Source organism: Zophobas morio, unplaced genomic scaffold (assembly GCF_036711695.1).
Source record: "Zophobas morio isolate AGI-343-1 ecotype UQ-CSIRO unplaced genomic scaffold, CSIRO_AGI_Zmor_V1 ptg000002l, whole genome shotgun sequence".
Classification (NCBI taxonomy): Eukaryota; Metazoa; Arthropoda; class Insecta; order Coleoptera; family Tenebrionidae; genus Zophobas; species Zophobas morio.
Window position 1 is genome coordinate 12,808,345 of NW_026972107.1, and position 144,179 is coordinate 12,952,523.

Below are 144,179 nucleotides of genomic sequence, written 5' to 3' on the forward strand. Positions count from 1 at the left end.
ACCCCTAAAGTACAAACAAATCCAAACTTTAAGAAAAAAATATAGATAATACCATTCACAGTGTAAAAAAAAAAGTGGACCACCACGCGTCCTAACCATTTAAATTAATCAGCAATTGGTCAACGTTCCTCGCATATTACTATTAATCATAAGTACAAAAAGAAGTGTTATTGTGAAACATTTAAATAGCATTTATCAAAAATTTTGAGGTAACGTTATCACATTGTTGGTGCAGACGTTTAGACAAATTTTGGTTTTTGGTTTACTATTAACACGATATTCCTGAAATACCTATAAAATTTAACAGTTATCCATCCGGAAATTATCTGCCACCGATAATAATTACTACAAGTGATAATTTCAATGAAAGTGTTTTTATTTAATTTTCGAAGGGTGCTCGAAAAATGGTCAAAAAATTCATTTATATTGAAAATTTAAAATTTTTGAAAAGCTTCCTGAAAATCGTTACAAAATTCTGAAAAACAGATTTTGTTTTTAAATTGTCTGTTTCGAAAATCGTGTCCCCTGACTATAAACACTATATTTTTCGAATCTGCACGTCAACGTCTATATCCGAGAATTTTTTAGAGGTTTTTAGGCAACTTTTCCTAGAGCTCCATTTATCAAAATTTCCCCCTTATGAAATTTTCGACCAACTTCGAAAATTACCTAAAGAGATTTTTTTGTAGTTTTCAGAAGCCAGAAGCTATTTTCGGCTTTATTTCTGTGAAAATCGCCCTGATTTTTCCAGAATTGCCAATATGATTTTTACCATTTTCAAAAAATTTGAGTTTTAAATTGTCTGTTTCGAAAATCGTGTCCCCTGACAATGAACACCCTATATTTTTTGAATCTGCACGTCGACGTCTATATCCGAGAATTTTTTGTTGATTTTTAGGCAATTTTTCCTAAAGCTCTATTTTTAAAATCGTATGAAATTTTCGACCACTTTCGAAAATTACGCAACATTTTTTTAGAAGTTATTTTCGGCTTCATTTCGTCAAAAATCTGAATCATTTTTCGAAAATTGTCAACATTGAGATATAACAATTTTAGAGTTTTCAATAAATTTGGCTTTCAAATTGACTATTTCGAAAACCATGTTACTGAACAATAAACACAGTATATTTTTTGAATCCGCACGTCCATATTATATCCCAGAATGTCTTGTGGATTTTTAGACAACCTTTTCAAAAGCTCAATTTTTCTCCCCTTATGAAAATTTTGACTTCTTTAACCACCTTCCAAAATTACCTAAAGAGATTTTTTTGTAAACTTCGGCCTCCATTTTTATTTCTTCAAATTCTCTATCATTTTTTCCAAAATCGCCGAAACGAACTATGACAGTTTTTTAATTAAAAAAATAATAATAACTCTAAATGAATATTTCTCGTACTTCGAGAACATGAACATGTACTTTTCAAGTTAATACGTAGAGATCTAGATCCCAGATTTTTTTGTGGATTTCTAAGCAAGTTTTCTGAAAACTCAGTTTTTCAATACCCTCCCTTGTGAAATTTTTAACTTTTTTTTCAACCATTTTTGAAAATTACCTAAAGAGATTTTTTTGCAATCTCAACCTCTAAAAGATTGAGATATTTTCGGCTTCATTTTTTCCAAAATCGCTAATACGAAAACTGACTTTTAGGATTTAAAAAAAATACTTTCAAATTTACTATTTCGAAAATCGTACTCCAGGAATATTTGGACAACTTTTCCATGAACTCAATTTTTCAAAACTTTCACTTGTGAAAATTTCGACCTTTTTTGACACTCTTCGAAAATTGCTTTGAGATTTTTTGTAAATTTTGAACTCCAGAAATTATTTTCAGGTTCACTTCTTCAAAAATTTCTACATTTTTTCAAAAATCGCCTACGAAATATGACAATTTTAGTATTTAAAAAAATATATATTTTCAAACTGAATGCAACGAAAATCTTCCTCTGGCTAATTTGAAAAATATAGCATTGGTCAGCATGCTCTATTCCAGATTTTTTGTACATTTTTAAACAACTTTCCCGAAAGCTCAATTTTTCAGTACTCTCTCTTAAGAAAATTTCGACGCTTTTAGACCAACTTAGAACATTTTTTTGTAGATTTCGACCTCCAGAAACAATGTTCATTTGTTTTCAATTGCCATTTGCTAAAATCAGTCTTATCTTTGCAAGTACCAGCCCTGCCCACCCGCATTTTATTTTCTCAGAGGGCATGTCATTTGCCAAAATCAGTCTTATCTTTGATGATCCTGGACCAAGATTTAAAAAAAATGTCATAAAATTCGGTTAGAAAAGGAAATTTTTCAAATGTATTTTGAATATTGTCAGTCTTCATTTTATCGAATCTGAAGAATTTTTGGAATTTTCGAAGAAATGAACCCTAAAATAACTACATTAATAGGAAATCATGAAAATGTCTTTCGGGAATTTTCAAAGGGTGCTCGAAAAAATTGAAAAATTGTGATTTTTGAAAAGTTGACCAAAAATCGTAAAAAATTTTTTAGAAATACGTTCCGACGAGTTGATTGGAAATATATAACTTGTTGATGGTTCAGGATCAAGATTTTATAAAAATTCTGTAAAATTTGGCTTGAAAATGAAATATTTTGAATAGGTGTCCCAAAAACGTTATGAAAAATTGTGATTTTTGAAAAGTTGTTAAAAATCTTCAAAAAATTCTGAGAAATACATTTCGACGAGCTGATTCGAAAAATACAACTTGTTGATGTTCCAGAGCCAATATTTTCGAAAAATTCGGTAAAATTCCATTGGAAAATTAAATTTTTCAAATATCTGGAAGTCATTTTTCATTTTATTCAATGCCTTCAGGTAATTTTCGAATGGTGCTCGAAAACTGGTCAAATGGAAACGGGGGACCTAATTTTTCATAGCCTAGGAGTCTTGTAACGTCGAAAGAACATGAAAGAAGCCATTCACCCGTTACAAGAAGAAATTAGCTAGGTTTTGAACGGTAAATTAATTATTATCAATTAATATTTATAAATGTAGTAAATACATTTTTCCATTAAAATTGGTTATCTAAAAAATCAACCTAAATTAATTATGTGCCCAACCACAGTACTGAAGACACATTTTCTATTATTTGCCGTGAGTGGACGAGAATTTTTCCAGAACAATAATTTTATTATTTATTTTATAACATTTAACTGGAGACAATTTCATATCAATAATTGCGCTTTGAGTACAATAATAATTGTTGTAAGTATAATAGGGTAAGAGTCTATTCGTTTCGTATGGCGTTTATTATTATTAACATAGTTTTTAACAAGTTGTACGTTTATTATTTTTTAAAACTAATAAATCATGGTTATCTTGTACATTACACTTGCTACATTTATCCATAATTTTTAATTTTTAAGTTTCATTTATCATGTACTATCATTGATTCATTTATTGGTATATTTTATCTTAGGCGGCCTTATTCATTTCTTATCAGTTATTTCATGATTAATGGTATATTTAATAAAATAACCAACGATTTGAGTTTCCAGTTGAACAAACTTGCGTACATAAATACATTTAAAATTTCACAACAATTAGCCCATAACTTTCAAAAATTATGTGTGGAGCAAAATCGCCAACAGACATACACACGACATACAAACGGAAACGGGAAGAGGCTTTCCCTGCACTAGTCTTTCATAATTAAAATACATTTCAAGCCAAATGAAGGTTAAATATGTTTTGATTTGGCAATAGTGTTTGAAAAAATCCAGTTCGGTTGAGAACAACTGGTTTCCTGGAATTAGTTATTCATTTTGCACGAAAAGGTTTTAATTATGCATTCTGATTTATTAACAATACAGTGGTGCTGAAAAGGAACAAAATTTTGCATATCCACCTAACACGTTGAAATTGCGCTGTTCTGCATATGCATAACTACTACCAGTAGTAGTAGTAGTGGGAGCGAACACTTTAATGCACTTAACTCCACCAACACCAGAACGAATTTAATCGTTACAAATTGCAGAAACCTTTTTATTTACACTGCCGGACTCGGAATCGTTGTCACACCGTCTGCGCCAAAAGCTCCTCTTTGTCGAAAACAACAAACTACTTTAGATACATGCATTCGCCGCAACTTACTGAAGTTGCCTTTTACTTAACCGAGCATCCCGCCTTGCACTCCTGCAATTTAACTCCGCAGCTGTATCTCGGGAGATCGGAGAAAGTAATTGACAGTTACTTACCCCGTATGTGGCGTAAAGTTTTTACGAGCTTGAAAGGAACAGAAATAATTGTTAATAATCCAGCGGTTTTCCGGGTGCATCATAAGTTAGCATCCCCGCGAGAGCCGTAGAGGGCAAATGACGTCATGACCGGTCTTGGGATTGGGATTCATCTCTGGGGATTATCTCGCGCCAGATGCGAGACACCCCCTCGTCAGTTCAGTCAGAGTAACTCGATATAACTCCATACGTGACGAAACTTGCAACTTGGGGTCGCCGAGCTGCACTTTGCACTTTGGAGTTGGTTTAATGCTCGCGGAAGTTGTGGAGTTTATCTGTGGCAACTTCGATTTAAGTCTGGATGTGTCTATGGAGGAACGATCGGACGTATTAACATTTCGAGAGATGTAGAGATGAGTGGGAGCTAAAATGGACCGTGGTAATCCAGAGCGTGCACAAGGAATGGCGCTGCAAAGTGGGTTAAGTGTGCAAGTAGTGCGGAAACTTTGAAAATGTTGTCTTGTTGAAACTATAAAAGAGGGCCATTTAATAAACAATAGTCGTCTGCATGTCCGGCGAAACTAGAAATGGGGCGATTTTTGTTTCCTGAGCATAAGTTACGGAACTAATGGAAGTAGGGTGTCACTATACGGGCAAATTTTATATGCGACATCAGTTTTATAAATATTCTCATGCTTTAATTAAGAACGTAGTCTTAATTAAGAATCGTACTGGAAAGGCTCTAAAATGAAGACCATGACAAGGAGTGGATGGGGCCATCTGGAAATCTGGAATTTTTCAGAGGCGCTAGTAGACGTAGAATACCAGAGCGCCAGGTACCCGAGTCCAAATTGTATATAATTTTAAATGAAGTAAAATTTCGGCCTTGCAGGTGCTGGTCTAAATTTTTCCCATGTTAGTTCCGCAGATTCCAACCGTCCCAGCACACTCAGATTCTTTCAAACTACTTCAAAAACAGAACAAGGATTTTCTAAAATTCTTTCGAATTACTTCAAAAATAAAAACAAGTGGTCCACGGAATTGTTTCAAACCACTCCAAAAACTAAATACAAACAGTCCAGAAGACTCTTTTCAAATGACTGCTAAAACAAAAATGTGTTCCCGAGATTCTTTCAAACCACTTCAAGAAATAAACACAAGGTATCCCCGAGATTCTTTCAAACTATGTACTTCAAAATCAAAACAAACGATGTCCCGGAGATTCCTTCAAACCACTTCAAAAACCAGACACAAGGGGTCCCTGAGATTCTTTCAAACTATTTCAAAAACCAGGCACAAAAGGATCCCGGGATTCTTTCAAACTACTTCAATAACTAGACAAAAGCAAAAACCGAGGTTCTTTCAAATTACTGCAAAAAACAACACAAAATGGGCTCCAGAGATTGTTTGAAACTACTTCAAAAACCAGACGAAAGAGTTCCCCGAGATTCTTTCAAGCTATGTACTTCAAAAACAAAATAAAAGTGGTCCCCGAAATTATTTCTAACTACTTCAAAAAGTATAGACAAGGTATCCCCGCGGTTCTTTCAAACTACTTCAAAATCAAAACAAAAGTGGTCCCGGAGGTTCTTCCAAACTATTTCAAAAACCAGACACAAAAGGTCCCCGAGATTCTTTCAAACTACTTCAAAATCAAAACAAAAGGAGCTTGGAGATTTTTTTAAATCACTTCAAAAACCCGACACAAGGGGTCCTCGAGATTCTTTCAAACCACTTCAAAAACCACACACAAGGGGCGTCTGAGATTCTTTGCAAAGTACTTCAAAATCAGACCAAAAAAGGTCCCCAAAATTCTTTCAAACTGCTTCCAAAACCAAACACAAGCAGTCGCCGGGATTTTTTCAAATTATTGCTAAAACAAGACAAAATGGTTTCCAAAGATTGTTTGAAACCACTTCAAAAACCAGACGAAAGAGCACCACGGTATTCTTTCACACTACTTCAAAAACTAAATACAAGCAGTCCCCGAAATTCTCCAAATTACTGCAAAAACATTACGAAATGTGTCCCCGATATTCTTTCAAACCACTTCAAAAACTAGACACAAAGTATCCCCGAGATTCTTTCAAACTACTTCAAAATCAAAACAAAAGAGGTCCCGCAGATTCTTTCAAACCACTTCAAAAGCAGACACAAAGGGTCTTCGAGTTCTTTTTAAAACTACTTCAAAATCAAAGAAAAGAGTCCCCGAGATTTTTTCTAGCTACCTCAAAATCGAAACAAAAGGGGTGCCGGAGATTCTTTCAAAGCACTTCAAAAACCAGACACAAGGGGTTCCCTAGATTCTTTGCAAACTACTTCAAAAACCAGACACAAGAGATCCCCGGGATTCTTTTAAATTACTTCAAAAACTAGGCACAAGGTAAAATGAGTTTCAGAGATTGTTTGAAATCACTTCAAAAACTAGAAGAAAAAGCTCCAGGAGATTCTTTCAAGATACTTAAAAAAAATAAATAAAATTGGTCCCCGACATTCTCTCTAACTACTCCAAAAACTAGACACAAAGTATCCCGGAGATTCTTTCACACTACAACAAAATCAAAACAAAAAAAGTCCCCGAGATTCTTTCAAACTATTTCAAAAACTACATACAAGTATCCCGAGATTCGTTCACACTATTTTAAAATCAAAAGAAAAGAGCTCCCGCAGATTCTTTCAAACTACTTCAAAAACCAGACACAAGTGGTTTCCGATATTCTTCAAAAACTACATAAAAAACAAAACAAAAAAGGTTCCGGAGATTCTTTCAAACCACTACAAAATAAAAATAAATAAATAAATAAAAGTGGTCCACGAAATTCTTTCTACTCCAAAAACTAGACAGTAGGTATCCCGGAGATTCTTGCACACTATTTCAAAATCAAAACAAAAAGAATCCCCGAGATTCTTTCAAACTACTTTAAAAACAAAAAACTACACACAAGTATCCCCGAAATTCTTTCACACTACTTCAAAATCAAAACAAAACGGTACCCGAGATACTTTCAAACTAGTTCAAAATCAAAACAAAAGAGGTCTCAGAGATTCTTTCAAATCACTTCAAAAACCAGACACAAGAGATCCCCGGGATTCTTTTAAATTACTTCAAAAACTAGACACAAGCAGTCGCCGAGATACTTTCAAATTACTGCTAAAACAAGATAAAAGGGGTTCCAGAGATTGTTTGAAATCCCTTAAAAAATTAGAAGAATGAGCTCACCCTATTTCAAAAAAAAAAAGAAAGAAAAAGTGGTGCCCCAAATTCCTTTTAACTACTCTAAAAACTAGACACAAGGTATCCCGGAGATTTTTACTCACTACGTGAAAAACAAAAAAAGATTCTTTCACACTACAACAAAATCAAAACAAAAAAAGTCCCCGAGATTCTTTCAAACTACTTCAAAAACTACACACAAGTATCCCGAGATTCTTTCAAACCACTTCAAAAACCAAACACCAGTGGTCCCCGAGATTCTTTTAAAACTACTTCGAAATAAAAAAAATAAGTCGTCTCCGAAATTCTTTCTAACCATTCCAAAAACTAGACAAAAAGTATCCCGGAGATTCTTTCACACTACTTCAAAATCAAAGCAAAAAGAGTCCCTGAGATTCTTTCAAACTACTTCAAAAACTAGATACAAGTATCCTCGAGATTCTTTCACACTACTTCAAAATCCAAACAAAAAAGGTACCGAGATTCTTTCAAACCACTTCAAAAACAAAACACAAGTTGTCTCCGAGATTCTTTCAAATTACTTCAAAAACAAGACAAGGGATACCCGAGATTCTTCACAAACTACTTCAAAAACCAGACACAAGAGATCCCCGGGATTCTTTTAAATTAGTACAAAAACTAGACACAAGCAGTCGCCGAGATTCTTTCAAATTACTACTAAAATAAGATCAAATGGGTTCAGAGATTGTTTGAAATCACTTCAAAGACTAGAAGAAGAGCTCACCCTATTAAAAAAAAAAAAAGAAAAAGTGGTGCCCCAAATTCCTTTTAACTACTCTAAAAACTAGACACAAGGTATCCCGGAGATTCTTACTCACTACGTGAAAAACAAAAAAAGATTCTTTCACACTACAACAATATCAAAACAAAAAAAATCCCCGAGATTCTTTCGAAGTACTTCAAAAACTACACACAAGTATCCCAAGATTCCTTCAAACCACTTCAAAAACCAAACACAAGTGGTCCCCGAGATTCTTTTAAAACTACTTCGAAATAAAAAAATAAGTCGTCCCCGAAATTCTTTCCAAAAACTAGACAAAAAGTATCCCGGAGATTCTTTCAAACCACTTCAAAAACCAAACACAAGTGGTCCCTGCGATTCTTTTAAAACTGCTTCGAAATAAAAAAATAAGTCGTCCCCGAAATTCTTTCTAACTACTCCAAAAACTAGACAAAAAGTATCCCGGAGATTCTTTCAAACCACTTCAAAAACCAAACACAAGTGGTCCCTGCGATTCTTTTAAAACTACTTCGAAATAAAAAAATAAGTCGTCCCCGAAATTCTTTCGAACTACTCCAAAAACTAGACAAAAATTATCCTGGAGATTCTTTCACACTACTTCAAAATCAAAGCAAAAAGAGTCCCTGAGATCCTTTCAAACTACTTCAAAAACTAGATACAAGTATCCCCGAGATTCTTTCACACTACTTCAAAATCCAAACAAAAAAGGTCCCCAAGATTCTTTCAAACTACTTCTAAAACAAAACACAAGTTGTCTCCGAGATTCTTTCAAATTACTTCAAAAACAAGACAAAGGATACCCAAGATTCTTTCAAATTACTTTAAAAACAAAAAAATGTAGATCTCCGAAATTCTTTGAAACTATATACTTCAAAAACCAGGCATGAGGAATCCCCAAAATTTTTTCAAATTACTTTAAAATCAGGCACTAGTGGTCTCTGTAATTTTTTCAAACTACGTACTTAAAAATCAGTCAAACGAAATTCCTGAAATTCTTTCAAATTACTCCTATTTCAAAAACAAAACACAATTGGTTCTTTTGAATTGCCTCAAATACATCACAGGGAGGAACGGATCCGCAATCTGGAAGTCAGAAATTTTCCAGAAGCGCCAGTAGCCGTGATATACCAGAGCGTCTGCGCTTGAATCCAAATTTTATATATACCTACTTATCCCACTTGACATATAATTAGTAAAGCTTTTATGACTTTTGGCTTAACCCAAACCACCCTTAGAAGTCAACCTGACTATATATTAAGCTGCGACAAACAAATTTTACAATACAATACAGTGGCATAGCCAGTTTGACTTATAAGGGTAGTTTGCGATAAGCGGCTTAAGTCATAAAAGTTTTACTAGTTATATGTCAAGTGAGTTCAGTATACCATTGAATGAAATAAAATTTCGTCCTTCCGGGCGCCGATCTAAATTTTTCCCTTGACCATGACAAGTGGAAATCAAGACATAGTATATCGTAGCTTAATTCGAAAATTCTAACTAGTACTACTATAGAATAGATATGTTAAATTTTTAAATATAGTAGCATGTAGCGCATTTTGAGTTGTTTAAGATTACTTACTTAGTAATGTGTAATGTCAAACTGAAGACATTTTTATTTGCAGTAAGCTCTTAATAAGATAAATAGGCGGTAGCTTTGGACCGCGGTACGCAAATCCCAAAGTGGCCCGTGATTAATAAATAATTCATGATGTCATAATAAAATAAAAATTGATTTACAAATAAATTAAGCTTAAAATGTCGTTGTTAAACGAAGCAATCAGCGTTCTCGATCTAAATGGGGTGAAAAGAACAAACAAGTTTCGTCGGTGGACGCTTAATTTGGCAAGAGTTTTTGATATTTTATATTACGGAATGTTTGTGGATCGAAAAAATGCGATCGAAATGACTGATAGGAGCGAGTTAAAAGCCCGGTACTTTGTGAAATGAAGCCATCATTCCCTGTCACTTGTCAAAGAGGAGAATCTATCCGAGTTCCCAAATAAGCAATCGGTTGTCTCTGCCACCTCCGACTCATTTAGATCCAATCTCTTATTACGTGCATAAAATATCGTCCGCGGAAATGACGTCCAAGCACGGAAGAGCTTTCCATATAGTGCACACAAACGTACGTCCACAGCTCAATCAGCCACCGTCCGCCAAACAGATATTATCTGCCTTGATATCATTATTTTCGTGTAATTTAAATCGTTGCGTAATGGGTGTGTATGGAAATAAGGCCATTAAAGCATAGGAGTCTCTTGATTTATTGCTCCGAGGTAATGGAGCTTCATTTACCTTGATTAAAACGCACTCGCAGCCGTCCGGACTGCATCTCGCCGCGAAAGAGCAGCTCTTCTTGTTCTTGCACAAACTCTTTCTGTTTGCTTTCGTTCCCAAAACGCCAAAGCTCTCCGCGTTCCTGCTGGATTATCGCCGCTTCAATCTGGAGGTGTCAGGTGGTCGACTCGCAGCCATTTGAATCGTTCATTATTTTTATCGAGAGACAAAGCTCCACGCTGGATTTGTGACTCACATGTTACGATTAAATCTCTAATCGAGATTTGATCTCAGTTTGTTAAATTTCAACGAGCGAACGAGACCAGATATCGACGACCGAACGCAGCAATTAAAATTTCGCAATTAACACTTTCGAAAGACCAAAAAACAATATTTTATGCTGACAAGTTACGCGATATCGATAATTGTTTGCATAAATATTAAGTCATAGTGGGCTGCAGGTTCGGCAGAATTACTTAATCATGGTGTCATTACGGGAGCCAAGAACAATCAACCATATTAGCTACTTAATGTATTGGCGCAAGGACGACCTTTCGGCTTGATTCGCTGCGTCTTGGTCGGGCGTTTTCGATTCTACATTAAATCTCTGATCCGGCTCAAAGGACCACTTTTTTTTAATAACAACTACAATTTCTTGAATGCAAGGTGTAATCTGTAGTTTGAATTAAATGATGCTACATATTAAAAAACCACTTCTATTATGTAGTTCAAACGACCCAAAACCGAGACAATAAACAAAACCAAATATAGTGTGCGAGTTGAATGCATCATTTCAGATTCCACATGCTTGTTATTCACTTTGTTGCACTCGTTAGCTAATAATTGTTACAATTTAGTACAGAATTTATGTAACAGTGCTTCTGGTCTTATTAAAGTTTAAACGAGTTTACTGACAAGTACACCGTGACCGAAATGTCTACCAGTTACACGAATTCTGTTAAAATCTTCTCACAAAACGCTAGTTTTGTGTTTGATGATACAGAGCAAGTACTCAACTTGTAGGTCGATTTGGTGTATTGTAGGTATAGAAGTAAAGGTCGTCTGAATAAATCAAAATGTGGATGAATGTCAATTTGAATTTTTGTTAGTTCTGTGTTTGTTATTTTGTTCTTTCAAAATAAATTTAAATCAAAAATAACAAGCAAAAGGTCACATGTAATCTATAATTATGGGCATGGGTCAGTTGTGCGCCATGGTCAGAAATATCTGCATATAATTTTAAGGGTTAATACAATAAAGAATTGTTGCCTGTCGTAGTAGTTTACGTGGGTACTAGTCACATTAAAATAAATAAAAACTTAAAAAGCTGAAAATGTTTTATTGATCTTTAATATTCTACCAAAAGGTTCATTGGAAACAAAATAAAACAGTTAGTTAAGAAATAACTTATTGTTTTAGAAATCTATCGAAACATTTTTCAGAAAAACAGGTCTTCTGATCTTTTCACCCCTCCACTGCTGGAGTTACTATGAAATACTTATAGACAATGACAAACCCATATAATCACATGAGGTATTAAAATAACCGCGGCGCGCAAGTGTCCAACACCCCATAAATATAATGAAATTTTAGAAGCCATAATAAATAATTGTTAAAATCCGAAATACCTTTGTTGTTTTGAGATTTTGAGGTTATGTTTAAAGGAAAACTACTTAGGATTATGGTAGTGATAATTTAAAATCCTAACCCTCTCGCTGATTGCTTGAAAGGAACAAAGGTTCTACTAATCAGACATCCATGAACACATTTTAGTCAATAAAATGCGTCCTGTTTAAGATATATTTAGACCAATCAAAACACAGGAAAAACTAATTTAATTTAGTCTAAAAGGTATTAAAACAAACTAAAAATCGAAATCGTCGTCATTGTCACTGCTATCATTTAGATGATAATGGGATACAATGAATTGAGATGTAAGTTCCAGTTTTTTTTTTCTATTTTTATCACATATGCTCTGTACATTTCTCCCATAAGTTTTTGAATTTTATTTTTTTAGTTTTTCAACACTAGTACAATTTGAAATAATTTTTCCCACGAAAGATCACTTGAAAATGAATAATTTTAAGAGTTACTAGGTATCTAGAATTAGTACCAGGAATTTTTATATAAATTTCTTTCCATATTGTTTACTTTTGTTAATATCTAGAAGACGTCTAATTCGTAAAACCCTTAATCTTGATCAATTTATTGAGGGCTTCCAATAATCACTTCTCGAAATAGTTCACTATTTCCCGGACTCTACGTTACATTGTTTTAAAAAATAAAAATATCTATAACACGTGATGTTAGAAAAAGCTGATACATTTTTTAGTTTTTTTCAAACTTGACATCCCGTCCACCCGCCCTCTCTTGTCTTAGACGGTATCTCATTTGCCAAAATCAGTTTTATGTTAGAAAGTACTAGCCCCGCCCAGCCGCCCTCTCTTTTCTTAGAGGTTACTTCATTTGCCAAAATGACTCTTATCTTAGCAGGTACTAGCCCCGCCCACCCACCCTCTATTTTCTTAGAGGGATCTCATTTACCAAAATCAGTCTTATCTTAGCAGGTATTAGCCCCGCCCACCCACCCTGTCTTTTCTTAGAGGGTATCCCATTAGCCAAATTAGTTTTATCTTACCAGCTACTAGCCCCGCCCACCCACCCTCTTTTTTCTTAGAGGGTATGCCATTTGCCGAAATCAGTTTTATCTTAGCAAGTACTGAACATCTTCTCTAGTTGGTTATACTTTAATGGATTTTTCTTTCGTTGATTTTGTTTTTGTTTATAATTTATAAATACCTTATTCATTTTTTTTTAGGTTTATTTATTAATGACTACTTGTTGTTCTGATTATTCTCATAAAAAAATAAAAGGTGAATTTCAGTCACCATCGATACCAAGAAACCTGAAAGTAAGCTGGATCTATTCATGCATTAGGTGCGTGCAGTGTTGCCAATTTTACTCTTATAAAATTACGGTTTTTTTTTTATTATTTTTTGGGGACAGTCGAAACTCCCGTACATGCCGTACTGAATCCGCCATTTTCCAGACACCCGGTATACGAATGTTATTTTATAAAATTTAAATAACCTTAAGAAATCATGAAACGTCGAGAAAACATGAAGGTAGTCAGTCGCCCTGGACCCTATTACAATACTTCCCGGGTTTACACTCGAGAAGTAACAGAAAAACTTCCGGAATTAACGACTGATAAAATTCGTCACCAGAGAATTCAAAAGAAGTGACAATTAAGTCTGAACGAAAATGATCTTTAAATTACGGCCGCAAAATAACGTCTGCATTCCTCAAGAAAAACCGAAAACTAAATACCCAGAACAATAATTCTGTTCTATTCTCTAACACAACTATAAGCTCTAACGCACTTGCGTCTCGTCACAATTATTCTACCTTCCTTCAATTCAACACTGTTTAATCACATTCATTTTGCACTGGCTACCATTTTCACCTGAATGTACTGTTTGATAAGGGTCAGGATAGTTTAAATTAGTGTCATTAGTGTCCAAGCTGTCGCCTCTCTGGTCGATATAGTTTTGTTCTTGTATATTAATGGCTGCTAGACCTACGCCAGTTTTTCCACGCCACATTTTCCACATTTTTTTGTTTCACACAACTCCGTAAAAGTTTTACGTCCACACTTTTACTACTTCCGGTATTCCTCGATACATTTTGTGCAATACACTTATCTACTCAGTCATTATTTTCAGCACTAAACCGTAAAAGTGTCATTAAAAAAACATTCGGTTTAGCGGTCGTCAAAAACGTTATGTTACTTAGCAACTTATAACAATCGAACGATGACAGGATGAACTTTCGGTAAACACAGAAAAAATTTGAGGCTTAAAACTGAACAGAGAACGAAAAGAAGCAAATTAATTTTTAATAAAAAAAAATGTCTACGGAATTAAAAGCCACTTCAGAGTTTGAAAACTTGTTACTCTGTAAGCAAAGACATCAGATCGAGGTAAGTAAACGCAAAAAAAAATCAATAATCAAGTGTTTTAACTTCAGGATTAGGGTTTGATGTCCCCGAGAATACTGGTAAATATTTTGCGACAATTTATTAGGGCCTTAAAGCAATGCGTACTCAATATTTTGTCATATCGGGCGAGCAATATAATTTGTTATCGAGGCATCTTTGGAATTGAAATACGTCTAAAACAGTTTTAATTGCCGATAAATTTTAAATAGGCAAAAAGTAAAATCCTTATAAAGTGATTTTTAATTTTGATCTAAATTTGACATCAGTTATCATAACATCTGGAATTTGATATTTAGGATATTTATTATATTTGCTTACATGTTTCGATAGTATCAAGTATCATCATCGGAGCAAGCAACCGTATGGTATATTGTTAGTTTCTCCCTCCTCTTCCACCTCTCTCATCTTTTTATGGTGACTAGCGCTTTCATTTTATAAATTTATTGCTTCTAATATTATCCACACACGTTTATTTGTAATTCATGTAAGGTGTTAATTATTTAATGTTAAAAATTAAATTCCCCGTCTACAGCGCAATCTTCATACGGAAGTTGTCAAGCTATAAATAACCAGGCAATCTTGTAGGTCTTTGGTGTTTAGTATTCAAGCGATATCTCTAATGATTCCTATTACTTTGTCATTACAAGCTAGTTAAATACAGTTAACAATTAAGTGAAATTATCTTGGTATTCTAAGTACAGACGTTTCGCTTGGTCGTACCTGAACGCATGATTACCGACCAGGTGACGCTATTTCAATATATTTCCCGCAACTCAATACCAACTAATAAACTCATAATATCCCCTTCAAAACATAATTCCAGCAACATTTCAACGAACAACAGCGGCACGTATTTTAAATCTATCATCGCAAGCCTCATCGAAAACTAAAGTAAACAAACAATTAACGCTCAAAGTTGCAATAAAACTTTGTTTACATCGTGTTTGATTTTACGGCAGCTGTTTCCTCGTGTGAGGCTTTTTACCCAACGGTAGCACGTGTCTTCTTAAATTCGAGCTAATAATTCGATCTCGCACGACTCAACCGACTGTATATTTTCCTCGATTTCCTAGCTAAACCGTACAATTCCATTACACTCAATACCATTTCCCCATTTCCATCGATTCCCTTACCTCGAGTGACGGTAATGATTGCAGATCTACACAATTTCAATTTCTTAACCGAAAGAAAGTTTTTTCTGTTTAGAGGACAAGATTTCCCGAGCGGATAACGTCACGTTCGGGAGGTTTTCGGTTCAAGCTTCTTTCTGACAGCTTATTAAGATTGATATTGTTTGAAGAAATTACGCGGGAAGGGGGCTTTCCAGAACGAAATGCCAGAATCTGGAATTGTGCGATGTAGTTGGATGAAACTGGGGTCCTAATGACTTTAGCGGAGAACTGCGCGAATGAAAATGAACGGGATTAGAGTTGGCTGCGGTGTACGACTTGCGTAAAATTCTTTGACGTAAGTGTCTTAAAAGAATGTTTGGATGTAGACGTGACAATTAATCTTAATCTTTAAAGATGTCGTGACAGCAGTGACAGTACTGCCAACTTAAGTTTTGAATTCACACCTCTTTTAGGTTCCAGTTGGTGTGTTGTCCAGAAGCAGTGTAAAGAATTTGGGGAAAAGTGGGTTTTGAGAATGAAAGACGTCGTTCCACTGATAATAATTATAATAATTATATTTACATTTAGCCATGGAACTGACTAAGACCATGTTTAATAGAAAAATAACTTATATGATATATAATAGATAATTATAATACAATAAAGTATTTACAACGAAATTAATTTAATGATCGGTTAGATGCGGACGTCGATGGGCTCGAGCTTAAAATATTCATGAAATTATAATTTTATAGCTTTGGAATATTAGGTCGATTAAGCGAATCAGGGCCGGGATAGATGTAAAAATCTCGAGCACGACGAGGCCCGGTCGTAAAATACGAGACAAAGAGCACATCTGATGTATGAAGCTAACTAACCAACAATAACTACTCAGCTACTGTCCAAATATTGACAAATACATTATTGAGTTTCCAATAAGATTATCAGCAATTTACAGGTCTTAAGTTCTTCACGGTTTTTGGACGTCCTAAAATTGGGATAAATTTATGTACAAAAGTCTAGGCGTTAAAAGTCTGCAAATAAATTAACTAAAAATCCTTAATAAAAAAATAACACAGTCGTTCTCTCTTTCGAATCTACATAACTTTGAAAATTGCTTCGTCTTGTCTTGCGCAGTAGAACTAAATCAAATTGGTTTCACAAGAACAGTCTCAAGCAAACAAACTTGCACTTTCGACATTATTGGCGAGTAAAATGTTCGAATTTAGACTAGTTTTTATACACATATACACTTATAATCATTTTTTAAGAGTCCCGGTGCTTTCACTCGCGTTAACACTAGTCAAAATTTCACTCTTTCACATAAAACTTAGGAACTTTTTTTAATCATCCTGTTTGGCGCGAGTTGTTTTGATTGCGTCACAACTATGTCGTCACACTTGAACTTCGTGTCGTGCAGTCTTTTCCGATTCACTTAAAAAATTGCTGTTGTGGGCACCCTGGAATGTGACTTCCGGCGTCTCACAGTTGCCGTATTTGGTCTCGTCCGCAGACATCACAGATATTATTGGTTGGAAGCCTGAAACAATGCATTACTGTTAGAAAAATACAGTAAAATACAAACAACGCTAATCAAACATATTTATTATGTGTAAACATTCACACAGTAACGCCACGGTTATTATTTTTTCACGAATACAGTTACCACTCTGTAAATACGCACTATTCAAACGTAAACAATGCGCTTGCTATTTTACGCTAAATTCCCGAAATTCACTAATTTGCGATAACGGGACGCAGTAAACGATGTTCACTTAAAGTCGGGTCGTTTTTCCAACTTTTTAAACCGGCAATTTTGATTTAATAATAATATAAAAAGAGAGAATTAAATAACAATAACTTATGGTAATAACTGTCCGTATTAACGGCTTCAGAATTTGACGATCTACCAATATGGAAAATTATTAATATTCAAATTAGTTCAAAGACTGGTCAATTTAAAAATCATTCACTCTTTATAACCGATAATAATCATAATATTTTAATATCGTCATATAAAAATGATTTATACCTTGTTTTCACGTCAAACTTCAAGGAAAATTTTGGACAAATCGTGCCAAAAGTCTCGTCTGGATATTTATTTCAGTAACAAATAACGGTCATCAAATGTATACGCACATAAACATAATAAATGGACAAAAACAATTCTTGCAATAAATTATAAGTTTTATTTTCCACAAATTTACTCTATGTTGGCGCTACGATGTCCTCAAAATTTTGAAAATATTTAATTCTTAAATGATGATTGTTATAATATATAAACACTTAAATTAAAACATTGATCTAGGTGGTCACCAATTCATTCGTTCATTGAACTCTTTTATACAAAATAGCTCGTTCGAAAACCTCACGACTTTCTTATGGTCCGATAGTTCTAACATGATGCACTTTATTTATTTTAATAAGCTATAATTGGTCCAAATTTGTGCTCGGAATTTAAAAGTTGTCAAAAAGATGTGACCTGTTTTACAAGTATGACTATCCTGTACATCGGACAACAAAGATGCTTTTCATTTGAGTCAACACTTAGGTACCCGATAAAAGCAACTTTGAAATCGCCTGGGTTATGTGTGTACATATTTATAAGCTTCAGCTTCCCCGTACTTGTACAAATAGCAGTAAAATTAAATAACTTTATTCTGTGAGCGCAGCAGTGGAACTATCCATGCATCTCAGCAAAACAAACGATTTTTATTCCCGCAGCATACAAATTTCTATTTAAATGCACAATAACGCAGCGGTGCATAACTTTAAAATTGTATCCAGGAACAGCGCGTTTTCTCTTAGCATCACTTCAATTATTAGTGCTCCTATCGATCTATTACCCGACATGACAAGTAATTTGGGCCAATCGCCCGCGGTCAACAAAGTGAAGTCAAACAGAACATGCGAAGGGCTGCTTGGTCGCTGTTTACCCCTCTTTAAGAAATAAACTCAATAAGGCGATTAATTGAGGCATGTGTCGCTTGTCGCAGTGCGGTGCATTACGTCAACACAAATACTCGCATGTCTCATTGTGGAATCTCGGAGTTATAGTCGCGTGATTTAACGAGTTTTTAGGAATATGAAATCGGTCGGGGAAGCACCGATCACGATAGTTTGTCGAGGGTTACAAAATGAAAAATATTCCAGCCGGTGCGCGATACATGCGGCAACGACGCATGAAAAAGGGCATCAATCTATCAAGTTGCGTGAAGAAAAAGTGATTCCACGCATCCTCGCGTGATCGTCGCCATTACAGAGACAAGAACTAATGTTAATTGGAAGTTTACCTGTAAACACAGCTACGTTCAAATAACGTTTACTATAGGTGGAGCGCTGCTTGAAATTTTCAACTTCGTTTTCTGGTAAGTAGAATCTAACGTCGTTGCAGTCACTTTATTTACTCGTTAATTACACATCTCAAGACAGTGAATAGTGGTGTCCCGCAAGGAGGCTTGTTAGACCCCTTATTTTTCATAAATTGCATTAATGATCAAATGATTAACTAAGGTAAGAATCACGAAAAATGTGTTTACCTGTGTATCCGGTGAAGTCTTCAACGAGCTTGTGGCTCCGGATCGACGTCGAGCCGGTGATCATGTTATCTATGGCGTTGCCGTACCTCCTCCGACACCTCCAGAAGGCCACGCCGAGTACCACGGCGAAGAGGAGAACGGCGAGGCCGGCGCCCCACATGGCGTCGCTGCTGTACCACTTGGGCTTGACGTTCTCGCCCTGGAACGCGCTCACCAGCACCGACAGCAGCGGTGACTTGAAGTCGATGTCCTCCGGGATCTCGGCGGACATCAAGTTGAGGTCCTCTTGGCTCTCCGTGGAGACTTTCTGGGCGCGGCCCGTGTCCAGGTCCATCATTTCGGACTTGAGATTTTCAACTCCGGGGATGCGCGAGACGAGTTCAACTTGTATGTGATAGACTGTATCGGGCCAGAGGGACAAAGTGACACAAGTCGAGTCGGTGAACAAGTTCCCTTTCAGGCCGCCCCCGTCCACTTCCCAAGTCACCAAGTAAACGCCGCGACTGGCTTTCGGTTCCCAGGCGATCTCCCCAATCACCAAAACTTTCTGATGGATGAGGGACACCTCCCGCAACACCCAGGGGGCGTCGGCGTCGGTCGTCGTGCTTTTGCTGGTCGTCGCCTTGATTTCCGTATTGACGGTCTTCTTTTTCTTCTTGTTCTCCCGAAAACTGGCCTCGTCGGGGCTGTAAATCGTCACTAGGCCTTGCGGGTGGACCACGAGCACACGCAGCATGGCTCCGCGCTTATCGGTATTGAGGGGCACCCGAGTGGTGAGATCCAGCGTCTGGATGATCTGCCGCCAGACGCCGCCTTGGCTTTTGATCATCACCACGTACACTAACGGGGTCTTGGACTCGACGGAGGAGGGTCGCGGCCACCGCGCCAAGGCTCCAGACACTTGGATCACGCCCTCCCCTTTGGTGTGGATGACCGGTTGCGTCTGCTGGACCTGCGTGGAGGCTTCCGCGTGGAATCTGCAGGCTTCCTGGCAGCCGGGGAACTGCAACGAAATTTCGCTATTAGTTTCACCGAGATAAATATCGACAGGCTGACAATCAGTAATTATTGGACATCTAATTTACATTCGGACAGCCATCGAGGAGTAATCGCGAGATAATTCCAGAAACTTAAACCGGTATAATTACGAGCGTACACCTGAACTCAATTAGATGCGCGCTGGACGAGTAAGCAAGTTGCCATAAAAGCGCGCCGGGTTTGCGGAACGTCGGGTTTAATAATATCCAGAACGCCCTGAGCTTCAGCTATTAAAAAAGACTATGACACTAACGGGTGGTTTTTGCTGCCACGGCCAGGAGGAAGAGGTCGGAGGGAATGTTATTAAATGTCCCAGTAAGCTGCAACGAAACGGATAAAACAGCGTTTTTGAAAACAGGCTGAGGACTCTTGTAATTCCGACGGCCAGACTTCCCAAAATTGGGACCACTAATTTGCGCAAATTAAATAATTAGAAGCAATTGCGGAGATAAATACAGATTAGGTGTACGTGCACCTGCATTTCCACCGTTGCAGGTTAAATACCTGCCTCCAAAATTGTAGACTTTTTGTTGCGCACGAGTTTCTAGGGGTCTGGTTACGGTCACGATAGGCTTTATTTAGCAAGATTATTAGGGCCATACTTCCAAGGTTCTGCTATTTCATTTCCAATGTAGGTGTAGTACTAAATAGGTTTCTCGAACAGTCTGATCAAAACACTCAGCAAAGGTCAGCACAAGTATTATGATTGGTTATACTTCGTACCCGTATGGTAGAAGTCTTGCCTGAATGCCGGTCATTTCCGGGTCAGTGGTGTATCTTACAATACGTTAATGTGTTATATATAGGGTTTCTACTCTGCTTACACCACTAGAAATCGGAATTTGTGTAAACTGTGCTCTTTCGTGTACGAATTAGCACCACTTCCTGCACTTGCTGCAGCAGGTCGTGATTTATGCGTAAGTGGCCCTAATCAGGAAACGTTTGCACCTACGCGGCGGTGCCGCGCCGCCCCCGGCAGTTATTAAAAATTCGCTTTTGTAGTTAGCGCTAGGCAAATCCTTTGAGCAAAACTTTTTCATGCGTGTCCTGATTTCTGGTTTAATTGCGGCCGGATTTATCTGCGGGCTGCAGCCGCCGCCGCCGCCGTCTCCTGTCGAGTCGTCCTTCATATGCATGAGGGCGGCTTAATTCTTCGCAACAATAGAGGCGTCGATCCCGAAGTTGGCGAAAACTGGGAAACACACTTTATTTGATTAAATGCATGTCTGGATAGAGAAACCGCATTAGTGTGGGAATGCAAAGGCAATAAAGAGTCGGAGAAAAATAATCCACGGACTGGAGGAACACAACAAACGTTTTAAATGTCGCATACTTGCTCGCACTTTTATGTGCTCTTAATTAACTATACGTTTAATGAATACAAAAGCCTCTCCCTGAGCAGGACTTTAGGAGTTTATTCTAGATGATAACGCACTTGTACGTGTATTTTATCGCCTGATTTGCGAGCGATTAATTGCATAAAGTGGTGGAATAATTATTGCCAACAAGCACTTTCTCTCGTCAAGATCCTGCTTGATTTATGGCGAAATCGAAACCGATTGAGCTAGTGACACGAGGGGCAGAAATAATGCGGTTTATGGTCTTACGTGTGCTAATTCGACCAAAGTTTCTGCGGGCAGTGATTTTCAATTAAAAGTGAAAATAAATGAATGTGAGATTTTATCAGTTGTGTAACAGTTAATTAAAAATTATGAAAGTATGCCATCTAAACTTTAATATGGTTAAAAGTCAAGAGTGCGTCATTAGCATGATTGTTCCTGGTGATATTTAGGCTTTTACGTTTGAGATGCGCGGTATTAATGAGCGTTTCAGAAGGTGAAAAATTAATTACATTCACAGACATTAAGCCAAAAGTTACGACATTAATCCGAACTTTTTAGACACAAATCTGCACAAGATATGTGTGTGCAGCAGATGATACAGGCAATTATTCATTCTTACGTAACATCATCTTCTAAAACATACTCCACTACCAAATTAAATAATTCTTGCCAAGATTAAAGAAAATGCGCTCTCATTTTTTTCTGTCGCATAAATTATCGTCAAATTAGAACATAATTTGTTAGAAGAAATATCTTATTCGATCTCCTATTGCAACAATTATCATAAACTATAGGTTACGCCCAGATATCATTATATTGCAACGGCAACTTCCACAGTTTAGCTTCTATTAATATGTGTAACGATTACGAAATTACCATGCAACGAATGGTAAGTCAAAGATTTTTTATCAATTTACACAAAAAGGAACAAGAGAAGCCTACTGATAATCAGAAACTGGTACACTTGTCAGATACATATTTCTTATTCCATTGATACAAGAACATGATACGGTTTAATAACTGATAACAGCGGAGGAAATCATGAGGAGGCGTTTGTAACAGGTTATGGGAACAAGTTGATGCAATATTTGATCAAAAATGACCATATCTCTATCGAATTGATACGATTTTTATGATCAAGAAACCAAACAAGGTGCAAGTGTTAAATTGTTTTATTTTTCAGTCTGTCTAACCCTCTTGTGTGGCTTCAGCTCTCGTATTTTCCGAGTTTCCAAATGAAGTTGGTCTCATTTAAAAAACAAAAAATATCTTTTAAAAAGCGATTTTCTTTGTACTCCTTCATTACAAGGTAGAAGCTGAAGAAAAAAATTGCATGTCACCCTTTGAAGAATTATCAAAGCGGAAATAAAATCACGAAAAAGATAAATTTCAAAACCTTAGACGAGTTAGATGTAGAAATTTACGAAATGTGTGACAAAAATGTGGCACCTATTTTGGCACTGTCGCCTAAGAAACTGGTCGAACAAAGCTTGGTTGTGGAATCAGCTTGAGAGCCTGTCGAATGTCGCGTTCCGGCTTTGTGTTCCGGCGAAACCTGAAGACGCTTTCATTAGCTTTGTTGATTTGTTACGAAATTAAAATTCTTATCTGTGGAAAGGTCTTCATTCTTGTAAAAAATCAGTTTTCATGCATAACAATTCGAATCCCTGTCTGTGTGGCACAAAGTCACGCTACTGTTGAATGGGTAGGTGGTTGGCATGTTTTGCATATTCAATTGTCATTGTTTCGACGCGGCTCGAATGCAGATAATGGCTTTTGCATCTCAAAGAAAAGATTAATAGATTTAATTTAATATTGTCTAGTTGGAATGGAACGAGGGCTTCGTGGCGGGAGCTTGTGCCTCGTGTTTATTAACTTTGCGAGGGTATAGTATCGGAATTTTAAAAGGAGAGGGCGCGAGTGCTTTTCCGGAATGGGATTTAAATTCTGCTCTTGCACGTCGAAATAGCAGGGGTATATCTCACCGGCCCCGGCAACGTTCAAATAAATAACTAATATTTATGTTCCGTGTAATTAAACTTTCATTATATTCCGGTTTGTAGTTTTGTATCTCCCGGTGCAAGTTATCTCCCGGGAAACCTCACGAACATCGGATTTTAAACAGCGTAATCTAGACGGAATTAATCAATAATTCAAACACTCGCATTGCATGACAATTCTTCATTATCGGCCGGTGAATGCTCCATTATGTGAAACGATACAATGCGAGCCATTATATTTGGGCAGTTACACCGTCGAGAGAAACTCCAACTTGTTACGTTCCGTTTTAATTTATTTTTACGCCTTCGGAACCCCGCGTTCAATCCTCGGATGATTAATGTTCTTTTTCTACTAACGTTTAATTCACAATACGTAACTAAATACTCACACATATCTCCTTCTCTTCGCACATGGCACCCCAAACTTGGAAGTTGGACTGCAACAGCTCGCAGTTTTCCCAACACTGTAACAAGAAAAAATTATTTACAGTTGCTGTCAGGACATGTTTCACTTTTTATCGGCGACAACTGCGCTGCTTAATGACGAAAGTGGATATTAAACGACCAAATAAACACAAAACACATGACACGACCGTACCAACATACACACATGTTCCAAAAAATTACGACCTCATCACCGCAACAGGCGCACCATCTCATCAACAATCATTACGCCACGGAACACCCAAATCGAGCGCACAAGGAACCAAAACCGACGACAAAAAGAATGCTGAAATATTAAAGAAGGCCCCGCGCTGCAATTTTATCAATAATTCCATCAACGAAACAAATTGGAATGAAATTATTCCCTCCAAGTGTATCATTAAGAAAGTTAAAACTTTGTGTGTCGCGAAACTCCCTCTTCGCATACGAATTCCTTTTCCTTTCATTCGATCGCTCCCCCTCGTCTTGCCGCAAGAAAAACTCGCAAAAAGCCCAACGATCATGAATTCATAATTACCTATCCTACCCAATAAAAACGGCGGATCAAAACATTTGAATGAGAATGTCAACTTTGCGAAACAGGCACAGGCACTTTTCAACCAACTACTCAATATTTCCTGCGAAATGATGATAAGATATGAAAAATAGCGGTTTTATGAGCTTTGTCCATTTCCTGCTATAACCAACCCCACAACATTATGCAAATTGGCGCACAAATTTTTTTTCACATGCCACGATATCTTACTCGCTCGCAACGCCAACATAAAAACATATTTGTCGTATTTATTCGGTCCTACTTCTGTGGAAGCCCAATGAATATAAAAATCCGCTCAACTATAGTTTCGCCGGATCGTTCACGACGTTCTAAAAAACGAAATCGCCCGGAAAATAGACCTACTCAATGAGGAAGAATATAAAAATGGAGAGATCTACAAATAACAACCTATACTCACTCTCCCTTCTTACTTACTTCTTACAAAACAAAACTCAAGGCAAGTTCGAACATTACGGCTCAACCAATTAAGTGTTACCAACTGTTAGTAATAACGATATATCTACATAGTTAACTATTGTAGCAGTAGTGGTGCGGATATCTATATGTCATCCGTTCTAGAGAAGGGACATTTAACACACATTGAGGGTTAATCGCCTCCCCCACGAGCATAGCAGTGTCTTTCTGCCAAACATCTGTCAATATCCTGGCTACTGCACAGGAACTTTCGTAGACAGAACCAGGAAAGATCTGTCAAGCACTTTCCAACTATAAATGGCGGTCCGTCAGCGCATCTTTCGATGATAACATCGTCACAATTCCACCGAGTTTCAACAAGTTGAATGAAGTATTGGCGCCTTATGTTACGATTCCGTCCGCAATTGCAATGAATTCGACAACAGTAAAGAATTCTTAATAGCATCGATCAAATCTTACCTCCCTTAAAGAGGAAGCAGATAGTCGTTGAAAAAAAAAAACTATTTAGATCCCTGTGTGATAAACAGGACGCGGAATAAAATCTCACTGCTGGAATCGCTCAGTTGAAGTAAGGTATGTTTTACGGCGCTTTGATCTGGTCCACAAGACGTCGCCAGTGGGTCTCACTAGGAGTGTTTACGGCTGCTAATACTACGTCAAATAATAGTACTCGATACCCTTTTTAACTTTTCAACTACAGAACCACAGAATTGTTACGAGTATGTTATATTATGTTGATTCTGAGATGATGTAATCAAAGTGTCGACGCGGCGGCACTGGATCGAGCGCGTGACATTTTATTCCGCGCCTTGGTGATAAAACACGAGATATCCTAAAGATCAATTCCCAGGGCCCTTACTTTTCATTATTTTCATAAACAATTTTTCGTCATCCACTACTGCCAATAACGCTGCGAACAATGCAACAAACAGCAGTACAGATTTAATTAATTGTATTTGAACAAAAGAGCTTAATCTTAGCAGAAAAGTAGTTTTCAGCAAACAGATTGATAATGAATTTAGGGGTTATATTTTTCCCAAAAACACGAAAAATGTCAAAAGTACCCGAAAATTAGAATGTTTTAGGTGTGATTATAGGCAATCGTAACAGATATGGAAAAATCATTTTGACAGCGTTCAAAGAAAAAATGAATGGAATATCCTACAGAAAAGTGATGTGGAAATATAACGGGTGCTCAATTCAAAAAGTTATCAAGTTGGTGTTGTTTGATAGCAAAATAAGTATCGAGAAAGGTATGCGTTTTATATATACTACTGTGTATAAGTGACATATGACACGTTGTTGAAAAGCGTTAATTTTATTATAAAACAAGTCACCCGATGGATTACAACACTTCCTTAGCTTAGGTTCGAGAAATAAAAGTGAGGTTAAGTTGTAAGTCCACGTTATTACCTGTCATCGATTCAGTTTTAGATTTGTTGCAGACATGCTTCACAATCTGGGGCGTGAAAGGCCAAGATTTCACTCTACTTAAAGGTAAATAAAAATTGGATCCGGGCACCGGCGCTCTGGTCTACCATGGGTACCGTCTGGAAAATTCCCGATTTCCAAATGGTCCCATCTGTCCCTACTCGTGATGACTTGTCTTTGAAGTAATATGAGAGAATCTCAGGGACCTTTGATTGTCCTCTTTTTGAAGTAAATTGTAAAAATCTCGGGAACCCCTTTTATTTTTTAATAGTTTGAAAAAATCTCGAGGATGCGTTTTGTTTTGTTTTTCAAGTAGTTTTTAAAGTATCTTGGGGATCCCTTGTCTTGTTTTTGAAGTAACTTAAAAGAATCTCGGGGACCCCTTTGTTTTGTTTTTGAAGTGGTTTGAAACAATCTCGAGAACCCCTTGTGTCTGGTTTTGGAAGTAGTTTGAAAAAATCTCAGGGAGCCCTTGTGTCCGGTTTTTGAAGTGGTTTGAAAAAATCTCAAGTACCACTTTTGTCTGAGGGTTTTTTGAAGTAGTTTGAAAGAATCTCAGCGACTCCTTTTGTCTTGTCTTTGAAGTAATATGAAAGAATCTCAGGGATCTTTGTGTGTCCTCTTTTTGAAGTAAATTGTAAAAATCTCGGGAACCCCTTTTATTTTTTAATAGTTTGAAAAAATTTCTAGGATCTGTTTTGTTTTGGTTTTGAAGTAGTTTTAAAGTATCTTGGGGATCCCTTGTCTTGTTTTTGAAGTAACTTAAAAGAATCTCGGGGACCCCGTTGTTTTGTTTTTGAAGTGGTTTGAAACAATCTCGAGAACCCCTTGTGTCTGGTTTTGGAAGTAATTTGAAAAAATCTCAGGGAGCCCTTGTGTCCGGTTTTTTAAGTGGTTTGAAAAAATCTCAAGTACCACGTTTGTCTGGTTTTTTGAAGTAGTTTGAAAGAATCTCAGCGACTCCTTTTGTATTGTCTTTGAAGTAATATGAAAGAATCTCAGGGATCTTTGTGTGTCCTCTTTTTGAAGTAGTTTTAAAGTATCTTGGAGATCCCTTGTCTTGTTTTTGAAGTAACTTTAAAGAATCTCGGGGACCCCTTTGTTTTGTTTTTGAAGTGGTTTGAAACAATCTCGAGAACCCCTTGTGTCTGGTTTTGGAAGTAGTTTGAAAAAATCTCAGGGAGCCCTTGTGTCCGGTTTTTGAAGTGGTTTGAAAAAATCTCAAGTACCACTTTTGTCTGGTTTTTTGAAGTAGTTTGAAAGAATCTCAGCGACTCCTTTTGTCTTGTCTTTGAAGTAATATGAAAGAATCTCAGGGATCTTTGTGTGTCCTCTTTTTGAAGTAAATTGTAAAAATCTCGGAAACCCCTTTTACTTTTTAATAGTTTGAAAAAATATCGAGGATCTGTTTTATTTTGGTTTTGAAGTAGTTTTAAAGTATTTCGGGAACCCCTTGTCTTGTTTTTGAAGTAACTTAAAAGAATCTCGAGGACCCCTTTGTTTTCTTTTTGAAGTAGTTTGAAACAATCTCTAGAACCCCTTGTGTCCGGTTTTTGAAGTGGTTTGAAAAAATATCAAGTACCACTTTTGTCTGGTTTTTTGAAGTAGTTTGAAAGAATCTCAGCGACTCCTTTTCTCTTGTCTTTGAAGTAATATGAAAGAATCTCAGGGATCTTTGTGTGTCCTCTTTTTGAAGTAAATTGTAAAAATCTCGGAAACCCCTTTTACTTTTTAATAGTTTGAAAAAATATCGAGGATCTGTTTTATTTTGGTTTTGAAGTAGTTTTAAAGTATTTCGGGAATCCCTTGTCTTGTTTTTGAAGTAACTTAAAAAAATCTCGAGGACCCCTTTGTTTTCTTTTTGAAGTAGTTTGAAACAATCTCTAGAACCCCTTGTGTCTGGTTTTGGAAGTAGTTTGAAAAAATCTCAGGAAGCCCCTGTGTCCGGTTTTTGAAGTGGTTTGAAAAAATCTCAAGTACCACTTGTGTCTGGTTTTTTGAAGTAGTTTGAAAGAATCTCAGCGGGTCCTTTTGTTTTGTTTTTGAAGTATTTTGAAAGAATCTTGGGGATCCCTTATCTTGTTTTTTAAGTAATTTGAAAAAATCTTGGAGTCCCGTGATTAAGGGTCGATGGAACCTATTGAACCAATCAGAGGAAAATTTAGACTGAAATTTCACTTCATTTAAAAGTATAGGTATAAAATTTGTATGCGGGCACCGGTGAGAAATGAACATCAGAAACGCTTACGAGCAGAATAGGACCAAGACAGGGATGTGTACTGAGTTCCCTACTGTTCAGTTTTATGTCAGATGAAGTAGTCAAAGCGTGTAAGAAGTTAAGAAAATATTAAATAGGATAATGAAAAATGAACGTAACAGAACAATAACGGAACTGTGCGAGACTGATGATCCAATCATAATAGGAGAAATGGAAAAGCAGTTTTAACGAGCGATATTGACATTTTAATGAGGAACTTAAGGAAAAAAATACGAAGATCAACTTCAATAAAACTACAACCATATTAAAACAAGCTTCCTTGGTATAAAAGAAGTCCCTACAAAGATAAAAAAACATGTATAGCCAAGAAAATCAAAACTAATAGTAGATAACAAATAAAAGGTAAAAAAAAAACACATCGACTAGAACAGAAATTAAGATTTTTACGCAAAATAGAAGCCAAAACAAGCAAAAATTAGAATTGAGGTCTTTAAAATAAATCTTTACATAGTACCAGGTGAAACGACTATAGAGTAGGCAAGTTCGTTGGCCAGGAGAATGGAGGAGGAAAGGCTAAATAATAAAACAAGTGCTCGAAACGAAACAGGGAAAAAAAAAGAGGTGAAAACCCGAAAAAACCGTGAAGTTTGAAATTCGAGAAGCTGCAGAAAGATATGGAAACTGGAATGTGGAACATTGAAAAATCACATTGAAAGTTTGGCTTCAAGTCTGAACTCTGTTATTTGTCAACTTAGAAAGCTTTTGAACATCTTGGTACGCAACTTTTATACTACAAGATAAATTTTGAAAACTTATTAGGTTATGCTGCAGTATTTTTGGAGAACTCTTTCCAAGCAATAAGTTTTCATAATAAAAAAAAAATGACGTCTGACTGCAAAAAAATCGTTTTGACTCCATACAAAGACTCCGTTTACTACCGCTGTTTGGATATTTGTTCTTCACGTCTTAATCTATAAACAAAAGTAATTACGCAAATTATATTTTGTCTTTTCTACATTCTGTACACTTTACTGGCGCTAAAAAAATCTACTTTTCTGTTGTGTTATAGATGTACACATTTCTTTGTTCCCTAGTTGTTACGTTACTTATAACTTTACAAAGTGTTAAGACATGCCACCTACATGGATATTTGTTCTAGTGTTCTGGAGCAATAAATTACTATTACTACGTATTTGAAAGAATAACGATCCAGATTTAAGGCATAAATTTAGGGTTTGTGTATTAAGACGTGTAAGAATATTTCCTACAAAGGAATGTCTATTCGTAGACGCCTTCACGTCTCATAAATAGATCTTTGGTTATAATCATTAATAATAGATGTCTTAATTACGGTCACTTTTGGGAACGCTATTAAACGAAGTGAAATGTGCCCGAGAGTGAGCTTGAAAAATGAGCTTCGGCTTGAAAAAGTACCCACATTATTCACTTTGAGACGATTATCGTAACGTATATTCCATTCATAAATTAAATAAACGTGAAAATATGACTGCAAGTAGTGAGACAGGTACTGTTTAGATTTTTTCCGCGCGTAATGATAGCCTTGTCTGTGTGGCTTGCTGGTGCAGATAAGTTGAGTTATAGCAACGTCGTCTGGAGGAGATCGCAAAAAACACAGCAGAGGAGAGTAAATGTTCCAATTTGAGTAATTCGCGAATCCGCCTCGTCCAATTAGTTCCCGTCTTTTGTACTTGTGTCAATTAAATCCGTTCCGCGTCGAGCTTTTGTGCCAATGTCACTCTTGGGTCCGGTATCAATAATATTTTGTTCTTTCTGTCACAGTTGTCTTCGGTAACGAGATGAAGAACGTCGGTCCATTCGATGCAACGGATCACATTGTTACGGAGAGAAATAGAATCACCGCGTCACGATTTTCACGGCTAACTATTAAATAAGATGATAAAGTATAAATGCTGTACGATCCGATATTCGTTTTCTATACGCAGGTCTGGAGCTTGATGGAACCGAGCGAGACGATGAAAACCGTCGCGTTAAAAAGTTGTTTGGAGGTAAAACTCAATTACTAAGTGTCATCCGCAACAATAGGTTCATCCTTGAAGAATCAAACCACACAAGCAAACGAATGTTGCTTCATTTATTTATTTTCATGGTTAAAAGGTCTCTGCTTCTAGTTATCTAAACAGGCGATCGCTTAAAAATGCAAATATCGACGATAACAATAGCCGCTATATTGTACGAAGCCTTTCAGAAAATTTCTGAGCCTTCAATGTAGACGTTTAGGTAAATACAGGCTTTAATGCGGAATAATGAGCGGTTTGATGCACTTTGTGCATCTAAACGAGCATCTTCATATGAAGGAGAGTGCTTCATTCTGGTGGACATTAATCCCAGACTAAGTCTGATCAAAAAACGTCAACATTACTTTAATGATCCGTTCAGTGAAAAAGAAAGGCACGTTGACCGACGAAGGCGGCATTTACCAGTCCAGAAGCACGGATCTAAATTGTAATCGTAATAACCCAATGACAATCTAAGAGACCAACCACAAGCTCTATAATTTGAATCGGAGAACAGCACAAGATAATGTATTCCATGTATACGATTATGATTATTACATATTGTATTGTCGCCTAGCCAGATCATTCAGCTGATACAGGACTGCTTCAAGACTCTTATGATTTAGCCGAGACTATTAAATACGGTAGCGTGGACGGATTTCGCTGCGGGTAACCGCCGATCCAATCACACACATTGTGTTTAAAATTGTACTATTACCATGGAGGATTGCCGCAGACGCAAAAACGCGGAACTGGACCAAGCCCAACATCCCAATGGAAAATGTGAAGACTTCTCTTCCGGGTTTTAGCGTTCCAGACTACTAAAAAACAAAGTCAGGTGCTCATCTCGCAACAGTAGAAGCAAGTGAAAGTGAGATTTTTTTCGTATTGATGTACCTTGGCATTTGAAGAAGTTTTATTCAGGTTAAATACACTATTCCATGATAGGTGAGAAGATAACTCACTTATTTGTCATTTTTAGCTTTTAAATCTGAGTTGCACAGTCCTGGTAGCATTGTTACAAAAGACAAACTACAAATGCACAGCTCAAAAATAGTAGAAGTAAGTATTTGCTCATTAAAAACGATTTAGAGGTTGTTTGCTATTCCAAATTATCTTTTTTTGCACATTAGGACAGAACAATCAACACTATTAAATACAATAAGTTCTGCTATAACTCAAAAACTAAAAGTCAACATTTTAATGTATCTAACACTAATTTATATTTTCCAAAATAAGTTTCGAAATTCCACATAAATCATAAGACGTAAGAATTTCAGTACTAATTGTCTCAAAGTTTACGATCAAGTAGTTAAAGACATAATTCCAGAGAGCTCAAAAGAATTTGAATAATTCCAAATGAATCACAATAATTACAAGAATCTCTGAAAAGATCCAAATAATTTCACTAATACCGAATTTCACTTAAGTGCCAACATAGCTCCCAAAATTCCAAAGCAATTCAGTACATACATAGTAAATATTCCGTACGCCAATTAATAATTCTCTCATAATACAAAATACTTTCCTCGCCCTGAAGTACAGATGAAAAACTATAAAATTTAATTTTGTTCATTTTTTCATGATAGGTAACTTCTATAAGTAAAAATAAAGATATGTATCGACTGTTAAATTACAGGTAAGGAAGCATGCTGCGAGTACGTTTCAAGTGACTATATCCATAAGAAAATTTTGTATCTACACTTCACCAAGGACACACATCAATTTAAATAGGTGTAATACCAATAATAACAGTACTACATACAACGAATAAAATTTTATTGACGTTTAACAACACTCACGATGACCTTATAACACTTGCAAGATTCTAGACCATTCGGTTTCACAGTTTCAAAGTTAAATTGCATTATGTTATTATACAATTTTGATTTTCTTTTTTCAAAAATCTGAATCTCTAGAGTAAAAACTCAACACGGATTCATAAAGCACAAGTGCAACAATTGGTCTGGTAGTTTCGAAGATTATCTGTCTAATAAAAATTGATACCGACGACATACAAACAGACGGAAACGGAAGACCACTTTTTTCGTACTCCAGAGTCATGAAACGTCAACAAAACATAAAAGTAGCCAGTTACAATATTTCCTTAGCCTACTATCTCCGATAATTCGAGGTCGGTGCTTCCGATGAGAATTTAAAACTAAACAATTTTTAGCTACACTGTTTTCCACACAAACACATGCTAAAACAAGAGAGAAGACATGTTATATCGATCTGAACTTCCAAAATAACTTCTACTAATTGCAATAACTCCAGTGAATTTCAAAAAATTATTTCTCTCCTACAATGAACATAATGAACAAAAAAAATTAAGACCACTTTCGATGGATTCCAAAGAAATAAAGCTGAATAATTTATAATTTGTACAAAATCTAGTGAGTCCAAAGCAATTCCAGAACTTAATGTATCTCCTAAAGTAGTTCTCTTGAAGTATTCAAAGGAAATACATATTGTTACGTTGATCGGTGAATAAAATCGGCGTGGGTAAAACTCAACAATTTATTTCTCAGTAAGTCAAATTCACCCGTCGAATTACGATTATGTACAAAATAATTCCAGCTCTTGTTCGGACTATTCTAGCTCTCCCGACGGTGGTTCCCACTTAAACAACACGCGGTCCTTCTCGAAACGCCTACGTCACCGCTTCTAGACTTCTCTCAAGCTTTTTTCGGGCCGCCATCGCCGACAATGAGTCATCGGCGACGTACATATGAGAACCCATAGGCGTCGTATCGGGGCGGCGTATGGGTTTATTTCATAACAATATTGAGATATACGTATTTCACGCTTTACAGAAGATTTTACTTCCCGAGAATAAACTTAGGAAGCAATAGGGTCCATCCTGTGAATGGCTACTTTCATGTTTTCTCGACATCTCATGAAGCCAATAGTATGGAAAATAGGTCCCACGTTTCCGTCTATGATTGTTGTTAAATTTTATATGCCTACGTATATTAGGATAGTAAAAGGCTAAACAAAATGCGTCTAATCACCACCACCAACAATTTGATAATATCAACTCAATCTTTTTGTATTTAAATTTGATAAAATAAAAATTAACAGTCTTTTGTATTTGTAGTTTATGAATACACTTTGAGTTTTTATCCCTGGCGTTCGCAAAAAAATCGCAATTGTATACTAACGTATTATACGAATAAGGCCAGGCTCTCAACTTTGTTGATTAGAGGGCTACTAACACTATTCCCATGGAGCACTGTCTTTTTACTTTCCTACTTTTACGTTTTCTCGACCTTTCATAACCCCTACAACACTAAGAAATAGGTCTCCCGTTTCCGTCCGTCCGTCCGTCCGTCTGTCTGTCTGTCTGTCTGTTTCTCTGTCCGTCTGTTTCTCTGTCCATCTGTCTGTCTGCCGTCAAGATATTTTTTATACTGCGATTGGTATCATCGATATTGTTCTTTCTAAACAACTGGAGCAACTTTTTTCGTAAAAAAATTGTTTATAATGGAAAATACAATAGATGCGATCACCCAAAATTCATTCAATTATAAATATGACGATTTTTACTGAGCGCACGTTATATGTGGCAGGAATTTTTCATGAAAAATGCGTCAGTTTCATGCGAGTTCAATTCTGTAAATTTTAAGCTATTTGAGAACTACAATATCGTTGTTGTAAACATTTCAGATTGAATTTGATTTCCATTTATTATGGGCTACAATGATTTTTGAAGCACTACTATCCAGGAATCGGCAAAATAAAGCTCGGTTTCGCTATTATTTAATGCAAATTAATCTCACTGATCAATACAGAGGAAACATTTGGGCGTATAGGCAAAAATGGAAAATATGTACATTTTTTATTCAATATCGAATGAAATCAAGTTATTAATTCTCTACCCACATATTTTACTTCTGACCTTTTTACTAAAAAACATTTTATGAACCGAAAAACTGTATTACAATTTCCAATATTGTATGTATTTCATAAAAAATGTTTCCTTATAATGAAAATTTTGTCCTGAATTTGTCTGCTAAAAAAAATTTAATAATTTTTATTTGGAGCAATCGATAATCGAGTCTCCGTTTCGTGTCATCGGTGGAGAAGTGCGAACTGACACAACGCAGACAAAATATAAAGTGTGTTTTCGTAACATAATGTTTTCGAATCAAAGGTAGTGGCGGAGTATGGATAATTAAAGTATGACATTCAGAAAAACAAGACTACAAGTTTTTTCTTACACTGCCATTGGTTTATCTATAATGCTTTTTAAACAACTGGATTTATTTAATTGTACTTGGAACGAAGCAAGTTGTGTCTAAAAACATGGGACCAATTATTACTTTTCAACTTAAACTAGTGTCTTTTGTTAAGATAATTTGTGTAAACGAGTCCATCCTACTTTCATGACCCCTACAGTACGAAAAAAGCAGTATCCCATTTACGTGTGTCTGTCTGTTTGTCTGTCTGTCTATCTGGTGTCTGTATCCATTTTTATTTATTTCCGAAACTGCTGGACCGATTGTTGTCAAATTTTTTTAATTAACTTTAGGATTCTTACTACCGAATTTTATCATTTTTCTAAGAAACTGAGCTTGTTAAATGAAATCACACAACTAACTTGCTTATTTGGCGTCAAAATCAATAATATATCTGTATCTTTTACCAAAGATATTGTGTTCTACGTGTTCGTTTTAGTCGAGTTTAGTCCTTGAGAATGAGCGTATCACGACGCTCCAGCATCAAAAAACGGATGCGTTATTAGAAGCGTGAGCGTTCGTTTGATTTAGTGGTTCTGCAGCCTATATTATAAGGAGCGGGCCAGATGTAAACACGTAATGATCCAGTTGAAGATGATGGCTTTCGGGTTTGCCGTCGGATGACGGGTCAGCGAGTGTAGAGATAAATATTTCGAATTCGAGCCTGGGCACTTAATTGAATTACGCTCATCTAATAATACCCACATTGTTTCAGAGATTTAAGCCGTCTAAAAAGTGTAATTGAAATGAATTATGCCCACATGCGAAGAGAGACTGTGCGTCTCCGCCCGCAGTGCTCCATCTTGGTTCGATCGGTTTTCTTCGAGTGTGTAGAGAAGGAGCGATCGATTACGTGAGTTATTGTTTCTTTAATACCGATCCAACAATCAATCTTTCACACATGAAGAGGTCGTGAGTCCAACAGAGAAATTAATCATTCAACTTTAGTTTATATTCAGTATGTAAAAGCTACCTACTGATCGCTTGACGGCTTTACGTATGACCCGAGGGGTTCTCTCCATAATGACAGACCCATCTATGATGTAATTCGTTTTTTTACATCTACTGGAAATTTAATTAAATTCCAGACGCAATACGAATTTGTCACTGTAATTCTGGTCGTGCAGCTGTTTCAAAAAGTAATTCCTGTAGGCGTCCGGTAAAAAAATATTTGGACAGACCGTGTAATCGGGCGTTCTTTAACCGAGAAGCACAAAATCAGATTTAATTTGAAAAAGTGCAATTACGCCCAGCCTTCGGATTAATGGAACTTCCCTCCGCATTGACATACAATGCGATGGCATTTGCGATTCGCCACCATTCACTTCCCATAATATAAACAAAAATTTATAATCCGGTTTCGCAACTCCAATTGCACGCTCACGTTCCACGTGGATTAAGAACTATGTAATTTCGACGAGCTCTTCGGCATTAATTAAGCCGCCGGAATTGGGTTAGACGCGTCTGCCTCGGCAACATGATTTTTTTTAAAACCCGATTCAATCCTGCGACATCGTCGCCCCATTTCATCCTCTAATCTGACAAAGACCTAAACAAGATTCGATTTCGCACTCGAAAGATCGAGCCGATCTCTTCACCTCGGATTCTTGCAACTTTGACACCTTTCCATTGAGATTCTTTTTTCTTTGGGACTTTAGCGGCTATTGTCCGGGCGACACCTGGATTCCTATTCAAACTCTGTTTGGCACAAATAGCTAAACTGAAACGTTTTTCGAAAACACTCTGTCGAGCAGAAAATTGCGACAGCCAGGTGTTCGGAATAATTGTGGGCATTTCTGGACAAATTGTACCAAAATATGGGACCCTTTGCCGTCAACTGTACCGCACAAATTGGGCAATTTATCGGAAAGCGGTGTCACAAGACGGCAAAAATTTGCATTTTGTTTGTCGCTTCTCGACGACCGACGAATACTAAACTCGGATTATCAGGTAAATAAGTGCATAGTGAGAGTGTTTACTAGTCTTGCTACCGCTTTGTTTGTCTTAATCCCTTGACCCTTTCCAGGTAGGGCCCTCAAATTACAGGCAAACACGAGACGCGTTAGTTTGCACTACTGACATCGGCTTACACTCTGATCAGGATAAGATTCAATTTTTAACGATTAAGTTCATTAACACTAGGAAGTCGCTAACGATGCGATCAAAATAAAATCTAACAGTGCTTTCAAAATGTAGAAACTATGTGGAGCAAATTTAACGCTGACTTAAGACAGCAATCGCATCAGATTTAGGTCGGCGTTATTATTGACTATTACTTATCTGATCGTTGATTTATTGTTATTCACCGTTAACATTGAAACGTTGGTTCTAGTTAACTTAATTTCGTGCCATTGTGGAGGTGTTAATTTACGTGTTAATTAACTCATGCTGACGTTATCAAATAGACTCCGGCACGGTTTTTATCGCGTTTAAAACTAGTGCAGAACAAATCTTGTCTAGGTGACTTCCGCAATAACAATTTATGGAGTTCTGAAAAGGAAAAATGGCACGATTTTCATCAAGGCCAACTATATACGTGCGAAATCAGAAAAATAATACATGACAAAATAATTTCAACGTTCAATTGTTTTTTTTAATGAATCTAGATAACTTGATATTTGCTACTTTAATGCAGTGTAGCGCAAAATTTGTAACCTTCAACTGTATACTTCGTCGAAGTATATAGTGCGGTTATAGCTTAATTGCTACCCAACTTGCGGTAACTTTAAAGAGTTAATCAAAATGAGCACATTCGGACGTTTGTTGATTCAAGAAATTGATTAAAAAACCTAAGAAATGTTACTTTTTCTTGTGTTTTCTAGCTTTTCTGGCACTCAACGAACCAAAAATACCAAGGAAAGCATCAAATTGTAGCTAAAAATCTTATTTTGCTCGAATTACATGGTTTCTGAAGCATATTTCGACTTATTTTGACGTTTGTGATCGACATGATGTACTTACGAGATCCAGAATATGCTTATTTTGCGAAAAGGAGACGATTGTGTTAAGTTTCCACATTCTGGCGTTTGTAGATTGAAGAAATTCGTTAAAAAACTTGAGAAATGTTACTTTTGAAGCTTTTTCTTGTATTTTCTAGCGTTTTCGGCAACCAGTGGGCCCAAAAATACCACGGAAACCATCAAGTTTTCGCTATAAATGTTATTTTTGTGGAATTTTATGAGGTCCGAAGTATATTTCGGCTTATTTTGACGTTTGTGATCGACCTGATGTACTTACGAGATCCAGAACATACGTACTTTGCGAAAAGAAGACGATTGGATTAATGTTCCACATTTTGACCTTTCTAGATTCAACAAATTCGTTAAAAAACTTCAGAAATGTTCTTTTCAAGCTTTTTCTGACGTTTCCGGCACCCAACGGACCCGAAAATGCCAAGGAAACCATCGCATTTTAGCTATAAATCTTATTTTTGCCAAGTTCTGAAGCATATTTTGACTTATTTTTACGATTTTGATTAACATGACGTACTTGCGATATGTAGAATCGACTTATTTAGTGAAAAGGAGACGACTGGGATGTATTTATCGATTTTTATGAGGGATCCACTGTAAAAGGCTGATGAAGTCACAGTCGCAAAGTTCATTCATTTATTAATGTGCTGCTTTATTTGACTTTCTGTTAAATTAATCGATCTGTCAATTATTTGTCAAAAAATAAACTCACAATGTTTTCAAGTTTTGATAATTTTTTTGTAAAAGTTAGTCATCAGTACTTGCTAAGATAAAACTGATTTTGGCAAATAACATACCCTCTAACAAAAGAGAGGGCGGGTGGGCGGGACTAGTACCTGCTAAGATAACACTGATTTTGGCGAATGACATGCCTTCTAAGAAAAGAGAGGGCGGGCGGGTGGGGCTAGTACTTGCTAAGAAAAGAGTGGTTTAAATGACCTATTGTAAATCCTAAGAAATGTAATTAAATTATTATAAGAAAAGACACTAGAGGCTCCAAAACACTTTCAAATTCTTTCCAAACAGGAATACCTAGAACCTCAAAATTGTTGAATTGAATAAATGTGTTGTTTAGTTGTTAAACGTAGCAGAAGAACCAATTTTAAGATATTATAACTCAACCCAAATTTTGTGGAAGGATTTTTTTTACGAAGTATTTTTCCCCGACTCAGATTATTAAGAGCGTAGCGGAGAGTTAATCCGCCATTTTCCAGACATCCGGTATAGCACAATAGCAGTTTAAAAAAACCGTTTATAAAACTACCACCATCATTTTTATTTTATATAATTTGGGTGAAATTTGTCGACACGTGTTTTTAAAAATCAATATCTCAGTTTGTAAATTTCGGAAAGCGGTTTTCACCACTGTTTTTAGCTTATATAACTCTGGATACTACTCAAAACACATAGACTTTTTTGTCGGAAATGAGATACCTACAGTAACAGCGATTTTTTCGACAATTTTTTATTTTATTGCATCTTATTGTAGACAGAGCTCTGTAATCTGTATGCTGAAAACAGTGGCGAAAATCGCGTTCCGAAATTTCCACAAGTAATTGAGATATGGATTTTTAAAAAACACGTAATGAAAAATTTCGCCAAAATGCGAAGATGATAAAACTGCAAAAAAAAACTGTTCTTTTATTATATACCTATGGGAAAACTGTGGATAGGTTATATTAAAAATTTCATACTATCAATGGTGCCAACGTAAAATCACGAAACAATGATTTAATGGTGATGATTGTTAAAGAAACAACGTTGCTTCGATTTGATTAGGACGGACTCAGGTTAAGACTAGAAATGAGTCTTCTTCACCTTTAAATTTAAAATATACCGACATTGTCTACCTACTCTGTTATTTATTGTAGTTTGAACGAAAAGCAAAAATTTCCATTTGGGTCAAGGCTGGCGGTTCTTGGAAGGCGGTTGTATATGCAAAACAATAACACCCCGAATATTTACACAGTCCTTTGAAAGAGTTCGCAAGAAGTCTTGCACGGTGTGTAAATTTAAAACCTGAATAACGAGTGGTGCGCTATAAAAGCATCAATAGGGTAATATACAGGCCATAAACCGTTTCTTGAAAATGGCCGATCCCGTCGTAAACGATTGTTGTATGTATCAGTTCTGGCCGAGTTATAAACCTATAAATCATGAAATTAGCGAAAATGGCCCCAGAGTGATTTACTATTATCCAGACCGGCCTGTACACCCTTTCAACCGTGTTCGAGCATATCGCAAACGTGCATCTAAAATTGCCGGGGCTGCATACACACATAAAAAGCGTATTAATCGTGACGAATTACTTTTTAAAATTTCGAGCAGACTCGTCCGAGGTGGCTTTGGAGCCTGTTGCGGCAGCGGTCGGGGGCGGTACGTCATAAAAACAGAATGTAAGACGCTGTAAAACTCAGTGGCGTAATTTGGTTAAAATTGCGGCTTTTAGAGTAACAACACGACGTCCAATCCCTCAGACATGTCTTGGGCGCTATCGACGTCGAAAATGACAAAAGTTAGTTCGTCGGCTAGAGCAGCAATTCGTCTTCGGCGAGTTATTTTGGAAAAAAGGCCGATCGCGCCATTGTCGAGGTGAAACGGGCCAGAAAATGCGCTAAGCGATGAGTAACTGCGGGGTAAAAAGGTAAAAACCGAATTATGTTCGCGAATAATGGAATTCGGCTGTAAAATTTAATTGTCAGACTTCCACATGCAAAGATGATGAATTCGCGGCGTGCTTTTGTCGAAAAAGTGTTCAGAAGGAGCGGAACTTCGCAACTTCTAATGGATTTCGGAGCTTAATGAAACCAACTTCGGCACGAATTATCGAAAAAATGCTGACGGCGGACGAACACAGCGACAGATTAAAATTAAAAATAGAACGAATGCACGTTTAAATTAAAAACGCATCCAATTATTGCTCGAAATGAAACTGTGAAACGAAAATAATGGCGTTTTGCCCCCGGTTTTCATCGGATGCAAGACAGATTTATGGGAGCCGCAATGCATCCAGTCGAAATTTCAACACCAAAGCGAATTAATTTAATTGCTTTCGCATCATTTTATTCTTTGAACGCGAAATGGATGGCGATAACCGGGAATTTCGCGAGTAATTGGAAAGACAACCGACACACTGTCGACCGTATTGATTCTGCAAAGCTGAAATCCTGAAATCACGCAACGAACTTCAAAACCTTTAAATCGATGCCACCGCGTACTTCCACATGCTCAGTCATTTACATTTTTCAATCAACTGCGAAGCTGCCGGGAATAGAAATTGGATTTCTAGCCTTCTTCTCATTAAACTTTCGTATGCAAACGTTATTTACATCTCCTCTTCGCTATTCATTTAGGTACTCTAAAAAAACATTTTCATAACAATTTACACAATACACAATAAAAAGCTGGCATTGCGATTTTTTTTATACAACCGTAATTCTCATGAAATTACACCAACCATAGTTTCCGAAAGTCGCATGCGTCATTGCTGACTACCGACTCGGAAGGAGAAAAAAATACCGAAACTTAATGGAGAATAGAACAGCTGAAAACTACGCTGAAAATTCCACTGAAAATAAATACAAAACTTCTACCTACTTACAAATTCTTGTAGAAAATAAATCAGCTAGCATGACTTGCTGTTAGTCAATTTGCGAGGAAAATCAATTCGGTTGCTGAATGAAATAAAAAGCCAACGGCAACGAATGTGAGGTTATTAGATATGTTTCTGCGAGAAAATGCACATCTCATTAAATACACCTGAATGTTAAAAAATTTGAATGAATAAATAACAAGTTGAACATGATTTCTTTTCCACGTGATTGACAGAATTAAAATATCCAGAATGCTGGAACGTACTGGAAGTCGTCAATTTCGTGCTACGTTTCGTTTTTGAAAAATTTTGTTGTCTGCTCTATTTTGAATTTCTATAACTTTATTTTGGCTAAAATAACTTGTCTGGATGCACAACTGGTACCTGGAGTGCGCTAATCCCCCGCCTGAACTCCAGTCCGAACTGACACGAGCACCCATTGTAAACTTTGCATAAATTTTAGCTGCTCCTTTTTAAATGAATAATTATTAAAATAACTTTTAATGCATTTCGCTTCCTAATCCAAAATAGATTGAATTTGTTCCCGTACTAACCAAGCCTAACTAGAGTTAGGTAGATATTTGTCGGTGTCGGATTAGTGGACGCCCGACCGGGACCGCTGTCATACCGTGTCTGTGGCAACAAACCAATAAAAATCGTGAGCCCGGAAAGTCTCGGTTGTATTTTTTAATCATCTTCCCTCTGCGCATCATTCCCAACACCTTGCCGACCCCCTATCGCGGGGGGTTGATTAAGTCGGCCGAAATCCCGGTAATAAGCGGCGATAAATACACTTGTCTTGGCGGGGGTTGTTTGTACGCCGCCCCGCTGGGAATTGAATATTTCGGGGGCGACTTACCGCAGAGAACCTGAGAATTTGACAAAAACTATTTGTCTTGATGTCAGATTTGTCGTTGGGAAAAACGACTTGGTTGTGTTTTTATCGCCTCCGTTCTCTGGAGAAATTGCAAATTTGTTTTTTTATGTAACAATACGATGCGTGTAGGCGTTCGTCGATTTATTTTATTTTTTCGCGCGCTTACGTTCGTTTAATATTTGGAGGCGGAATGGAAGCGATCTATTTTTCAATTTAAGTTTATGGGGTTCCATATCCTGTTGGCACCGCGAAGTGGGTATAGTTGGCTAGATAAGTCAGTCGCGGCGGGGGTTAATAAAAAAAATACAAAAAGTGTAACACCGGATTGCCCCAGCGCGAGTACTTTCTGATATTAGATATTAGCCGGCACTCGATGGGGGAGGCTCGCAGTAGAGTCGGCCATCGCAGTGTTGGTCGAGGTTTGCAGTTTGAGCGAGTGTAGTGTTGCAGTGTTCTCGTGCACTTAGCATGTGACTAAACCTCCGTATCGCCGAGGCGTTATCACGCGAGGATATGGGATATCCTGGCAATAAATTATCCTGAATACTATATGCGGGGGACTTCACCCATTCTAGACTTCATTATACCATTGACACATGCGTTTGTCATGCTTAGACCAGACGGCACGCAATAAAAGATGCACACGGGATTAAATCCCGTTCCCCAGCAGATCCCGAAAACAATGCTGGAACTTGGAGGGATCAACAGGAAACGCATTTATCTAATTACACAGATGGATGGAGAGATGGCCGACCCTCGACATGATTCATGTTTTTATAATAATAAATAACAAAAAGATGATTTTTATTTTATGATTATGGTTAAATATAGCCGGGCGCAGCATTACTGCATTCAAAAACTACGGTTGCTTGATTTGGTGTTTTCTTGGGTCCTGTTGTATTCGTTGCCATTGATTCGGGGAAGCTATGAATTATTAGCTTTACAGACCGTCATGACACCATTGGCACATGCGTTTGTCGTGCTTGGACCAGACGGCGCGCAGTAAAAGATCACACGGGATTAAATCCCGTTCCCCGGCAGATCCCGAAAACAATACTAGAAGCTGGAGGGATCAACAGGAAACGCATTTATTTAATTACACAGATGGATGGGTAGATGGCCGACCCCCGACATGATTCATTTCTCGAAATCGCGAAATTGTCCACTCTAATAACTGTAGATGTATTAAGAGATCTCGTTATCGAGAAACAATGCGGGCATTGTCTTTCTTCGGATTGAACCTTAGGTCAGGGCGGCCTGCGCCCGGTTGGCGGATGCACGGCGAGAGACAATCAGCGACGTTCCCACAAAGGACGACTCTGGAAAATATGGATTTATTGCACATATCTACGGTGGGTGGCACACCTCATGCCCCTTGGACGGATCGCGAGTGCTCACGACCGCGCGCCGACCGACTCGTGAGATATCGGCATTAAGTAATGACCACAACACGATCACGGTCACTGTAATTTGTTGAACCCGATACCTTGACTCGATTTAACCAGCCAGCAATAAAAAAATAATTTAGTTCAGGTACGGTCTGGAATTACCTGCACCGCGGCTGCACTGCGTTAGTTCTGCAAAGCTTCATAAGCTCTTGCAGCGATGACCATTACGGTAAGCTGACCCCACACACCCTCATGGGAGCATGACGTGTGTGGGCAGGCTCCTCTGCTGAAAGCTATACTTATGCAACTAAATACCAACTAAACGCAGAAAAAGACACTTCAGCTACAATTAATTCATACGTCCGGTCGGCAAAAATGCCGTCTGTGGAGACTGCTTGCTTATATTCAACCCCGCTAGAAGCGACACGCGATTTGCATATACGCTCTTTGCCCGGCCCACACGTTGTCAACACTTGTGTGCCGGGCTTTTTTCACTTCTGCTGTTGTTTGCAACCAGTCATGGTAGCGAGCGGATTTCGGCTGATCACGGAACATTACCCACTCCGGTGTGGTAAACTGGCGAGCAATTATTCCGTCTCGATCTACCAAGTTACGATTAAAATCCGCAATTTAGGACTAACCAAGTGCATCTGGAACCATCTCTAATTTGGGCGACAAAAATAGCCAAAGAAAAAGTTTTTTCTGTCAATTCGCCAGTAACATTTAATTAGTAAAACTCTTCTGGTGTAATGATTTAGTTTGATTGTGAAGTCATCGTGAATGGGTTGTAGTATATGTTGAGTACAATGGTTAAAATCTCAGCCATTTCCTGTAAGTAGTGGTAGCCCAAGGTTCAAATCTAGGCCCTCTGCTATTCGTCATCTTCTTTAATGATGTTGTCAGTTATCTACAGTGTAAAGCTTACTTGTATACTGATGACTTAAAACTTGTTTACACTATTCGCACTTCTACTATAAATGACAATTCATTGATTGCTTGCTTAAGACTAGATAATTGTATCATGCATCGCCTTAATATTGATGTTTTATGATAATTTTACCTGCAAATCAATTAAACATAATTTACTAGACATTTATTCGTCAAACATGTAATTTAGTATTCTACCTGCCTATGCATATACTTTGACTTTGAATGTTTTATGTTCCTGCTTGGACATTATCATAAGGAATAAAAATAATAAAAGCATTCATTGGTCAGAGTCTAGAATATACCTACTTATTATGATTGTGTTTTCAAAAGGTTCCTTGAAGGTGTAGCTTCAACAAATAATGTTTTAGCGTGAAATTAATCCTTAATTTGTACTTTTTTTTATACACAAAAATAAAAATAAGTTGATGTTATAAAGAAAACCTGAAATAAGGAGCCCACTCACACAGGATAACAATAAGCAGCAATTAAAAAGTTTGCAAAATTCTGCTTTGTCTTAAAAAACTGAAAGTAATAAATTAAGATCGATTTGCAGTGTTTCCACGCTCCAGCCGAAGTCGAATTTTTCCTCGCTATATATCCGCCACAAGCGTTCATTCCACGCTCTTAGATGATGGATGTAACTTCCACTTCCCCTGCCACTTCCACTTCCCTCGACCTCCCAATTAAAAATAGACATAATTTCCTCGGCATAAATTTTGCTGCGAGATCCAGCAACGTTCCACAATTTGAGTGTAACTATATTAAATTGGCGTAGATTGGATCGAGTTGATGAGCATAATGCACAAAGTCGTGGCTGTACCTCCCAACCTATCGCGATCTAGCCTAGACACGATGCGAGCACTCACAATGCCACTTCTGTAATTACAGAAACTTCAACTAAACTCCAGATAAAATATCGGAGATACCGTAACAACAATCTCTAATCGGTTCTAACATCAGCTGATAGGTGGATAGCGAGAACTGGCTCTCTCAACCGGAAAACTCGCCACCATTAGTAATTATCATCGGTTTTAGAGCGAAGAAGCAAAAAGAGAGGTCAGTGGTGTTATTCGCCGAAGGGAACGCCAAACGAGACACACCCCGTGAACGGGTGATAAAAGGACGACCAAAACAGACAACGACACTTTTCTGTTTAGAGAGATTTAGTGGTAAAGCACGGCAAATCCTTGAAGCATCTTAGAACTGTTCACGTAAAACAAACATTAATTTGCTTGAGTAATAAATCAAAGAAAGAATTCATCTATATGGCGTTCGAAAGGTTGAGACTGAAATCTGAAACAATACGAGAACGTAGGTGGTGATGAAACGAATGTGTGGAACATTTTTTTATTGTGAAATTCAAGAATAACAGAACCGTAATTGATAGACGCTGTTAGCATCAGATACGAATTACAACACCAAATTCGACTCTTATCGAAAATCTCGCCTATTAAGTCAACACACTGAATAGAATAAATGATAAAGGTTATGTTGATGCATCAACAGTGCGAGATATACGGGCCATTTGTCAAGAAAAGAAATATGAAGTAATGGAACTAGGAAAAGGAACAAATAAGACCTGGGATATTTTTACTACAAATTATATTTATCATTTTATGAAAGTTAAATCGTATTTTAAGTTGTCATCATTACAAGCCGATTTATGGTAAAAGTTTGACTATAAACTGCTTCCAAGATGACAAATGACAAATTAGATATTGAAATTAGTATTAGGATTCCGTGTTGCTTCTTCACTCCCAACATTAATAACGCAAAAATTGTAAATTAATAATAATAAAGTAGAAGATTTATTGAGATTTACGAAGCAGAACGTGCCCATTAATGGTGGCCCCACTAATATAATAAATTACGCAAATCACACTGAGAAAATAGAAAAAACCCGTTAAAACAAAAGGCGCAAATGCGCATTTATTTAAACAAATCCAAAGCAACAGTCGTTAGTGTGAGCGAATTTAATGAATTGTGGTCGTAATTTAACATCACTGATGCGGTGAATTACTTTCCGTGGGGACTTATAATTACTTTTTGCACCAATCTCCCAACCGATTAATTCTGCGTCAATGGCAAATTCCGAGCATTCAACAACATGATTTTAATCAATTTTTTGATTTGGAAAAAACTAGCGCATTGTTTGACTGACTTTCGTGGAAAATCCATTTTTGCTGAAATTTCAATCATCGACATACATTATTTAAAAGCCCCGGATCAAAGTTGGTGCGTCTACATATCCGTGTAGACAACGATTATAAAGTTGTCGCTGCCATAAGTTGACAAAAACTTTCCCCAAATTTGTCGTCACCCTCTGGATAAAGATCTGGCTTGCGTCTAACTGTCGGGCGCCCAAATATTCAGCGTCCTCTAGTCGGATCGCTTCAAGACGTCGCCGAAACAAGAATATCAAATGTTGCTCCCGCAAGAACATTCATTACAAATAATGTTTTGTTGCGGAAGATAATGATTAAGTGCTGCTGCATAAACAGTCGACGAAGGCAATTTACGAAGTAACAAAACCAGACGGCACTTAAAGTCGCCATAAAAATCGCCCGGAATAAACAATAAATTGTATAAACTACATTTTCTAATATTTATTTAACGATCCTGATGGTCGTTACGAATAAAAATTAACAATTTTTTATTCTATTTTATTAAATGATGATTACAAGACTTGAAACTATTCTAAGTTCGAATATAATAAAATAACGTTAGACTTTTCTAAGTCCGGACAAAATATAAAAGTAAAATATTTTATGATAAGACGGGAACGGCGTTACGGTATGATGTGAGACTTTTGACTGCAGATCACGACTCGAATGTTGAATACTTGAGTGTCGAATACTTGAATGAATCTTCTGCTCGTTCTTCTCCCTTATATACTGAGGTTTGACCTCCTTTGGCGAAGATAAGCTGCACATGGGCTGATGTAAGAGCTTGCATCAGAATTACAGGTCAACCAAGGGTCGAGGGTTGATAAGGAGTACAAAACAAAGAAAGTTCATTGCTCTAAGACGAATGTGCGTTGCATCTAGAAGTAGGCCAGTGATAACGAGTGCGTTAGCCTCAGGGTTAGAGGTCACTTCGGCAGGGTTGATAACATAAGCGAAGAAGGTTCATTGATCTAAGACGAAATGCGGTGCATCGGGAACCAAGTCGAATAAAATGTTAATAATGGAGTCTTCGGACATAACACCTCCCTCCGTAAGTCTCTTCACTCCGAGAAGAGTATCATAGTCTTCATTTAGTTGAAATCGATGCCAGTGGGATGTCGCTTTGATGGACAATTTCTTCGGAGTGGTCATCGGTTTCGATATGAATTGACGATCTTCATGACACATTGGAGTAGATGAAGATTTGAGGACAGCAGGAACCTGGTTGTGGTGGACTGAAACCCGTGAAGTATCCAGTGGGATCTTTAAGTAGTCCAAATTTAAAACATGTTATATAAAGGAGATATAATCACAATAGTGATCACATCGAAGGTCCTCAAATGTCGAATAAAACTGGATGACATCTTTCATTTGCTTGTAGCTTGGTCAAAACTTTGACTTCACAAGATGGACTCTCATATAGGGATGGTATCATCTCGAAATATAGTAGGGTGTCTTCTCCAAGTTCTTTACATCGTTCTATACTGTTTATTTTCAAGTAGTGCCTATTATTCTCAGCTAATGCAACATATCTTGATTCCGAAATGATTGCATGAAAAATTATCTTTAAATGGAATCGAGTATAAAATAATGGTAAACAGTATATTTTTCCTTTTGAACTAATGTAATCCTCAAAACAAAATTAAATCTTTTGTTTGTTTGCTAAAAGCTTCTAAATGTATTAAATCAAAAACGTTTGATAGATGTGAATATTCGCATCCAAAGTTGCAAATGTTGAGAAATTAAATTCAACTGATTCCAAAGAATTTCAGCTTTGATAATTGAAGGATGCAATATCTTTAGTTTATCAGAAGTAATACTTTCTAAAATGTCACATAATTCTGACTCAATTAACATAAGTGATTCAAGCAACTGTTCGTAAGTATGTACTTGAATATTGAAATGATAAGTAATGTCTACGATCTTATTGATTTCCTTTTGGACATTTTTTTTTTGTTTTAAAGGTTCGTTCATCAATTCGCAACTTTTAGACAGTATAGTTAAATTTACTAATACTCGAAGTGGCTGCTTGTATTTGATTTCTTAAATATAAGGTTTCGCGATCGACCCTTTCTTATTTGTTTATCAATTAATCAATATATCCTCAAATTGCAGGATCAAGATTCCGTTTAATTGTTTTCCAAATTGCATCTAAACCGTGTAAAATTGATAAAATATTTTCGTTTTCTTAAAACGCTAAAACAAGCAAGTTTAAATTAATTTTCAATTATCGTTCATTATTCTGAACATTTGTTGGTGTAATGAAAGAAAACCAGTGGTGATTTTTGCAATAGCAAAAATTATTATCAATAATTCTTAATAAAACTGTAGGTATAACATCCAAAGTATCGATAGTTACTTTCAAATTATCCATTCGGTTCAAAGTTTCAGGCTTTATCATAAACATAAAATTTCTCTTAAACCTTGTAAAAATAATTGATAATGTCCTGTTGCAAACATGCTTGACTTAAAAATAATTAAATAACTAATAACGATTTATTTTAATCAGTTTTTTATTATATATTTTTTTATACTAGTAGTTTCAGTTTAAGATTTTTCTAATTCTCAATGTAAATAAAATTATTTCACTTGTTTTACAAACTCAATATTATGAAAATTATTCTTTAAAATATTTAAAACTACTTACAAGTTCAAATACAATAAATTTGAAATGAAATAAAATAAATTATTTTATTAATGATGCATTGCAATTCCATCAAGCAATATTCTTTTTATACAAATTATCCCTTTGTGTTTTTGTTTCCTTTCTATACTTACTAACTCTGGGAAATAAAGATTTTTTTTAATTTTTATTGTAAGTTACTTCAAAGTAAAAGGAATTAAACTTATTTTAGTTAAGTAGATTTACAAAATGACAAGTTTAACTTTACATGATACATAGGTAATATTTTCCATATTTTCCTTCCCAAACATTTTCTTTTTCTGAATCTTCTAAGAAATATTTCAATTTTTCAAAAATAATTGTAAATCAATAACAGTAAAAGTAAATACTAGAATTTAAATAGAGCTTCCGAGAGTTTTCTTAATTTTCATGATTTAAAATTTTGAAATGGTAACTGTAACTTTAATGATTTATTATAGTGCTATAAAAAAGATCTTTTGTGTATACGTTATTTGTTTACTTTTTTTTTGTTAATTGTAAATTACCCGAAAGTAAAAGGAAGTAAATTTGTTCTCTTAGCTTCACTTCTTAGAGTTATGAAATAACGAGTTTCATTTCAATGTGATTAATTATATTGTCGTCAAACAATACTTTCTATACCCAAAGCTTTTCTTTTTATTTTAATACTTTAATAATTATTTTAGTTTTTCAAATAAGTATAATTGTAAATTATTAATCGTGAAAGTAAATACTAAAATTTAAATACAGTTATAATTTTATTAATTACAAAAATGTTTACCAAAAAAAATAATGATAGATAAATAATAATTAACGTTGTTTAAACCTTTTGTGTGTATTTATTTTTTCTATTTTTTTTTTATTGTTTTAATATTTAATTAATATAAGCTAGTACTTTCACTTAGGAATTTATTTTCCTTTTGAAAACTGAAACGTCTATTATACGTTGAATAAAAATTAGAACAAAATCTATCTTTGTTTAAATAAGAGCTTTTGTTATAAATCTGTTGATCTTTTCTTACATTGTTGCTTGAAAATAAGTTTCTATTTAGAAACGATTGTTTAGATCTAAAATTTGTTCCATAAGACCTGTTGTCTATTTCAGTTGCATAATTTGGGTAAAAATCTTTCGTAAAATTAAAATTATTCTTTTTATTTCTGTAATTATTACTTTCCGTTGATCTCAAATAAGTAAGTTTATTAAACGATTGGTTTTTAGTCTGAGAGCGACTGAGATTTATAAACTTATTTTGATCATTATTACTCTGCTTTCGTGTAATGTAATGTACATTTATAGGTGAAACAGAATTAAAGCTATTATTAGCGTTATAATAAAAGTTACGATTTTTATTCATGTAAGCGCTTTTGGATTTAAAATCATTATAAGGATTTCCTGTTAAATTCTTAAAATTATTCCTTCTGTGGAAATAGTTATTATATTTTTGTGGTTTAAAATCTTTATGATTTGAACTTCTATAATTACAACCAGTAGTATGTGCCACAACTTGGGATGGATTTGAAAAACGTTTGTTACTTGTATAATTTCCATTTGATCTCAAATATTGGTTAAAACGAGGTTTGCGCACTTGCGACTTAAAATAATTCGCAGAATTTTTATCATTTTGGGTAGTAAAGCTTTTTCTCGAATTCCGAGGTTTTTCGTGATGTAAAACATTTTTCTTTGTTTGTGTTTCACAATAAACTAATAACGGAATATCCTTAAAATTAGTTTTTAGAACATTATTCTTAAAGTCAACGACACAATCGTATGAGGTGAGAAAATCTAAACCTAAAATTGCGTCAAATGCGATTTTGAAATCGGCGATGTACATTTTAAACTCAGTATTTGTTTCATCGAATTTTTTATAAAAACTTTTGGTGATATGAATAGGTTTTGGAGCAATTCCTTGAATTTTAAAATTTTCATTTAGTCTTGAAACGTTACTAGGTACAGAACTTGACCTCATTATTGATAATGCTGCTCCAGAATCGACTAAATATGTCTTGTTATCGTTATCTACAATGTACATTAGTTTTGAACTATTTTTGTTCATTATATTGCAACTTAAAATTTCATTATGACTTTGATGCACTTTAGATGGTTTACTTTTACCTTTAGATTTATTGTACATCGAATTACTGGAAAGATTTAAATAATTAATCTGATTATTTTCATTTGTTCGCTGATTTGTATAAAAGTCTCGTTTTTTATTTTGATTCAAGTCTCGACAATTTTCTATGTTAGTGAAATTATTTTGTTGTAAAGTATTTGCATTAAAATTTTTATTTTGCATACTTCGTGTTTCTGGTTGGTTTAATTCATTTCGTATACGTTTATAACAAGATCCGATCATATGTCCTGGTTTCTTACAGTACGAGCAAGCTTTTATAGTTGTTGCAGAAGAAGAGTGATAATTTTCTTTCGGTACTATTTTATTATTTAACGATTTTTGTAGTGATGGTTTTAGTGATCTAAAAGTTTTTAAGTAAGAGATATTTTCTTCTTCAATTAGAAATTGTTCGGCTTGTTCGAGACAGTTAGGTTTTTGTGAACGTAAAATACTACCAAGAGGTTCGGATAGACCGGCTAAAAATGTTTTTAAAGCTATTTTTTCGTGTGATGCATTTAATGCGTTTCGGGATGCATCATTTAATTCATTATTTAGTGCGACGCTGCTACGAATTTTTGTAAGAAGGTCTTCAATACGCTGCACAAAATTTCTTGGAAGTTCGTTTGGGTTTTGATAACAAGAAGTCAAATCACGAAGTAACCCTTCGGTATCTCTGCAGTCACCATAATGACCTATTAATAGTTGTCTAATATCTTCCCAATTATTAAGTTGCCTTGATGAAATAAATTTTCTCGCGCTACTGGTTAATTTACTTTTTACAACGAAAAGTAGTGCGTTTCTGTGCTCGTCTTGTACATTTTCAAATGCAAAATTTACCGCTTCAATAAAGTCGTACAAAGTTGCTTGTTCTCCGTCATAAGTTGGTATTAATTCTTTTAAATCTTTTAGAGTAAAATCTGCCATTTTTCTTTTTGTAATTAAATTAACTTAAAGGAAAAATATAAAGAAAGGCAAGAATTATTTCATTAAATTGAGAAAAATTGAAGAATAACAAGGAATTTTTGAATAAATCGAATAAATGCAAAAATACGAAATATGTTGCAAAAAACCAAAAATAAGAGACAAATACTACTTACAGTAATAGATAGATGCTCTTCATTGAACCTGGAATCCGGAAAATGAAAACCCTAGATACCAGTCTTCTTTCTTCGGGATTTTCGAAAATTCTTTCTTCAATTTCGCCTTTTCTTCGCTTTCTTTCTGGATAGTGTTCAAGAATCTTCTCGCTGCTTCTTCCAGATGATGAACTACGTCGAATAGGTTCGTTTCTCGCTTAAATTCGAGTTTGCGAATTTTTCGCGACTTGCAAAAATTTTTGCAAATCCTACCGACTGCGCCACTTTAACGATCCTGATGGTCGTTACGAATAAAAATTAACAATTTTTTATTCTATTTTATTAAATGATGATTACAAGACTTGAAACTATTCTAAGTTCGAATATAATAAAATAACGTTAGACTTTTCTAAGTCCGGACAAAATATAAAAGTAAAATATTTTATGATAAGACGGGAACGGCGTTACGGTATGATGTGAGACTTTTGACTGCAGATCACGACTCGAATGTTGAATACTTGAGTGTCGAATACTTGAATGAATCTTCTGCTCGTTCTTCTCCCTTATATACTGAGGTTTGACCTCCTTTGGCGAAGATAAGCTGCACATGGGCTGATGTAAGAGCTTGCATCAGAATTACAGGTCAACCAAGGGTCGAGGGTTGATAAGGAGTACAAAACAAAGAAAGTTCATTGCTCTAAGACGAATGTGCGTTGCATCTAGAAGTAGGCCAGTGATAACGAGTGCGTTAGCCTCAGGGTTAGAGGTCACTTCGGCAGGGTTGATAACATAAGCGAAGAAGGTTCATTGATCTAAGACGAAATGCGGTGCATCGGGAACCAAGTCGAATAAAATGTTAATAATGGAGTCTTCGGACATAACATTTATGGAAGTCCAGATTTATTTTATTGCCTTACTTTATGACATCAAAATCCTGACATTTTTAAAATATTATTTACTACCTTCCCAATTCATAAAATCAATTCGGAACTGTGTAGCGCCATAAAATCGGGAGCCCTTAATTTATGAAACTGTCAAAAAGGTACAGTACTCAAGGAGAGCAATGACGGTGTCGTAAAAACTGCTTACGCTCTCACCCCCTGCCGCACGGTAGTGTCACTTTTATTGCCCGGAAAGTTCCGTATTTAGTAAACTGACCCAACGGGGGGGCTTGGTCAGCCTCATCCCCCATAAATATGCCGATTTATTAGGGTCCAACACTAAAAATTTGTCATGTTTACGAGCGGGTCGAAAGTTCACAGGAAATATTCCAAAATTACCGACTTGGATGACCATTGTTTCGAATATCGGCAACGACAAATAACATAAAATTTGTTACGGCCTGATTTACGGCTCGATGCGCGCTATGCGGGCGTCCCTGCAGCCGAAACGGCATTTTTCTAGATTTAGAAGAGGCAAAGGGGTGACCTTTCCAAAATATAGGAACAATACACAACGCACAATTTAAAATATCAAAAATAGTTCATTCTGATGAGCGCATAACCGGTTATTGTCGTGAGAATTTTTTAGCACTTGGATTGCAGATGACAGCAAACTTCTAACTGATAATAATCTCTTGTAACGTCCGAGGGCGCTTAAAGTCTATATAATATCGAAATACTTCATCTGTACCTCATTGTTGTGAAAAGTAAAAGTGTCAGGGGCCAAAATGTGTTGTACCTGGTTGCATTTTTGACCATTGTGTGATCTTTATCGTACTTTTATATTATTATGCAACACGATTTAAATCTGGCGTCAAAAATTTAAGCAATGAACTAAATACAATGAAAAAACGAATATGACGCTAGCAGGAACACACCTCGAGACAGGCGTTAATAAAATAAGTGCCGGGGTCTATATTTAGCTCCGTGCTGATTATTTTATGTATAAGTGATCCCACAAACCAAGTCGTAAGTGCGTCAGCACGTTTACATGCAGCCGATACCTTTTCAAGCTTAAATCTTGCCCCGCAAAGGAGAATCAATAAAACCGTCCAGACTATTTGATTTTCCCCATAGCTCGACAGACCAAACCGTGGATTTATGAAATTTGCCTCCTTCTAAATTGCATTTCCGCGATCTTCCCAGGACCAAGTCAGTTTTCCTATCGCATCAGCCTTTGTCCATGTATCAGAATCGAATAAAATATGGGTTTAATATAAAAAGGTGTATTTCCTGTGCACGAACTATTACTGTCACATGCAGTGCATTCGGTACGAAACGGCGGAAATTTGTTTCAGTGGTGAATGTAGGCACTTAGGGCGCCCGCTTGGACTGATAAATGTGCGGTCCTCGAACCGAATCCGATATAGAAAACCGCGAATTGATTGTATTTGATCTCATTTTTCATCGGGGTCCGTATTTAAAGCCCGGATTACGATTTATTAGGACGTTTTTATATCAGCGACTGGAGTCAGGTACAGTCACGAGACTATTACGGCTCTGTTATCATCAGGAAAGGCCGCGGAATTGGATGGAGTCTTCTTTTCCGCTGAATTGTAAACCTCAAGCAGGGCTGGCTTCGGCCGATCTGATCAAAGCGCGCTTTACGACCGGATAAACACTGGACTCTTCAAGAAGAAACGTAAGTGGATGGTAACTCGGAATCCTGGTTTTAGTTCCGGATAATCAGTTTTGGCCACACCTTATAATGGCTTCGAGTTTAAAAGATTCAACAAATTAATACATGGATCGATTTATGTAATTGTTACTAAGCGAGAGAGAAGCTCAAATTGTACAAAATATAGGTGTCAACTAACTAATAGTTCAGGAAGCGATCCAATCCCCAGAAGCTCGATTTGACAAAAAACTGTACTTGTGATTCATGAATCCGCCTCGATTTTGTTATGAAGGACCCTCTAATACTTTGATCACAAAATTTCGGTATGGAAATCTAAACCTACGCTTGCGTATTATAACGTCTACTGTTGTCTCGTGACGTAAAGTTGTAGTAGTGGGCAGTTACTGGAGCCGACCCTGCTCTTAGAACCGCGGATCGAATTCGTGTTCATGATTTCAGCGGCGCACTCTTAATGGCATTTTTAGGTCACGTACGGTGCACCGAACCGAATACCCTAGGGCTGTAAAATGCAGGTACAATGCAATTTATGGACTTAATAACGAAACTCTAACCCCTGTATACGGTTCGTGTGCCAGCTTCGAGTGTGACAGTTGGATATTAGCTGCTCGCAAGTTGGGTGTCTCAATTCTTGGTGGTCTGGCTTACAAATAGCAAACAATAGTGAGAACGCTGAAACGGTCCATAAATTTAGCGTTGTGCGAGTTACTCTGTTTTCATTTTTTGACTAGGGTGACTAGAGTCTAAATTAGGCTCTTTGATGGATGGTGATGATGATTCACAAATAACGATCTTAACGTGCAAGCGGACATCAGTTAATTTCCCCATTGTTGTTCTAGTTTCCCATATGTTCAGTTCCAAACTGTCACATCTGCAGCAAGTGCCTGGTAATGAGGCTATTTATCATTATTGACATGTTTTGACTGAGTTGTGTTTATACATGCTGCTGTTGCCATTTTCAAAACATACAATGACACTTAAAGGGATTTATGTATTGTTTTTGAGGCACTTAAGTCCTGGTTGATTTATGTGGTTCAAGTAGGTGATAGACGAAATGAATTTGGGCATTTCCATTGGTGTCAAGGGTTCACATTTTCACGTGATAAAAAGATAAGAAATCGGTGGCCCAGAAATTCAACTTGTAACAATATCCAATAATCATTATGACGTAGCGGTTAGGCCACAACATTTTCTGGTATGCCGATAAAAATCTCTTAATTGACTACCAGTAGAAACATGGACAGATCACATCTATTGATTATTTATTACAATGAATTAATTGCGAAATTTCATTAACCAATTAAAGAGAAAACATGTTCGGAGCTGCCATTCCGTACTTATATTAGATTGACAGAATATTTTATCCGTGTATAGCAACTGGAGGCTCCAGATGGGAGTCGATTGCAGCAGGTAGTCACATGGACGTTACTAGTGCCTGATGAAATGAGGAACTGTCAATCAATTTCCTTCTGAGAAAACAAAACAGTATGTGCAGCTCCGGTAATGCAATTCTTTAACGAAGATAAAAACGTCACAACAAGAAAGACAAGCGGTGAGGCAATCTTAGGTTGTTATTAGATACAGCTACTAATTTATTAACCTCCACCTAACAATCTCTGATATGCGTTGGATCAAGCGGGGCAAAAACCTTGAAGATAAGGTATCGTATGAAATAACATGGTAGTAAGTTGGACTTGGGGCATCTTTGACGCCGTCATGCATTCTTGTTAAAGTGTAAGTGGCAATGATTGTGGCCTCAGTTCTTAGCGGAAAGATATTCAAATGCGTCTCCTTCCAGATGCACTCTGCGACTCACATATTACCAGATTCCGCTTTTAAGTTTCATAACAGCTCTCGACTTCGACAAAGAGCCAAAGTTAAATTGTGGTGATATTTACAAGAAGCAGAATCAGGAAGCGGCAACTTAATCAACTTTTCGGGATTTAAATGCGATACGTTTCCGCCAGCACAACACCAGACAAAGACGGTGTTAAGCTTGTCGTTGTTTTTAGTGTTTGCGAGTAAATGAAATATCCGACAAAGAGCCGATAGCGTTTTATCGAAAACAGATGGTGTTAAATGAACTTATCCTCGAGCAAATGAAATTATAAGGTGCAGGCACAATTACAGTGTTACTTAAGCGGTTCCGTCGCTACTGCGAAAAGATCGAATCGATAATGGCGACGATTGTTTCCCAAAGTATAGACTTGTCGAACGCTCTAAATAGAGACCTACTAATCTGCCCATTTATCTAATTGAGGAAGCCACGAGCTACCATCGAAGGACCGTTATGTATGACGATCGAACGCTTTCTTGCGCGAATCAAAGAAATTAATGAATATTGAGCTCGAGCAACGAGAAAAAGTTAATAGACAAACAGGTGTAAAATACGTGGAGCGTGAAAATCGAGCATTTCGGCGGATTTAAATTCCTCGGACCAAGGGAGGAAGAAATATAACAAAAACAAAACCGGCAAGACTCGTATAAAACATCACGTTCCGAGACGGGAAAAATCATTACTGGACTCAACAGAGGTGAAAATTACGTTCTTCGTGAACGCTGCCAAATGCCCGCAGCGCACTTTACAACCCGAAATTTTGGTGTGCGCTCATGGTGGAAGCCGAAGTTTTTATGGGTTACAAACACTTCAACATAAAACTCAACCCGGCGAAAGAAAAAATATTAAGCGCAACTACACCATTTCACAGCTTGTGAAAAAAATCTGTGGGTTAATTTAGGGAAACGCAACTTCACTCGTAGAGGCCGAACCTCACGGGACGCGAGTGACGCAGAATCCAATCCGGACGGTCGGTGTCATAACCTCAAAACATATTTTCACTTCCGGAATATCAAGGGATATCATCTCATGAAAAAGTTTAAGCAGTAACTGAACTCATTATTTTAGGGTAATCCGATGAAGAATGACATTGATGCCTAAAATAATGGTGTTCCATATAGATCTTTTTTCTACGGCTATAGTTCCGGTTCTGAAATAGCGAACAATGACAGAAAATATAAAGACCATCATTAGTACTAAACAGTCAACTTTTGCAACTTGCTGTACATCGCCATAATGATGTCAGTTCCAGACCGCATTGAAATTTTATTGAATATAAAACCAATCAGGAGCTTGCTGTTTTAGTGCAGAAGACAATAAAATTAACGTTTATATGTCGGTTTATGTGGCGGTGTGCTTTTAGAAAAAAGAGACCGTGTTTTTTTGGCGGTACTTACCATGAAGCAATCAGGTCCCTGCAGACACATGGACTCCCCGTTAGGGCCGTCGTTGGAGAACTGCAAAGAAAGCCGGAATTAATATTAATGTTTGGATTTGGACGCGGAGATTAAAAACTTCATTAAAATTTGCATTTCAATAACATGGTGGAGTTCGTAAATCCGCTGCCACCAACACAATGGTCCGCCTCCGGCTCTCGGTGCGCCGTTTTCAAAGAGCCACACATGCACGAAAACTAAAATTGAATTCTCGTAAATGAAGTCAGCCGCAAAAAAGCCCAAAAACCTTGTCCCATAAATATTTTATTGCGAGCTAAATATGTAATTAGCGTCTCATAGCGCGCTGTTGTGATCGGATAAGAGCTGGAGCGCGGATTATCCAGATACCGATCTAAATGGTTTGAGATGCGCTGGGAGAAATCGTGATTACACCCAGAATTTGGAATCCCTGTTCACTAAGCCAGCTTATACAAGCTTAGAACGAACTAGAGGGATTGTTTTGCTTGCCTAACACGAAACGTAATACCGAACAAACAACGAGTTTCACGTATTCTTCCGAGAAGGTATTTTAAAAATTTCTCGTGTTCCAATAAAACACAAAACGTATAAAGGAATTTGACTACGACTACGAAAAAATTCTCGTTCGATCTGCTCGGAGACCGGTGATGCTCACCTAGAGGTTTGGAAGCGCACACATTTCTGCTCTTCCGACGTTCCATAAATATTCAGACGCTATAATAATGCCTTAAATATTCATTAGTTATTATAAACACGTCACATAAATAATTAAACATTTACTGAAAACTGCGTGACGATGGTGTAATTAAGTGCGAGCGGGGGACGACTCTATAGATTATAAAAACGACCATTACTATCAGCACACCCAAAGACACCAACGCGGCTGGCCCACAAAATCCAATACGGACCTGACGACACTCACGGAATAATATTGACTTTAATCCCGACAAACTCAAATATTTCTTATTCAGAGGGATCCGGGCGAAAATTACAATTTCATTCCGAGGGTAGGAAATCTACATAGGCACGAAAAATCGACCAGAACAAGAGACTCCTCAAATTCGATTTATCCACCTGAGAAAAATTAACCAACTGCACTGAGGGCTTCACAGATGTACTTTCTCGGTGAGAAGGCAGGACTTCTTTCACACTACAGTGACTCCTTAATGAGCGTCTTAAGCCTCACACTAATTAAAAATATAAATTACTATAAGAATATCTGTGAAAGCATGTTCTTTATGTAAAGCTTCAAGGAAATCCCATCAAAGAAAGTTTTTAAAAAGATGTTTAAGTATGACGTTCCAAATGCAAAATGCGCTTGCATATTTTTCCATACAAAAATAAAAAAGTTTTGAAGTCTTGTTACGTTTACGTGCATGAGTTAATACGCATCATTCTGTTCCGATTTGATGCAGCTGAAGAACCAAACTTTTTTTTAAGTTAACGTTGAAAATTAATAATCGGCGAGAAGGAACAACCAAAAAAACAAAACGCAGGAACCTTTTGAGTGGGCCATTCCCACATAGAACACTATAGAGATCGCTCACTCCTTTGGCATCAAGCTAATTATATTGCAGAATCCTATTCATGGCAAATAAAGGACATTAACAACGCTCCTATTGCCGAGATCTTTGTATAATTAAAAACACTTATCTGTGTGGTGCAGCTGCCTATCCGTCGTTGATTTAAATTTCCGCATTTTTAATGGGTAAGGCTTGGGTAAAATTATGGTCTATAAATTACCCGCCACCGTAATACGGATCTAACCCCAAACATAATGCGGACACAAAGAGGACTTTATTGCTGTATCTAAAGATCCTGCCCGTAAACAACCAATCCATTTTTACATTTAAAACCTAATCTTGTACTTTGTGTGTTTATTGCTAGAACGGAATTACTCAATAAAATCGAATAGAAATCCGCATTCATGTTCTAGCAGAAGCAAACGACTGATTTATCGTCGTTACTAAAATACAAATTCAAATAAATCACCGTATAAAAAACAGCAATCGAGAAGTTCCGTCGGCAATAATTCCCTTACAGATACTGATGCATATTGGGGCCTAAAAACAATACAGCGCTATCTGATTGGCATTATTCCACCAAATAGCTCCCCAAAATAATGATCTTTAGTCTCTCGTTAGTGTGTCATCGCTATGGATTCTTCCCGGGTCGGGTCGCTCCATCTCCTGCTGTAAAAAATATTTGGCGGCGTCGTAAACGCACCCTTTTTATGAGGTATGGGGACTTCAATTTTCTCCGGTGACAGGGGCGGATTAAGGGCTCAGCGGCCTCACGCAAAATATGTGTCACGATAGCTGCTTGACGTTGACAGAGTTAATGTGCGTGCTAACGAACCCCAGACAAACGCAAACCAAGAACTCAAAGCTTAATTGCGCCAAGAAACAAGCACTACTATCGACCATTTCTACTTCTATTTATATAGATTAAGCCAATATAATGATGTTGTCATCCAGGTTTTTCTTCCCTCTACGTCCACACATTTTGTTCTTAGACATACCATGACAGTTTTTGGCAGCGATCAACACAATATTTTCCACCACTCCAAAACTAACCGCAAATTGGTCAACTTTCATCTTCAAAATTGGTCTGTAGTAGTCCTTCGAGCCGGATTTGTATCAGAAGTCCACATCAGAAAATAAGATAAAAACCTATTTTATGTGACAAGTACGATACGAGCCAGCAAAATTAAGCATCTCTGGGGCTCAAATGTAAGAATGGAAAGCGCGGATCATCGTAAGTAAACTAAATTTTGCAACGATTCAGTTCGGTGCAGTATAGGTGTGGCTACTATTATTTACAACTGACGCTTTTGCCTTGTCACTGACGTGGTTCTCAAAGATCGGGCGTGCTATCGCAGGAGTGCGTTTCAGTCCGGGTCTGTCGGCGGCCGATTTTCCTTTTTTCCTGCAAGGGTCCGCAGTAAGGCGTGCGGCAATCGAATTCGAGTCGGAAAGTCACGATTCGTAGTGACTCTCCCCATTATAATTAAACATGTCTGTAAGTTTAATCAGTGCGAGCGAGGAGAAGTGTCGTCATCCTTTTCGTCGTGGTTGGTACGTCGAAGGTGTTTGTTAGCTGAACCATTAAGGCGATGGTTGCATGCCCACCATGACCATCTACGATCATACGCGCCGTGTCATTGTCGTGAGAAGAGGTTTTAATTGTTTTTAGTGGCTCGGTCGGCGCATAATTACACACACCGACTCCGAGTTTAAAAATCTATATCACGTTCCGGGGTTGTCGCATACATATGGAAGTTATGCGGGACGCTATTTATTCACTACGATTATCTGGTATTGTACTGTAAGAATGCGCAGATGCATCGAACGGCAACGTAATTGAATTATTTATTTGTCCATTTAAATTACCTATAGAAGTGCTGGATCTTCCGTGGAATGTTCTGTGTATGTAGTTGACGCAACAGTTTATCGCAACATAATAACACCGTACTACCGCTGACATTTGAACAAAATGTCTGCAAAATCTCATGGGGATATCTTGAAAGAACATTTTCAAACGGAAACTAAAACTCCATTCTTCATATGCAAAATGCACGCGTTACCTCATAGCCACAGGAACTTTCACAAATATGCAAACTAATGTGCTTTAAATCTTCGTGTTAATGGATGCCGCTATTGATTTACACAAAGGCACCGCCACCATCAAATGGAAAAAAACAACTTTTTGCAACATAAAATTGGAATAATGATTTAAATGTGACGATAACGACAATCCCACTCACTTCATCGCAATTACAATTAATTTTATTGGCTAATTTTCTCCCGGCTTTGTGCATCAAAACCGCTAAGATTTTAACTGTAAAGTAATAAATTAGCTCTTTATGAGCTATATATTTTTACAATCGCAACTTTCATAAAATCTTTACGTTTCCCTTCGGACGCTGTTTTCAACTGTCGATGCTGATAACAACGAAAAACCGCACTAAATTCAATCAATTCAATCAAACAATGCCGGCATTTCGCTCTTACGTAACAATGTAGTTATAGATAGTTTTCAATTAATAAATAACTTTGTTACGAATGTAGTCATAAATATGAAATATGAAACCTGTCCGCACAAAAACCGCAACTTTTTTAGAGTCGCGGTAATTCGACATGTCAGCAAAATTTAGAACAATAACTCATCCATTTTATATTAATGGCTATCGATTTGCTATTATTAACCCAAATTTCTGAAGTTGTAACAAAATGATATTTAAATAATGTATTTAAAACCAATACTTTGATACAAATGGACGCAATTTAGTATCAACTATCAACGGCATCAAAAAGCCATTACTAAACTTTTATCTAAATCGCTGTAAACAATAGGTGCTATTACGTTGCACTATAACCGAAAGTGGGTGTAAAACGCACTTATAACAACACAATTTGATCAGTCAAAGACCGTGTGTGGTGAATAATTTTATGTCGTCAGCGTCAACATCAATAGGAGAAATAACAACGGTCCAAGATTAGATCCCTGTGGTACTCCAGAAATCGGTGAGTCGAAATAGAGGGTACACAATGATAATATTTATTATATACTTGGTGCTACAGAGCTTTCGGGACTGCATTAATCCAAAATAAATTCCACTGCATCAAAATCGCTTGAGCCCCTATCGCCCCAATCTCATCCGCGCCCCGATAAAGCTCCGCCGGGCGAATAGCCCGATTTGATTACCGAACGATGAGCCCCCAATACAGATTTCGGGAGGGCTGCAGTCCCACGGCAAGGCCGGTGTGCGATTTTTGCGTTCCTGCCAAAATATCGTCATCAATCAGGCTGCGAATATCCGCGAGCTGCTGTTGGAAGTTTGGGGTGTCTCGGTTAAGGGTCTCCCTCCAGTTTCTTTGTACGAGGGTAACTGACCGTGATGCTCTTAATTCGGTTTAACGTCATGACTCACCTATGGATCCGACGACGACAAAAGAACTGTTGGCCTAGTGCCAGTTTAATATATCTGTTGAAAACGTGCGCCATGTGTATGCATGCACGAGGGTAAACAATCTCCGCAACGCAAACGATCGGTGAGCGCGAACTTACATCAATATCGGCGCGTCACAAGTGTTTATACTGCAGGGAACGAATTTGGCCGCCGTCGCCGAAGAGTACGGGGATGCCCTAACCGAATTACGGGGTTCGAGCGTCGCCATGGCAACCGGAGCGATTTCGTCACAGAGTGCCCTAAAAATGGCCGGTTGCGAAGTGTACCTGCCGCTATGGCCTATAACATCCGAGTATTGTCTGGAATCGCACGAGCAAAACGTATTTTCACGGAAGTTGCAATATTTACAAAAACATCATCATAAAAGTAAGAGAAATATGTGTTATAATCTGCCGCATATAAAGTTCCCGAAGCTAACGACACTTGTAAAATTACCATTTAGTTTAATTTAACACTCGATACATCATTCGTTAGAACCCATTGTTGTAAATAATGGACACTAAACCTATTAACAGTAAATTAATAATTATTTTACGAATAAACTAGTAAAGGGAGAAAATATATTATCAGCACATGCTTAACTTCGACTTTTTAGGTTAAGATATACATCGAAGGAATGCGACTATTAAGCACGTACATGCTAGTGTCTTCTAACAACAAAGGAGAGAACTAATTATTAATTAAGCTACAATGAAGCAATACGTTATGAGCATTATTTTGGGTGAGTAGCAGTTATTGTGATAGTTATTGACTACAAGTTATGTGAAACTAAACTGTCGCAGTTCGCCATCGCCAATTAAATTTGTTCGATTTGCGATAAGCCCGAAAGCGTCCCCGTAAACTTTTTGCCCATCACTCCATCACACCGCTCCGCGTAAGAATGGAATACAAGGCGAACATGTGTTCCTTTTGTGCGCTGAAATATGGTGCGCGTGTTGGTATAATTCCCATTAAATGTTAATGATACAAAGGAATGTCACACAATTTAATGTAAACATGCGGTACCATTTCAGTGCTACCAAACTTTGTGTAAATTCGACAGCAAAGTACCGCGCGGATGGCTTTATGTTGCGGACGAGCTCGCCACCGAGCAGCCTTTTAATCTAAATTCCTTTAAACCGATGGGAATTGTTGCGACGCGTTTGCAAAAAGTGCTTGATGAACGGCGGTCGTTCTTGTCAGGTGATGTTTTGGGGGCGTAAGCGTCTAGCTGCGAATATTATTAACGTTACGGGTACACATGTTGCTTACAATTCTCTAATTTAATGTGTTGAGTTAACGCCGCAATGCCACTATTCAGCGGCGAAATGGCCGTCTTTATCTGACAATTGCAACCGGCCATTGTTGCGGACGTCGTCGGTCCACTGTTCAAACGACTCAACAAGACTTGAATAGTCCGGCAGTATTTTACGTTTATAGGTTGTATTTACAGCAAGGTGGCACGCAACTCTGCATATGACAAATTCAAATGTGGAGGTTTACGGCAGCTGTCCGGCTAGAAGGCCGAAAATTTTTGATGATTTAGTAGGGGAGAATTTGCAAGTTTTCGTTTCACTACAACAATGGTTTTTTTAATCAAATCGGACTATATGGTGTGATATATGGGGAAATACCCAGACGTCAATCCTGGTCACTCTGGACAGCAATGACGTCGAATTTAGAGCTCCTGTTATTTCTCACTTGGCAAATACACGTTAGACGTAATAACTAGGGTTCCTGCATATTAACATAAGAGACACATATTTTATAGCGTTTGCTTGTTAAATTCGTGTAACGCAGTAATCAACAGTAGAAAAAAATGTACAAATGATCAGCGCTTCTCCTCAAGATCAAAAAAAATTTAACACAATTTCTCTAATGGTATTACATATTTATTCAAATTTCTCTTGAAACACGTCGAAAATTAAGATTTATGAATCCAGAACGGACTCACATTATCTTAAAAATCGTTGCAAAAATGTTATTTAAACATTACATTGTTTGCTCAGTATTCGCTTCCTCGATGTTTACATTTCCGCTATTGCTAAAGTGCATCAGAGCACATGTAATTGCGGCAGGTTGTTTCAACAACCTGATGGATTCAATACAACAAAAAGCAAATTTCCAACGAAAAATAACTATAAATTTGAAATACACATTCAAGTAGTCCCAAAAAATGCGAGATCTGGGGATGGAATAAACAAAAAATTGGTCGAAGATTATGTCGACAAAACTTCCTTCACCCTTGAAGTATAGTCCGACAAATTCAGCTTCTTCAAAAAATTATAAAACTTGATTTTGCGATTTCCGGAAAAACATGTAGATTTCTATTCTCAGTTTCTCATCCCATGCTCAACTTCGACTGTTTATGTTATGTTTATTATATACCACGAAAGAATTCGACTATTACCACGTTCAGATTACAAGTGGTTAAAAAGAAAATGAAATTAAGCCTTAAAATATGTACAAGTTTTCACAGCATTCAGTTTTTGCAATTTAAAAGTTGTATTGTAAAATAGTATTACACAATTTTGATTTTTTACAAAAATCTGGATACCTTGGACAAAAACTGAACACCGATTCTTAAATCAGATATACAGGAATATGTAAATTCGATAAAATTATAAAATGACGTCATCATTTTTAGGGGGCATAACCATCTATACGTGTATATACATATGTACATGATATTCCTAATACACATATAAAACTTAATCGATCCAGTAATTTTGAAGATTATCTGTCGACAGACGGACGGACGGAAACGGGAGACCCATTTTTTTCATACTCTAGGGGCCATGAAACGTCGACAAAATATAAAAGAGAAGCAGCCGAATACATTGAGCGGAATTCCTAGTTCACTCTTCATTTTGTCCTCTTTGAATGCTCAATATCTCTTCTAGTTTATTTAATTTCTAATCTTACTTCTAAGCATCCAGACATAAAATTTTACGTAACTTTTCCACCTCTATACTTATCTGTAACGTTTTAACAAAGTTTTTGGTAAGCTCTTCCTGATATATCGGTAACAATGTACATGGAAAGAATTTTTCTAGTTTAGTTCTGTCTCATTTTATTTATTTCTCTATCTAGCGATTTCCATCATCGGCACCTCATGACAAATTGTTCGGAAATAATGATATGCAAACCGTAAGTACCATTCATGTGCTGTGATATTACGCATGATTTTCTGTCATAAAACAAAATTAGCCTGAATTTTTAATGTTCCATAAATTTATATTATTTCCATTCGTGCAAATTTATAGTTTGACGGTTATTAAACGTAACAAGCGCTCTTAAACACATTTTTTACACAATTTTCACACATTTCAATGAGGAAATGTTAAAACTACTGATGTGTAACGTCTGTCTTACGAAAGATGTACAGAATAGACCTTGCTTTCTATTAAGTGGTCCATTATTTCTTGAGAGACGTCATTTCATGCACGTTCAATTTGTCGCCGTAGCTCGTCCAGACACAGGAACATTAAGATTATCAATTTTCTTCCAATCATTTTCCCATACTTGTTCGACAGACACAAATCGGGAGATCGAGCTGGTTGGTGTCTTCACGTGTTGACGAATACTCAGCTACTCGGAATATATACAAAAAGGATGTGGCAGGCTACCATACCTGGATTCAACCAGATTTCTCCTTGACGTCTTACTCTCCTCCATCAACCATCTTGAACTCAAAACAAAAACGACCCCATGATGCTACCTAGCAAGGGATGTCTTCAATATGGACGTGATCTTGTTCGTTGATAAACAGATCTGAGAGATACCCTTTGGACATTGTGATCTAAAATCGATCTTTTGAGGCCATAAGTCACACATGATCTTGTTCTTGATTGGATCTTTGGGGGCATGTGCCACCATAAAACTGTAGATCCTTTTGAAACTAGCTCTCATGAATCTTGTTAAGGTGGCATTATGTCTCGAAATGAAAATCCCCGAAATTTTGATACAAAATACGTAGATTTCTGATAATCTTAAACGAAGGAGTGTTAATCATTTCCATGCAAACTAAAACCCAAATGGACTCAGCGTAATTAAAAATCTCAAAACTTTTGCAATTTCCGCCTTTCCTGTCCCTTGGATTGTTTCGTTGGCTAATGGCTGTCTCGGCTACCTGCGCCAGCAAAATGCCTTTTGTGTGTCGTCTCTGTCCAAAAATCCAAATATTGTTCGTATTCCAACATTGTGTAAGATTTATGGCGGCAAGTCAGCGTTTTGTTGGGCAATAAATATGGCATCCCTTGTAGAGTCCCGGTTGTGAACGCAATCTAAATATTAAAGTCCCGGCGCTGCCCGAGTTGACCTCAGGAGTGAATATCAAATGTAAGTTGACCTCCGACATCTCCGAGATATGAGACCTAGGCTAGATACGAGTCATTACCAATTCAAATATGTTGGCTGTTTGTTTAATGTAGCGCGCAGTAGACTCAGAGTACATTAAATTCGGGATCGAAGAAGCATATGCGACATGAAACCGCTTTAATTGCACGCCGCTCAAATCTGGCGACTTTTCGAGCAAATGAAAATCTGCCGCAATTACCACGCGGACGCATCGATACAAAAGCTTTTACAACATCAAAGCTCGGTGGAAATTATTTAACGAATTTAGCGCGGATATATGTATGCATTAGCACGTTATGTATGTCCGCATCAAATGCGGGTTAACTATAGAAAATCATCAAAGGGCCAGCGCGACAGATGCGAATTATCCTTTGTGTCCCACACACGACCAGATTTCACCCCGGGCCAACAGCCCTCGCTGTGTTTACATATTATTGAGAAGTTCTGTATCAATTTGGATACATTACCGGCTTTTCCGAATATGCGCCGCTTTGTCACTATCATACACAGGCCTCTGGTCCTTTGTGGGGCTGAAACGTGCCACCACCCATGCGGATTGGTTGTGGAATTAATTTAACATCTTTTCACAACAAACATCCGGTCAGATGTGCCAGACTCAGTGTTAACCCGCCGATGTTACGTCATGCAAACTGCACACACCATTATATTACACTATTAAAAACTCATTTGATCGTCCGAATAAACATCTACAGTGTTGAAACATAATTCATAACAGGTCTTTTTCTGCAAAAGAAAAACTGCGCTTTTATTCAATCCCAGTCACATTAGTATTCATATTTCTCAATACATAATGGCCGGAATAGTTTGGGCGTGTAAAATGTCACCCTAATGAATTCCGCGACCAGCTGTGAAGCATTTTTATACATGACGCGTTTCGCTGCATAAATTTCGCGAACGACCGCGGTGCAATATGTAACATACCCACACGATTCTTCAGCCTCATTATAAATAGTTTAGACCAATGCTCTCTTCATCCCTCTTTGTGCTCACGTTCCGTCAGCTCAAGCGACCGCGCTTTATGACGACCTGCAGGAACCGGAACCAAGCTTTCCTTGCTACCGCAGACCTACTACCATCCAGGAAACTAACGACATTTGCAAGTGACGGGGAATTTTAATAATATCTGGTAATGTAAGTTATATGGCGTGTTTAATACCAAATGCTCCCGATGTGCCAAAAGGTCCACACACGGACCCCATCACTCTTCATCCACCACCGCATGCACAGGGATTAGTCAGACCAAAGCGTGCCGCACCTGCAGATGGAGCACCAGTACTACACGAACTGCAAGCTATTACATAAACTGTCCAAAGTTAAACCACCTCTGGATGCACCAACAACTTGATGACGTCACCTTCAAGTTTTGCATGCTGAATGCTATTTCAATTTTAATTAAGAAATGTTTGTACAATTAGTCACTATTTATTTGTTATATTATTTATCTGATTCGAAGTGTATATAAATATTTATTTAATTTTTGGACCACTTGTACTTATGATTTATGAATCCGCCTTGACTTCTTTCTTACACTATGAATGGTATTAACCTATAGGAATTATCATGAAAAATATTAAACTTTGTGGAATTGTACACGAGGGAAGTTCTGTCCAGCTAACCTTATACCAATTTTTAGATAAAGCAATAAATGCTGAAATCACCAATTCCTGCGTAATTTTGCGTAGACCTGAACGCAGCAAATTTTGGTCCCCTAACACCGTGATCCTTTTTAGATATCGCCCTATACTGCGAAGACCGCCTAACTTGTTGGGGTGATCGGGTTAAAATTTCCTGGGGTGACGTTCCTGTAAAACAATCGTTACAAGCGTCCACCACCACGTTTCAACCCTTCTGCTGGCCATTAAAATTATTAGCTGGGGTTTTAGAGTGGCGCCTGGTCTCTATCTGTTCCATAAATCCTTTGATCCTAACTGTATAAACAAACGTTGCCGGCAATAAAGATTTTATGAATTTGTTTTATATCACGCATCGTTTTCGTGCGGAAAGTGGCGTGAATTGAGCTTTCAGACAAAGCTGGTGGTGGAAATCAATTTGAAATTCTTGAGTGTTCTTGATAAATGCGCTAGATTTATAGCGTTATGGATAAATAGCGTAAGATGGTTGGATTGTGTTGCTGGAAGAACCGATGTGTTATTTCAAGACAGAACTGAATTTTGTGGAGGTCGTTAATTTATTGTTATTTAGTGATGAATGTGGTCTTGTTGCAAAACGCATATATTAACTCCGGATGATAAAAAATAACAACTGCATTCATAACAGTTTAACACTAATATATTCCGAGTGTTTTTGTTTGTGCATATGAAGTAGTCTAGTCGCATTTTCATCATTTTATAATAACAACTTTGCTGCGCAAAGTGGAATGCAGTCAATAATACACCAACTGGCTTCTATACCGCAAGTATCAACGCTTTGTACCGCAGCAAAGTTCTTAATCATAAGTTATTGTGCATCTATTATATTCCAGTGGTGATACGCTTATAGACTTTGACTAGGTAAACTAAAGCGAACATTAGCATAACATAATCGTAATAATTAATACGGTGTATTCTTCCTCAAATACTAGAAACAACTTTCTAGAATTTAAAATGATGGTGTTGATCGCAGAGAGTAGAAATAATATTTTGTTGACGTGATGTAGTCAATAGCGAATCAGTGCGGCGGTTTAATAAGTGCCTACGTCAACTTAGTTCCTAATTTAGCCTTAATCTCTTTTTGCAAAGGGCATGATTCTCTGCCTTCCGCTAGTGCTCATTAATCTCAACATTAATACATCCTTAACCGAGCTGGAACCAGAACCACCTCCATTTAAATTTAGTTTTAGACAGGGGATTAAAGTGGGATAGGAAGTCGCTAGGCGTTGCTTGATGGTCGTGCGGTGGTTGTACAGGCGGGTCGTCGAATTTAAATAGTCGCTTTAAATAAATATCCAGCGGAGCAATTACGTATGAGGCATGCGAGAGCGTATCATGCTTAAGACTCCATAATTACACTTGATTGTACAGCGACATTCTTACGTGTAAATTAAACGAGAAGAGCGAGAGTGACGTACTAAATCGGACGGAGCAATATAAATCCAATCAACGGGTGTATAACGTACCTGCGACGTCACAATTGTTTAACTTAAGACGAGTTAGTAACGAGGAATCGAGGCGGCTTTGTTCGACGCCGATGGATTCATTTGTTTGTGTGTTCCGCGACTTCGGTTCTAAACAAATTAAGGCGGAAAGGGGGCGGAGGAGCACGAAGAGTATGGCAAATCTAAAGGCACAATCTCACGATCCTCTAATCCGCTGATACAAATAACGATCGACAGCACATCAATAATTACGCGGACTACAGACATATAAAGAAGTACAACCATGTTGCGTCACGTATGGTAGAGCATTCAAGAAATAAATCATAAAATATATACTTGTGAAACTTGAATTAAGCTGGGATGACAAATAACGCAAAATAACACTAAATATATCGTGCGTAGGTGTCGATCTATTATTGCGAAGTCTGTAGTATCGAATCTTGTTATCCGTAGATGTGAATAGTGGGACTTAGAATTACGATATTCTGGATAGGAGAATTTTTTTGAAATAACAAAATTCGGGATACTAGAATAGGCCTTATGTTACGCATCGTCAAAGGATGTCGGAAGTTCTGTACGCAAAGCACGTCTGCTTGTCTATCCCAATATAAGTCATGTCTAAAGTTTAACAACTTTAACGTGCTGTGCCCATCTCCTGTGCCAGTAAACAGTTTTAAGAAATTATTATGGCACTCCGTGAAGTTACCATGCTATTTCACAGCACGATGAGTTGTGGCTCAGTCAACAACATATGGGGATAAAAGAAGTTGTAGGTTAGTAATTTGGCTGTACCGATATTGGTATGTTCAATGTAGCCATAATTTTGAAAAAATTAGAAGCGTCCTTTCTAATATACTCATTAAAAAAACGTACTTAGTTTTTTCGTATAATTACATATAAAATTTAACAACAATCGGTTCGATAGTTTCGAAGATTATCTGTCTAACAAAAATGGACACAGACGACAGACAGACGAGCAGACGGAAGCGGAAGACCTATTTTTGATATTCTAGGGGTCATGAAACGTTAAAAAAATGATATTAGTCACAAGTCGGTTGGACCCTATCACAATACTTTCTTAGCTTACGTTCGAAAATTAATAATGGTAGATTAATAAACCACAGGTATGGAACTATATTACGGTGCATATTTTAAATTGGATTTATTTGGTAAAAGTTTAAGATAACGCTGCCAAATTTTTCATGGAGATAAACAGACAAATGCGCTTAGCAATAAATTTTATCATATACAAAGTAAACCTTACGTCTAGGGCCAGTTTATACAATATTTTAACTCAGATTCGATAAAGTGTATCTGAATTTTGAATTTTTGAAAACGTCAGTTCGTTTACATGACACAGGCATAATTACTATGTTATAATTAAAAGACAACCAGATGGAAAGACCGCCAGATAAACATACAAACAAAATACAGGCGACAGACAGACGGAAACTGGAGGCCTGCGTTTTCATATTTTAGAATCGTAGAAGGGTGTATTTTATTATGGTTTGCTTTTAAACGCCATTTTGGGTATAAAAATACGTCATACTGCTCGTACAGGGTTTCTATAAATGATTATAGGGCCGAAGTAGGTCATGAAAACGTGCCGCCTCTCATTTTTCGAGTTTGAATCAACGAGAATGACTGTAATTCGCATTTGAAAAACGTTAAAACAATAAAAACGATGACTTTAAATGACAAGTTACAAATGAAATTAATGACAAGTGAGAACTGTCATAATGAGACATAATTCCATAGCAAACTACGCCCCTAGAATCATTTACAAAAACCCTGTAAAATTAGTCCAAATACAGAATTTAAACAAGAGCCTCGCTCGACTAATGAATTATCTGCATCCCGTCACAAATTGGTGTCAGAAGTGGGACAGTCACAAGAAATTGACTACTTATCCAAAAGAACAGACTGCGACGTGGGTAGGTAGATATTCTTTTTTTAAGTAAATTTTAGTAGAAAATGACCAATCCCGACCGAGTGATCAGAGTTGAAAGAAATATTGTAGCAATTATTTTCCGATAAGAAATTCTAGACGCAGTTAGTGGAAGAATGAAACATTCGCAAACAATTTCATATATAATAGAATTCTAAATTTCTTAACACGTATTTTACATTCAATTGTTGACAAATCTACCGAGGAAAAAATGGCGAAGGAAAATTATCCAAGAATTAGCGCCACAAAGATTTATTTTACATTGCAGAGGATATTTCAAGAAATTTACGCATTCGTAATCCAAAAACACGTTCAAATGATTTTGAATTTGCTCTTTGTGAGAAAACAACATTGAACGAATAAATAATAGGGAAAGATCATATATATAATCATCAGCATGCGGGCTTTCTAAAAATTAAACATAATCAAAATTATTATAAGAATCCCACTTCTGACACCAATTTGGTACGGGACGTAGATAATTCACTAGTCGAGCGCCGTTCTTGTTTAATTTCTTTATTTGGACTAATTCTACAAACAGTATGAGTAAATTATGGCAGTATCTTACACAAATACAAGTTTTTTCTAAATTCACGAACAAACCAAAACATAATAGAATTTCCGTTACGTTTTATCTAGCGGGTTACCAAAAACGCCAAATCGTATGCCAATATAACGCTGCCGCCCCCCGTTTTCTATCTCTCGCGAAGCCACACGAGCTCGCGTTTGATCGCGGTCTGCCTCATTCAAACAGAAAATTGCGGCTTGTTCTTGTAAAAATTTTGCTTCCATCAAAGCGGGTAGATTCGTTGTTAGTTTTGGGGTCGGTGCGGCAGAGCGTAACAAGAACGGCGCAATTACGTGTGTGGTGGAGGAATAGGAGTGCGGAACGGTACCACGACTCCGCGTGTTCTGATTGAAGTACACATTTAACACGAACTAACCGCAACGATTTACGTCCGACTCTTTGAATAAACACAGCATTGTCGAATCGCGAACTACAGACGAGCAAAAAGCACGTCGTAACGGTCCGGCCTCGAGTTCAACTCGATGCAGATTCACTAGAAAAAAGCCGGATCCGCAAAGGCACGACGTCGTTTCCATAAAAATTCATGGCGCGGCAAAAGATCCCATACAATCATTCTGCTCTTGCTCCAATTACGGGGGAGACAATCATGACCCGTTTTACACTTTTCGGGTCTACATCTGTTTCGGAGGGTTAGATGGTTTCCAGGACGGAGAGACGGCAACAGCGAGTGCTGCTCTTGGATTATGCGCCAATGACAACCATTAATCAGAGCTGATGGAGAAAGGAACAATGTTGAGCTTGGAAACGTCGTGTTTTTGCTTCTTGACTAGCAGGTGAAGGGTTAAAGAACTAGTGCAAATTGGAGGTTGGGAGATTGTTCGAAAGTGCACCCGATGTTTACGGGCGAAGAGCGACTTTTTGTAATGACCATTTAAGTGCTAAGTGTGCCTTCGAACCGTCACAAGTTCACAGGGCTTTAATTGGGTTCCGCTGTTACAAATTCCGTTGGAAATCAATGGAGATTCCTCCATGGTTTAAAACAGAGTCAAGGATTTTAGTAATTTCTTTTGGCACCTAGTTACAGGTATTTAAGAGGTCCGTGTTTTTGTGACTTTCCTTCACGAAATTTATTTTAAACACTGAACAGTGAATTAAAGTTTGTGATTACACAAATCACAATCACTGTTAAGAAAACCGTCTGTAAACATATTTGAATTAACTGTTTTAATGGTTTAATTATGTTAATAGGGTTACATTACAAAAGTGGCCCGAAAGGAACTTATCCTCCAGAACACTTCAAAACAATTTATTAATTAAAATTCTTATATAACAAACTTGTGGTAACGAACAGTACGTGAGTATTTAATAACAACAATCATAATTGGACTAGCTGTCCTTTGTTTTTAAAATGAGTCGTAACATAAAAAAAATACAACCAGTGTTCGAACCACTTTTGTGGTCAAACAACTTTTCTCACAGTAGCAACGTGTTTCGCAATGAAGTAAGTTCTTATCATCAGTTCCATTAAAAACTAAAACCATATGCCGTCGCTACTGTAATCACTATTAGCTTTATCTACTCTGATGGTGTCAATCTTATTGGCGAAACTGGTTGGTTTTTTGTGTCTGCAGTAGCATTTTCAGCATATTCCTCAACAGAAAATAAACTATTGTTACGAAAAGCAGAAATAAATTGTTTATGTGATGACGTCAAAGTCAAGTAAATCATATTTCATTTAGTAGGATTCAAATAACTTGGTTTCTGCTTTAATAAAGAGCCCAGATTTGGTAACAACAAAATAGAGTACCGCCTCATTATTACGCTAGTTGAATAGAGCCAGGTAAACTTTCCAAGTTAACACCACTGGATTTATTTTTGTGCGACATAAAATATATATGACTTCCTTGCCTTGTGTGATAGTTTCATATACCATTTTATTTATAATATGAATGAAATCAAGCAATGAAATTTAAATTGTTCTCAGTAGCTGCAATTCTGAAGCAACATGCATAATAATACGCATGTTGTGTTTAGCTAACCAAGAATTTCACATCCTATTGAAAAACGATTACATGCACGTTGCGCTAAATTTTCCAAAACAGGTCTTGCTTGTTGCAAGACTTTATCTACTACTATATGGTTGTAACTTCGAAAACAAACAGTTTTTGAATCGAGTTAACCTCTTTCCGTACATATTTTACGTGGGAAATAATTTTATTCCACAAGAACAATATTACTCGTAGGTAAAAAAGCATACTATTTTAGGATTTCTTATTAACTGCAATCACGATGTTCTGCGTTCCACGTTCAATCTGTTATTCTATTTTCTCTAATCTGAAATAACCGTAAACCAAATGAATATAGAGGCGGAAACAAACAAAATTTTACGTTGCACAGTGATTAATTAGTGAACGTCGTTCCCCGTTCCGTTAGAGTCGGGTATTAGATGACGCAAATACATTCTGTGAGAATCCGTCTTTGTAGCACAACGTCCGAGTAACTTCATTTAAGCTCCTTTAAAATTAGATCTACGATGAGCGATTAAACCGCACTTCCTACTCGTAGTCATTTCTCTGTTAATTTATGTTGTTATTTAGAGAAATGTAGCGTAAGTAATAATGGTGGTAGAGAAAATATTGTGCAAACATGTGTAACATTGGCGAATGCGGGTATGGCAAACAAGGGACTATTATTAACGAGTACTTGTTGTTTTTCACATCTATACAGCAAATCGAAGTTGCAAAAAATTTTGAGCATGAACGTGTGCAACTTTCCGGCCTATCCCCTATCAGCTCCAATAGTTTGTTTTAATTACCGTAGCAATAATAATCTCCGAAAGCGTCTAGATAGAGCAGACACAAAGCGCCGACCCCAATTTGTACAGTCAGTTCCGCAGAACGAGAGCTCATAAAGTCCCATTAACAATGGGAAGGCATCAGGTGGGCCCGCGCGAAGTCGTTTGATTCGTCTTGCCAATTAAGATACACCCAAGACGAGGCGGTGACGATCTTGGTTTATGGCCACCGTATGGCAACCAGTCCTAGTCCGGCCCACTCTTTATGACCCATAAACTAACGCAAGTTCGCGCACGGTTTCTTCAAAGTATCCAGAAACTGTTAAACGCAACAATCAGAAGTGCCACCGACTTCTAATGACGCTTTTACTGTTATGGCGCTCTTAAAACGGCGATAAGCGTTTTATCTTTAGGATTGTTGAATCGTCGAGATAAAAAAATCGGTAGGAATGAAAGCCATGCCACGACGACAGCTCGTTCATTAGGCCGAAAACTGATAAACTCGGATCTGGAAAGATGTGCCCCCGGCCGTAAATTCGGTCTGTCAATTCTGCAGGCAGGGGAGAGATTATGCGGACAGGGGCGGACTGAGGCACGCAGGATTATTGGGAACACAATGGACGAGGATAAAGACGGAAAATTCACTGCTGGCATTTTTTTAGGGAATATTGTTTTTGACATCACTGTCTGGAAGACGTCGTTACATTATCCAGTGAATTAAATATAAGACAAGTTGAAGTTTATTATATTATATTGTTAGACGAATCTACGTTCCTTAATTTTGTAACTTTCATACAATATAACGACTCTGTTCCGTTTTAGACGACATTACAAATCCGATGAGATTAATAAAACAACGCAAACATTTTTAATTTTGATTAGCGTTCTACCATCTACACCACACCCCTATAATTCATCTAAAATTTGAGGGCAATCGGTCCAGTAGTTTCCGAGAAATAAAAACCGACACAGACGATAGACAGACACAAACAAAAGGCCACTTTTTCGTAGTAAAAATATATTTATTACAACTAGTAACATAATTCAATGTGATTAATTGACTACAAGACTTTGTTTTAATTTTGATGCATCTTTCATATATTCCAAAGTTTTTTTCTTGTTGTCACGGTTAACCTTTTTATTATTACTTTTATATCAACGATACATATTTTTTGAAGAATAAAAGTGTCAGTAAAACAGATAACCATTAGTGTGGGGAAATGTTGATGTCCGCTGCTTATTTTGAGATCTAGTAAAAAATATACGTATATTGTCCTCAATATTTCAACGTTGTAAAGTTTTTCATGAACGCTTGTTATTTATTCATTTATATATGTTTTGTACACGTGTGTGAAAAAAGTGTATTTTTTCATCCGTAATATAATCAAGTATTTATTAAATGTTTGTAACGAAAGTTTCGTTCAAATAATTACACAATCAATATAAACACTTACTATAAAAAGCAAATAGTTTTATCTCAGAGGCCACACACATACTATTCTTAACTATAAATGTCGCAATTTTTACACCTGTAGGTAAAATATTTAGTTCTGGATGTGAAATAGTGAACACTGACCACATTACTTTTAATGAATTAATGCGGAAATCATCTTGAACTGGTACATTATAGAACCAATGAGTTACAACATGACTTACAAAATTTTTAGCTTTTACAAAGCAAACTAAACGTTATCTTCTACACGTCTCGTTCCTATAATATTCAGTATTTAAAAAAATGCTCAAGTAAATCCATCAAAAAGCATTTAATCTATGTTCACTACATCAAAACCGGAACTATAGTGACAATTTTGTGTACATTCTTAAAAAATTAGTCTAAGTTTATTTAGACAGAACTTTCTTCGCCTCTGCAGTGAAGTCCAACAAACCCCGCTCTTATAAAAATTTGAAAATTTTATTTTTAGATATGTAATAAGTAATAATCGAGTCCATTGGACGACTTTATTTAACTTTGAATCTGTAAAACCTGTAAATGGTTTGAAACCTTACAAACGTGTTAAGGTTTTCGTAGTCATGTAGTTAAGTAAATCGTTAATCAAAATGTATTCGTTCATCCCCTACTAAAAAATTAATGACGTCATCACAAAATTTTTTGGGAATACAGTAATGTATTATACTGCATCTATCTATCCAAATTGACATACGTGTCCTTGTAAAAATATTGATGACGTGAATAACCTTAAATAGCCTAAAAACCTTGAAAAATCATATACAAAAAACATGAACTGAGTGTTTTAATTTTCATGTTTTGGATATAGACTTGATGTATGTTCCGTCCTGTCACTGCTCTCAGCAATTTCATTTACGCTTTGCAGCGTTCCATAATATAGAGCAATTTCACACACATTTCACTCAGAACTATCGTATGAAGAGGTTGGGTGTTTCTATTACACCGCCTGCATTGAAGCTAAGCAATTTCATAGTCGGTCAATTCAGAATTGCTGCATGAAAATCATGAACATTGAGACATTTTTCTGCAAAACACGATACGACCGATACATAGAATGTCGCGAGCTTCGTTCACTCTATGAACAATTTATATCTAGTACGACCCTGCTGGCGTCTTACCCTAAATTGGTCCCTCAATTCTGGCAGCCGGAGCAAGATTATTTAGCAGCGCGTTCGGCCGATTCTAGATATGGCGGCGTGGACAACTGAATGGTAGTAGAGCACCCGGCGGTGATGGACGATAGGCGGAGGTAATGACAGATCCGGACTCAATAGTCGTAAATTACGGACCGCGAGCGACAGGTAGCGTTTGTTAGCGCGGCCCAGGGGTAAATATGTATAAATGGTATGTCTAAACCGTGTGTATGTACCACGGTACCGACACGACACACAAAACGCATTAGGAGAGCACCTACCGACACGCACTCCCAACAAAGACCGACTTTGCGCAAATGACTCGGAAAAGGAGATCGTTAGAGTTAACGATACGATAAGACTGCCGAGAATGCTGTGAAATATCGCACGGGCGCGACAACTCAGGCTTTTCAAATGATAAACAATGCACGCCACTGGTAGCAGGAACCGATCGCTATCTGCAGGTTTTACAGATTCGCAAAAAAGAGCGCTTTGAGCTACTAGAATTCTTCCGAGATATCCGATTTCAGAGTGGCGAAAAAAGTGGGACGGTAGCAACACGAGCCAAAATTAATTTTACGATTTCAAAAGAGCAATTAGTAGTGGAAGCAGAAAGAGGCGTGACGGTGGTTTTTGCGCCCTTTTTGCGGCAATGACGCAAACACGACCGTTTTTAAAATTGTGAAAGAACCAAATCGGGACAGTCGACGGGCAGCCGGAAGATTGATGCATTGACCGAGGAAATTATGACATCCTGGTCACAAAACAACACGTGCCAGACCCAAGTACACTAAATCAGCCGTTAGTTCTTTACTTACACCCTAAGGTGTAATTTTCTCTTGTTAATATGCGTAATTCTAACTGCAACTTGGGGTCTATTATAAATCCATGTTGACTTGTTACCCTAGACATTCAGTGTTTTGAAAAAAAAAATTAAATTTATAACAATATTTGTACTCCTGCAGTTGTGGTTTATAAGTCCGTATTCAGATTTTTGAAAAAAAATCAAAACTGTATAGCAATATTTTACAATGGTAGTCAGGAATCCTGACATGGAAATCTGCAGTTACTGGATATAGCTTTTATTAAACACTTCCTTTTTGAACTTAACTGCTGATAGGTGTTAAACAATTATTTTGATTTTATTACTATCAAGGCAAAATATATATTAAAAATCGACCATGGCCTAGAAATATTAACATAAATAACTCCAAATCTACCAATTTCTAATATAATAATCGACAGAAGCTTAGAACATTAAAGAAGCTGCAGTAGGATGTACAACAGATCTACACTAATATCATTTTATCACAGAAAAAAAAGTTACACCTCCTCTAACGAGTTCTCTTAAGGTTCCGCATCAACATTTTCCCATTAGTTCCTAAGTGGGATTTATAAACTTGCTGTTGACGCTGAAATTCCCGCTGACGTTGCTATTAGAGCTGAAAAATTGTCATTTATAAACTCCGTTGCCACGTTGTCGTCGATAAAAACTTTGATGTTCAACTTTTGCCGCAATTGAAGGGATTGTAGAAGCAAAGTGAGGATTTAAATAAGTTGACTACTACAAAAATTTACCATTTTAGACATGTTTTGAGTCTCTTGTTGTCGAAATAAGTCTACACATGCTCTGAAAAAAGTCAAAATGTAGACCCGCCCACCCGCCCTATCTCATGTGTGATGATTTTTTTATTCGTCGTGAGCCACGAAGGCGGAGCTTAACTGCAAAATCTCTCGTGCTGTTCAAAGAATACTTGGGGCGGGTTTACATTTTGCATTTTTGTTTTAATATGTGTAGACTTCTTTTCACAACATAAAGCTATTATTGCCCCGCCCACCCGTCCCACCTCAATTCTGATGATTTTTTTTATTCGTCGTAAGCCGAGGAGCGGAGGTTAATTATAAAATCCTCATTTTTCTAAGAGAAAATTACAATGTCATATATGTTCTTAAGTAATCATGTTAGACAAAGAAAACTAAATGTATTAATTAAAAAAGAAAACCAAAGGAGAAGCCCCACCCATCCGTCTCGATCTCAATCGTGATGAATTTTCCATTCGTTGTCAGACGGAGGGACGGAGCGTAATTGCAAAATCGACATTTTCCCATACAAATTTACCATTTTAAACATGTTTTAAGTTTCTTGTTATGATAAAAAGACTACATATATGTATATATATTAAGAAAAAAGGGCAAAATGTAAGCCCTTGTAGTTATAGTACCTAATCTTGTTGATTTAAACATCGAGAACTATCTTTAACAATGCATAAGTAGTGACATAAAGCTACACTGTAGAAAATGATGGCAGCTATTTCAAATACGAGGGTTTCGGTGAACAGATGATTAAATGGCTTAATAATATTAGTGAACCTTATTATCTCTATCAAAATTTAATTTTCGTGGAATTGGTGCTATCAACCAGAAAAATGTCCCCCTTACTTCGGGGGATTTTCCTTCAAGTTGGCAGCACTGTACACTACCGCAGTTTGATTGGTTGAAAACCCACCTTTCAACGGCAACGTTAACGGACGAGATAAACGACGCATACCTTCGCTGCGTATTTATCTTACAACGGCAACGTCAACGGCGAACGGCAACGTCAGCGACAAATTTATAAATCGACCTTTACGGAAGTCCGGTCGGCGCCATTTCTCCCCCCTCGGCGCAACAACAGCCTTAATACTCCAGCAACATGTCTGGGAAAAACAATAACGTCCGTTGAGATATCACCGTTACGTAAACCCCATAGACACAGAAGCTTTACCCACACCGTGCTGTTTGTTTTCTTATTCACGGAAAAGATAAGTAGTAAGCAAACACGCTGAGCTGATAGAATATGTAGCTCATTTTTCCCGTCTACTCATTGATAAGCCACTCCGCGACATCGTAGGAATTTCTTAAGCGCACAACTCCTCACGACGGTATCTCAGGTGTGATAAGCCCGCACAACCCGCTAAAAAACAACGCCAGCCCCTGGCTAAAAATTTCGCTTTCGAGAAATGATCCAATGTCCTAGATTCAAACGATGCGGCACACGTAGAGATGAGAGAAAACTCGAGTTCGGCAACATCGGCATCTTTCTGTCTTGAAACGCCGACGAATTCCCGATCCATGTGTGGTCCGTCGCACGCACCAACCTCATTAACCTCGTCTTGTCCTTCGCGCCGTCCACAGGAACTCCCATCGGTCGCAAGAGACGATTCGTTGTTCGTCATCGGCCTTCACCTTCGGTATTGCACTGGCAAATCGACTGCGTCATCTTCCTCCGAAAAAAGAGCGACCGTCTTCTATGGATGGCGCCTGGTTCGAGGGCATGGTTAACTCAAACTTTGCCCTCTTGGGATTCGCCGGAATTCTTGAGGAATTCACGGGAATTATATCAAGACTCGTAAGATCCGTGCTCGTTATGCAATATATTATTCATCGAAGCTGGCAGGTATCTACTAGAGGAAAGTTGCCCTATATGGAACAGCGTTTTTGTTTAAATACAAAATCAATATAAGAAACATAATTCCAATCGCTAATTTCTGCAGAATGGATGAAATTGCTCTGGAAATATCAGGACTATAGTGGGAATACTTGGAATAGTCGGAATTAACAAAATTGATTGGCAATTCTTTGGCACTGTATTATATTGCGCATAGTTGGTGGAAGTATGGTCCCTCAAATCCGGCGTTTAAACATTAACTTGAGCCTTGTTGCCCGTTGTGTGCGTAATACCAGCAGGGTATATTTTCTGAAAAACTTTGTCTATGTGAGTGGTCACCGGGAGACATTCCGGGTCTTATCAGAGTGCTTGTTTCGTGGCTCCCCGAGATGTGGGTTTGTGGTCAACACGAGCACGAACATTCCTAATGATCTATTTTGGAGGCAGCGTCTGTGCCTTCGCCCATAATGAGGAAAACGGCGCCAGGTCCGTCGCCACCTCCTTTGTACGTTGGCGGGCGCATTTGGCCGGATTGTTCGTTAATTCATTCAAAGTCCACGTATCGTCCATTGTTTTTGGGACAAAGGCAGCTGGCCCTGTTATTTCGCCAAATAAAATTTCAATCGTCCTGTTAGGCTCGGATTCATATTCATGAAGGCCCCAATAAAATACAGTTTATTTAGCATCGCTCGCAAGATTTATGTGTTGCGAATTTTCGCTGTTGCGTTCGTGTTCCGAGAAGATGTATAGCATTCAATGTAAATGGGGAGAAGAATAATACTGATTGCATGTGAGCGTGTGTGATGGCATTGTTTCGTCAGGAATCGCTTCTTGGCTCCGAAAGGGGATGGTCGACGACGCAAAAAGACGAACGAAATAAATCGGACCAACGTATTAATGGTTCGATTGGTTTGATTGATTCGTGGCAAAGTCTCGTTATTTATTCTCGTCTGCTGCGTGCGGCGCTTCGTTATTCTCTTTGTGCACTAGTTTGTTTTAGACCAGGTGTTTTAGCGGTGATGAGTATTATTTATTACGGAGATCTGACAGGTTATTTTGTTCGCGGGGTTAATTAGATTTATGATGTATTCGGTTCTGTTGGTTTAAATGATTCGGCCTGGGTGTGGTAATGCCGCTCGCTGACGGTCGAACCTTTCAGGAAGGACGTGCTCGAGCTCTTATCTTACAGCACCATCTACTCCATGTTGGAGCACCATTACTTCGGCCTAAATATGATGAATAACGCGGGCTTGCATAGGCGACCTGTCTAGCTCTGGTGACCGCCGACCGATGCTCCCTTCGCCGTCGCATTGTTTCCAAATCAAACATTTTTGCACGATCCGAAAATCAAATCTCGTCATCCGAAACGGGAAATGACATATTTGACATCTGGTACCTACTCATAAATTGATTTATATAATCGTGATGAAAAATAAAGTCTCTTGCGACACATTATTCTGGTCTCTTTGAATATTCACGTTAATTTTTATAAATATCAAAAAAATACTAGGTATGTTGTACACAGCTGAGAGAAATGTAAATATTTGGAACCATTTTTTGCAATTTTTGTATTTCTTCTACTGCGGGGACGAGGGAATTTTTGTTTAAATAACTTTCGACTAATCTTACTAGAGTCCATAAAAAATCGTTTCGGTAATTATGATTTACAAACTGTTTAAAAAATTAGAATTATAGGCAGAGTCCGTATTTATTAGAGTCAGTTCTCCCACTAATTTTCACAGTGCGATTAGCATGGTAAATACTGAAATTACTTAAAAACAATTCTTCATTAGCTACTTTATCACATAACCAAGATTCTTTGATAATAACGTCATAAACGCAAGAATAACCTTTAAAGACAAAATCTTGAAGCCTAGTCCACATTTTAGAACCAAAAATTGATTACTTTCTTGAAATTTAACTTTTCTCTTTTCAATACATGGGGTTTTATTTTGTACCTCAAAATTATATGGGTTTCTCCATTGGCAATTCTCTTATTAAATTCTTTTCTAATGCGACTATATTCGCGATTAATGTTAAATCGGGCTTAAAATCGTAATTACGGTTATTATTTACTTACACCAATGAAATCTTCCCAATGCTGTCCGAATTTAAGTTTGTCCATCGGACGACTGGCTACTTTCATTTTTTCACGACGTTTCACGACTCCCAGAGTATGCAAAATACATCTCCCGTTTACGTTTGTCTGCCTGTTGTCTGTGTTCACATTTGTTGGACAGAAATTTGATTTGTATGATCGGAATATCGTGTCGAGTTGGTAAAACGCCAACTAGAATTGATCTATCATCCCCACCAACAATTTGACGAAGTCACCTGAGAATTTTGAATGGTAGATGCTGCTTAAATTTTATAAAGTAACATACTCCTGTACTTGTAGTTTTTGAAGCTGCCATGAGTTTTAACTCTCGGGATCAAATATTTTACAATAACTGTTGATACTGCATCGAATTATAATGCTTACTATATTTTTTTTTCAATGCAGAAACAGATTTAGAAATGTTTACAATACAGCTCTTGTTTACAACGCTGAATAAGAATTTGTTGTATTGATTAAACTGTTGGTTTTTGCGTGGATCAGTTACCTTGTTACAGATAATAATGAAGGACATTTCCTATACACCCAAGCTGATAACGAAAGAACTAAATCAGTACATTCTCAGAACCACTAAACACAAACGTAATCATTGTTTAGTTAAAGTTGAAAAAAATCGTGGACTGTCGATTATCGGTTAGTGATTTTCGGCGTTAACCAAAAAATCCAACATCATGTGATAACTAACTGTTACAATAAAACCTGAAGTTTCTGCGTTAGAATAAATTATACCAACTGCTGTAATTTATTATGACATAAACAACAACGCAGAGAACCGGCTAAAGTGAACGGCGTGAAAAAAAAAAATCACGGTGGGTTTAGTTAGGATCTTTTTCTTCCCTAAGTTGTTTCTTCCCAAATCGAATATTCGTGTGGAAGCCCCAATTGCATCGACCCTCCGCAGTGTGTCCTTGTCGCCTTGAACTTGCAATAATTCCCTCATTGGGGTTGGCAGCAGTGTCTTCTGCGCAGTTCGGCGCCCATTAGATTTTATCTGTGCGCTCATCGCATAGCGATCCGTCGCTCCCGAAATTAATAAAATTCGAGAAATGTCACTGCGGTCCGTGAGGGCCTTCCGACGCAGCGCTCTGCGTTGGCCCCGTTTCAATTAGAAAATAATTAGACTGAAGTAATCAAATTAGCCGATGGGCTCCGAGAAAATATTGCTTAGTAATTTAGCAATTTAGTTTTTGTGTGACGACCGCAGCCGATACGATTACACGGCCGTAATGGGAAAAATCGGGCCGCCGCGTACTACCTATCTAGCCTGAACTCGGCTGCAAAAAATAGCCCAAATAAACCGCAACAGCCATCAATTCCCATCTCGGTAACCGTTTACGCCGAAATTACGCCAATAATGCTGCTGCAGTTTGAAAATTCGCAAGACCTGTGAGTATGCAAATTTACAGCTGCATTCACCTGGGCCGCAATGGCGTGAAAGGGACTTAACATAATGCAGAACAAATTATAATATCCGATATGTAAATATTTCCTCGATTGCATGAATAACGTATGCGATGGACGGACACGCTTTTTCGTTAATTGTTTCGATGCGATTCATGAAATATGGGCACGGCGTAAATCTCACCTGGCAGCAAAAATAATCACTTCTTAAATTAAGAGTCACGTAGCTGGCTTGGGAAAAGGGTAAAAATAATAACACGACAACGGCAAGGTTACAATTTTTGAACCCTAGCTAGACCACATTTATGACTAACGCACGGATTGTATGCAAAATACATATTCACAAAAATAAGCTGAAGAATTCCACTAATGTGAAGTCACAAAATCTGCTCGCAGAATCTTTCTCCAACACCCAGAAGATGACAGATCAACAAGAATGCTGTTTCGAATTGTGTGAAGCAGTCAAATTTTAGGCGATAATCTAATTTATTTTGGCACCCGATTCATGTGGACGTTATGTCACAAATTTGTTGATTGGAACTTTGACCAGTGAAAAATCTAGCACTTCATATTTGATTAGCACAAAAGCTTTGGAAAAGACAAATAATAATACCACTACAAGGTTTATTCATGAAGGTATAACGAACTTTTCTCTTCCGGAACCAGTTCCAGTTGGCAAAATCATATTAATGTAATCAGATATTGCTACATACATGTGCAAAGCTTCATCCAACCTAAAAATATTTTTCCTCGCTTAATCCATATTACATGCATTGCCCAATTTACTGTTACCTCCACAATCTATTGATAATTTTTGCTAAAAGAGAACTGTCATCTCACTTGGCAGTTATTTCAGCTAACTTTTCCATAGTTGGAGATACAATTTTAAAACTTGAACGTAAGGATTTAGCACTGGTAGATTCCATTGAGCTAGTAACAAATTGTTTTCAAAAACTATCCCAGTTTAAATTTTTTTAAAAATTAGAAAAACTAAATTTTTGAAGATATGACAGTCGGAAGCGAGAGACCGTCGCGTGAAAACCAAAATCTGGACGTAAGTGAGCGTGTTATTTTTGGTCCACAAAGAATACTGAGCTCGCCTGAAAAAAAACTAGTTGTGCGTCGAAATTACCGCTTAGGCCTAAATTGCGCCATTAACGCGCTCCGGTCGAAACCCAAGACCTGCGAATATGCAAATGGCTGCATATTCAGGCCGCTGCAGTAGCATGAAACGGCCTTAACATAATGAAATTATAAAATATCAATGTTTTAATGGCATTACACCACTTTGTATCATTATTAGCATGAAATCTGAATTTTAAATTCGCTCTCCGTCTGAATACATTTTTTGAAATGTGCATATTTTGACTCGAGCTCTTCTTACAAGTTGATAAACCCGACAGCGGAAATGAACACGTTCTATTATATGACGCAAAAATGTAATTGCAGCCTTGATGCACGTACTTAATAAAGCCGTTTGCGACGAGACAGTTCTGCCTGGAATATTTCACCCCAGATGCAGCGACCGTGCAAATTTAAATTTTCTTCGGTGCATATGGAATTACGTATACTTCGCGATTTAATTACAATTAAGTCGCTCTGAAGCGCACACTGCAAACGAATCTGTTTTAGAAATTCAAATTTTCTAGCGACTTGTCACGTGGCTCGCTGTCAAACTCACTGTTTCTTTATTGTTGTGCTTAAATTGCAAATCTAGTTTACGTCGTGAGATTATTTTCGCCGTAGACTAAAACGTTCAGTCTTCTACTAAATTAATCTCGAATTCATTGTAAATTCCCCTCGTAACTGAAGTCCTTGGAGAGGACTCCGGGTCCCCCTTCCTTTTATTAAAAACGGGAGCGGAGGAGTCACGCAATAAACATCATTCAAAAGAAATAACAAACTTTATAAATAATAAAAGTTGCGGCCGTTTTGCTCCAATACGTCGCTGGATTAGCATACGAATTGGAACGTTTCGCCATACGAAAAAAAATTCTACGTCTACTTCGTGATGTTAACCGATACAAAAACCTACATGGGCTTCGCCTCAAATGACAAATGACTCATTCCGGGCCAAATCTATTGAATAAAATGCAGTCATATACAAAATCAACTTCGAATGAAAAAAGAAGTTTGCAATAATTCGTGTTAACTCACAGGATATTCATATTGTATTCTGAAAACTTATCCAGTCTACGTCAGTTCCTCAGCGACATAATAACATAAATTTAAAACTACATTCTCAAAGCGCAACAACTAACTTTGCGATAATTTCGTCTAACCAAGATTTCGTAAAGAAGATACCAAACATTTCTTTGTTAATTGTTGAAAAACAAAACATACTCCGCCTGAAGTGTTTTACAACATTTTCCTCTCTATCTTGATAACTTAATCTTCAACGTCTTGGTATTTTCGCAAGACATATAGCGACTGAAAGTAGTAAACTAGGCATACCGTAACAAAAGAAACTAAAATTTACATTAAATATTCAAATACATGGAGAGAACTTGTTGTAACAACGTTGAGGTATTAAATATCCCTCAAAGTTTTCGAGTTTTCAAACTCAGTGAAATTTGACTTAACTCACTTTCAGAATAGAAGTTTCAAACGAAAATCTATTCCTTCCATAAAATGCTAGACACAAGAGATTCGAGAAAGAAACAGAAAGAAACTCGTTTTATAAACGTTACTAACATTACTTTAAGTAATTAATTAAGCAACTTAAAAACTGTTACTTTATATGGAATAAATTACGCGTGAACAAAGAATCTAGTGTTCTTATTTGTTAATCACCTCGGTAGCTTTTAATCTTATTACTATTAAGCATAAACGTAGTCGTTCCAAACATATTGAACATTTTTTTCCAGAAATTGCTAATCGCTCGAAATACGGTGTCATTAACAAAATTCGTCCTCTAGTTGGCAATGGATGTAAATCTGTATTTCTCATGTCCATTTTAATCCCCGTCAATTTTGCATCAACAATTTTAGTATGAAAAGAAAATGTGTTTCGGATTTAAATTATTCAGAAGCTGAAGTTGACAGAAAGTCCTATTCACCTAGAATTTGAGAAAAAATTATTGATGATTGTAAATAAAAATAGGTTTAACTTGTGTTTATCAGGGGGCTCTAGATTCGAAAGATATTGCCAAAGTTATGACCATAAATAATAAAAATACACCAACATTATAAATTATGCACAATAAGTACACGATTGTACAAAAACTGAGCAAATACAGTTTAAAATAAAATTTTAGAAGTTGAAAGTTTTCCGAAAAAAAAAACAGGTTCAGCAGCGTTTCCAAAATTTGTAACTTCAGATTTCGATGATGTTTAAAATCATCAAGTTGGCCTTATATTTTTTTTTGTACTTGCAGCCATTTAAACCCAAATTTTAATCGATGACAACTGCAGTGGGAATGATGCAACATAACCTCACTTTTCCGTGTATAAAAATTAACACTTTTTCAAATGTATTGGAAATATCAGGTGAACAACATAGTTTGTAATCTAGTCATCCTTGGAAAGATTTTGCATGTCGATGATTAAGCCATACTGATAAATGTCAAAAAATGACAAATGGAAAAGAAAAAATGAGACAGTTTTTAATAAAGTGCCATTTTTTACTTTATTTAAAAAATTTTAGATTTTACGGTCAAAAGAGAATTCAATTACTATTTTACAGTAAATAAAATACCTCAGTGAAATAGAGAACAGAGGTGGGTGGAGCTGAGTTTAGCTTCTTTCTATAGTCTTATAAGCAAGCAGTAGCCCCGCCCACTCACCCCTCTTCACTCCAGTAACTACTCTTAATATTGTTCAGTCTTATCTTAACAAGTACTGGCCCCGCCCACCCACCGTCTCTTTTCTTAGAGAATATGTCAACATATGAATATGTCTTGTATAGTTTCCCCAGCTCTAATTCGGTTTAAGTTATTATTATTATTATTATTATTATTATTGTCGTCTTCTCACAGACCGTAGTCCAATTACGAGAAGATCTTAACGAAGATGAAATTTTTATACCGAAGACTGTTCTAACCCAAGAGTTGAGACCAATTATTGATTTTATATATATCCTTTTTCTTTTCGCAAAAAATGTCAAAATATTGATTTATTTTGTTATAATTATAGCACATTCTATAAACTGGAGAGAATTTATAAATATCAATGCGCGGCGTCGGTAAATAAAAAGTGTTACTGCTTCTAGTCCTCCTACGTGAAACATCGAAGGGAAGCTTATTAAGTAAATATTCGCAACAAACTTCTCCATGTATTAGTTTATATAATAAAGCGATTGAAAAAATGTTTCTTCTGTCAATAAGCGATCTAAATTTAAACTTACTAAGTAGTTCTTCCTGAGCCACATGTCTAACCGGATAATTTCCCTCCAACTTATAATGTGCATATTTCAGATACTTCCTCTGAACTTTCTCCAATTCGTTTACGAATTTTTGTCTGAATGGAGACCATATTACGGTAGCATATTCTAATTTGGTTCTTACGAGTGTCATATACAATTTATTTATGATAGATAGATCACTAATATCTCGACTGTGTCTGATGACAAAACCAAGGACCTTAACCGCAGTTGAAACTATTTTGTTATAATGCTGATGAAAAGTTAATCCGGTATCAAACGTAACTCCCAAGTCTTTTGCATATTCCAAGCGATTTAAAACCACTCCATTGATGCTGTAATCATATGATACGACATGATCTTTATTTGTAAAAGAAATTATGTAGCATTTATCCGTGTTTAAGTCTAATGCATTGTCAGTACACCAAGAAAACGCTTTAGAAACATTATTTTGAAGATGGAGAGCATCCTCAATGCTATCCACCTTCAGAAACAGTTTCATATCGTCTGCGTATAACAAAGTAGGAACAGTAAGCTCATCCACAATATCATTTAGATATAAATTGAACAACAGCGGGCCCAACACGGATCCTTGAGGAACACCAGAAAACGCAACATAAGACTCAGAAAACAAACCATTATAAGTGACGCATTGGGTTCGATGGGATAAATAAGATTCAAATAAGTGAATTAAATCAAAAGACAAACCATAATGACTAAGTTTCAATATGAGATTTTTGTGATCTACCCTATCGAACGCCTTTGACAAATCAGTAAATATCACATCAACTTGCTGCCTACTGTCAAAAGCCTCACATATATATTGCGTAAAGCAGGATAAGTTGGTTACCGTCGATCGTCCTGCAACAAACCCATGCTGTTGATTCGAAATCAGATGTTTAGTGTGTTCCGTAATAATCTTAGAAAGTAGAATCTCAAAAACTTTCGCAAAGTTTGAAATAAGACACACAGCTCTGTAATTCTCAATTTTAGATTTGTCACCCTGTTTAGGAATGGGAATAACATGTGATTTCTTCCATAAATTTGGAAATTTAGACGTACTGAGTGACAAATTAAAAATAAAAGTCAAAGGAATTGAAAACGTTTCAGCATATTCTTTGAGAATAAAGCTAAGTACTTTGTCAGGGCCTGTTGTGTAGGTTGAGTTAACCGATTTAATCGCCTCTACAATTTCACCTCTGTTAAATTTTTTAATGTTGAGCGTGGAAGCACTGCATAAGTTGTAATTAGAATTCAAGCTACAAGAAACAGTGGAAGATATTTTATAAGACTTTGCAAAATGAGTAGCGAAACCGTTCAAAATAGAAACTGCATCATCCAAATAAACATCCTGAAAATACATACGCTTGGGAATATTATTATCTCCTTTTTTTGATTTAATATATGACCAAAATTTTCTAGGATCCGTATCAATTTTGGCTATGCTATCAGTAACGAATGTATTGTAATCATCTTTTATCATGGATTTCACACGTTTCCTAAATGATTTAAATTCTACTAGCAGAGACTGATTATTTGTTTGTTTATATTGTCTCAATATTCTCCACTTTTTGATAATAAGTTTCCGAAGTTGATTACTATACCAAATTGGAAATTTATTTGACGACTTCCTGTAACAGCAAAGAGGAACACATTTACTAAGAATGATATAGAGCTTGTTATAAAAAAGATCACATGCATCATCAACATCATTACAGCAATCCAAAAAGGACCAGTCAGCCTTTGCCAATTCGTCGCCTAATAAAGACATATTAGCCTTCCTAAAGTTAAAAAACTTATAACTATTGTGCACATTATTCTGCATAAAGTTTTTAGATTTTATATCCGAACTGGCTACATATAAGTTTAATGCAGGATGATGCAAATCTTCTTTTAACATTGTGTAATCAGCTTTCGATACCACACATTTCAAATTAGAGACTACCAGATCCAGATACCTATTATTAAAATTTGGATTGAAATTTATTTGTTGGAGTTCGACAAAATCCAAAAACTGTAGGAAAAGATTAGTGATTACATCACTACTAACAGTACTTCCTGGCAAATACTTACTGATGTTAAAATCACCTACAATTAGAACTTTCGAATTAAGAGAGAATATAATGTTACTAAGAGAATCAAAAAATAATTCGTAGTCATTATTATTAACATCTGGTGGAACATAAGTCGCTATTAGGTAAAATTTGACATTACAAAAAATAACTTTCACAATGAGCAAATCTATTGAAGAAGGTATGGGCCAATCAGCAAACTTTGATAATGGAAGTACTTCAAAATGTATCGATTGATTGAAAGCGATTAGAACACCTCCACCTCTAGATTTATTTAATAAGTCATATTTTCTATCTGCTCTGATAACACTATATTTACTAACAAATATTTCCGAGTCGTGTACCGAATCATTTAACCATGTTTCTGTTAAAATAATTATGCCATAATCAGACAAAGCGGATTCATTGAACAATGTAACTAATTTCGTATTAATACCACGAACATTCTGGTAATAAATTAAGTTGTGTAAAAGTTAACTTATTTAACAATAGATTACAACTGCGGGTGATGGCATAGTCATAAATAAGGATTTAACCACGCCGTTACCATTATACTTAGTTAAATCTTTATTCATAACTGTCCCATCACTGGCAGTAGTAATCTATTGTTAAGGAAGTTAACTTTTATACATTATAAAACCGAATTAGAACTGGGGAAACTATATAACTATTGAATATTTTGTGGATATTTCTGAAATGATGTTGACCACAATACAATTTCATCAAGCAAAATCTTCAAAATCAATATACAGGGTGCTCAAAAAACGGCGTACCAACTATGACACGTTGTTGAGGATAAATGTAGAAAATAGGTATAGCCCTTCAAAATTTAACTTTTATTTTCAATATTGCACCATATTCTAAGTCACCACTTAGTGTTGGATACATGAAATCAATTAGACTTCCATTATTAAATATAATTTTGGACGTCTTGTTTTCATCCAGTTTTCATCATTTTATAATATAACAAAATACTTAAAAATTGTTTAGGATGAATTGGACAAGTGCGGCTAATTTTTAAAGTTTTTTGATTTACCGGTCTAAGGTAACAAATTTTTTAATAATTTTTCCCGAACTTAGACTTGTGAACTTAATAATGTACCGTTGAGTTGGTCTGCCATTTCCTGTATAGTACAATCCGCCAAACACTGAACAATGTTTTCTGCTCATTGGAAGGTACCAATAAAGCGGTATTATTATGGCATATTTTACAGTCCTAACTTCCTTTCCGATCGCTTATCTGAAAGAAACAAAGGTTCTATGAATCAGATGTTCGTGAAAACCGTTTAGGTTGGAATGACTACGTTCTCTGGTTGGCGGACTCCACTTTAACAGAGATTAAATGCGTATAAGCATTATTCGTCAAAAATGAATAAAATATGCAAAATAAATTGGAATAATCAAAATTAATTAGCATCAATAGCTTTTATTTATTTATTTATTTTATTTCGTGCAAATTCTACCAAATTTGGTTGTCACATTAGCACCAATCGATATGCAAATTATCTCTATTCCAGTCTCTGGTTATGAATTGCTTTCTTTTTTATGAAAACAATATTTTTATTGCATATATTGCAAAAGAATAAAACATCAAATTTACACGAGAGCTAGACAATATGTAAATTTTTAAATCAATGATACAAAATTAATTTTGTCAAATTACAATGAGTTTTCCTGTATGTACTTTTTGTGGCATTAGTTTTACACGAAACACACTAAAATATACAGAGTATTTTTTAAATTTTGGCAAGGTGTTGTAAAAATCCAGACATTTGAAATATGTCTGTTTCTATCTTCGTCCGATACACTGTACTTGCGCAAATAAATAATATCCGTACTTCTTAGCATTTTAGGGACGAGTACATTACCTGCGTCATTGCAGTATGTCGGACGAAGGCAGAAACAGAAACTTATCGTTTTACAACACCTTGCCAAAATTAAAATAATTCAAATTTTTTTTTAAAGCGTCCACATTTTTCCCGAATCTGTTTCGCGTGTTAGGATATCCAATTTCCAGCTTTCTTTAGTTTAAATTTCATTCCAACTCCAAGTTTCATGTCGATACATTCTGGTTAAATACGTTAGAGGATGAATTCGCTAGTAGAAAAAGATCGGCAAGACGATGGAGTCGCAATTCCTATTCTCTGAGTGATTCCGTAACGTGAAATGGCTCAGTTACGGCTCACAACGAGTCTGGAATTTTTGCTGTCTGGTAGCTCTAGAAAACAAGCCTACAATAATTTTAAATTATAATGGTAGAAACAAATGTTTAATTAATGTCGCCTTTTCCTTTTTGCGCCTCTCCCCGCGTCCCAGTATCAATTTTTAATGAGCCCGTCCCTTATACACGGCCGCATTCGTAATAATTTAATACACCTCAATACATTTTCATAAAACGGTCGTATCTTAGTCGACATTTTTGCTGTAATTCTGGTTTACAGCCGTATTAAATCAGTATTTTCAAACGCGTTCCGTTTAGCGCAAACTAATATACAATTCTGCAAGTAGAGCCATAAAAAATTCAAAATCGCTGCGAGTATTTAAATTTCGAAACTCAATAAATTCGAACGGATTACGCGTCGGCTTTAAATACAGCCGAGGATTAAGTTATAACTTGATGATTGAATTCCCTATTTATTGCCGGATTTCGGCGGTTTCGAATCATTACCAAGACGCGATTCAAAAAGACTGATATTTATTGGCCCACCTTCGTCAATTGTCACGATTCCGCAGTTTCGATGACTCCGTCATTCCTATCGGTCGGTTACACTCTAACGACTTCATTTACATACCGAAATTAACTGTCAATCATCACGGCCAACAAAAGAGAACAATAATTGTAATTTTATTAACGCGATTTATTGTGGAGTCTATTAAATGGCGCGTTTGGATATAACGACAGTAATTAAACATTTTACATAATAACCTCGACTTGTACTAATTAAATGTTCAGCTTTTGATTGGAACAGCGCCACCGAGTGTCTAGAGACCAGAATGCGAAATTAGCGAATACAACTCCCCTGTAACAATATGGCGTGCTAACGAATGCGGACATGGCTGACATTGTCGGCCACAGACTACAGGTGATAATTAACGGCGTTTGGGCCAAAGCTCACATTTCTCTGTCTTAACAACTTCAAATGTTAGCTTAACTAAACAACCGCCAGCTCGCTGGATTTTTAAATTTATTCATTACCCGCATTCAAAGACGAATTAGAAGCTTAAGAATTCCAATTGAATAATAAATGTGTCTTAGTGGATGGGAATTACCAACCGGCGCCACTTTTACGAGAAAAAATATGATGTATGGAGGCTTGTGAGATTAAGCACAGAGTGGTTTTATTTATGGCGCACCCTGAGACATCTAGTTACAAACGCACAAACCACTACTTTTTACGGCTTAAATTTTAATTGCTTTCAAACTGAATATGACTGGATTTTACTTGTAGAAAACTGTGGAATGTAACGCCAGTATTTATTTCGTGCAACACTAAGTCACTTTCGTCTAAGGTGAAAATAAAATTACGAATTCTTTGTGTTTTTGTTAAGTCTGTGTAAACCGTGTCACTAATGATTTGAGTTCACTCGAATCAATTTGTCGAGGACTGTGTAATGTGTGATTTCCATAAAACTGATCAAAATCCAATCGATATCGTGTTTACACAGTCACAGGTAAGTAGAGCTCAGATTAACATAAATCGTTTATTTCCAACTGAAAGAGTTTCAATTCTGACAACCCTCAGAAGCTAATTTTACTACACTTCTTAGAATGTTGACACGAAGTTCCAAAATAAATCCCATTTTAACATTTTTGATTTTTTTGGATACTGATAAGCAACTTTCCCAAAAATTTTGGGTGGAAATGTAAATTTACTTCATTTTCAATAGAAATTACATGAAACTAATACTTGACGCACTTATCAACAATGAAAAGATTCCCAAAAAGTACTTGACTCAAAATGTCAACGTGTTTCACTAATAAGTTCAACATACTCAGGATATTAATGTCAAAGTTGAACGCCAACTAAGAAAGCAAATAATCAATCACCTGCATATACCTACTAAAATTATTGTTACACGTAAACAACGAACGTCTGTCTGTTTGTTATTTGTGTTAATTTTTATTAAACAGATAATCTCTGAAACCACTGAAACGATTTTTATCAAATTTTAGACGGTGAAAGGTGAAACGCTAAACAAAATTTGTCTTATGAATCCGCCTTGATTTGTATTAAAAATTACTTTACAAAAATGTGTGCCATATTGGTCGCATTTCATGTCACCGATATCTCACGCATGTAAGAGACAAGTGGGTCGCAGTCCGATGATTTGACTGGAGCTCTGCGCGCGTGGATTCGAATCCCATCCTCACCGACTTTTTTCTAAGAGATGGAATGAGTTTGTATATTTGACTTACACAAGTTCTGTGCAAATAATTTTTTGCGTAAGAACTAAAGTTGTGAACTGTTAAGTGGCTTTTTAAGCGTGCCGTCAAATTATCTTTTTTGGATATTTTACGCAATTAGGTCATAAATTCCGTTAGAATATTGTTAGAAAGAACTTTTTTGAGCTTAGAAAAATCTTTTTCCGTCGTTAGAGAAAAAGTTCTACAGACTTGATATAAATCAAAGTCCAAAAGCAAGTTTTCGACATCTGAGTACAAAAAAGTGACAAGTCAGTCTAAAAAAGTAATTTTGACATTTCAGTACGAACAAGTGGCATATCGTGGACATGATTGAGTCGTCTAAAAACATTATTACTGACCTTTTTATGAGTAAATTGGAAACGAATTTCGCGGGATAAGGAACAAGTACGGGAAAAAATAGTATTTTGATCGAACAATTATGTATAACAAATAGAAGGAAAAACTATTACAAATTTTAGGAAAGAGCTTGAATCTTCTTTTTTTTTTACAGCTGCATCTTCTTATTTACCAAGAAGTTGTAAGATTTACAAAGTACTGAGCATGAAATATGTGCGTGTGTATATTTTCTTACTATAGTCCTGGCAAACAGAAGTGACAGACCTAACTTTCAAGACCGTAATAGGATTACTATAAAGTATGAACTTCTGTCAAATAATGTTTATTACCCATCTATTAAATATCTGCACAGGAGCGAGATGAAGATGTCTGAAGCGAAGCGGCATTGGAAACAGGGCCAGACTAGATAGAAAAAAAAGGGTACTAAACATTATTTGGCAGAAGGTCGTATTTTTATAGTAATCCTACTGCAGCCTTAAAATTGGGACTGCCACTTTGATTTACCAAGACTATAATATGAAGGATACAACACGCTAAAGAAATATTGCAGTCGAAAATATATTGTACAAAAAAAAGTCAATCATTTCAATCCTCAAAGAGCCCATATAGCATCAAACATTTGGTAGATTTGAAAAATCAACTATTGTCCATAAAACAGATCAAAAATGGACACAGAAATCATGCTGAAAATTTGAGGACTTGGTAACTTTAAATTTATAAATGTCTGATAACCTTGACAAACATTTAAAAAGTGTGGAGTTCATGAAGAAGCAACACTTGGTACTTTTACGTAGCCACTGATGTTTTCCGATTTATATTACACTGCTATGAAGAATGAGAAAAAAATTAACATCTGGTTTTAATGTGATCATTGGAACCATACTGCTAGATCTAAAATTTAAACCGTTTTAGGGTTTACCTATCGCAGTTAACGTATGTGACAATGAAATAAAAAAAAAGGGTGAAATTGTGGATATATTTTAATGTTATATTTCTGAGTCAATTTTATGAATTAATAAGAAACAATATAAATTTAAAACTTATAGGTCATAAAATTTGTGAAAATACCACAATCTTTGCGTATAAAATTAAATATTAGAAAAATTTAAATACAAATATTTAATTAAAGTCACACTTAAGACAAACGTCATTTCCGATAATCACTTCAACATCGATTCCTCTACAATTTTGACTTCTTTACGTTATATTAGTTCTACTGCAATTTAACCACACCAGAAGTTACTCATTTGTTAAATGTGCTTTATACAAACTAATAAAAAGCTAGTTCTAGAAAATAATAGCAACGTGAACAAATGAAATACAACTACACTACTTGGAACCGACGCTGTAAGTCTTGATGTGTTAACTAGCCAATACTAAACAGGTCACTTCAAGTGCTAAACCCATTCTTCCCTGCTTCTAAAAATGCTGATTCTACACATGCGATAAAAACAATATACCCCCTTCGGCAAGCTATTCGCTTTCGAGAACCTCGGTTCCTAGTATTCCTCATTCTCTGAACACGTTCAAAGCCTTCGTCTACCTCAAAGAACCTCCAGCCGTACCATTTCACACAATGTTCCGCCTATAACGCCCAACTGGAGCACGGTAGTTACGGCAATCACACTTACAATCCGAAATTTGCCCGCTTCTTTTCCATTACATTTCTTCCAAATACGTCTAAATCCGATTATTACGCGAAATGGAACGCCATTTACGTGTCATCGCAACAAGAAAACAAATTGAAACGAGAACGTAATACCAAAACAATTTCCATTTTTTCCTCCGCCCGGCTAATTTCTGCCCGAATTTTGACCGAAAGCGTTTCGGATTTTTCAGATCGGTCCTCCCGATACCGCAACGTCTCAATACCCCGAATTTTTCGTATTAGCTCTGCCCATTTTTCAATCATGTGCAAGCAGATAAAATCTGGGACCTCCGCTCTTCTTGTTTTCTAATCGCCTGACCTGCTCCTCGAGCTCGGGACCAGTTTTACCTGGCCGCGTAATGATCGGGCCCGATTTTAATTTCTGTCGTATTTAACTGCAATCATTCTGAAATAAGGGGTCGTGCAATAATGAATTATTAGCTAAATTGACGCTCATCCCGCCGCAGTTTTAATGGACGGTTTCTGGTCTGGAGCTTTATGAGTGAGTGCAATGGGACTGCACGAATTTCGGCCGAGCTTGCAAGAAACGGCCCGTATAATTATAGTTTCAACAAAATCCATAACCATCGATATCGTGTTGCAAAAAATATGGTAATTTAATTATATGTGCAGCTCGAAATTGGCGGTTCGAGGCGGCTTGATTATCTCAAATTTTCGATAATCAATTTCCACCATTTTGACACGTTTGCTAATATCATAGATTTGTCTTAATTAGGGCGATTGATTTTTGAATAGGGCCATTTCGATTCTGGGGGAGGGGTAAATGAATCAATTTGATCCTAATTTGACACGTTTGCCCGAATCGCGTGCTTCATCCAGAAGCTAGAGCTTTGTTAAGTCGCTGATGAAACGTACGAAAGGTAGCGGTGCCAAACAGCACCCTTGACACAACTCCGGAGAACGACTAAAGTGAATTTTCATAATTTGGCTGTGATTGAGCTTTACTAAAAAAAATAAACATAATTTTATAAAAGCAGGGCTTAAATGAATCAATTTGCTTTTATTTGACAGGTTTGGCTGGAATCGCGTGCTTTCTTGGAAAGCAATCAAAATGTATACAACGAAATTGGAAGAGTAGGTAATTCCTGTAGGATAATTAGGGCGGATTTGGGCGCGTCTGGAGGAATAATTACTCGTAAGAAAAGCGCAAGTCAGGAAGACGTGGACAAAGTGTTGTAAAAATGTCCGGCATCAGGCACTAATGGAAAACCGACGAGTCATCGCCAATATATATTCAAATTTAAATCCTCTCGAAGCAGAGGGGACCCCAATGCATTTCTGTGCACGGAATACAAAGATCAATCAAAAGCACTTTGCCCGCACGCACTACTAATGAGAAAAACGCTTGTGTATTATATGGAAGAAATTTCTCGACGAGACAAAGTGGTTTGTTCTCTAATGAAGGTTGTGTAGCTTACTGGAAACTTTTACCTGAACTGTCTGTCTAAATTGCTGTCGGCTCAATTTGCCCGAGGCAAACCGATTAGGAACCCACCGATTAAGTCAATTTCGACGGAACTACACAACAAAAACTGTATCCAATTTTATATTACCCGCGAGAAAAACTCACATACAAAGTACGCATCAGGATTCCTAGATTGCCTCGAAAAAAATTAATAACTTTCTAACGCATTCCGATAGCATCGCACTATCGCTGCAAATAGGCAATTTATCATTTTAATTACCGGGAAGCGCACCAGTGCACGTCATTAGCTCCAAAAACGCCCTCAAACAATCGCATTCCGCAAAATTACACCACTTTGCGCGGCTAATGCGGGACTCACTTCGAAACACCAAATAACGCATCATTTTTATAGACCACAAGTCCGGAGTCGTTCGTGCCGACGTCTGCTTTATCAAGATGTAGACTCTCGTTCGGCGATTGATTTCACCTAGATCCGTCCCTGGAATTGATCCAACTCGACCAAAACTCGCGTTTCGATCAGATTTGAGTCTTCGAGGATTACAAGGATCACATATAAAGTGGAAAGTCGGGTCAGTGGTTTTTGTGGGGTTTGCTTTTTGAATCGCGAAGGGGTCGTTTGCATGCTAGTAACTAGATATCGAATCATTCGGAGACCGATCGTCGATCAAACGTTGGACGTAATCTAATTCCAGTTAAAATTTATGCGATTGTTGCATGACACGCGTCGCAATGCAAATATTGCTGAATTACTGCATTTTAAAATGCATCGTTGTGTGTGGAGATGATTTACGAACGCAAATACGCCGACGCTTCCTTCAACCGAACTAGAAAACGAAAGCCGGCCAACTGAATATAAATATTTGTAAACAACGGGAAAATTGAGTTGGAAGGCTACACATCGAACTATAAAGGGCAAGTTCCACGGGACACCAAATACTGGCGCTTTTGCACTATTTCGACAGCGACCAGCCACGTGCCGCTTGCAAAATGTTGCAACCGTTCCAAAACGTCAGAATCAGCTCTTGTACAGTAGAAAACATAACATCGTTTATAGCGTTGGGAATAAAAGTAGACTTAGATCGAACCTTCACAAAACCCCAAATGGTATACATTCTTATTTTTTGCCAAACTAAATTGTCTAAATGACAATCCGCCCCTAAAATTTATTCTGAAAGTAATACTAGGTCAGAAAACTCAGACTCAAGAGTAAATTGCTCAAACGAAGTAACCACGAAATGAACCCAAGATGGCACAGGAAACTGAAAATGGTCAAGTAGGTCACCAAGGCTGTCTTAAAGTCGGTATATATAACGTCCAATTCTATGCTGACTGTTAAAACAGAAATTAGAAAAAAATGACGAAATTCGTAGTAACTGAAGGACCATCTCTATAGTCATGTTGATGAATTGAAATTTTCGATTTCAAAAAGTTAGAAGACTGACTTGTTTGCAAACACCAAGTAGGGCAATTTCTGTGCAATTTGACACTTTTTCGTTACAAAACTTGGAACTTGGTCTACACCAAAGGGATATCCTCCTCTGACACATTTTCGTTAACGTTAGGAATTAATGTATATATTTTGGCAATACCACTGAGAATGGAACCTTGGGTATTCAACTGCATTCTGATTTTAACCATAATGGACAAGAAAACTTCGTGAACATAGAGATTAGTTCTGTTGAAATTACATATTCCACAGTTTCGGGTATCGAAAGTTGTTAAATTTGACCACGCGACCCAACACAATCGACAGCAAAAGGTGATCACTATCAGCCTTAACCTGTTTTAAGCGAAATTTTAATTGATAAAAGTGAATCTTGTGGATGTTATGAATATGACGGCAGGAATGTGGTGTACCGAAAAAACGTCCAAGATTTCAGCAGAGATGTAGGGAATCAAAAGCAGCAAGTTTTGGGAGTGAGGATAATTTGAGATCCAAATGCGCACGGCGTCCAGGGAGCGCGAAATCTCCAGGCCGGGACCCGTTAATATTTATCGTCGGCTTTTGGGCTTAGGTTCGGATCGTGTCGCGGCCCCTGCCATAACCTAAGATTTTTCCGGGGCGCTCCGGTTTTGTTCTTTCCTATCTTTCGATCTGCGATCGCAGTTCGTGACTGTTCCTATCAATGTTGCTGAATCATATCTGTGCAGCAGGTGCACTTTATTACAAAAAAATCGCTTCCTTTGTTTCACAGCCACCACGAAAAGCAATTTCCACCCGAAGTGCGACTTTGGGTCCGGGGGATGAGACAATAAAAGTCCGGAATACAAATATGGCAGCTTACCCTTTCAAGACAAGTAGCTCTGCATTGTGCGACCCTTAGGGGACTTCCTACATCCTGCTCTCCGCCAATAAAAATGGCCATGCAAGAGGTGATGGTAGCCAGGGTTAGGACCGACCGCCAGAACAGCGCCATTTCAAGCAACCAAAACGAACACAAAATCAAAAATCAAACAAAATCCGTCGCACTGAATACAAACACATCCACAACAAAAAACACTGGCAAAATCATAAAGAAACGAAAAAGGGAGGGCGCACTGCTCGTTTCGGCGGTCTCGCGTGTATCTTCAGCACAACTTCGCGACGGAGTGGAAACGGCTCTCATGCGACCATCTCGGGCCACGAACTGAACTAAACTGAGCGCGGATCGGAACTGCACTGGCGCTCCGACCGAGTCGGCTGAGTGGGAAGTCGGCTTGCGTTCGGGCAAGAACGGTCCTTGCTCTTCTCTCGGGGGTTGCAAGGGGTTGATTCCGCCTGCCGCACAATACCCCACCCTCCCACTATTTGCAGATCGAGTGCGTCCTCAAGGTCCGAGGCCGAAACGTCGCGGCAGCGTCGCGCTACCACTGACAGTTACGCGAGATAAGAAGATGGATGGGACTGGACGCGATAAATTCGGCTTTCGTCCACCTGGAATTAATCTATTTGCCGAAAATTCGGTTGGCGGATAAAGGTGGTTCTTGAGGAGACCACACCCCGCGATTTTACACACGGCCAATTTGATCTTTATAAATTACTCTTTCTCATGAATACTTATTAAGGAACTATGAAATCATCATGGCTTGTTGGCGGAAAAAAATCGACGATGGCGGACTAGCAAATATTTAAAATAGTAATAAACTTCAAAGAGATATGAACGAAAAAACTGTGGTAAATTCTTCGGGAATTTAAACACAAGGGAAACGGCTAATTATGAGTTTTACTAGTTATCGGTTTTGTCTTTGTCGGGCTAAAACTCAACCAACGAACTTAATTTACTTCAAAATTTCGATCATTATTAGTGGAAAACTGGAGCGATGAAATAAAAAGTCTGGCTGCCATAATTAATTATTTGCATAGAATTAAAGTTGGTAAAATGAGTTTTGTGAATGTAATTAGATTTTCTTCGTACTTTATGGCATAAAGTTATTATAGTCACTGATAAACACTGAAGCGTTCACGAATTAAAGGATTTAATATAAGCCGGAATTAGATCGCGTACTTTTACAACTTTTATGTTGTAATATGAAACTTTATTAATTTGTTTTTTCTGTGTGTACTTGGAAGTGCAAGGTCAATAAAAGTCGACGAAAGTTGTGTTCCATAGTGGATGTTGATACTTGAAAAAGTAAGTTTTTAACACTTTTGTTAAGCATAAAATGACGTTCATTCCATCCAAGGATTGAAGATTTTTAGAAGAAAAATGTTGAAATCGGATTTAGACCGTCTTAGTCGTGCCTTGAATCATAATTAAGTGTATATTGTGTTTTAATTGATGGATTTCTTTTGAACAAATTGATACAATTATCGAGGTACAAGCAACATTTGCACGATTGCCAACTGCGTGAAAATATAATGCAGAATCTCACAAGTTCGTGTCTTGAAGGTAGACAACTTTTAGGTTTGGTAGAAATATAATTCTCCAATATGAAAAATTAGTGTAGATATATAAGGTTCTCAAAATAATGTTTTTCGTTTTTTTTTGCAAACTTCATAGTAAAAAAAAATTAATGGCAATATTTCTGTTAAGTTCAGTTGTTGAAAATTATTTCTTACTTTCGATACATTTTTATTTTAACTTTTCTGTGGTCAAGAGCCCATTTTATTTCTTCTATATTTGGAGTCACAAATCAATGTTAAATACACTCAAAGTTAGTGCTACAGTTTGCTGAGTAAAATAGGACCTTTATTTTTCTCTTCTTGTTCTAGCCCATTAAAAACATATCAAAGAGTGATTTTACCTTAATTTTGAGGTAAAATAAAATTTCACCAACGATTTGACCTTAATTTTAAGGTGAAATTTTATTTTACCTAAAAATTAAGGTATAATCACGTCTTTATTGTGGGTAATTATTACATTTACGTATGGTAAAATTACACTTTTTTTACAGGGCTGTATTCCAGTTTTGTTGAAATTTTTACCAATGAATTTGTTCAAAAAGATCGCAATATATAAGGTAATTTTTAAAATCTGTGTTAATATTGTAGAGAGATAAATAAACATGTAAACATCGTTGTAGAATATATAAAATTGGGTCTTACTATACAGAGTGTTTTTTAATTTAATTTCAAAAGGAGTATTATTACTACATAATATTTCGCTTCCTGTTGTCTTTTTTTTTTTGTTAACTATTTTTTATATTTAAAAAGTTGAAATCTGTTGCGTTTTCTTTTTCTTTTTTTTTAAGGGAAACACCAACATATTGAAAGAACGATCAACACAAAATAGAGTAAGATCAAGTATAAAATACAGGGTGTGATGTTTACAAAAGCTGAAATATCGATATCTGAAAATTCTAAAGCTTTAGATTTTTTTATAAACATACCCTATTTTAAAATTAGATTTAATTGATATCACAACAAAGCGCATATATTTATTTATCGCTTCATAAAATACTGTAACACAGATCTTAAAAATTGGTTGAAAGTTATTTCGATAGAACTTCATTTGCCCCTAAAATACAGTCGAACAAATACAACTTCGAAAAATAATTATTATTATAATCAATTTTAACTTAGAGATTTTTTTTATAATCAGTTTTGGCACCCTTGGAATCCTCGAAATCTTTGAAATTTGGAGAAAACTTTGAACTTTCACAGTATTTGGAATATTTTCACAAATTCAGTAAAATGTTTAGAATTTCTAGAATTGAGTAAATTTTTGATATCTCCAGAAGTTATCGATTTTCTAAATGTTATAAAAATATCAATCTTCGGATATGCCAGAATTCAACATTTTCCTCAGTCTTCAAGATTTCTAGGTCTTCCAGATTTTTTACACTTTCAAGATTTTCGAAAATTAATAGACCACAAGAGTCTTTAAATCTTTGAAATTTTTTGATTCTTTGAAATATTTAGAATCTCTGAGATGTATAGGATAATAAATTAGAGTGTTCAAGATCCCTAATACTTGTAGGATTTATAAAAATTAAAGAAGAAGAATTCTTCAGATATTTACTATTTTTATTTTTAGGATTTTTGTTTTGTTTAGAGTCTTTGAAATCTTTAAAATTTTTGTCATATTAAGAGTTCATGCGTTTTTTTACAAATTATAGAATCTTTTAAATATTTGGAACAGAATTTTATAAACCTTTTTAAACGTTTGAGTCCTTAATTTTATAAAGTTTATAATTTCTAGGAACATTAATATGTATTTCCAAGATTTTTTTTGGATGTTTCTTCTATTTAGAACCTAAATTTAGTATCTTTGGTGTCTTTATAATTCACAAATTCTAGTGTAGGTATGAACACTTTAAGATTTTTTTTTGGTTTCTTTTAATTTTTGGGAATTTTCGTAATTTGTAAAATTTTCAAAATTTCTAGAATGTTCAGATTTTCCAGATTAGCCCAATTTTTTAGATTTTCAGAAATACACAAAATGACCAGAATTTCCACATTTTCCAAAATTTCTAAAATTATCAGGCTCCAGTTATACCAGAATTTTGAAATTCAACCTTTTCCAATATTTTCAAAATTTCTAGATCTACTACATTTTCCCACAAGTTCTAAACTTTTTCAGATTTTCAAAAATTTATATATCTTCAAGTGTTTAAATCTTTGGAATTTTTGGAATCTCTGGAATCTTTACAGTCTCCAAGATTTATAAGATAATAATTAAGGTATTAAAGGCGTTCAATGCTTTTAGGATTTATAAAAATTGAAGAAAGCATTTTAAGAGTTCACGTCATTTCTACAAGTTTTAGAATCTTTGGCCTTTTGGAATTTCTCTAGAACCTCTAGAATCTTTCAGAAACAGAATGTTAGCGTTTGACCTCTTAGTGTCCTTAGAGTCTTTAGAGACTTTAAAATCTTTGGTCGTTAGAGTATTTAATCTTTAGACTCTTTAGTCTTTCCAATTTATGGAAATGTTCAAGACTTTGGGAATTACTAGGAATTTTATAAAGTCTAAAATTTCTGCAATTTCTAGGATCATTAACCCCCAGCTTCTTTAAAATTTTTAAGATTTTGTTGGATCTTTTTTATATTTAGAACATTCGAACCTTAGTTTATTCAGAATCTTAAGTGTCTTTACAATTCGCAATTTCTAGTGTATGTAATCCGGGAAAACTTTTGTACTTTTTGCGTCTTACAAACCACTGGAAAGTTTTGAACCTTTAGAATCCTTAGAATCTTTAGAATCTAGAATCATTAGAATTTCTAATATCTTTAGAGCTTTCAAATTTTCATTATTTTTAGATATTTCAGTATCTCTAGAATTTTAAATATTTTTGCATCTTTAGGATTTTTGTCATCTTTCCAATTTTTAAATATTTGGAATCTGTGGAATCGTCGGAATTTTTAAATTTTGCTTAACTATTTAGCATGATTACGATTACCTTAAAATATTTACAAGATTTCAGAATAATCGGTTTTGCAGTTTCAAAATTATATTGCAAAATATTGTTATTCATTTGCTAACTTTTTCCAAAAATTGTGGATATCTAGGGTGAAAATTCGACACGGATTCACACATCACAAGTGCAGTTATTTTGTAGAATTTAAAAACACGTTTTATTATAAATTTTGGAGATGACGTCATCTCATTGGTGGTGGGGATGGTTAGCCAAATTTTAGTTAGCATTTAACCATCTACATGATATTCCTAATATATATACAAAAAATGACAACAATCGGTCCAGTAGTTTCGGAGATTAGTTGTATAAAAAATGGAAATAACCAGACAGACGGAAACGGAAGAGAATTTCAAAAATAAACCGTGGTTATGAAGCCTGCACAGAAGTTAATCATGTCCTATGATTCAAAAACAAAACACTCTGTATAGTCGAAAAGTCTGTAACTTTTTTTCTATGTCTAATAATAATTATTACAGATATAGAGGACTCCGCCTTAGTGGCACACCCTGTATATACAGTGTAAAATGTTGGTTGCAAATTTATTGCAAGAAAATGAATCGACAATAGAATAAAAATTCAGTGAGAGTTAATAGAACTATAATTTTATAAAAATTGTTTTCATAATTAAAGCTGACTTAAGAATCTTGTAGTTATTTCATTGTGTACTGATAAAAGTTATTCGTAACTTACTGATAGCAACATCAGAATCGTTGTGCTTGGTACTTACTTCTCGCGACTTAAAAGCTTGCAATCTATGCGAATGGTTAAGTGGGTGCTTTGCAACAAATACACACAATACTTTTCCTACGGCCATCATCTTGTTGGTCTTTACTACATTTTCCTCTAAGTAATGCAATGAAATTTAATGTTACTTTTTGCACCTTCAAATGGAAGTCGAAGTCTGGAAACGAAAGCAGCTTGCTTAAAAGCTGTAAAATGTGTACTAGTTTATTCAAAAAAAGAAAAACAATAATTCTTGAGAAAATGTAAGAGATAAAGAGACACACTTGCTTTATTAAAATCAATACATATAATGAATGTTATCTCATAATTTTTTATTACTAAGATATTGTAGAAAAGAGGACTTCGTTGTGAGAACTTCATTATCGTGAGTTAAAACGAATTTCCACACGTACATAAATAAATAACTATGTATTATTTTCGCTTATCACCACGATCACGCATCATTCATTTATTTTCTTGTGCATTTACATTACTCGCTTTATCGTGCTTTGTATTCCATTATTGTCAAACCTACATCTAATTTTAGTGTGCACTCATAATTAGTACTGAGTACTACATTAGCTTAATAAACCCGTCACACATACCTACTTTTTTCCAAAAACAATTCTTTCGCCAAAACTAACGAAACACTAAACGTTTAATTTGTAGCGGCAAACTCGACTCACTCGCCGATTTTTTCTTTGTTGTGGGATTATTTATTCACTGTCAAAACTGTTTGTTTTCGTCCGCTGACAGTGCATGTATGTTATTTTTCTCGAAAAGGTGGAACTTGAACGCTCTGTCGCCTTTATAAACAACTAACACTCGACTCCTACAAGAGACACGAAACATGGATTCTACAGTCAGTAACTCACAGTCACATGGAGTTAATTAGATGGAAAATTGTATTCGCTTTCGTGAACTTTTTCATCTCTAAAATATTCCGAAAGATGTTTTAATTGTCGACTGGGAAGTGCGTGGTGATAAATCTCTCGCGTTGCCGTTAGAGTTGATTTATGTTATCATTTAGGAAAAAATTGGTAGGAAGAAACTAGTTTCGTGCAAGTCTTGAAAAATACAGACGACTAATTATTGAAGTTTCAAACGCTTAAGAAAACTTTAGATTTATGGAACTTTGTCAAACTGACATTAAATATATGCGACTATTTACATTTAACCGTAAATTGAATAACTGATACGTGCCTATACGAACCTAATTGATTTTTACGACATTAAAATTAAGCTTGAAACGTATAGGTACGTAATTGAATGAGGTTGATTTCTTGCGATTCTATGGTAATTATTTGATTGATGTTAGTGATTATAAAACAAATGGAGAACAATGCTTCCACCTTATTGTGTTATTGTTGAATCATTATTAGTTCATATGCCGATTCCAAGTATTGCATACCGAACTGGCGCACTTTTATTCCTAGTGATCACATCTACAACACCTTGCACAACACCTAAAACTCGATTTGATTATTTGAAGAAACCGTGTTCAATTAATTGTAACAGATAACGATTTTTGTAACCTCATTCTTTATCCAGGAATACTTTATAACATTATTGTTGATGAAATTTTTTAAACATATTTGCGTATTTTATTTTTTTAAATCACTCCCTTTTTCTAGATTTGTTTACCTTTATCGTGAGGAATTGGATCCTTTTGCAAAACATTTATATAATTTATTAAAAAATATAGCCCGATGATCAAAGAAAAGGATCCTTGCCAAACGTTCGCCCGAAGAATTTCAACATCAGCTATCGTTTATAGACGGATATTATTTCTGATGTTTGAAAGCTTGTTTTGTCATAAACCCAAACACTAAAAAAATAAAACCCCGATAAATTATCCACTTTCATCAAATTTAATTTCAGAAATAGGTGGCAAAGCCGTTTCCTTGTCGATGTAGACACGTTCATCCCAGATAACTCAACTTTTATCTTACGAGTTACAAACTTGCCACCGCTCATACCGAAGATTAAAGCGACTTGGTGCATACGCTTTGCGCCACTGCATCCATAACCTCAAGCTTTTGCCCTTTTTTCTTTGCCAAAGTTAATTTTACCGAAAGTCGCAGGTGACTCAAACAGCTCATCTACTAAATAAATAAACTAATTTCGTCTCTGCATGCGTGATGGTCGTGTCTTGTCTGGACTCTGAAATGGACACCATTTTTATGGTTGCGGTATCTTATCAAAATGCAAAGTGGACACGGAGTTAAGCTACCAGAGCCGTGCTACCAACGAGAGAAGTGGGTGATGAATTCGGTGTAATAAAAAATGGACGTTTTTAGTTTTGATAATAATGCGAATAACGTGTCGTTGTGATACAGATGTGAAGGCCGCGGTTTCACTTGCGGCTAGGGGAAACCGGGCCCTGATGGAACGCGGTCATTACAAAAATATAACTACACACAAAATTACATATACATAAAAGTATTTAACTGATAGAAGATATAAAAAATAACACTTTTTCATAAATTCACAACTTCGATGTTATTATGCGCCGTGGAACGAACTAATTGTTGTTGAAAGTGAGAGGTTCCAAAGAATTGATGGTCGAGTCGCCTGGCAATTATCTCACCGATTTTCATGCGTTAATCTTAATAGAAAAGCGGGTGAGGCGAAAAAATGTAACTACATTAATAAGAGAACGTATTTAATTAATTAAAGCAGTATTACTTGCACAATTTTATACCTTTCAAATTACGTATATTGCTGTAATTAATTTTTAAATACGTCGGCTGATTAAATCTGAGAAAAGTTAGAAACTGGACTGGTATGAACTCATTCTTGCGTTTTGTGATTATCACGTCCGTTGTGTTGTGGCTTTTTACAACTTGAGTTAAAGGTTACGCTACTTAAAGCGAAGGTGGGAGGCATAATACCACTTTTTGTAATGTTTAGGTTTTTCTAGACTATAATAATACCGTGATAAAAATTCTTTTTAGCGAGCTTCCACTTGTTCAGATTTGTTTTTCGGACCTGAGTGCTCAAAATCATTAAGCAAATTTTGTAATACGCTTCCACCCCGCATCGACCATTCATATATAATTATATGCAAATATTGCTTTTATCTCTTCCTGTGGTCAAACCCACGAACATTTTTTATCTCGTGTTTATACAACATCATCATTCAGGCATTATGGGGTGTATTCTCTTTTATTTATTTTCTCTCGTTGATGAATGCATTTGGAATAAAAATGATACCCTGTGTTTTAAAAGTGGCCCAAGGGGAACCCGTATTTTAAACAACCATTAGATAACGAAATTAGTAGTGGGCAGAACTGAAAATTTCGAAACAATAACAAAAAAATATATAATCCTTAAAATTTAAATTGTAAAAATGTGATCCAAACAATTCCAATGATGCTTTAAATGAAATAAGAATTTGAAATAAATATTTCAGCAGAAATCACAATGACAAGATCAAAGGAAAACAACACACACATATCATCAAACGTTAAAAATGTGGCAAACGCGGTCAGAAAGCTAACACAAGTAGAACAAACCTAGACGAAAATAAAAGAGAAAATTCCATACATTACTTAACGTCTTGATATAGTCAATTGAGTCGATCAAAGACAATTAAATCCTGCGTTTGGCATGCCCACCAAAGTTGGCAACGACTAAAGTAAAAATTGTTGTATCCGACAAGAAACAATAACAAAGAATAAATGTCAAATTGAAGGTGTGTTTTATGTCCGACAACTGAAAATGAATCTTCTATCAGTCAGGAAGATAACGGCTTTGACGTAGGTATTCTTTACCAAAACACAAACATAACTGTTGTCTTCGAACCGAGACGTGGTTATAACAGCAGATCCTATCGGGGATTTATATTTTATTCGTGATTGTGTTACTAAAACAAATAACGTGAGCGTAGAACCTACGAAATTTGCAATGTGGTGTCGTCGACTCGGGTTTTTAAATCTTCAGGATGTACGTGCAGTGAGTACCGCTTGGAATGGACTGGGAAAATTTCCTCAACTCCACTAGAAGAAATGAACTTTTAGAAAATTCATACAGATATAACACAAAGTGGATATGTTTTTAAAAATTTGAGGACTTCCAAGCTATGGTTGAAAAGTAGACGCCGAAAAGAAGAAAATGAGTACAAAAGATGAAAGATGAAAATAGTAGGTATTCATGGAAAAATTATAGTACATACCTACTCAAGAAATGGAGTTAATGAAAAGAATAATCCATTTCTGTCAAGAAAACGTTTTTTGAGAAGTAGATTAAATAGAATACTCGTATCATAAGTTTTGGTGCTTTGATTCCTCATTTAAGATAATTCAAATAGAAGCAAATCCGATTCCAAATCCAAAAGTTGCATTTTTGTAGACGACGTTATTAAACTTAACTAGTACCAAATATGGATCCCATTTGATTAGAAGTTGTAAGGGTGTAAAAATTAAAAGATGAATTGGGAATCGCTCAGATCAAGAAGGTCAAGATAGCAACGAAGATGAAGACGAAATTGGTGTTGACGAAAAACGGATTGTCAAGATGAGAAAAAAAACTTGTCAACCAGAATTAATTTATTCAAAAAGAGGACTTGACGATGACATTCATTTAATAGATGATAGTTTTCAAGGTCCTTTCTCACAAAATTGATGAATGTATTATTGTATAGTCTTTGCCATTTCTATTGAAACACCACTTGTTGATCGTAAAACTGGCAACGTTCATATTCAGACAATTTTCTAACTAAAAGCCGTTGTCAATCAATCGAAAGCTGCAGGGCCGGCTCTAAGGGACCAGGCGCCCCGATGGAACTTTCTGTTCAACGCCCTTTAAAAATTGTTTGTAAAAAAAACGAACAAAATTTTGTAATCACAGATCTTTGTAGAGAGATACTTTTAATTAACAAACATACATAAAATTATGATGAATCAATCTTAATATATAAAAGTGTTTGTCCTGACTGACAGACTAACACATTCATCAACGCAAGCCTGAACTACTGAAACTACAAATATGAAATTTGGACAGTAGGTTCCTTTTGTGTCATAAGCACCCATTGAGAAAGGATTTTTGGAAATTTCGCCCCAATGGTACAAAATTTGTGTACCTCAATGTTAATCGAAATTTAAATTTAAAATTAGTGATGACAAACAGCCATGGAATGATACACAGAACCAAATTCGACTACGAATCGGAACAGTGAAAAATATAACAAAACTGTTTGAACAACCACCACAACCAGCCGACTAGACTTGGAAGATAAAATTTTTAAGTTTATGCCGACAAGGGTAGTTTTATGGTAAAAACAAATGTCACAAATGTTAGAAAAACATTTAGTTTTGGTCATACCACTGTCTCGTCAAATTGTTACCCAGATAATAATCATAAATCCGGTATTTTTTGTCGGTATTGATCTAAAGGTCCAATCACCCAACCCAAAGACACACTCTTTTTCAATTACTTACTATAGTCAGAAAATGCCAGGAATTGACTTCTTATGACTTATGACCTATTTTGGTAAACCACTCCCCATAGTGGAATTTTAAAATGTAGCTTTTTCTGAAAAGTTTTCGATGGGCGCCTTGGTTTGTTCCTGCTATGATATTTTGTACGTAGTGATTCAATGCAAATCTAATATTAATTTATTTCTATGGAGTTAACACAAAAGCATAGGCGCCGCCCGGCGCCCCTTGTCATGGGCGCCCCGATGCGGTGCATCTTTCGCTTACCGTGTTAAGCCGGCCCTGGAAAGCTGTTACCAATTGCTAAATTTTAAGCAAAATCAACAGGTGGTGTTTCAATAGAAATGGCAAAGACAATAGTGACATTGTATTAGAACCATGAACAGTTAAAAATCGTAACTTGAACATTTAAACAAAAATAACACTTGTTGACGAATTCGATGATGTTTTTTTGACTTTTTTGACCCTCGTGAACACGAATCAAAGCTCAAAAAATGTCTCCTGGAGCTCCCGATTTTTCTTTAATTTTTTAAATGCTTGACACTTCCGAAAAATAACGCCGATAGATCAATGCATTTTCAGTAGTTATAAACAAACTTTAAAATCAATCAAGACGACTCGAAAAAGTCCTAGAAATCAAATCGTAAAAACCGATTCCGGACTTATGAGCCGTCAAATTTTAAATTTGGTTTTTGAATATGAAAAAAAAATGTCACTTAAAACAGTAAAAATATAAAAAATAGTGATGCCAGAAACGAACCTGATGGTGCAAAATAAGTCTAGAAACAAAATTTCAGTCAGATCTGAATTCCTTCTGACTACATTTTTTCGAAATTTTGCGAAATTTTTAGGATTGTCAAGCTATATCGCTTAAATGGACTCCGATTTGTCTGAAAATTGCTTTATTTAGTAACTAGACCCTTCTGAACAAAAGTCAGAACCCAAAAATGTTGTTGGAACCTGTTATCTTTTTTTCTGAAAGTTTTGAATGTTCGATACTTCCAAAAAATTACACCCTCCGAAACATCAGTTTATTAATTTTAAAGGAACCTAGAATCCGGGCTGAAAATCATCCAAGACAACTAAAAAACTTCAAGAAATCGAACTGCGAAAACCGGAACCCGGAATCTTATGACGTTTCGGACTTGTGAGCGGTCAAATTTTAAATCTGGTTTTTGAGTATGAGTCAAAATTTTGAAAATATTTAACAATTGATGCCAAAAGTGGACTCAGCGGAACAAAATTAGTCCCGAAAACGCATTTCAGTCCGTTGAGAACTTTTTTTACTTCATTTTTTAATACAGCACATTTCAGGTGAAGCTCAATTCCTTTCAGTTCAAGTTCGGTCCGGTTCTAGTTTAATTTAGCCCAGTTCACTTCATTTCGGTTGTGCTTGAGTGCAGTTCCCCTGAACTGAAAGGTTTCGTTCAATTCAGGTTCAGTTCACCTGAAGTTCTGTTGTGTTAACCTTGAATTTAAGTTCTATTTTGATTCAGGTTCAGTTTCAGTTCAGTTTAATTTTCGTGGAGTTCGAGCGCAGTTTCAGGTCAGGCTTAACTCAATTCAGTTTAGGGTAGGTTGGGTTCCGCTTTCAATCAGTTGAGATGTAGTTTAGATTCAGTTCAGATCATGTTCAGTTCAGTTTCGGTTTAGTTTACTTCAGGTCTAATTCCGTTGAGTTCAAGATTAGTTCATTTCAGATGAAACTCAATTCAATTCAGTTCAGATTGGATTGATGCAGTTCAGGATTAGTTCAAGTTCATTTCTGTTCAGTTTATGTTTAATTGAGTTCAGTTCAGGTTAGAGTAGGCTTATTTCAATTCAGGTCCCGCCCACCCGCTTTCTATTTTCCTAAAGGATTTATCATTTGCCAAAATCAGTCTTATCTTAACAAGTACTAGTCCCGCCCACCCATCATTTATTTTCTTGGTGGGTATATCATTTAATAACACCATCCCATAGATCCGCTTATCTAAATGAACGTAGAATTCGGCCTGAAAATCAACCAAGAGGACTAAAAAAGAAATCAAATCCTGAAGATCGGAACCCGGAATCTTGTCGTTCCAGACTAATAGACCGTCAAATTTTAGATTTGGTTTTTGAGTGTGGGTTAAAAAAGATTTCGTTTAAAATAGTGAAAATATTTTAGAACTGCGAGACCAGAAATCGACTGAGTGATGTAATATTTGTCGAGAAACAGAATTTCAATTAAATCGGATTTTTTTTTTTCAAAATTTTGTAAAATGTTCAGATTGTCACCTAAATGGACCCCGATTTACCTAAAAATTTCTGTCTCCTTAGACCCTTCTGGACAAGAATCAAACCTTAAATATCCGATAAATCCATTTGTCAATTCCAATCCGGCCTGAAAATGAACCAAGATGACGAAAAAACTTGAAGAAATAGAATCGTTAAAACCGAAACTTTAAACCTTATACAATTCCGTACAAATGTTCAATTTGGTTAAAGAAATATTGTTTTTAAATTAGTGAAAATATCCCAAATGATGCCCCAAACGGGCTCAGCGTGCAAAATTAAACAGGTCAAACGATTTTATGACATTTGACCTTAATTGTACCAGTCTTCTCATCTGAACATTTCTTTATCTAACTAGGTAGTACTGCATCGGTACTACTTCTACGCACAAATTTTTAAACTGATCACGTCCTCTGAATAACCGCGATCTCGCCTCTTATTTTAGACTCTAGCTGGCGCTGCACTTCATTAAGTTTAAAGTGAGCGTGCAGCAAGATTTGGAAGGGCTGTTCTTGCACATTAGGGTGGATGGGACCGAATGTTCAGATGAGAAGACTAGTACAATTAAGGTCGAACATCATAAAATCGTTCGACCTGTTTAATTGCACAAACGTCTTCTCATCTGAACATTTCTTTATGTAACTAGGTAGACGTTTAAAGAAATATTGTTACGCAACTGAAAAGTATGTGTTCAGTGAGCTGTTGTGAGCGCCACTAAGGCAGCCAATTTTAAAGTCACCATTTCCAGTGAGAGTTCACTGATAGGAGGAAGAGCCCTCAGATACTGAAGAACTATTGAAGCGCAGAGCCAACTAGAGTCTAAAACAGGAGGCGAGATCGCGGTTATTCAGAAAACTTTTAAAAATTTGTGCGTGGAAGTAGTACCGGTGCAGTAGGTACTACCTAGTTAGATAAAGAAATGTTCAGATGAGAAGACGTTTGTACAATTAATCTAGAAATCGAATTTCCTAGATTGTCAAGTTATGCCGCTTAAATGTACACCAATTTGCATAAAAAATGTTTTTGTAGTAAACAAGAATCAGAGCTCAGAGGATGTCTCCGGAACTTTCTGATATTTTCTGCATGCTGGATACTTCCGAAAAAAACATCTTTCGATGAATCCGTTCGTTGGTCAAATTTTAGACTTTGATTTTTGAGTATGGGATAAAGAAAGATTCCTAAATAAAATACCTTTCGGTAAATGAAGCTAAATGTTATGAAGATCGAACGGGCATTTGGAACGATTATGGACATCAAAAATCCAGGAACTGACGAAGAAATTGAATTCGTATTTTTGTAGACTACCATATTAAATGAACTAGTACCAAGTATGGATTTGGGTTAAAAAATAATTAGAAACTGTAAAGGTGTAAAAATTAATTAATGTTATGAAGATCGAACGGGCATTTGGTATGATCAGATGTATCAAAAATCCAGCAATTGACGAAAAAATCGAATTTGTATTTTTGTAAACTATGTATTTTATTACACGAATAAATACTAAATATAAATTTCAGTTAAAAAACAATTATAAGTTCTAAAGCCGGAAAGACAAAAGGATGAACAGTAAACTGGGGAAAGTTCAGTATAAAAGATTAAGGTAACAACAAAGATGAAAAGGAACCTTGTGTTGACGAAAAACGGATTGTCAAAGTGAGAAGAAAAACTTGTCAACTTTGATCAGAACTAGTTGGTTCAAAAAAAGGACGTCAAGAAGCTTTTGAAGGTAAATGAAGGTAAATGATATAACAATGGAAATGAAATGGCTGTGGACAGCAAAAATTTTGCAATTGATGAAGAAATCGATGATTTTGCTTCTGAGATTAAGTCAGGTTTGAGCAACAGAAAGTGGAAATTGTTTGATCGGCCAGCAAACAGCATTAAAAGTAGCTCGTTGTTATTATATAGAGGAAAGCTCTTTGACAAGCCAAAAAAAAAAAATGTATCCACACAGAAATCAAGAAGAAGCCTTAAGAATTAAAAAAAGAAGATCTGACAAAATATCTTATCAAGTTTTTAAAAATTAGAGATCCAGGAAGGTCACTATCAACTAAATATTCAGTTCATTCAAAAACGGAATGCCGAATTATTATATAAGGAATTAGTTGAAATTCTGCCGTATTTAGCTGTCTCGATATCGCTCATCTAATTATTCTTCTCCGCTATTCACCAACTGTCATGGTCGCCACCGGACAGCTGCGAAGAGGGTTCTGCGTTACTTGAAAGGAGCGCTGAATGTTGGCTTAATTTTTAATCACTCGGAGAATCAATTAATTGATTAGTTGGCGTTGATTGGAGAGAATTTCCTGTAGACAAATCCTGGCAGGTTACGTGTTTATCCTTGATAGAAGTATGATTTCTTGAAAATTAGGAAAACAAAAATGACAGCCTGAGAATGACAACGTTTTTCATAAAACTGAAATTATTTTATGAAACTTACCGGAACATGTCTCTGCAACAACAATCTATATTCATATAATTGAATTTCGAGAAAGTTGAAAGTTTCGATAACAAAACATTGATAATATGCCATTGATCGGAGCTGATGACATCATCATATATATTTTAATGTAATGTTTGTAGCTCGGACGAAAAATCTTTTGTATGCAAATAGCACTAATCCCCATGTAAGTAGAGTACAAGACAAGAATTTATTGTCAAACCATGGGTAAAGAAATATCTTATTCTGAGCACTGCAAATCGACTTTGCTAATTTTGTTGCTTTTTTACTACATTCATAATCGCTTTGAAGTGCATATAAATTTCAGAGCAATGGATTCGATAGTTTCGGACTGTTTGCCCGATAAAATCTATAAACCGGCGGTAGCTGACAAACGACACCAACAAACAAACAGGCAGACAGACGGAAACGGGAAATCGGCGTCTAAATATTCTACAATCTGTGAAACTTCAAGCATGAAATATTTATATAAGTTAAGAAAAAGTTCCTGAACTGTTCCGCTTAAAAAAAACAGAATTGTCAAATATATCTATCGCCAAAGAGATTTTAAATGTACCGACTTCAAAGCTCGAATTGTTGTTAATAATTTCCTGCGTTCAAGTTAATGTTTCTAAACGGAAGCCAGTGTCATTATAAAACATCGATAAATAAAAACTAGAAATCAAAGTCCGTATCCACTTAGTATATTTTGAAAAACAAAACGCTTACAGATCACGAATGCGCCATTAAACTTGTATTTAACCGTGCTGCGGCGAGAAAAAATTGCTGGCACGGCATCAATTAAAAGCCGAAACTATTTTATAATATCACAACCCGAATAATGATTGTTGGTGAATTCCTTTGAAATTCGAACGAGCGCATAAATTTTGTGCCAAAACATCTCGTCTGAATTATAGTTATTATAAATTGGGGTATCAACAGCCACATTTAACTCAATTAATATTAGCAGCGCTGAAGCTCATATACTGTAATTTCCATACAAGTGCTTATCTTATGTGTTATAAACAAATATTAGGTTACACATTTAGCGATGGGATCTGTTTTGCCGTCATGAAGCGCTTTTGCGGCGTTCGGATCCTGTAGCAGCATCGATTTTACACAAAATACAACACGATACTGCTTGCACCGGAAAATTAGGGCACAGGACCAATAATGCATAATTTAACAAAATGTTGCGTTAGCACCGAGATAAAAAATGCGGCTGCCGACCCAGTTCGCCCGACGCAACGAGAATTCCTTTTTTCGACGGCTTAAATAATAAAACGTTATTGATAGCTATGCAACACGTTTCGTTTTTTCGGAAACGGGATCGTTAATATTTTATGTCTGTCGGGAAGGAAATTCATGGGTGTATAGCGAAAGAATTCTTGACGAATTAATGATGCCGAAAGTTTGCCTCGAAGTGTTGTAATTCGAAAATTCTTTAAATTAAAAAACGACTGCTTTGTGTGTTCGAGCATAAATCCAGCTTAATAGGGAAAAGAGAAATATGATCTAATCAAAAATTGATAGTGTCGCGCTAAGATAGATAACATTGTTTGTGGAGAATAAAAGTTGGTGTTAGCATTTCCGGAAAACTTGAAACTCCGAAGAATTATTAGCGTCAGTGTTTTTTCTAATGAAACTGCAAACGATACTCTTGAGTAAATAAAATGGGTCAAAATTACTACACCTATTAGTACCTGTGGCAAGATATAAGAACATAATGAAACGGAAACCATAAAAATCATCCAAGTTTAAGCAATTAAAAGTGCAAGGGATAAAATTAAAGCAAGTTATTTATAAAAATTCTAAAATGAGAACGTTGCAATTAAAAACTAAGAACAGCAATTTCAAGCCTGAGAAAACCACCGAGCCGTAACGGAAAAAATCATTTTTGCAGCATTATTTTCATCATATGGCAAATAAAACAGTTCAGTCGCCCAGATTGACCCATAAAACATGATTAGTAAATACCTTTTCTAAGAACCCTGCCCATTACGTTGGTTTTCTGTTTTATGGCCGCAATTGCTACCGTAATTATGCATACTTTATAGTCTCAAACCAGATTTACTAAAGCAGTTCAATCGCTACAAATAAAATCGATATCTGAATACTCCACAATCACCCATAAACGGGTCATATCGATTTTTCTTTTGCTCCTGAATTGGTCATTTGTTGATCGCACAGGTGTGCTCATTTGAATGTATGGGCGTCATAAAACCGTCGATGCCCCTTCGTGAAATTATACGAGTCGATAAGAACCGGTGACAAATTATTTGTGGAATTGTGACCAGTTGAACGTGTTATCGGTTAAGATCGCGTATTGACGGCTTGCATAATTATGTACATTTAATTTGCATATCTTGGCTATTAGTCGGGTATACAGTTATGTTGGAGGCGCTCGCCGATATCGTACCTACCGCAAATAAATAAATTTTAGTTCGATCGGTTTTACTCTTACAACAACACAAATAACTAAAAAATTGGGAAAATTAATCTTGGTCCAAAATCTGCAGGAGATGCTTGAGTGAATTAATTAACTGTCGCGGCAGGTTTCTCAATGGATACAAAATTCTGATTGTTGCTTCTACTGATCTACAGAACTAGTGAACTCAAGCACTACAGTGATTAGAGGCTCGATTAAAGGCATCAGATCCGGTTATGGAACCAGGGATGCAACGCAAAGCGAACGAGAGCAATCTATAACTATACCATATCTTGCATATATACTTAGTTCAAGAAAACGGTTGCTGTTATTATTATTGAGCATACTGCGCAATGAGTGAGGACTCAGAGAAATTTTTAATATTTTTGGCCAAGATTGTTTCGTGTACTGCATTAAAAAAAAATCATTATTAGCACGTTCCGATAACAAAGATCTGCATTAGAAGAAAATGAGATTTGATTGATTTTATATCTTCAAAACAGAGGAGAGGACCAATTTAGCCGTGACATCAAACGGTTATTTTTCTCATATCCAGAGTAACACAAGCACGCAGATATTTGAAGTTTGGTTTATGATCACGAAATACTTATGTAGAGTACTTTATTAGGGTGATAAGTAGATAAATATATGAACATGTGTGTTACGGAAATTAAAATTAATAAATCACATAATACATATGTTATCATAGATGGAGTTATCACAGGTTGTTCGTCCCCATTGATATTATATTTTTTAAGCTTATGTTAATACATAAGCTTAAAAAATAATCCGTGTGCTCTATTTTTGGAATTTAGTTCACGTAGCATCGGAGAGGCGATTGGTTCTGTTACCTTTCATTGCCATAAATTAATCAGGAAAATATCTCTCTAAATTCAATTTGGCCTTATCCACTCGGGCTCAGGATGAGGTAAATTCGGTTGATCTTGGTGGGTTTTTTCGTTCTAAATTCTAGGCGAAGCCGGAAAAAAGGTTGTTGGGACGCGTTTCCGTTTTCCCACTCAAAAAAGCAATTAAACTGTCAAGATACACACGTATCCGATTAATTGGTTTCAAAGTTGATTTAATTGGTGTTTGATACGGGAGGCAACACCTCTAAACCAAAAAATCTTTAATTGGAGTTTTAATTTTCGCAGTAACAAAGCGAATCGCGTCGACTACACCGAAATTAATTAATAGTCGATATAATATAAATCGGGCCAATTAAATGCGCGACGGTAATTGTACCGAAAAATATAAAGACGGAGACGGGGCGAAATGCGCGATGACGTTAATTAGCAATTCTATTGCTTCTTAAAAATCTCACCGAAAATATATTGAGGTATCGATCATTTTCGTTGGTTTAGTTAATTGATTACGTTTCTAGTTCATTAGTTTCATGAAATTTATTACTTTAGTATGCATTAAGCGGCCCACGGTCCACAAAAAACCAATAGAAAATACAGTTAGACGAAATTTTTCAATGGCGTTGTAGGTGGATAGATCAGTAAGTTTCTCGACGATGCTGCTTTCCCTTTGCCATCTGGTAAAAATTAATTACGTACTCACGATACGTTGCATCGGGTTTACGGAGCGTGGGCTTCTGTTATTATAACTATCGGTATTACGAATTATGTAAATTTCTGCGCTACTTTACCCACAAATTAGCGGTTTTGACGTTTTAATTGTCGGATTTTAATATGGGCCCAGTTCGTGACGGGCAACCCGAAACGGTCACATTTACATGTTGCTGACTTGAATTCAATAAGCCCTCTTTCCCCGCCACTGGCAACCAGACACAATGTTTTTTCAATCAGCGCAGCCCAATCTGTCAGCGGAGATATGTCGCTGACGAGAAAAAAACAACCGGAGAATCAGTCATCTATTTACATCTATAATTATGGAGGGTTTTGTGGTGATGAATTTGTTTGCAATACTGTTAACCTATATTTTACTATCGTTAGCGCTTTTGATCTATAGTGTCGGTGTACCTCGTTAACGTGGGCGGTCATATGATGTACGCAATGTTTAATGCATTCATACATTTGCTCTTTGATCTCATTAATTTAACTCTCTTTTTTCTAGATAATTATGTGCATCATTTTCTTGTACACAAGACCACTTTGCCAATAAAATTAATACATAGACTTATAGGAAACAATGGTGCTGTGAAGCACCATTTTGTCGCCAAATAACATTTAAAAAAATATGGAAATATAGTTCACCTTATAACCACTAACTTTATTGTGTATAAAAATTAACTACTTATGTATTTTTATAGATTCATCTAAATAGCAAACGCAGATATCGACACTCATTTCAACGTCCTACCACCGTTTCAACGTCACCGCCTCCCCAGGATCCGAAGCAGTCCCATCCAACAAAGAATCGCCGACAGAGAATGCATTTCTTTTTCTCTGTGCCGAAAGTTCTGTTGTAGATAATGATGTAGATGATTTATTTAGATATGTAGCTAGTGGCAAAAAATAAACCAAATATGTTAGTAATTTTAACTGGGATATTACTTCTTGCGTGGTCACAAGACCCACTGGAGATCCTCTTCTCCGGCTAGAGTACCCCAGATGCTGGCCCCCGAGCAACCGTCCCCGTAGAAGGCGCCAATCCCGCGCCTGAATGTGACCTATTCGCCCTCCGAATTTCGTCGCAGTGATTTTTAAAAATCTCCTGAATGATCATTTGTACTTCACAAATTTGTTGGGAATGATAACGTGTTTAAGTCACAAATTTCGTTTTTTTTTTCAATATACGAACAATTTGCTTTAAGTGGGATTTATAAACTTGCTGTTGACATTGGTGTTCTCGCTGATGTTGCTTTTAGAGCTCAAAATTGTCATTTATAAACTCCGTTAGGAAGTTGCCGTTGAGAGTAACTTTGCTGTTCAACTTTTGCCGTAATTAAAGGGGTTGTAGAAGAAAAGTGGAGAACTTAAGTTGATTACCACAAAAATGTACCATTGTAGATATGTTTTAAGTTTCTTATTGTCGAAATAAGTCTATAAGTATTAAGAAAAAAAAAGGCAAAATGTAGCCCCGGCCACCCGCCCTACCTCACCTGTGATAACTTTTTTTTATTCCTCGCGAGCCAAAGGGGTGGGGCTTAATAGCAAAATCCTTATACGATAAATAAAAAACATGTTTTTGGGTATCGTGTTCTTCAAAGAATACTACGTATATTAAGAAAAAAATAAAGCCAAGGATTAGGCCCCACCCATACCCGCCCCGATCTCAATTCTCAATTGTGATGAATTTTTCATTCGTTGTCAGATCGAGGGGCGGTGTTTAATTGCAAGATCCATATTTCTCTACAAGAATTTACCATTTCAAACATGTTTTTAGGTTCTTGTTCTGAAAAGATGATTACGAGAACAATATAAGTATATTAAGAATTCCTGCCCTGATCTAAATAGTAATGAAGTTTGCATTCGTTGGCAGGTCTATGGGCATAATTGCAAAATCCATATTTCCTTACAAAAATGTACCGTTTCAAACGTGTTTTAAGTTTCTAAGAATTAAAAAATCAGTACAATTTAGATGGGGTGGGTGGGCGGGGTTTATATTTTATATTTTTTTCTTTATATGCATAGTATTCTTTGAACAACACGATACTCAAAAATATGTTTTTAATTGCTTGTAAAGAAATAAGTATTTTGCAGTTAAGCTCCACCCCCTTGGTTCTCGGCGAATAAAAAAAATCATCACATTTGAGATAGGGCGGGTGGGCGGGCTTACACTTTGACTTTTTGTTTTAATATGTGTAGACTTCTTTCCACAACAAGAAACTTAAAACATGTTAAAAATGGAAAATTTGTATAAGGAAATATCGATTTGACAATTAGGCTCCGCCCCATAATTGCAAAATCTATATTTCCTTGTAAAAATGTACCATTTGAATCATATTTTAAGTTTCTTGTTGTGAAAAGACGGTTATGTATATTAAGACAAAAAAGGCAAAATATAAGCCCCGCCCACCCGCCCTACCTCAATTCTAATGATTTTTTTTATTCGTCGTGACTCGAGAAAGGAAAGCTTAGTTTTAAAATTCTTATTTTTCTACTAGAAATAAAAAACATGTTTTTGAGTATCGTGTTGTTCAAAGAATACTACGTATATTAAGAAAAAAATAAAGCCAAGGATTAGACCCACCCATACCCGCCCCGATCTCAATTCTCAATTGTGATGAATTTTTCATTCGTTGTCAGATCGAGGGGCGGGGCTTAATTGCAAGATCCATATTTCTCTACAAGAATTTACCATCTCAAACATGTTTTTAGGTTCTTGTTCTGAAAAGATGATTATGAGAACAATATAAGTATATTAAAAAAAAAAGGCAAAATATAAGCCCCGCCCACCCCTACTTCAATTGTGATGATTTTTTTTAGTCTTCGGGAAACAAGCGGAATTTAATTGTAAAATCCTTATTATTTCTCTACAGAACTTACCATGTAAGACATGTTTTTGAGTATCGTGTTATTCAAAAAATATTATGTGTATTAAGAAAAAATTAAAGCCATTCCTGCCCTGATCTAAATAGTAATCAAGTTTGCATTCGTTGGCAGATCTAGGGACAGATCTTAATTGTAAAATCCATATTTCCTTACAAAAATTTACCATTTTAAAAGTGTTTTAAGTTTCTAAGAATTAAAAAATCATGACAATAGAGACAGGGTGGGTGGGCGGGGTTTATATTTTGCATTTTTTTATTTATATGCATAGTATCCTTTGAACAACACGATACTCAAAAACATGTTTTTATTTGCTTGTAAAGAAATAAGTGTTTTGCAGTTAAGGTTGACCCCTTGGTTCTCGGCGAATAAAAATCATCACAATTGAGAAAGGGCGGGTGGGCGCGCTTACACTTTGACTTTTTGTTTTAATATGTGTAGACTTCTTTTCACAACAAGAAACTTAAAACATGGAAAATTTGTATAAGGAAATATCGATTTGACAATTACGCTCCGCCCCATAATTGCAAAATCTATATTTCCTTGTAAAAATGTAACATTTGAATCATATTTTAAGTTTCTTGTTGTGAAAAGACGGCTATGTATATTAAGACAAAAAAGGCAAAATATAAGCCCCGCCCACCCTCAATTCTGATAATTTTTTTTTATTCGTCGTGAGCCGAGGGGCAGAGCTTAATTGTAAAATCCTTAATTTTCTACGAGAAATAAAAAACATGTTTTTGAGTATCGTGCTGTTCCAAGAATACTATGTATATTAAGAAAAAAATAAAGCCAAAGATTAGGCTCCACTCATACCCGCCCCGATTTCAATTACCATTTTAAACATATTTTACCTTTCTTGTTGTGAAAAGAAGACTACACATATTAAGAAAAAAGGGCAAACAAAATTATTTAGACCGAACTTTCCTCTCACTTGCATACAAAAATTATTGCACACATTTTTGTATAAAGATTGTGATGAAAATCAATCAAGGCGGATTCATGAAGCACAAGTAAGGGACTAGGTTATTTTATAAAATTTAAATAATATTTCTTACGCAAAACTTCCAAGTGACGTCATTACGTTAGTGGGGAAGATGATTAGACAAATTTTGCTAAGCGTTTTACGATCTACAACATATTCTTGACAAACATATAAAATTTGGTAGTAATCGGTCCTGTAGTTTCTGTTTAATAAAAATCGACACAGATGACAGACAGGCGGAAACGGGATACCTATTTTTTCGTATTCTAGGGGTAATGAAACTTTGAGGAGACATGAAATTAACTGGCCACCGGATGGACCCTCTTGCACAATTTCTTTAGCTTACAGTAGGGACAAAAGGGTTATAAGGGCAAATAGTAAACCCAGAAATGTTTTGAAATTATTTTCTGTAGTACAATAACGTACTGTATACTGTTTCGGGTTCCAAATTTATTAATGAAATGTTTTGAGACAATTTTAAAAATAAAACTCGAGAAAATGCACGTATTGAAGCATATTATTTTGTACAATTAACAAAATTTTGACATGACGTCATCAAGTTTTTGGAAAGGATGAACTTCAGAGCAACTTGTATAGTTTCTCCAGTTGTAATTCGGTTTTATGATATTACCCCATTGTGTAAATGTTAACTTCCTTAAAAAAAATTACTGTCCGGCAGCCCTGGCTTACCTCCACAAATGCATCGCCAATACTAGCTTTAAAGTGATGTGGGGAAATATTATAAAAAATTCTCCATGTTAATTCCCTATGTACTCCTGTATTTTTTTAGTATCTTTCACGGAACTCGACTTTTTTCTAAATAATTGTATTTCTTTGCATGTCCCTCAATTTCCAATATCATTATAATAGGCAAGAATAGAAGCATTAATGACGAACCTAAATGCTATTAGTTCAACTACTTTATAAGTTTCGACATAGATATAGCAAATTAGGTTATGAATAAGTTTGGTTTTAAGAAACAGGTCCTTGAAACTCCCACATTTCAAAGAGGAAAGTTAGCGAACACATAATTTCATTTCCCCCTGTTAATCACCAAGGGTTTGAAAAACTTTTCTGATGATTTAATAACGACAATGATTAAAGTTTTTTCCAGTCAGGAACACATTTGAGAAGTAAAAAGAACCGATTCGAGGAACACAAAATTAGCTATTATTTGACATAGTTTTTAATTTCTATATAGCTCAGAATGTCTAGAAATATTACGATAGTGTGTTTAAATTTAACGTAGTAATTAAATTTATCTCCACTTTGCCCTCCACACATTCGTGGAGGGTGAACTAATAGTGCAACGAATCGTTTAATTTTAATTGTCCTGATTACGCCAAGGCTTGTCCTTTTACTGTATTAAATGTGGCAGTGGATGTAGTTAATGAACAGCACTAACACAATTTTATTAATTTAAAAAATCGACCAGACTGAAGTAAATTTGAGTTTGCTATCTAAATTCCAAACGATTGCGTGGACAGGCACGCACAGGCCATTCCTACAATTCTCCTCATAAAAAAATTCTGGCAAATATACAACAATAAATTGCATCTCTAAGTACTGTATAAATTTCTCAGCAAAGTATTTCAGCCGCCTGAAAGAAATAACTTAGGTATGCATGTAGGTTCACAAAGAAAATATTCGAGCAATTTCTCAGAATTTGTGCAAAATTTATGATAAGCTCGTTTTTGCCTACTCTTGTCGAGAATCCTCGCTCATTCCTCCTATTCAAAGCACCAAAACTTTTAATCGGTTCGAATTCGAACTCGCCACGAACGGCTCAATCAGGACGTCAAAAACTCAATTATTTTGGAATTCTTCACGGATTACGTTTCACTTAAAAATGCCCAACACACATAAATCAAAATCCCAACGTGTATAGCAGGTCGAAGTTATAAATTCTCAATCGGCGTTCCGTTTAATACAAACAGAACCGAGTGCACGATATGAAATTTGTCGCTTATTGTTTAGGCAAGCGTAAACTCAATCTCGAATGCGGAGAGAAAAAGCGAAGAGACGCCAACAGGAGCCTTCTGACAGATGAGTCATGAGACCAACTTAAATCTAACGAATGTTACAAATCTAAGCCTAGCAGTTGGAAAACGATACCTCCGCGTCTTAAATCTCTTTAAGCCCACAATAAACTTGGAAAATCCGCCTAAGTATGACTGCACGCATCGCTTCTTCTCCTTCAAACGGAACTAGTTTTTCAGTGAGCAACCGCCATCTATGACGGGTTCAACGCACTAACGCCGTCCTGGTGGATGTCCTTTTTTGTGGATTTTTTACGCTGGAGTGGATAGGGGCCCACTTGTTAAATATAGGCTTAGTTGAAAGGATTTAACGATAGTGTCACCTAACAGAGCACATAAAGCTGTTACGCGGCCGCATTTAACGGCCCGGCTCTAATAACTCTTCCACACCTTCGAACTATTTATTGTATCTATATTTTAGACAAACTGCCAGAGGAAGGTGTACCAAATAATTACTACACGATCGCTAAATGCGACGGGCCTGTTGTGGGACCCTTGCAGCAGCCATTCTCTGACATTTTCTATGCAAACAAAAGGGTTCTCCGCCTCCATCACGACCACCATTCAACCATCGGCTAAAAATCACGCATTATTAACATAAATTCGTTAATTGCGTACCTCTTTTCATCATAATAGCCTATCGATGGCTGCAGAAACGATAAAACGTTTAGGCATTCGATGCATCGTGATATCCCAATGCTTACAATAACAACACATGAAATGTTGTTTGTTTTTGTTGCTCATGATTAAACTACAATTTTTAACAATTGTCTCAACATAGGATAATGAAATCGATGTTATTTATTCCTAGTTACTTATTTTGTTATTTTTAGCATTACTATTATCCACTATATTTCCAGCAAGATAAAATAAATATTTAAGAAACATCAACAAGAAATATTAGGGCGTTGACTTTTAAGAAGGAATTTATTGTAGAATAAATTACTTGCTTGTAAAAGAATACACTTTTGGAACACTGTAAGATTATACATGTTCAGAAGAGGTATAACAATGTTCTCCTTTTTTCTATGATAAAATTATATTAATATAGAGGTATACCTACATTTTTCAGGATCCAAGCCCTTGAAAACAGTTCAATCTACCAAAAAAATATATAGCGTAAAAAAATGCACCATTGTCTATTGTTTTTTCCTCTTTTTTTGTGTGTTAAACATCATAGAATCCCTTGAAAATCCTCATGCTGACAAAGTGACGTATTTTAAAGACCCCTGTCATGTTAAATATTTCTTAGAAGTACCATTTATTTAAATAATAATGACTTTATTAAAATAAAAATATACCATAAATTAATTCCAAATACATCAAATGATTGTAACAGTTGTGGTGACCGAATTTGAATTAAAATTTTGCGCTGACAAAAATTAACAGCGGCAAGAAAATCGTTAAACATAGACAACCATGTACACGTTTAGTTCTTATTCTGGTAGTGGGTAGCTCTGCTAGGGAATGTTAGTTAGAGGGTTGGTAGTGAGAGGGGTGCTTGCTTTGTAGAGGGTGGAGAGAGTTAAGTTAAGTTTAGTTGGTTTGGTAGTTAATAAAAATGGAGAGCCTTTGTTAAACGAAAATTAATCGTAACGACAAAGACGCCACAGTTTCCCCAACACGCGTAGCTAGTTCTTGCTGTTTTTCCAAGCGGAAATAAGCCAATTTTCCACCGATGCTAACATTTGGTCTAAATTTGACTCATTGTTTGTACATTCACAGTTCATGTTAGGATTTTAATCGTTAACTGGTTCTAACACAATTTAACAGTCATAAGTTTGTTCAGATAAAGGTGCTTGCTAGGAGATTTCATAAAATTTACTTGGTCAGGGCTCATCCTTTGTTTACCTAGTTACGAATAAGTTTCTGGATGCTTATACTCAAGTGTTACGTTATAGCACTTCTTAATTCGCCACACAAGATTGCTAATAGTTCATTTACGGCAATTAAAATTAACCTAACGTTATCCCACTCTAGGAAAAGGACCGTGAAAGTACGATAGAATTCATAATATCGTGGACTGAGGTACGGAGGGGATTAAAAATTTTTCCCTTAGGCAGTTATCATCGTTATTATCATGATATCATCATCACATCATCGAGACACATTTTTTTCGTAATGTGGAAAATTACATCACCGAGAAGCTTTTCTCACAACACCTGATAAATTTTGTGTTGCTTATTTATCATGTGTTTTGATTGAGATAAACTGAGGACAGTCCACAATATAAATTCTCAAAGCTAATGGTTTTAAGTAGCCAGTCACTTGGACCAAAGCATCATTTAACAGAATGTAAACTCTTCCTTTGAATTGGTGATAAAATGTGGCATAATTTCACGTAATGTAAATTCTTTGTTCAAATCGTTGATAAAGTGTGGTATAATTTAACGTAATGTAAATTCTTTGTTTGAATCGTTGATAAAGTCGGGCATAATTTAACTTCAGGTAAATTCTTTGTTCTGGCAGCGGCCAAACTAGAGTATTTTCAAACTGAGAACATGTTTGAACTGAAAAAATCTTATTGAACAAAATTAACAACATTGCGGCTCATGTGGGACGTGAATTTTATTCCTTTGAGTTAGTTCATCCCTTGCATAACGTCACAGGATTGACCGCATTTCTGGGACACATAATTTTGACGCATTTTTTTGACGACGCATTTGTCCGACGCCAGTTTAAACCTCCAGCTTGCCTGCTATGGTTTTTTATGTGTTTGTTTGGGGGAATGTAAAACGATGGCCCACAATACAGCTGAATAACTTCACTCTTAAAAATTAACCGATAACTCGAATGGACATGAAACATTAGACTCATGTAATTCTGTTATCTTTTCCATTTTTTTCTATCTCGAAATTTTAACTTCAGTAATTTTCTTTGTTGTATCATTTAAATTGAACGTAAATTTTCATGTTCTGCAGTTCCTAATCTCACGTAAGTTTTTATCTGCACAAGTTTTACTTCACAGCAGATAATTTTGTTTTTATAAATCTTAGTTATTTTTTTTTTCATGTAAATATTTTGTTGATTAATATTACCATCATATAATTGTCTGATGTCCAATCTTAATCTCTTACGCCCCCTATGAGTATTTTGCTGTGTTCCAGAATGAAATTGGGACAGTTCGATCGCCACAGATAAGAATTTTTTGCTGTTTAAAATTTCTCGAGAGTGTTAAATGTTGTTTATTGCTATTTTTGAAACTTTAACACTTGTTCAGTTGTGGTTTAATGTCAGAATTATAGAGATTGAACATTTAAATGGAACTGAGGTTAAATAAAACACAGAAACACATAGCGGAAGCGGAGTGCGCGGTTCCTTGTCGAGCTGGCGGTCGCGCCATCTGCACAAAAGATGCTGGTCTTGATGACGTGACGCTGTCAGCTTATTTATAGCCGTAATTTCCAGCACTGGATCGAGCGTCTGAGATATTATTCCGCCCGTTGATTATCACACAGTATTGGTGGAAAATCAATGGTAAAGAATTCTTAACAAAGAAAAAATTACTGAAAAAAATAGGTTTGAATCCAACACGGTTTGCCCAATTTAATAAAATAAATAAGTAGATGAATAAGTAAATCAATACTCTTCAATATCACCTTACGATGGTTTTACGACCCATGTCCGTAATTCTCTATCTCTTTGACTAATATCAGCTCAAGTAGATTTTAAGGTGAACTGCTGCATTTAGGGCAACATTTTTGGAGGACCTTCGTGTTGAAGACATCTCGCCATTTTGTTTCGCAACGTGTGATTCCCATACTTTATTCACCCCAATGAATCGAAATATTATTAAGTTTTTAAAGTCTTGTAATATGTATTCAGAATATATCACATCCGCTTAATTTTGCTGTGGTTTTAGAGTGGTGTAACATAATTACTAAACACGATATTTTATTAAAAATCTATCTACGTCGTGTTTCGGGTGAAGCTAAACTGTTGCGGCAACTTTTAATGAATGTGGAAATTAAAATAATGATTAAATGAAAACTGTTAGAGGTCAGTGGCGGGAACGGATCGTGCTGACAAAACCCAAATTGCTGAAATGCAACATTGCATTTCCGGGTTTAGTGTATACGTTAAGTTGGCCTGTATTTCCATTTTATGCAAAACGACAAAACACGGCTGTTAATTTTATAATCATAAACCTGTAAATGTCATGCTTCTCAGTATAATAATATTACGTTCCAATTAAACTTTGTTAATAACTTTTGCTCTTAACCATATTAATAATTTATTTCGTTCTCAGATCATGAAAATGTAATTCCTGAAATATGCAGCAGTTTTACTTTGGGTGAAAACTAATGACTCGATATTAATTTTTTTTTGTAATACGGAAAAACGTGTTCCTAAAAGTTAACAAAAAGGTAAACGGGGAAAAAGAAAGAAAATAAAAGTTGTATTTTTTCAAATGGAACATTGTATGTATTTTTACAGATTAATAAGTTTTTTATGAAAGAAGACAAAAAACGATGTCAGTTGCAAGGATACTCTTATCAATGTCTGTCGTCTGTTGTTTATCTGTTATCTGTCTGTGTCCAATTTTATATGTATGTTATGTACATGATCCATATGGTAAATCCTTACCAAAATTTGGTTGATTGTGTCCACCAACAATTTGATGACGTCGTCTCGAACTGTTTGTAGTAAACTCCATTAAAATTTTATAAAATAACATACTGCTGTACTTGTAGTTTATGAATCCGCCTTGATTTTTTATCCTAGGCATCTAGATTTTTGCAAAAAATCCAAATTGCAAAATCGCTTTTTATACCAGTATGAGAGCACCGGTTATTGATCAAATCAAATAACGATTCACCCCATTTTCATGAAAATTTGAAAATACAGTAATAGCTTAATTAATAATTTTAGTTGCCCCTTCTGTTTTGAGGAAACAGCTTGCTACGTGCTTAATCGTTGCATTCTTTCAATGCATAGACATAAGTAATCAAATTTAAGCATATATTGATAATGTACATATTTTTCCAGTTGGTTGTGTGCTTTAAATTTATTTGCCATTGTCAGTGCTTGTGCAGACTGTGTTATTTACGCCACTGCATAGCATGCTTCTTTACCTGTACTTTACAGTCCACGCATATATATATTTTAACTTAGAGGGGTTGTCATCAAAAAATTGACTTTTTTTTTTTCAAAGAAACCACACCATTTTTTACACAAAAACACAGATATATTGATCAGAAAAATTTAAGACTGATAACACTTTTTTTCGTTTTTAATGAGAAATATTAAGAATCTAAATTTTATCCAAAAATTAAGCAATTTAGGTTGAAAATAACAGAAACAAAATTAAACAGAAAAAACAAACTTACAAGTAATCATAGGTACTATCTGATCCAAAACTAAACCAAAAATCAAAAAAGATAAAAGAATCAAAAAAATTAAAGTAAAAATTGGAAAAAAATATTCTATAGCGGAAATGGTAAGACAAATTACAGCAAAAATTCGAGTAGTACCTTACGAAGTTGAAAATACTGCCAAGAAAACATACAAGAAACAGTGGCGACAAATGCCCCAATTAAGAACAAAAAAATTTGATTCAACAAGTAAGAGGAAAAAAAGTTATAGCTTGAGAAACAAATTTGGAATACAATCGTTTCTAGAATGGAAATGGTGCGAGAAATTAAAACAAAAATTCTTAGGTTGTACTGTAGCGGCACAATCATAGCTAGGTAAGCGAAGTAAAGATAAGCCGCTCTGTAGCCTAGTGGTCAAGGCACTCGCCCGGCAAGTGGGAGATGTGTGGTACGATTCCCACCGGGGCAGCAAATATTTTTCGTCGCTTACCTACAGTACCATCGAAGTTGGAAAAATTAGGACCGACAGACCACATAAGTAGATCGAAACATGAAAGAAAGAGTAAAGATTAGAACCTTGATCGAGAAGAAAAAGAACTCTATTCAATACATAAGAGAAAAAAATTGAGAAACATCACTTTTGAAATGGAAATGGTTTGAGAAATTACGCCAAAATTATAAAGTTGGAAAAATTGGGACAGAAAGAAAACAAAGTCGAAACGTACAAGTAATGGTAGAAGTATATCGATAAAGAAGAAAAAGATTCCAATTGAACACGAAAGAATGAACTACTTATAGCTTGAAAAACAAATGCAAAAAAATGTTTCTATAATAGAAATGGTACAACAAAATAAAGCAAAAATTCTTAGGAAGTACCATACGAAGTTGAAAAACTACGTGAAAAAAAAAATACGTAGAAGAAATGCAATTATAGTGTACAACTTTCAATCTAAATACCCTGTGTAATTTGCCTAATTTTTCATGGCCATCTCGTTCGGACGTCTTGTATGAAGAGATAAGCACAAGCAAAGTTTGACGGAATTTATACGACTGCCCTAAGAATGTGAACCCACTGGAATCGGTAGAGTCTAGAACGTTCTGGAAATGCTGAACTCAAGAGCCTGAAGCATTCTAGAAAAATGGGTAGGATTTGAGGTTGGTACAAGTTAAAAAAAAGCGATTGTTCGAAGGGAAATGTTAGTTGGAATTATAAAAGTCGTCCAAAAAAAAAGATGAAAATTATGCTAGAGATCACATTAATAACATTACAACAGAAGAAGAATCACGAAGGTTAGTTTAACATGATTCAGGTAATTGGATTTTGATTTTGATGACCGTTTTGAGTACCTCGTTAGGATTTCTCGCAATTTTTTAATGTAGTTGTAAAATTAATCACTTTTGTTGGTCATAAGTAAGATGACTAAAATTTTTATGTAGAAGCAGTAAAATAACCACGTTCATTCACGTATTATTACCTTCATAGGTATGAGATTTTGCTTTTTTAATTCCTGAGGAAGTACTGTAACAGAGTGCATCGAGCGACTATTTTCATATTTTCTCGACGTTTCATGATCCCTAGAGTACAAAAAAGTGGTCCCTGGTTTCCGTCTCTCTTTGTGGTTATTTGGAATGACATGTATATGGCAAGTTATCAAATACTTCCTGTTCTGAGTTAATGGTTTCTTCGATTAATGCGTTAGTATTAATGCAATGGTTATTGTGAGTGACACATTTAGACTTTTACTGATCAAATTAAAAATGGCCCATCCAATTTTCCTGAAAATTTGGGAAAAATCTACAAAAATCAGGCAAAATAACTTACCTACATTTAGTTTACTATAGACATATCTTTATTTTCACTTGTAGAGGTTATAATAAAAAAAAAATTTCTAAAAATCAAATTTTATAAATTTTCGAAAAAATTGGGTAATTATTATGTACTATACTACTATTTTTTTTTATAATAACAGAATATTATTTTTTATGATTTGATTACAACTTTAAAAAATTTCGAAAAGAAAAATTGTAGTTTCAAGCTTTGAGTGGATCTAAATTTTGTACATTAACGTATTTTCAAATTATGGAGACAGTACAGGAAATATTTATTATAATATTTAACTCCGTTACATGATGGAAAAGTCGATTTTAAGTTTAGATTTACTCTTAAAAGGCTTCTCTTCCAAAAAAGCATCCCTTTTAGCAAAACATTTTGTTTTTGGTCATTTTTGCCCCACCTTCCACTCGTAAATTCCCAACCGGCCGCGCTACCACCTCCTGAATCACGTTCTGAAAATTACCATATCGCAATACCAACAATTAGCCTTCTCCTCAACACCACTGCTCCTGCACCAGAACATGTTTCTCTTTACGGAAAATTAAACGTTTTATAGGCATTGGGCGCGATATTTTGCCTTATTAAGCACGATACTCGTCCTTAACAGCTCTATTATTATCTTTTTGTTCTACCAGGCGACTATTGTGCGCGCATTTTTATTGCACGTACCTATTTCTCGAGACACAATAATACAAGCGCTCTTTAAATATACCGCGTCAACTCTGGCCATAACTTTCAACTTATCACGCCCATAAAACTCCACCGGAAAATTGCTCGCACTGAGGCTCATTTTCGATTCCAACAAAACGATTCTGATGGAGGCCAAGACGACAAATGGACAGACGCGGACTCGCCGACTTTACGGTCGGCGAAAGAGCCATTCGCCGGCAAGTACTAATTGCGGCGCACCCCAAGGGTTCGCTGTAGGGCCGTCATTATGTTCGCTTGATAGATATGATCGCTTCGTCTCTGTATGGTGGATAATTTGTATGTCGCCACGGTTTCCTAGCAGCCACTTTCGTTATTACAATAATAAATTGGAGGGAAAAATGCGTGCGCAGGAAGTGAAATATCGTTATTATTATTTTATTATGCGGAGTACTGGATTGCAATTGGAAATTGAAGATTACTATTGCAGATCTCTAGTTGCACTTTAGTTGGAAATGCATCAGTAACTTGCTGCAGTAGGTATAACATTAAATTTATTCACAAACTATGGGATAACTAACTAGTCTCCTAACAACAGCAATCAGGGGTTCAAAAGAGTTCGTTGTGGTGTTTCTAACATGTATACTACACGTTTCAAGTAACAATTGTGAAGGTAGCGATTTCAGGCTTCACAAAATATTTAGTATTATTGTTACTTTTGCAATTATTCTAAATTGTGTTTTTAATTGACGTTGAAACTGAGTTGACTCTGTGAAAGTTTTTTAGCAATGTCGGTTTAAAATCGAAATTATCCGTGAGATATTTTTTTCGCGATTTCTTTGTTCTCCTGTTGCAGTTGCAACCAACTACCACAGATCTAACGGACTATTTATCGCTGCGAAATGCATAGGTTATTTTCAATTATTCGGTAGGCGAGTTTTACTTCTCCCACGAAAGCACAGAGCTGCAGAATATCCAGATTTTTATTTTACTTTAAGCCACCTGGACACTCTCAGGAACCAGTGACCAGTTTTTCTAGTACCTACAGTTTTGTTTCTCAAAATCAAACAAGCAAAAATATTTGAAAATACAGATTAAACTAAACAGATTAAAACTAATTATATGATTCTAGTAAAACCCTTATATTATTTTTTAGGGTCTGTATTATAGTGTGTAAGCTAGACTTATAATAAAATTTCATAACATTAGTGTTACACAATAGGAGTCTCAGTTCCGTTAGAATTTTATTGTTAATCCACCGAAAAAATCTTTATCTTTAAGACCAGTACAGTTATTATTTACAACATGGGAACCGATAAGTCAGTAGTAATGATCTCATAGTAGCCTGCCCGACGAGAAATTTATTATTTATCGTCTAATAAATAAAATAGCAATAAATAAAGTGGCGAGTGCACAGCCATCATACCACCAAGAGATTCCGCAATTTCCCAAGCACATAACCGTAACAACGTCAAATTATATGTAAACGGTAACAACCTTTAACTATGTGAGTTCTAATAAAAAAATAAAAATTACCTACTCACAGCCATTATTACTTAATATTAATTACAGTTTTAAAAAATCGTTTTCCAGGGAGTGAGCGCTCTAATGGTAACGACTTAATTCAAGAGAAATTTATGACATCCTCCTCTATTGCTTGGGTTAAAACGAGTGTACGAAATTACCCACCAAAACTTCTTACTTACTTTTTTCCTCGAACTCGTATTAAATAAATAATCGCCGTATATTAAATCCCCGTTAATTAAACGAGAGCAATTAATGGTGCGGAACGGAAAACATAAACTAACTTTATTTCCGATAGGCTACACCCCCTTTCCTCCAGAACATAAACATAAACTCGAATTTCTCGTGTGCTGCGATAATTATTCATTAGGCGGTTTCATTGCTTCAATTATCGATGACGTTCGAAGATGGTCTAAGTAGAAGCACAAATTCCTAGTGTCCACAGGAGACTAACTCAGTCACAAGTTTAGAAGCTTTTTTTGAAATATTTCTGAAGCAGGACAGAATACTGAAGAAAAATTAGTACAAACAAATAATGTATAATACAAAATTAATTAAATTTCATTTTCTTGTAACGCAGATGCTTGTTGTCGAACGTGCAAAATTACACATTATTGCATTTAGGAAGAATAAAGCTACAAGAAATAGAATTAAAATAAGTAAAAGCACACAGTTGTGTTAATTTCTGACTAACACCAGGGTTTTTATTTAGTTAATAAACTCTATTAGCCAATTTTATTCCCTCTAGAGATAACAATTTTGCAAGAACCGTTGGGATGACATAGCCTGTATGTGTATATCCCAACATGATTATATTTTGATCAGTTTAGTTAAAAGAAAAACGTTACTTTGTAAACGATACAATGGCCGCTTGAAGCAATTGGATTTTTTGTCGTTACACCGTGAACATAATGTGGATGGGTAAAATGTGTATTCCTTTGTAACATGAAAACGAACACGAAATCATTTTTGTGTGGAAGCTTATTCTGTGGAAGAAATCGAATAAATATGTGGTTTATAACAGGATATAAATTAAACGTTTTATGCCTAAAGCATTACAATAATCGGACTTTCTGTATGCAAATCTAGCAAAGAACTGTTCGTGCAGTTATTCCTGTGAAAGAAAGACAAAAATAATAGCGCGGTGCGCTGGATAATTCATGGCTCGTATTCACATCCCAAATTATAAAAGAGAAGAAATACGAGCGGCATATTAAATTCTAAGATATTAATTTCATAACCAAACGTAATGCAGTGCAAGGCAATTTTCGTGCAAGTGGCTCCGAGCGCCCGAAAAATGTCAATTTTTCCTTAAATTAACTTTGATACAAAACATCCTTCCGTTTTAATAATTGAAGAAAAATTCCACCGCTCCGAGTGTAATTTCCTCCGAAATCCTAAAAATCATGATTCACTTCCTCGTCATCAAATAAATAAATAATTCGATTCGGGTCTCCCTATCGGATTCGTTGTTTACCTGATGGATAAAGCGGTCGGAGCGGGGACACCAGCACTTCGGAGCCGGAAGCGAGCTCCATGTTCCGGTGAGAGTGGTTGGTAATGCCCATAATTACCCTTTAATATGGAAGGATCACGCTGTTAGACGCGGAAGTCGCTTGGAGATGGGGTTTAAATAATCTATTAACAGACAAATTTTTCATTGTTTGCTCGAAACTCCAACTTCGGGGCTGAGTCTTCCGCAGCCGCAAACTTCCACAACTCTCTTCAAGTAATAACATCTTCAAATTAGAAACATGTTTAACGATTAATTGGAGACGCGCCGGGCATTCTCTAAGTAGATGAGCAAATGACCAACTGCGCCGAAGAAAGCCCTGCGAGAATTAACTGCGCCGTTCATGTCTACTTTTGACATGGTAGGAGAAATTATATGTGATAAAAGATCACCGGAAAAAACATAATCGTATTGGAAATATTTAAAGAAACACCATACAACCGAAAATCACAACATCGAGTAAACATGAAATAAATAAGAAATATTCGAAAAAAAAATACAAATAAAATGAACTGGACGAAAATGTACTTTAGTAATTAATGTTTATCAAATATTGCTATTTTCATTTCTACTAATAAAACTGGAAAAATGATGGTGAAATAACGACTGAAAATAACTACTAATAGCAATAAGATTTGATTGCCCATTGTTATGAAACAGCATAAATTGCCTTTTTAAAATTTCACCATAACACATTTAATACACAACACAAATTAACCTCATCTGATGTGTGATTTAGAATTAAATGAACTTGACTAGAATGATTGCAAGCTAATCAAGCTTATTACGACGCGCTAAAACAAAGCCAGTTGATCCTTGAGACGCTTGAATAATACACACCGACAACGTCACGTATGCTTTTAAGTAGTTGCTGCGTTTCTAATGCTGTGTTATGCGTATATAAATTGCCGCCAGATGTTTAAAGTGATGTACCGTATACAGTCTTGCCATTAAAATTATACTTGTAGCTGTATGTCACAAAGTTAGTGGTTTTTAATCAGTGGCGTCTCGTGTGAGGAGGCAATCTCAACAATTAAATGCCATCCACCAACAAAAAATTTAACTTTATAATTATCTTATTAAAAAAAAAATGTCTGTAAGAAAAAGTGGTTGTTTGGAGAGAACTTCCCCGACCCCTGAAGTGAGCCCAATAAATCTTCTTTGAAAAACTATAATTTTTTTTGCGATTTTTGTTTTCTGATAACCTCTGTAAAGTAAAAATCGGTGGCGCAAATAAAACTCCCGCAGCTTTTTGACTTGACTTTTTCGATTTTTCAATTTGCATATTTTTTTTCAGCTTTTCGATTTGCAATTCTTCGAGTTTGTAAGTCTAACTTTTTCAGTGTTTCAATTTTCCAACTTTTGAATTTTTCAATTTTAAGACTTTACCATTAATCGATTTGAGTTTATCGAGTTTTCAATTTTTCAATTTGCAGTTTTACGAGTTTCAATTTTGAATTTTGCCTTTTTTTGTATTGTTATTTAAATTTTTCCTTTTTTCAATGTTTATAATTTTTTGTGTTTACAATTTCAGTTTTTTTCAATTTTTCGATTTGCAATTTTCCAGCATTTGGATGTTTCAATTTTTAGAATTTGCAATTTTTCGATCTGCAATTTCACTAGTTTTAAATTTTTTATTTTTCCGTTTTTCATTTGTTCAATTTTTCAATTCGCAATTCTTTGAGTTTTTAAGTCTAAATTTTTCAGTGTTTCAATTTTCAAACTTTTGAATTTTTCAATTTTTGATTTTTTGAGTTTCTCGTTTCCTAAATTTTTGTATTTTGCGATTTATGAATTTGAAGTTTCACCAGTTTCAATTTTGAACTTTTCAACTTGTCGAGTTTTCAATTTTTCATGGTTTCAGTTTTTCGATTTGAAATTTTTCGTTTTTTTTTCTGTATTGTTAAAATTTGTCTCTTTTTCAATGTTTCGATTTTATATTATTTTGTTTTTTCAATTCCAATTTTTTTCGATTTTTCGGTTTATGAATTTTTTTTGTTTCTTCAATTTTAGACAGGCAATTCTTCGAGTTTTCATTTTTAAATTTTCCAGTTTTTCGATTTCCCAACTTTCGAATTTTTCAATTTTTAGAATTTGCAATTTTTCGATTTGCAATTTCAATGTTTTTCATTTGTTCAATTTTTCAGTTTGCAATTTTTCGTTACGGTTTTTTATTTTCTTTATTTTTTCTATTTTTCTGATTTTATAATGTTTCAATTTTTGGATTTTTAATTATTCACTTTCCAATTTTTCGATTTTTCAATTTTAGATTTTTTGATTTTTCGTGTTTTCAGTTTTAGATTTCAGTTTTACAATTTCAAAATTTTTCCAATTTTCAAATATTGGTTTTTAAGACTTTTTCATTCTTTCGACTTTTCAATTTTTCGATTTTTAATTTTTGAATTTCTCGATATTTGATTTTCCAATTTTTCGAACATTCAATATTACAGTTTTTGGGCTTTACAGTTTTGACGATTCTATAATTTTTAGATTTAACAAATTTTGGGTTTTCCAATTTTTCAATTGGATTCGTTTTTTTTTTCAAAATTTTCGATTCATTAATTTTTTCGATTTTTAAGTTTCTTGATTTTTAGTTTTTCAATATTTCGATTTTTAGTTTCTTCAGTTTTTTTTGATTTTATACTTTTTCGATTTTGCAATTTTTATTCTTCAATTTTTCATTTTTCCCGAATTTTTAATTCTTCGATTCTTTATTTTTCGACTTTTCAACATTTCAAACAAAAAAAAATGAAAAATCACAAAATTGTAAATTTGAAAATTCAAAAATGAAAAAACGAAAAGGTATAAAATGAAAACTTTGAAAATTCTAAAAATTGGAAATGAAGTACTTGAAACATTGTATGAAGGAAAAACTGAAAAAACGAAAGATTAAATATTGAGAAACTTAAAAATCGAAAAAGCGTAAAATTAAAAAAAAAAAACAAAATATTGTAAAATCGAAATATTGGAAATGACAAAAATCGGAAAATGGGTTAATTGAGAAATCCAAAGATTGCAAAATAGAAAAATTTTAATATTAGAAAATCGAGGAAGTGAAAAATTAAAGAATGAAAATTTGAAAAATGGAATAAACGAAAAATTATAAAATTAAAAGAAACATTGAGAAAATAAAGGGAATGAAAAAAACGAAAAACTGTGATACAAAATCGAGAAAAAAAAATGATAAAAATCGGTGAACTTCGAAAATTCTAAAAATTGGAAATGAAGAACTTGAAAAATTGTAGGAACGAAAAATTGAAAAAAAACAAAATATACAATCGAAATCCTGGAAATGAAAAAAATCGGAAAATGGGTTAACTGAAAAATCCAAATATTACAAAATAGAAAAATTTTAAAATTGGAAAATCGAGGAAGTAAAAAATTAAATAATGAAAATTTGAAACATTTAATAAACGAAAAATTATAAAATTAAAAGAAACATTGAGAAAATAAAGGGAATGAAAAAAACGAAAAATTGATGAATTGAAAGATTTAAAACTGTGTTACTAAAAAATCGAAAAATCAAAAATTATAATATCTAAAATTGGCAAAATTGAAAAATTGCAAATCGAAAAATTGAAGAAACGAAAAATTAAAAAATTTGGAAGATGAGAAATTGAAAAATTGAAATAATTTACAAAACCCTACACCGAAAGGTAGATGGGAGTTGATTATATATATATATAAATAATTTACAAAAATGAAAAATTTTGAAACCGAAACACTGAAAAATTGAAAAATTGCAAAATTCAAAATTCAAAATTCAAAAACGGAAAAACGAAAAGGTGTAAAATGAAAACTTTGAAAATTCTAAAAATTTGAAATGAAGAATTTGAAAAATTGTAGAGACGAAAAATTGAGAAATCGAAAGATTAAACATTGAGAAACTTAAAAATCGAAAAAGTTCAAAATTATAAAACAAAATATTGTAAAATGGAAATATTGAAAATGAAAAAAAACGGAAATTGGGATAATCGGGAAATCCAAAAATTGCAAAATAGAAAAATTTTAAAATTGGAAAACTGAGGAAGTGAAAAATTAAAGAATGAAATTTTGAAAAATTGAATAAACGAAAAATTAAAAAATGGAAATAAACTTTGAGAAAATAAAGAGAATGAAAAAACGAAAAATTGTAATACAAAATGGAGAAAACAAAAATTGAAAAAAATCTGTGAAATGAAAAATACAATCAAAAAAATTTAGGAAACGAAAAGTTGATAAATCGAAAGATTTAAAATTGTGAAACTGAAAAATCGCAAAATTAAAAATTATAATAACGCAAATTTGTAAAATTGAGGCACTGTAAATCGAAAAATTGAAAAACTGAAAAATTGTGAAATTGAAAATTCAAAAATAAAAAAACGAAAAGGTGTAAAATGAAAACTTTAAACATTCTAAAAATAGGAAGTGAAGAATTTCAGAAATTGTGGAAACGAAAAATTGAAAAATCGAAATATTGAAAATGGAAAAATTCGGAAAATGGTATAATTGAGAAATCCAAAAATTGCAAAATAGAAAAATTTTAAAATTGTAAAACCGACGAAGTGAAAAATTAAAGAATGAAAATTTGAAAAAATGCATAATTGAAAAATTATAAAATCCAAACAAGAATTGAGAAAATAAAGGGAATGAGAAAATGAAAAATTGTGATAGAAAATCAGGGAAAAAATTGAAAAAATCGGTGAAATGACAAATACAATAAAAAAATTTATGAAACGAATTTCAATTTATAAATTGAAAAATTTAATCTGTGAAACTGAAAAATTGTAATATCGAAAAATTGAAGAAACGAAAAATTGAAAAATTGGGAAGATTAGAAATTCAAAAATTGAGATAATTAAAGTTGCAAAATCGAAAAATTATGAAATCGAAACTCTGAAAAATGGAAACAATTGAAAATAAAAAAAACGAAAAAAAAAAGAAAAAAACAAAAATTGTGATTTCAAAAAATTGTAAAATCGAAGTAAAAAGAAAAACTAAGAATTGTGGTTTCAAAAACTTGGTCGAAGGTAAATAAATCCAAATTTCTCTAAAAATTACAAGAACTAATTTTGTGAATTTAATTTTTTGATAATAACCCTTACATAAGTGAAAATAAAAATATGTATTGTGACGTCACTCCCGTCTGACGTCAACTACAGCACCGGCAGCTAGATTTACTCGGGGCAAGGCCGTGGATCTTTATTATTTGGGGTGGTGACAATATTTTGGGCGCCAGTCGACAGAATGTCGACGAGAAAATGAAAAAAATAAAGTTTAGACGAAGAGGGAAGAAGAGGTAGTTGAATGACAGAAACAACACCTACTCGCTGATATGTATATAATTTTGAAACTGAATTTCCAAAATGACTTGCTTTAAATATGCAATAACAATATAATTTTGAAACTGAACTTCCGGAATGGCTTACTCTAGATCGGCACTGACATGACGCTTAAGCGTGTAACGACCCTTAAGGTTTACAAAGTAGGGTAAAATCAATCTGTACCTTGATTCTTGATTACCTTATGCGCTTACGCCACGAAAACTGATATTCCCAATGCCGCCACTCTTGTATGTTATAATAAATTTCTTAACTGATAATAAATACTGGGATCGGAACCATAAATAGGTAAGTGCCTTCTAAAATGCTCCTAATTGATTAACGTACTTACTAACAATTGTTGATTAAAGCTACGAATTAATAACTACTAAGCAAAACCATAACTTAACAATTATAACAATTATAACAATCACATTTTGTGGACCTCTTTGCCACCATAAACCATAAATTGTACAGTAAATACCTCCAAATAGTTGTTAGGGGATGGTATCTCGG

At 35.8% G+C, this 144,179-nt stretch overlaps 1 protein-coding gene across 1 annotated transcript; it reads right to left on the minus strand.

Moving 5' to 3' along the window:
* Positions 1-16,101: 16,101 nt before the first annotated feature.
* LOC135127732 (uncharacterized) lies at positions 16,102-102,576 on the minus strand. Its single transcript, XM_064054319.1, has 5 exons — positions 102,209-102,576; positions 58,377-58,436; positions 23,863-23,937; positions 19,093-20,095; positions 16,102-17,093 (listed from the first exon to the last, which is right to left on the minus strand). The coding sequence occupies exons 1-5, from the start codon at positions 102,338-102,340 to the stop codon at positions 16,948-16,950; spliced, it is 1,416 nt and encodes a 471-aa protein (XP_063910389.1). The 5' UTR covers positions 102,341-102,576; the 3' UTR covers positions 16,102-16,947.
* Positions 102,577-144,179: the final 41,603 nt, after the last annotated feature.

Excerpts from the sequence above, each read along its gene's own strand:
- LOC135127732 (XM_064054319.1), bottom strand. The coding sequence starts at position 102,340 with ATGGCGCTGTTCTGGCGGTCGGTCCTAACCCTGGCTACCATCACCTCT. Across the intron at positions 58,437-102,208 it reads GAGCTACTTGTCTTGAAAGG|TTCTCCAACGACGGCCCTAA; the intron begins GTAAGCTGCCAT and ends CTTTCTTTGCAG. Across the intron at positions 17,094-19,092 it reads AGACTTCACCGGATACACAG|GCTTCCAACCAATAATATCT; the intron begins GTAAACACATTT and ends GCATTGTTTCAG.